This window comes from Lutra lutra, chromosome 17 (assembly GCF_902655055.1).
Source record: "Lutra lutra chromosome 17, mLutLut1.2, whole genome shotgun sequence".
In the NCBI taxonomy this organism is placed as follows: domain Eukaryota; kingdom Metazoa; phylum Chordata; class Mammalia; order Carnivora; family Mustelidae; genus Lutra; species Lutra lutra.
In genome coordinates, this window is record NC_062294.1 from 46,924,728 (window position 1) to 47,048,285 (window position 123,558).

Here is a 123,558-nt window from a genome sequence, read left to right on the forward strand (position 1 = left end):
TCATTCCCATGGCTTCTCGGCCATTGCCAAGGATGGGGTAAGACCGGCTGATCTCTTACCACTGGGCCTCCAGACACCTCGAGAGCTCCCGGTCTGTCTACTCAGCCCCAGCCCCAGGCTGGGGGGGAAAAGGAATAGGGAGGGGAGAAGTGGGGGGAGACCCCCAGCCATTGGCTGCTGAGGCATGACATCACCAGGGAGTGGGTGGTGGGTAAACAAACATCCCCCCTCTCCCAGCTACATGCACGGGGGAAGGGGGTGGGGAGCCTAGGCTGGCGTAGGACAGAGACAGCTGCTGCCCTGGCCTGGGCTGAAGACCTCTGCTGGAGCCTCTGTTCCAGAGACCTGCAGTCATTGCCGGCACTTGGAGGCTGACCACCCGACTAGCATTATGTCCTGGTTCCAGACCCAGGCACGGTCCTGCTGGTTCCTGGGGCCCCTAAAATAAAGTCCTACCGCTCCCTCTTTCTGTCCATTTGGATTCAAATCCTAGCCTAGTCACTTGCCGGCTGCCTGACAGCATCTTCCTGGGCCTCTTCTTCTTCATCTCTAAAATAGGGATAATAAAAATGCCCACCTCATGGGGTTGCTGCAAAGATGACAGGAGTTAAAAGAGGCTAAGAGCCTGGCATCAAGTGAGGCCACTTCTAAGAATTTTGCATTATTATTCACACAAATTAGGGGTCTGGCTAGACTTGTCGCTGTGTGGGGGGATCTTTAGGCCTGAGTGAGACTGGGCACAGAGGAGCCCCACTTCTCTGTTTCATGGAGTTTCCATGTTGAGGGTACATCTGTCGTGGGCTAAGTACTATACTGGGCACCCTGAGCTCTGCTCCCAGGATCCAGGGTTCAAGGTGAGCACATTACACCCAGTATTTAGCTACCCAGCCAGGAAGTGGTAGAGCTGGGGTTCAACCCCACTTCTGCGGGGCCCCAGAGACCCTGCAACTCTCTTCTGTCCTCTTCATATAACAGACAAGGAGGCTCAGAGACAGTGACACCCAAGGTCGCCTGCAGCAAGTCACTGGTAACAACAGGCTTTGAACCCAGACCTGCTCAAGTCCCGAACCAAGGCCACCAGGCCTCACCCTGATCCCCTGACCCCCAACCCCAGCCTGCCCTGACTCACCAGACCCCGGGGGGCGGCAAAAGGAGCACAAGTACCCCCACATGCCCTTCGCGCCCACCGGCCGCTGGCTCCGATGCTCCCAGCTCTCTGAGCCCCGGCCTGGGGCCAGAGCTGGGATGAAACCGGGGATTACCCCCAAAGCACGCGTCAGCAGCTTCTGTCCCATTGTCCAGCCAGACACGGCCACCAGGCCTTCACCTCAGTTGTCAACCTTGCTCCTCGCACCAGCCCCCCAGCCCCTCTGGGGACCTGTACCCCACCCCGCACCGAGAGTTTGGGGCCTACTCCCGAGGGCACAGGGATCAAGCACAGGCTGGCAGGATCCCAGAATGCTAGGGTCCTCCCCCCTTCTCTCCAAAATGCCCCCGGCCCACTCTCAGCCGCCAGGGAAGGCAGGAATGTGCTGAGCTTTGGGAAATGCCTTCCAGGCCTGGCAGCCACCAAGGGTTGGGGTGTGGCCAGGTCCCTGCCAGAACCCTTCTCCTGGGAAGAGTGCAAGGAACAGTGTGATCAGGGCGGCTGACGGGCCTGAGGAGACCCTCACCCTGGCGAACTCTCTCTGTCTCTCTCATTGATCCATTCAACCATTCATGTGTTCGTTTATTCACTCAACAAACACAAGCCCTTAGCGGCAGCCTCTTTGCCGGGCACTGGGGACACCGACAGACCTAAATTTACCCTGGGGGGCAGGCTCAGGGAAGGATTTCTGGAAGACATGACATGTGAAGTCAAACTGATTGGTTGAGAAGGAGGGAGCCAGGTTAAAAAAAAAAATGTGTAGGAAGGGGCTACCAGGGAGAGGGGCAAATGCAGGCAAAGTACCAGAAGGGAGAAAGGCAACGGTCTTTATCCAAGGTCAGCAGTCCGTGAGCACCTGGTCTGGTGTCCAACCCTATGCTGGATGGTGCCGAGGACACAGTGTGACTTGGACAGCCGGGGCCTGTTTTTGCGGAGTTCATAGTCTAACAGGGAGACAGACCCAGAATGGTGACGATTGTGATGAGAGAGTCATGGGCAGAAATGTCAGGGCCTTGATGGGGGAGCCCAGGAAAGGTGCCTGCTCCAGCCTTGCAAGGGAGGTCAGGGAAGGCTTCCTGGAGGAGGAGACATGTGAACTGAGATTTGGATGACCCACAGGAACCAGGCAAGAGAATGTGGAGAACAGTTTTACGGGCAGAGGGAATAGCCTGTGCACAGGACCTGAATCCAGAGAGAGCTCAGCACATGTGAAATTTCTAGAAGTTGAGAGCTGAGTCCTCGTTAATGACTGCGTCCCCAGGGCCAAATATGCGCCTTGCTTATATCTCCTCCTATTTTATACATTTATTCAGCAGCTATTTGCAGACACCTCTTCTGTATCCATCCCTGGGCTATATCACAGAAGTGACCATGACTGCGGCTTCACAAGGCTCACAGCTTGGGGGGGGGGTGGTATGGGAGCAGGCATTCAAGAAGTGCTCAGTGAAATGAGTACACTGACTTAAGGAGTATGAGGGACATATCTAGGTCTGCAAGAGGAGCCTTGCACTCTGGGACTATCAGAAAGGGCAGGGAGGGCTTTCTGGAGGAAGTGGCATTTAAGCCAGCACCTAAAAGATACATAGGCGTTCATGCAAGGCTGCTGGGCAGGTGGTGGATCAATGACTGGGTTTCAGGGAGAGGGAACAGCCTGTGACAGGGGCCCCTTTGAGAAATCGGTGAATGGGAAGGAGTGAGGGGAAGCTGAGGGGAGGCCCATGTTGGGCAGCGCTTGTGAGGAGGGGCTGACACTTCATCCTAAGGTCCTTGCTTGCCTTGTGCCTTCAGGAAGGGCAGAGTCTGTGGAGTTTTAAGTAGTCGAGGTGGGAAAATCTGACTACAGGCCAGGCTAGAGTTGGGAAGAAAATCCACCTCTCTGCTCGGGGTCAGCCGGACAAGGGAGGCTGGTACAGCGCTCTTCTGTCTCTCTCTGTGTCTCAGAGCACAGGAACCCTTGAACGTGGGCCCTGAGACTGGGAACAAGCATTCAGCCTTTTGCCCTGTTGGCTGTGTTTTGTGGTCACCCTACAGCGGGTAAAGGAAGCTTCTTTGTCATGAAGGGTGTGTCTGTCTGTGTGTCTCTCTACCACTCTGTTCCTCTCTCTGTCCTCATTCCTTGTCTCTGTCTCTCTCTTTCTCGGTCGCTCTGCGTTCTCTCCCTTTCCCTCCCCCAGGGGGGTGTGGCCATGGGAAGTAGAGTTTAGGGGGTGGCACCAGTATCCCGGTTCCGGCCAAGGTCACCTCAGTAAACACAGGACATCCTGTGGGACGAGGTGGGGAGGGGGAAGAGGTCGAAGCTTATCTTCAGGGACAACCCTCTCCCACCCACTAGGAGCCAAGTGGCGGCTGGGTCCCCAACAGAGCAGCTGATTTCTCCATTCCTCCCTCCCATCCTCTCTACCTGCTCCAGCCTCCTACCCTCCCTTCCAAGCTCCAATCCCACTGGCCCAGCAATCCGGATGCTTTCTCCTGGTTCCCCCTCCCCCAGCCTTTCGCATCCCCTGTGTCCCTCTCTGGCTTTAGCATCAACCCTAGACCTGCTTGTCCCCCCAGTCACCATCCCAGTGCAGCCCCACAGTCTCCCCCCACCCCAGTTCCCTGGTTAGAACCCTGGGCCTCATCCTAGGCCCCTGCCCCATTGAGTCTCATCAATTCCAGAACCTGTCCTCCTGGCTTGCTAAACACCTCTCCCCGTCCTCCCAACCACCCTGCCAGGGGTGTGATGTCCCTTCCCAGCCTCCCCTCAAGGCTACCAGCCTTCAGTCTCATCTCTGAGCCACCACATCCACGTGGCAGCCAGAGGGATCCCTGCACTTCCTGACTCCCTCATGCCTTAGCAGTAAAGCCCCTCACCCAGGGCCCCTTGTGCACTGGCCCCCTGCAGACTCCTCCAGCCCCATGATTTGCCTCACTGCTCCTCCCTCTTTCCAGCCAAACCCAGAGCTTCCAGATCCCTGAAAATGTTGTAGGGTGCCTCTCATCCTAGCCCTTGCTTGTGCTCTTCCCTCTGCCTGGGACAGCCCCCTCCCCGGAACCACAGCCCTTGGAGGTGGGCACTGTTGCTGTTCCACTTTACAGATGAGCTCCCGAGGCCCAGAGAGGTGAAGTGCCTCTCCTGGGGTCACACAGCCGCAGAACGGCCAAGCAAAGTTTCTTTTTTTTTTTTTTCTTTTTTTTTTTTTTTCAAGGAGAAAACTCCCTTCTTATTTATTTGACAGAGATTACAAGTCAGTAGAGAGGCAGGCAGAGAGAGAGGAGGAAGCTGAGCAGAGAGCCCGATGTGGGGCTCGATCCCAGGACCCTGGGATCATGACCTGAGCCGAAGGCAGAGGCTTTAACCCATTGAGCCACCCAGGCGCCCCCAAAGCAAAGTTCAAAGGCAGATGGTCTGGCTTTCAAACATCATGTCTGCTCAAGGTCTCATTGGGTCAATAATCATTGACTAAGCATCATTGGATTTCCGCAGCCGGCATTGTAGGTGTTCCATAAGGGTTCACTCAGTGTGTGAATGGGACAGGGGTGGAAGGTGAGGCTTGGAAGGGGCAGAGTTCGGATCTCAGAGGATTGAGATAAATTCGGAGGGTCCGGAGCAGAGGACAGACATGGTTTGCCTTTTACTTCGGGCCAGGCACACAGTTGTTACTCATAAATCTTTGCTGAATGAGAGAAGGAATGAAGGGAAGGAGGGAAGGAGGAGGACAGATCTCAGGTGTCCAAGGGGAGAGGATGTGTGTGTCATGGGAGGGGGTCCCCGTGAATGTCCCTGGAGGGGAGCCAGCCTGGGGAGTGTCCTGGTGGGAGCACACAGAGGCTCTGTGAAAAACCAGTGCCAGGGCTGGTGGCTCAGCTAGGAATGGTGTGGGCCCTGGAATCTGCTGGCTGAGGACCTGTGGCCTCTTGGGGTTGAGCCTGAGGGCGGAGGGGCACACTTGAGCCAGGGAGCCTGCACAATCATCTGGGATCAGACAAGGGGAGAGTGGCGTAGGCCCTCAGGCTTGAGCTGCTCATAAACCTGAGGGTACCAGAGGGAAGGGACTAGTACTGATCTAGCCCATATGGTGCTTTTATGCAAAAGGCCTGCCCCTTCCCCAAGGCACTTGACCTCCATCTGCTAGGAAACTGTTGTAGTAAATATGTAAATGAATGGTGCCTGAAACATGCATGGTAGCCCCTTAAATATGGTGTTTATGTTTAGTGCACAACCTGTGCAACTGTCTGCAGAGGCTCTGGGGAGAAGGGGGCATCGCTGGCCAAGCGGCACCAGGGCAGATGGGAGCATCATTGACAGATGGGTGGCTGTCTGCACCAGCATGTATCACAGATTATCCCCCAATTTGGCACACAGAGACATCAGAAACAGGCTCCCAGAGTGTCCTAAACATAGCGCACTGCTGACCCCACACTGGGGGACTCCTTGACCACTGGACAGACCTCAAGGGAACCTAAGGCAGTGGCATCTCAGACCCTCAGACTGAGCACCAGAGGGCATTGCTGAGCCCAACACCCGAACTCCCAAGGTCTGGGTCCGGATCAAAACTGAGTCTGAGTCCCACTGAGTCCCACTGAGTCTCCAGGTGTTGGAGTCAGGCACCCGGAAGACCCTCAGCCACCGCCCCAGCTCGCTTCGGGCCATTTCCACTCCGCCTCCGTGGGCCGCCTCAGCCACTTCCAGAAATGGGCACGACTTCCTCTCCTCCTCCAGGAAGCTCCGCTCTGCCCGCCCCTTCCCGGCCCAAGGGGCCGCCGAAGCTGCCCGCCTTCCCCTGTTCCACCCCAGCTTCAGCCTCCCTGGAGCTTCCGGCCGGAGGGTAGGCCCTGGGGCCCAACGATTTTGATGTCCCCTCACCGGCGTCTTCCCCACTCGAGGCCCAGTGGGCCTGGAGGTCACCGTCCGGCCCTCTGCTCCTCCCGGCCCCCACCCCCACCCGCCTGCTTCCGCCCCCCGCAGCTTTCACTGTGCTCCTCCCCCCGCCGCACCCCGGGCGCTGCCCTGCCCCCACGGCCGCCAGGAAGGACGCCGCCTGGGTCCCGTGCCAGGCCTCTGAGTGTGCGGCCCCTCCCAGCCCGGCCAGGAATGCGGCTGGACCGCGGGGGCGGCGCAGACACCCGGCGTTCAGGCCAGCCCGATCACCTAAGCAGTCGGGCAGGTGGCCCCGGCTCGCGGGGACCTGGGTTTCTTCTAGGAGGAAAGCAGGACCGCCTGCCTTGCGGTCACGCCACTAAACCGGGTGGCTTTATTTCGCAGCCCCCCTCCAAGTTGCCCTATCCTCTGCCCAAATGCAGATTTGAGTTCCCGAGGGAATTTTTTTTTTTTTTTTTTTTTTTTTTAACTTGCTGGAGTCTCCTTGTCTTTCCCCCTGTTTCTGGAGAGCTGGCTCTCCATGCTCTTTCCGGAGGCTCTGTCCAGCCTCCAGCTTTGGGCTTTTCTTTCTGGCTCATTCTGAAAGCTCCCTTTTGCCCCCAGCCCCAAGACACAGAGGTAGATTCAAGTGGCCTGGCTCCCGCCCCCCTCATTATGTACCCACTGGGCACACCAGAGAAACCTGGCCGAGTACTTCTGGGGAGTTTTCTCCAGTTACCAGAGCTAATCCATCTGCTTCTCAGACGGATATAAAGCAGTGAAGTTCATGGTCTGAAACCCACGTCCTCAAGGGATGACCTCTTGGAGCTTCAGGTTTCTGGGCTGTCAAGTGGGGATAGTAATCATGCCCATCTTGTTCGGGGGATGGCAAGGGTTAGCACTGTGCCAGGTGCCCAGTTCCCTGCTCACTAAATGCTGGAAGTTACTATGTCGCCCTTAGCCCAGATACAAAGCACACAGACTTGAAATTTCCCAGGACTGGTTTTAATTTCCACAGAATGGTGTGGTCTCTTCCCACATCAGGGAAAAGACTCCCAGGCTCCAGCCCCTGGGGTTTCAGTCCAGCACAGGGCCTGGTCCAAATCATCTTCCAGCCACCAGGCCCTGTCCTCCCACCCCCACGGCCAATCCCAGCCTCCCCCAGCCTCCCCTCATGAGTCCTAGACAAGAGGATAGAGGTGGAGTTGCTCAGGACTGGATTCTTCTCTCCAAAGCCTCTCTCTCTCTGTTCTAGGGAAGCCAGCTATGTCTTTCAGAGGAGAGCTGGTCTGGCCACCAGGCTCAGTTGGGACACCAGACTACCATCCCTGCTGTGGGCATCAGCGCCCCGGACCCGGTGGCCGCTCCAGGGCCTGCGTGCCCACCAACACGTCCAGGAGGTAGTCCAACTCGGCCTCATCCAGTTCCAGAGCCTCCTCCTTGCCAGGTCCATCCTCAGGGCCAGGTTTGAGGGCCTCGGAGGCTGGTGCCCAAAGTTCACTGTCATACATAGAGGTGTCAATGTCCTCAAACAGGCCCTCGAGCTCATCGTCCAGCAGACAGCCAGTGGCCGGGCCCAGCAGGTCCAAGGCACCCAGGCTGGGTGGGGAACCCCCGGCGGGGCGGCCTGGGGGCCCCTCGTCCACCAAGGGCTGGGGGGCCTGGCTCAGGCCCTCGATATGGCTGAGGTCCTCCAGCAGGCTGGCCATGGAGGCTGAGAGGGCGGCATCGGAGCTGGCCAGCAGGCTGTCAGCCACACAAGGGGCCGCAGAGGGGCTGGGCACAGGTGGCAGGGTCGCCTCGGGGGCCATGGATGCCTGGACGCGCCTCAGCGTGTTCACTACCAGAACCAGGTGCCGCAGGTCCGGCTCGCTCTGCCGTAGGCTGTGGTGGAGCTTGAGCACCGAAAGGTCAAAGAGGGAACTGGAGGTGGCGGGTGGGGGGGCCTGGGCCGCAGCAGGGAGGCTGGGATCCAGCCACCAGGTGTCCACTGCCAGGGTTTCCTTCTCCTGCTCCTCCTCCCGCTTGCGCTTCAGACCTTTGCTCAGCATCATCTGCAGGGAGGGAGGAGTCAGTCATTCGTTATAGAAAGTCAACGTGAAGTTCAAACCCAGGCTCTGATAACTGATGTGCAGGTGTGATCTTGGGCAGGCCATTTAATTTCCTGAGCCTCTGCTTTCTTAGGGAAACTTTAAGATACGAATGATAATAGTTATCTACTTCAAAGAGTTGTTTTATGGAATCAATGTGGTAATATACAAAAATAACTTACAACAGTGCCTAATACATTGTAACTCTTCTGATTAACAAGTACCCTGAATAGCTAGTATATTTCTTTAGCGAACCAGGTGAAGCACCCAATATTCAGGAAATTTTTTTTAACCCCGGGAAAGCAGCTGTTTCACATAGTTTGACATTTATTGAGTGTCTACCACCCATCAGACAAATAAAGACAGGAAATGTACAGATGGTGCTAGGAAGATACTAACAGGTTCTCTAGAGAGTGGTCTGGGAAGGCTCCTGGGAGGAGGTGATATTTGAGCTGAGCCCTCAAGCAGGAGTCAGCCAAGGAAGAACCAAGGGGAAAGCATTCAGGTAAGAAAGAACAACAACAAAGGCAAAGAAAGACTTGGAGGCTGGATGAATTTGAACTTAAAATAAAAATAAAATAAAATAAAATAAAAAGCTCCAGTGTTGTCAGCGCACAGAGTGACGCAGGATGGGACGGGGTTTGGAGAACAAGCAGAGGCAGAGTTTGGACTGCACTGGGTCATTGAAGGATTTTGATCAGGGAATACGGTGGCGTTGTGAACTGGTAAGGTTTCCAGAAGATCCCCCTAAGCTGCTTTGAGGAAGATGATGCAGGAAGGAAGGGAAACCGGAGAAGAACGTGGTCCCGAGCTCCATTCAGAGGCTACTGCACCCTGGGGCGGGTGATGATGGTGGCTTGAAGAAGGTGGTTGGCAGTGGACTTGGAAGAAAGTTGGTTGATTCAGGATTTATTTGGGAGGCAGAGTAGACAGAGCTTGCTGGGAAATCCTGACGGGCACCGAGGGTCACTGAGAGAACTTTTAAAAACCCACACCCCGGGGTAGGGGCCCCTGGGGTTCCGGACCCCGGGCCCAACTTGCTAAAAAGCAAGTTTGGTAGCTTGCAGGGTCCAGTCCCCGAGCCCTTGGCCAACAGGACATTAAGACTGACCCCCTCACACTACTCAAAAGGGTTCTTGCCTCCTTCCCCGAAGACCCGGGAGTCCAGGACCGCAGGAATTCAGCCCCCACCCGGACTCCTCCCCCTGGTCCCGGCGCCCCCTAGCGGCGCCAGGACGGCTTTCCCCGGGGATTCCGGCCCCTCCGACCCCGGGAACATCGACACTGCCCCCACGTCCTGCCTGTCATTCCTGCCTGCCTCCCAGGGTCGTGCGGGCCGGGATCCCCGGAGGGCTCTTCTGCCCTCTCGGCCCGTGCTCGCTTCCGGCAGGCAGTGGAGGCGGCTCCTCCCGAAGCGGCGGGGGCGGGTGAGTCACGCAGCCGGAGCCAGAGAGCCGGCGCCTCCGCCCCCTTCCCGGGCTGCGGCGTGATTCACCCAGCCCGGCCGGGCGGCACTTAGGAGCCCGCGCATCTTGATGCCAGGCAGCCCCGGTGCTCACCGGCGGACCCGGGGATCGAACCTCCCAAACGACCCCGCCGCGGGTCTCCCTTCTCTCCTCAGGCCCCTTTACTTCATTTACATACCTAGCTGACCCGCTGCCAATCAGAACGAAGAGGGATCCACGCGCAACCAATCAGGAAGCGGCGACGGCAGCATCGCTCGCTCGCTCTCCTTCAGCAACCGACGCCTGGGTCGGGAGACGCAGTTCTGACTCCGGCGCACGACTCGGGGCTCCTGACTCCCCTTAACTACCGCCCACTCCTGTAGTGGCCCCGCCTTCCACCCGGGGATTGGCCTGGGACGGTGATGGGCGGAGCCTGTAAAAGGAAGGCTCGAAGGGAGAGGAGGTTTCAGGGCGCATGCCCAGCGACTGCGTGAGGGTACCCGGCCAGGTGGGTTGGCTTTTTTTTTTTTGCCGCGGGACAGTTGGGCGGCGGGCAAGGGGCCCGGTGTTTCTTGCTTCTCGAGGTGCGGGTCCGCACACCTGCCCACACACTTGGCAAAACCCAGCAACTGAGCTCCTTGCAGACCTAACCCTAACAGGGGTCTGCACTCTAAGCCGGGTAGGCATGGGTTCACATTCTGACCGCTCACTGGGTGTGCTATCTTGGAAAAATGCTTGGACCCCTCTGAGCCATACAGACTCTGTTAAATGGGCATCTTCTTGCCTATGTTTTGAGAGTTAGAAAATTTAAAAGAAGGTTGTGTCTATAAGAGCCCTGTAGCACACTGAGCAAATAGAGGCCGGGCAGCTGGACTCAATGGCGGTTACAGGAGGGGGAGGAGGAGCGGGCGGAGTTAGGAGTGGAGCCACGGGAGTCACATCCCGGGCTCCATTCCCTAAGTAGCTCTGCGACTTTGGACAAGTGTTTTAATCCCCTAGAGTCTCCGGTTCCTCATCTTTTTAAAATGAGATTATTTTGAGGATTAAAAAGAATAATCGCACAGGGGCGCCAGACTGGCCCAGTCGGAGGAGCATGGGACCCTTGATCTCCGAGTTCTGAGTTCAAGCCTGCGTTTGGTGTAGAGATTACTTAAAAATAAGATCTAAAAGAAAAAAGAAAAAATAATAATTGGGGGCGCCTGGGTGGCTTAGTCGGTTCAGCGTCTGCCTTCGGCTCAGGTCATGATCCCAGGGTTCTGGGATGGAGCCCTCCATTGGGCTCCCTGCTCAGCTGGAAGCCTGCTTGTCTCTCCCTCTGCCGGCCGCTCCCCCTGCTTGTGCGCAGGCGCTCTCTCTCTCTCAGATAAATAAAATCTTAAAAACAAGAATAATTGCACAAAATGCTCAGAATGGTGCACAACATGTTCTTTTGTTGGTAGTAATAGCTGTTGTGGTTATGGCACAGGCAATTAGGTGGGGGGGACGCACAGAGTGGGATATAGGTAGACAGGAATTTATCACTTGTCTGATAAACTGACAATGGGACTTAGCTTCTCCAAGTAGCTCATTTGCTAACTTCTGGAGTTGTGGGAAGAACTGTCGGGAGTAAAGCTCCTGGCCAAAGTAAGCTCCAGAAAATTCTAACTATATTAGTTGATTCAGGCAGCAGTTATCAATGGATGTTCATTCAAACCTTAGGGTAAAAGGTTAACAGGATCTCGGCAGGCTCCAAGGCATTCCCCCACAGGTTGCTTGCTAACTGCCAAGAGACAAGTAGCCTTTTATGATGGGGAGATGTGCTGCTCACCATCTTAACCATGTAAGGAAACCCTGCACCCACAATCATGGGACACCCCGACACTGGGTACCACCCCATGTGATGCGTTAGGAAGTATACAACATTCCCTTTGGGGTCTCCCTGTTAAATTTCATAGGCTGAATCTCGTGAAGCCTCCAGACCTGAGCTTCAGTTTCCAGAAAACAGAGAGGAACAAATTAAACGTGAACACAGACAAATACAGAATGTGGGACATCTACAAGTACAACTGGGCTGTTCCACCAAAAATTCATTTTGAGAAAACAGAAAAAGGGATTGGTGGGTTTAGTAATGGGGAAATTTCTGGAATGAAAGTTACTATATAATTTCTTTATTACGACTAAATAAGCACATGAACTCTCAATGAATCCTGATTTGGGGAAGAGGAGACAGCTACAAAAGATATTTGTGGCACGGGGCGGGAGGAGGGGGTGAGGCCTGGGTGACTCAGTGAAGAGGGAGCTCCATCCCAGGACCCCAGGATCATGACCTGAGCAGAAGGCAGACACTCAACTGACTGAGCCACCCAGGCACCCCTGCCCCTATCTTTTCTATATGCTTAATTAAAAAAAATTTTTTAATTAATAAAAAGAGGGTAAAATGCTAATTAAAACCAAGCCCCTCCCAGGCAAATTCACATAATTTCCCCCATAACCTATCCTTATGGCCTAGGAAAAAAAGTGGCTTGCTCCAGATCACATGCTGGAGATTCATAGGAACCTCAAGAATTTGATCAAAATGTGTTTATTGAGCACCTACTATATCATGGACGACGTTGTAGACACTAGGGGTACAGCGCTGGATAAGTCTCACACAGTGGTCTCTCTTTTCATGGATCAGGGGAGGGGGTAAACAGAGAAAAGAAGTATGACAACAAAAACATTCATGGATCGAACACCTCTGCGCCAGATAGGGCAGTAATTATATAAAAATCCCTGATGGGGGGGTGGACAATACACTTTATATAATAAATAATTTCGTATTTTAGAAGGTGACAAGTGAAAAGTAAAAGAATAAAGCAGAGCGAAAGGAGAGAAATGAAAGGGCGTGCGGTAGACTGGGCGGGTGCTGATACTGGTAGAAAGTTCCCAGAGTAGACCTGATGAAATGAGAGAAGTAGTAAAGCTCTGGTAGAAGAATGCTCCAGCCACAGGGAAGGGCCAATGCAAAGGCCTCCAGGACGGAGTCTGCGGGGCAGCGAGGCCAGTGTAGCTGGACTGTATGTTGCGGAGGGGGCGGTCGGAGAAGCTTTCGGGCCGTTTAGAGAACGTTATGTTTTATTCCGAGTGGTTTGAGACCCTGGAAAATGAATAAACGAAGAAGATAATGTCGACCTCTCTTCGGTGCCTTGAAGAAAACAAAATAGGACGGGATAATACGGAGGCCTGTGCCAGGGTGGTCCAGGAGAGCGTCCCTGAGGAGGTGACCCTGGAGCTGAGACCAGAAAGTGCAGAAGGAGCCAGGAATTCAAAGGGCTGGGGGGGAAGGGAGAGGGAGAGAGGTCAAGCTTTGGGAAATGAAACCAGAAGCAAGCCTTTGGGGCCAGCAGGCCTGGGGAGGAGCCTCCGCCCGCAGGGGATTGGGGTGGGGGAGGGAAGCGCCCCGCCCCCAGCAGGCCGCCCCAGCCTGCCGCCCCACCCGGCCTCTGGGGAGGGAGCAGGCGCCGGGCAGGCTCCCGCCACCGCCGTCGCCTCCGGCGTATTCCACCGCCCGGCTAGCTCCGGGTGGGGGTGCAGTCGGGCAGGTGGGAGGGGCCTGCCTCGCCGGCCACGCCCCACGACGGCCGCGCCCCATCCACACCACCACCTCCCAGCACCCCCACCCCTGCAGGCCCGAAGAGAGCAGTTTGGGGAAGGTGGACTCTGTCCTCAGGCCCGGTTCGTCTGCGGGCCAGCCTTTTTACACTTCTCTCATCAGTTCTTTAACCGGGCAGGATCTGGGCCTCTGTTAGCCTGTTTATCTGGAAAGTGGGGGTATTCCTTATACTGTCCTCATTGTGGTACTAGCAAGCTACAGGATTCCTTTTCACTCGGATTTCTGTAAGGCAAAGAGGGCCTAGTAAAAGGTGAGTCAGGGCTCATCTCTCCTCTGCTCAGCAGCCTTCCATGGCTTCCATCAAATTCGGTAAAGCTCACTCATTCCCGTGGGACACCCATCTTGTTCACCTCATCTCGTAAGATGCTCTCTGTTCTTGTACACTCTGCTCCAGGTACACTGACCTCTTCAGGGTTCTGCAAACATTCCACTCATGTTCTGACCTCAGGGCCTTTGCACTAGCTGTTACCTCTACCAGGATGGATCCCCCTCCTCAGCCCCCCCCCCAACTGATAATGACTCACTTCTCACCTCCTTCAGGTCTTAACTCAAATGTCACCTTGTCAGTGAGGCCTTCTCTGGCCATCCCATTGAAGTAACAATGCCCCACCACTTAACTGCTTTCTTTTTCTCTACAGCATTTATCACCTCCTGATGGACAGCACATTTTACTTATTTTTGTGTATATTTCAGCCTTCCCCAAATGCATTGCTGTGTGACAGCAGGAGCTATTTTATTCCCATGACTGGAGGAGCACCAGGCCCACAATAGGCAGCCAATAAATGTAAGCAATTATTGGAATCCTTAGGGTACATTGGGTCCTCCTTTTCACGGGTTACACAATCGCTGGGTGAGGTGGGTACTCCTGGAGGCCTGAGGTTGGGACATGCTGGTGTGTTCAAAGAACTGGAGAGTGGTAGTGTGAGGAAGATGAATTCAGAGAGGTAAGAGGGAGGGTGGGAGTTCATTTTTTCAATAGGAAAACAAAAAGTTTGTTTTTGAGTGCACACCTGCACTGAGCATAGTTCTGTGTACTGGGACATACAGCTGGGGTAAGACCAACAAAACCCCTCCCTCTCCCAGTGCTAATAGACCTGAAGCCTAACCATAAATAGGTAATAAATAACTTGAGATAGAATAGGTGCTACTAAGAAAATCAAATAGAGGGTGGTGGGGGGATGGTGCACCTGGAGATCTGAGAAGGGGACATTTGGATCAGTGAAGCTGTAGGAGAAATGTCCTCTGGGCCATTGACAAGAGCAAAGGCCCTGGGGTATATGAGCTTGAGGTCAAATGAGACCTGTGTGACTTGAGGTGAGGAATAGTGGAAGATTAAACTGCAAAGTTAGGAGCAAGATTGCCGGGTCTTACAGAAGTTTGGGTTTTATTCTGGGTGTGAGGTCACTGAGAGTTTTAAGTAGGGGTAAGACCTGATCCAGTGGGCATCCATATTGAGATGTGAAACATGTGCCTTGAGGTTCTCATGACCATCTCCTCTCTCTTGATTGGCACCCATTGGTCAGCTACCTCACTTTCACGTGTGTGTGTGTGTGTGTGTGTGTGTGTGTATTTTATTTTTTGCTTTTAGATGCAAAGCCCCTCTTAGGGAGAGAATCTTGGCTTTAGGTCAGAAAGCACAGGCAAAATTCCCCTCCTTTCCTGGCCTGTGGACTCCACCCTGATGTGGTTCCTCTTTGCAAACCTTCCAGAAAAGTCCCTAATGCTGTGTAAACTCACCTGGTGAGCTTTCAAATGTCTTTGCAGGCCTAGCCAGGGCAGCAGTACTTCACATTCCATCTTCCTGGACCTCCCCTCTTCTCTCTACTCACCAGCCTGGGCTTGTACCTCCCAAATAAATCCTTAGTACTTTAACTTCAGCCTGGTCAACAGTTTTCTAGATCTTTTTTTAAAATGTTTTTTCAGGGGCACCCGGGTGGCTCAGTGGGTTAAGGCCTCTGCTTTTGGCTTGGGTCGTGGTCCCAGGGTCCTGGGATCGAGCCCCACATCGGGCTCTCTGCTCAGCAGGGAGCCTGCTTCCTCCTCCTCTCTCTCTGCCTGCCTCGCTGCCTACTTGTGATCTCCATCTGTCAAATAAATAAATAAAATCTTTAAAAAAAAAAAGTGTTTTCAAAAAGATTTTTTTTTTTTTTTTTTTGAGAGAAGAGTGAGAGCACACAGCAGAAGGAAGGGTAGGAGGGGGAAGTAGGCTCCCTGCTGAGCAGGGAGCACCTCAGCTTGGTCCCAGGACCCCAAGATCATGAACTGAGCTGCAGGCAGACACCTAACCAGTTGAGCCACCCAGGCGCCCCTAGAAAGATCTACACTTAATGCTATTTTGGGGCATCTTCCTTACCCTTTGGGCCTCAGCAATACATTGCATACAATGAAAGGGGTGACTTTTTAAGCGCTAAGAGTGACCTATCCTTTTGGTAATTCATGGTACTGTTTCTCCTCCTGTATGCATCCATGTGGCTGGCAATCTAAGTTTACCAAGTAGCAAAGACACAAATAGTTAAGAACCAGTGGCTGGGGCGCCTGGGTGGCTCAGTGGGTTGAACCTCTGCCTTTGGCTCAGGTCATGATCTCAGGGTCCTGGGATCGAGTCCCACATCAGGCTCTCTGCTCAGTGGGGAGCCTGCTTCCCTCTCTCTCTCTGCCTGCCTCTCTGCCTACTTGTGATGTGTGTGTCAAATAAATAAAATCTTAAAAAAAAAAAAAAAAAGAACCAGTGGCTGGAGGCCAAACTTAGTTTTGGGTCCTTGCTCCCTGGTTCTTGCTTTTTTAAAAAAATATTATATTTGTTTATGTATCTGAGAGAGATTGAGAAACAGCATGAGAGGGGAGAGGGTCAGAGGGAGAAGCAGGCTCCCAGCTGAGTAGAACTCGATCCTAGGACCCCAGGTTCATGACCTGAAGACAGTTGCTTAACCAACTGAGGTACTCAGGTGCCCCATGGTCGTTGCTTTTCTTGCAGTGTGACCGGGAGCAAGTGATTCATCCCCTCTGAACTTGAGGTTCCTCCTATGTAAAGCCTGTTAACAAAATTCTATATAACCATTAAGATTAAATGACTTAATTCAAACAAAGTAGATAGAATAGTACTCTTAAGTACTCAGTAGTTATTACATTTAATAATATGCCACCCCCGCTTTGGCAGGTAAGGGGTGCAGGTGCCTGGGGTCCCTCCCACTGACCCGCTGAGGTTTAGAAACTTCAGGCAACACCAGCCCTTCCAAAATACTTTTATTAAAAAAACAACAACAACAAAAAAGTCATTACAAACAAGCAAAAAACAAACAAAACCCACCACAAAACCCGCCTTTCTTTTAAATAACGGGGCATGGAGCGGTTTGGTTTCCACCCTATTGCACGTGGTCCGGCCTGGTTATGAATCAGGAGACTGCTGGGATGGGGTCTTGCCAAAGAGGTGGGGTTCAACCTTGGAGGAGGAGGCCGGCCCTTCCTGCTCCCTTGAGGTGCAAGAAGCAAAGTCTGAGTTCCCATAGTAACCAGGCAGCACATCCCTGTCATCCTCTGACAGGCCCAGATTTATCTTCCCTGAGGCCCCAGTGGTCACAAGGGGAGTAGGAACTGGAGGGAAAGGCAGAAGCAATGTGGGAAGCGGGAAATCAGACTCCCAGAAACAGAGTCATGTTAAGGCATTTGGAACAGATAAATTAATTCAGGAAGACCCACCTTCACAGAAGGCTGCGATAACCAGACCCACACACACATGCAAGATGGTTTGTGGAACCCTGAAATGGGAGGAGAGGAGGCCACAGTCACGGCTTAGAGACCCCACCAAAACACACATACACACACACAGTGGCATCCAGGGATCCAGCCCACCGAGGCTGAGATGAGGAAAGAGCCCCCAAAGTTTTAGGATCCCAGAATGATTTCCATAATGTGATCTAGTTCATTCCACTCCCAGGACCCTGGGGCACAGAAGAGGTTGTGAGGAGGCTCTGGGGGGGCCAGGGCAGGCTCCTTCTCCACAGCTGATGTGTCAATGTCCAGAAAGAAGTCATCCAGACCAGAGTCCCCCAGGTACCGGGAGCTCAGAGCTTCTAAGAAGACTGGATCGGGCTGGGGCAGCACTTCATTCTGGGGACCTGGGGGAGCCACTGGATTCTGAGGGGGCTCCGTCTCGTCCATGGACGTCTCCAGTTCCCTGAGAATAGAACCGATGGTGGCTGACAGGGAGAAGTCCTCCTCGCCCAGGAATAGGGGCTCAGGGGGCAGGGTGGGTGCTGGAGCCAGGCAAAGGGCAGCCTGGAGCTGCTGGAGGGTATTGTGTATGAGGACATGCCTGCGTAGGCTCGGGGCTCGGGGGCCCAGGCTTCGCTGGACTTTGTCTAAGGAGATTCGAAGCAGGGCTTGCTGGTAGCTCCGCAGGCCTGCTGAACTCCAGTCCCACTTCTCAACCTCCTCTTCCTCCTCCAAATCCGAGTGTTTCCTCTTCAAACCTCCTACCATGGTGCCCTGAAGAGAGAAGAGGAACAAGTCAGACATAGCAGGGCTAGTCCAAATCCCAAATCTATAAAATGGACATAGGAGGAATCCCACAGGGCTGCGGAGGAGAAAACTAGATCTGGACAGACACATAGCTGGGTTTGCATTCCACTTACTTGCCTGTGTGGCCTGGAATAGTCAATTTGTCTCCTTGAGACACAATACTAATTTCTTCAAAAGTGTTACATATAACAGGTGTGGAGTATGGGGACCTGGCCTTGAGGCAGGAAACTTGGTTTAAATTCTACCTTTGGGGGCGCCTGGGTGGCTCAGTGGGTTAAGCCGCTGCCTTCGGCTCAGGTCATGATCCCAGGTCCTGGGTTCGAGCCCCACATCGGGCTTTCTGCTCGGCAGGGAGCCTGCTTCCTCCTCTCTCTCTGCCTGCCTCTCTGCCTACTTGTGATTTCTCTCTGTCAAATAAATAAATAAAATCTTTAAAAAAAAAAATAAATTCTACCTTTGACACTGCTCAGCTGTTTGATCCTTGTAAGTTATGTGATACCGCCTCTCGTTTTTTTTTTTTTTAATAATTTTTTTATTTTTTCAGCATAACAATATTATTTTTGCACCACACCCAGTGCTCCATGCAATCCGTGCCCTCTACAATACCCACCACCTGGTGCCCCCAACCTCCCACCCCCCACCCCTTCAAAATTCTCAGATCGTTTTTCAGAGTCCATAGTCTCTCATGGTTCACCTCTCCTTCCAATTTCCCTCAACTCCCTTCTCCTCTCCATCTCCCCTTGTCCTCCATGCTATTTGTTATGCTCCACAAATAAGTGAAACCATATGATAATTGACTCTCTCTGCTTGACTTATTTCACTCAGCATAATCTCTTCCAGTCCCGTCCATGTTGCTACAAAACTTGGGTATTCATCCTTTCTTTTTTCTTTTCTTTTTTTTTTTTTTTACAGCTTTATAAACATATATTTTTATCCCCAGGGGTACAGGTCTGCGAATCGCCAGGTTTACACACTTCACAACACTCACCATAGCACATACCCTCCCCAATATCCATAACCCCACCCGCCTCTCGGTTTTTTTTATCAGGTCTCAGTTTCCCCATCTGTAAAATGAGGACTGTAAAATTTCTCACCATATGCTCAAGGAGATCCCACCTGTAAAATATGCATGGGGCCCACCTACAGTTAACCTTAACAAACAAGAATTTAATTGCCATTTATTCATTCAATTTTTTTTTTAAAGATTTTATTTATTTATTTGACAGACAGAGATCACAAGTAGGCAGAGAGGCAGGCAGAGAGAGAGAGAGGAGGAAGCAGGCTCCCTGCAGAGCAGAGAGCCCGATATGGGGCTCGATCCCAGGACCCCGGGATCATGACCTGAGCCGAAGGCAGAGGCTTTAACCCACTGAGCCACCCAGGCGCACCAATTCATTCAATATTTTTATCTATTGACGGCCTATTATATTCAAGCCACTTGGAGCCCCGTTAAGACACCTATTTGTTGAGACTCTTCTTTCACAGGAAGTGTATCTTCTTTTTAAAGATTGTATTTATTTATTTTCGAGAGAGAGCGCGCAAGTGGAAGGGAAGGGCAAAGGGAGTGGGAGAAGCAGACCCCCCCACCGAGTGCGGAGCTGTAAGCGAGGTCCATCCCAGGACCCCGGGATCGTGACCCTAGCAGAAGGTAACCGCTTAAGCGACTAAGCCTCCCAGGCATCCCGGGGAGTATATTTCTTTCCATGTCCTCTTCCTAACCCACTGGAAGCACACCCAAAAGCTGGGAAGGAGCCTCCCTCCTTCCCTCTTCTACTCCTTCGGCCTCCCCCAAAGCGCACCCCACAAGAAAATTTGCTAAAACTCAACTCCTGCCAGGCTCCGCCCCCTCCATGGAACTCCAGTCAGAATCCAGCCAGGCAACAATTTAGCCCAGAGGCTTCTGGGAAATGTGGGCCAAGAGCTGCCTGGCACGCTCGCTAACGTTGAGCGTGCACTACAATCCCCAGAGGGCTCTGCACGCCGGAGGGAGCACCCTCCCCCGCCCTCCCCTAGGGCATGCGCACAGGACCCGGGGCAGGTGGGGGAAGGGAACCCGGACGTCCAGCTGCCGGGCGCCTGCCGAGCCCCGCCCTCTGCTGCCTCTAGGGCGGCGGGTCTGAGCTCCACGCCTGGAACTCCCCTCCCCCACCCCAGACTCCGGCCCTACAACTGCTTTCTCCTGGTCCTTCGGACCCCAAGAAGGCCCCAGATTCTTCCCTCAAACTGCTCTCGGGTCCACAGACCCAGGCCCCAACACATCGCTCAAAAACTACAAATGCGCTCCGATCTACTCCATTCGGGAGCCTAATTTTGATACCCTCAGCCGTCAACTTTCTCCTATTCTCCCATCTTTCAAACGCCTTTCGACTTCACCCCCCAACTCTCCCTCTGACTCCAAGACCTGAACATGGGATTCTCCCCAGCACCTCCTCTCCTCCACTGCGTTTCTCTCACCAATATTCCTTGCACGTAGTTCTCTCGCTTTTCCAAATGCCCAGAATCCCAGCCCCAACCCCTCACACCTTTTCCAGAACACTGGAGCCCCGAATTCAACCCGCACGGGAGACGCGAATTGTCCCAATCTTCAGATTTCCTGCCCCAAAAGTTCCTTCCTTGGTTCTCTCGCTTCTCCAAACACCCCATGTCCCAGCTTCAAACTCCGTCCACTTGAAGATCCTGCCCTACCAACTTCGTCTTCAGTCCGGGATCTCGAATTCAGCCTCCAGTCCCCAAACCCCACCAACCCCATCAGTCACCCTTATCTGCACCCCCTACCCACGCCCAGACCCCGCCTCCACAACTCTCGGGGGGCGCGCCTCCACTTCCCCTAACCCAGGGCAAATCTCAAGCCGGGTGGCTTCACTCTCTCTCTCACCTTAGCTGCCAGGTTCGCAGTGACCAAGTCCTGGAACGTCCGCAGCTTTACGACCCACCAGCGCCGAGTAGGAGACTCACTCACCTCCCCAGGGCCTCTCGGTTTGGCCTCCGGCCCACCCAGCTCCGCCCCGGGGCCGAATCGCGAGCCGCGATTGGCTGGAGTCCTGCCCGCCGCGGGGCAAGGATTGGCTGGGTGGAGCCACCGGCTTGTAGCCAGGAGACGCCCGACCCGCCCTCCCTTTCCTTACTCCCCGGACCTTTTAAAGGATTCCGACTCGCCCGGGGGCGGGGCCACGTCTCGAGGGTGGAGCGTGGCGAGGACGTCAGAACCGTTTCCTTCAACTCAGCCACTGTCCTCGCTCCAAAATCGTCAGCATTGCTCTCTGCGATACTTTTATACCAGGTGAGGACGCCCGTCGGCCCAGGGGTAGCGGGGGCGGGGCGAGGCTGCTTGGCACGCCCCTCCCCACCCCGCTTTCCGGGCCGGTGGGGCTGAGCCCCGGCGGAGGCCGCGCCCCCGGCGTTCCGAGGGCGGACGCTGCGGGGCGAAGGATGACGCCGCTGAAGACCAGCCAATGGTTCGGCGCGGCCTACGTTGCCTGGGCGATCGCAGCCGGCTTCCTGTCTTCCTGCCCGGCCCCCCAGCTCCGGCCCGCTCTGTACCCCGCGGCCCCTTTCTTAATCCTCAGGATTTCTCTGCAAGTCCTGGGTGGTCTCTCCAGCACCCCTCCTCCCGGAGCCCCGTCCTTCCTCTCAGGCAGGATGCCACCTCCACTGCTGGGAACTCATTCCTTGCTCGCTACTGCCCCGGGGACAAAGTCCCAGCTCCTCCCCTTTTGCCACAAAGCCCTTTACCGTCTGGCCTGATGCACACTCCTCCTGGCTCCCCAGGATCCGGCCACAGTGATTGAATTTCAGTTTTCACAAAATGACTTTACGTGCCTGCCGCCGCCATAAACGCTGAGATTTTTGTTTTCTTCCTGCCTAATCCCCAGTCTTTTATGTACCATAGCAATACTCAAAAATGACGGTAGACGGCCTCTGGATCTTTAAACTTGTTTCCCCATCCTGAAAATGCACCCTCCGTTCTTCCTTGACGCTCCAGAATGGGTGAAGTACCACTATGGGCTGCCTTAGTGTCCTGGGCTTCCCCTGTCCTGGCCCTGACCCCTCTGCCCATGCCTCCCATTCCTGGCCCTGTGTGCACTCGCGGTTGGGACTGCGGGCCCCCCCCCGGAGGGCAGGTACCAACCGGGACTTGGTCCATAGCGTTACCTAGCACATGGCTGGACACAAGGAAGGCACTGAGTGAAGTTTTGTAAATGCCCAATATGACAGAAAGAGCAAGAGGGCATAAAACAAAACAAAACAAAAAACAGCAAAACAGGGCTACTGCCCCAAAGCCTGAACCAGTCGTACCCCACCCCCACAAGTTTCACCAAGAGGACGGGGGAGCTTTAAGTCTCTGAAGAGAGTCCAGTTCTCATCGGTTGGAATTCGGTTGGAATTTGTCGATCATTTCTTCAGACCAGTTCTCATTGGTTGGAATTTGTCAACCAGTCATCCTGCTGCTTGCAGAAACAATATAGGAATGGAATTGATTTTTTTTTTTTTTTTTTTTTTTTTTGGAGGGGAAAGGAAAAGGTGTTGGGTGGGTAGGTAGGGTTGGGGGAGGCTGGAGATAGGGAGGGAGGAGTGGCTCACTCAGAGGTGGGAAAGGTGCCTCTGGGGAACAAGGGCAGGGGACAGTAGATATCAAAGAGGGACATGATTAGGAAGGGGTCATTCTTCCCCCTCCCAAACCTGCCCCTTTTCCAGCCCCCCCTGCACTCCCCTTCATGTTAGAGTGGCCCCACTGTAACCCTGTCTCCAGGTTCTAGCTCTTTGCTTCTTCCTCCATCTCTACCCCCCCACCCCCGTCATGGACTGTCCACTCCGCTCACGCCCACTCTCTTGTCTGGCTCAAGGCCTCTGTCTTGGTATCCCTTGACCTAGCAGCCAAGGGCAGCTTTATAAAACACAAATCTGACTGTGCCCACTCCCCACCTCTCTCCTGCTCCACTCCTTACACAGAACCTCAGAATAAAGCTCAACCTTTTTATAATGATTCTGCCTGGTTTAGCTTCCATGTAACAGCCTCTTGGGGCCGACCACTTCTCCCCTCTGAGCGGAGGAGTATTATTAACTTCTTTGCTCCCCAAGCTTGGTCAGATAGTTCTCTCAGCCATCTGGGCTTCCTTCTTCAGAGCTGTGGCCTCTCTGGGTTGTCATTCACAGGCCAGGGTGTCTTCCTCCCTGGACTGTGAGATCTGTGAAGCTCAGGTCACCCCTGGGTCTTCACACTCCTCACCTGGTCTCTAGCACGGAGCCAGACAAATACATGAATGAAAACCTTCCCCGAGGCAGATAGAGACCCCGAATCACCCACACAAAGCCAGACAGAGGAAGAGTCACAAGAGTTGGTTCTTGTAGAATAATTTGAAGCTCTTGGCTCAAGGTTTATTTACTCCTTTCCTCTGTTCTCCATTTCCCAGAATGCTGTCCTCCCAGACAGGGTCACAGCCCTAGTCATACTGGTGGGAGGGGTAGGTGTTGTGCCCGTCGTACTTATCGGTGGTGAGGCAGCTCAGCATGAAGTGGCCCAAGTCGTGTTTGGAGATGACCCTGGAGGGCCCTCGTCCGTCCAGGGTCACCGTGTAGGCCCCTGTCAGCGGCTGGTCTCCTGCAAGGTAAGGACACGGGATGGGTGAAGCCCATGTCTTTTCCCCTCTCCACAGCACATGATCACTCCTGAGTGCTTACAGCATCCCCAGCCCAGAAGGTGTAAAAGTCAATGATGTATGAAACCCTTACAAACATGGAGGACGCCAGTCTATACCCCTTACTTCATTCATTAGACAAATCCTTATTGATGGCCTATTAGGAATCAGGTGCTGAGCAACCAGCAAGGGAAGAAACATACAAGAACCCCTGCCCTTTGCATGCAGAGGTTCCCTGGGAAAAGGCAACAAATAAGAGAGTAAAATAGACAATATGTTACAAGGAGAGAAAAAAAGCAGGGACTAGGCTAGGAACGGTTAATAACTCAATGCTACCCATGAGCAAACTGAATCCGCAGGAGAGAAAGTCAACCCCAGGCTTGCAAAGGGTAACTTCCCAGTGGCAAAGGCTAGATTTGCTCTGGGTCCTTACATCTGGAGGCATAACCTGGCCTTTAGGGGGCATCTGTTGGCTCCACTATGATAGTTAAAAAACTCTGACAGTGACCAACTTAACTGAGGAACTGAACTCAGCCTACCGGTGCAGGGGCAACCTGGAACCATGTGCACGAAAAAACATACACCCTCTCTCAAGCGGCATTCCTGCCAACAGTGTTTAATCTGAGCCTGAGAGAAAACAAGCAGAGAAATCCAGAACATGGGATATTTAGAAAGATACCCGGCTTGGTTAATTTTATGAGACATATTTCAAAAAAGAGATGGAGGATTGTTCCAGATTCAAGGTGACATAGCACACAACCCATGATCCTTGGTTGGATCCTGATTTTGTAGGGACGGAACACTGAAGTATATATATATTTTACATTTTTTAAGGATTTTACTTTTAAGTAATCTCTGCACCCAAATAAGTAATCTCTGCCCCAATGTGGGGCTTGAACCCACAACCCCAAGATCAAGAATTGCAGCTCTTCCAACTGAGCCATCAGGCATTCCAATAATTCTTGACGGTTGGAGAAATCTGAACACTTTTTTTAAAAGATTTTATTTATTTATCTGACACAGAGAGAGAGAGAGATCACCAGTAGGCAGAGAGGCAGGCAGAGAGAGGGGGAAGCAGGCTCCCTGATGAGCAGAGAACCCGATGTGGGGCTCGATCCCAGGACCCTGAGGTCATGACCTGAGCTGAAGGCGAGGCTTAACCCACTGAGCCAGCTAGGCGCCCGCAAAAATCTGATTATCGACTATGGCATGGACACTAAATGACGTGGTAAGAGTTAAGATCCATTCCCTTGGTGCACTATAGGTACAGAGGGTCATTCCCGAAGACTTTTCTTCTTGGGAGATGCCTACTGATGTCCTAGGAGTGGAGTGTGACAAGGTCTGGACCGTACTCTCAAATGGTTCAGCCAGAAAAAAAATTTTTTTTTAATTTTTAAAAATTTCTTTAAAAAAAAAAATTTTTTTTTAAAGATTTTATTTATTTGACAGAGAGAGATCACAAGTAGACGGAGAGGCAGGCAGAGAGAGAGAGAGAGGGAAGCAGGTTTCCTGCCGAGCAAAGAGCCCGATGTGGGACTTGATCCCAGGACCCTGAGATCATGACCTGAGCTGAAGGCAGAGGCTTAACCCACTAAGCCACCCAGGTGCCCCTAATTTTTAAAAATTTCTTAAAAAAAAAAAATTCTTGGGTTTTTTTTTTTCAGAAAAAAAGTTTAAAATATGTATAATTTATACATATATACCCCCATTTTTAACATACATATATTTAAATAGATATATTTACCCCCCCTCCCTTTTTTTAGAATGGTACTATGTGTTCAATACTTTTGAGGCATGATATCTTTGGGTTTCACTTCAAACCCGGGAGATCAAGATATGCACAGACACTCTGTAATACGTACTCTGTAATACAGAGACGACAAAACCAAGGCCAGAGGCCATGGGCCCGAGGTCCACCTGGTGCCAGGACTGGGATTTTGACCCAGCTTCACCCTGCAGCCTCACCACTGCCACTGAGTCAAAGCTTAGGATTCTGGTCCCAGGAGGGCCCTGAACTGAACCTAAACACTGAACTTTATTTGACCCTCTAGAATGTGTGCAGGCCTCCTCCTGTCAGGGGTCCCAGGAGGCAGAGGGCAAAGTAGAACTGCTCAAAGCAGGGGCGCCTGGGTGGCTAAGCAGGTTAAGTACCTGCCTTCAGCTCAGGTCATGATCTAGAGGTCCTGGGATCGAGCCCTGTGTCAGGTGCCCTGCTCAGCAGGGAGTCTGCTTCTCCCTCTCTCTGTTGCCCCCTGCTCATGTTGTGACTGTGTCACAAGGGCACACACTCTGTATTCAAGAGACATTTGTGAAATGAATGAGTAATTGAATGAATGTCTCCCCGAGTCTGACTCTGTGTGTGTCTCAAGGAGGATTCCAGACCTGGGAGAGGAAAAGAGGATGTAGGTAGGTATAGTAGGTATAGTTTTTGATCCTCTCCACAATGCCACTGGGAAGTATGGTTCCTCTGGATTAATTCATCAGACAAATATTTACTGAGTGTCTACTATATGCTGAGCCCTGTTCTGGGCAGTGGGAATACAGCTGTGATTGAAATTAGACAAAATCCCTGCCTTCAAAGAGTTAACATCCTAGTGATAGAGGCACACACTAAATAAGGTAAGTAAAGGAATGATATGGGGCGCCTGGGTGGCTCAGTAGGTTAAGTGTCTGCCTTCAGCTCAGGTCATGATCCCAGGGTCCTGGGATGGAGCCCCGCATCCCTGCTCAGCGGGGAGTCTGCTCCTCTCTCTCTGCCTGCCGCTCTGCCTACTTGTGTGTGAGCTCTCTCTGTCAAATAAATAAATAAATAAAATCTTAAAAAAAAAAAAAGAAAGGAATGATATGCTCTGTGTGGTGAAAGGGAAGTCCCCTTCCCTTGAAGATGGGTTAACCCCAGTAACTCACTTCAAATAATAATAATAATAATAAATAAGCGTTGTTTTACATTTCTGAACTTGGGGTGGTTGGTTCAACAGAGCGAGGCAAAAAGGTGTCAGAAAGGAGACAAAAGCAAGCAAGACAGAGAAGAGAAAGTGAAAGGGGAAGGCCTGCAATTTTAGACCGGCTGGGGAAGCCCTGGCGGACCTCCCCTGCAGAAAGGAGGGGGCGAGCTGGTGGTGACCCTGCCACCAGGTCCCAGACCCACTCACCTATGTGTGGTGGCATCACGGCCACGTACTTCAGGCCCGATTCCTGCAGCACCTTGTGCATCCGGATATGGTCATCAGTCACGTCCTGCAGTCGTGGGGGCACCTTGGTTGGGTCCCACAGAAGGAAGGCTGGGGTGGAGGGAACACAGGGCATGGTGAGCCAAAGCTTGAACACAGACTGCCCAGGCCACACAGCCTGCCAGCCTTAGGCCAGAACAAAACCCTACAGGGGCTCTCCACGGCCTTGCATTTGGCCCAGCCTCCTGGCTTCCTGACGGCCACCCAAGGGCTGATCACATCTCTCCCCACCTGCTCCTGTCCAGTTACCTATCTGCTTCCTCCCTGGTCTGCCCACCCGACACTCCCTTTCACATACTCTGCCCCCGCCATGCTCCCACCTCAGAGCCTTTGCACCTACTGATCCCTCTGCCCCCCACCCCAGGTCGCTTCCCTTCCTGGGGAGGATGAAACACAGGGGCAAGGCATGGAGACCGTGGAGACACAGCCAGCCATGATCTGTATGAACGCAGCACAGCTGGTGGGCCTCCCTGGGCTTCCTCCGCCTTCCATGCAACAGGGCATAAGAACTGCTTCTGTTAACTGAGCACCTAGCATGTGCCTCTGTGAGTGTAGATACTCAGAATTTGGTGAGGATTAAGTGGCATTCGTCCCTAAGGCCTCAGATGGTGCCTAGCACATGGTCAGTGCTCAGTAAATGCTGTTCGCTTTAGCTGTCCCTGTTACACCCTGTCCTTTGGACGATTTGAGGCAAGCATTTGTTTAATGTCCCTCTCCTCATAAATGGGGGAACTCTGTGAGAGGACAGACCTGGTCCGCGTAAGCCAGGCTCTGTCCTTTCCTGCAGGAGGCTCTCCCTGCCCTCCTCCCGGGCTGGGTCAGGGGCCACCTCAGGGTTTCTCCTGTTCTGGCCCTTTTCCCTCTGCCTGTGTTGCTCCACCTTGGCCCCAACTTCTGGGGCCTACCACTGTGCGGCAATGGGGCTGTTCACCACTTCCTTTCCACCTACGAGACCCAGGAGTACAGAGCCCAGGGATGTATTGGTCACCACTGTGTCCCTAGCATCACCCAGCAAGGTTCATGCACACAGTTAGTGCTCAACAAATGCAGAGTAACTTGGGATGGCTCCAATGCCACCTTGCAGAAGCCCCTTGGCTGCCTGTCCAGGACCTACCCCCACCCAACCCTTCAGTCCCATCCCTATGACCCCACCACCCACCCGAGGTGCACGCCACGACCTTGTCCACGCCATGGGCCTTCATGGCCGCCACAATGTTCCGGGCGCCCTCGGACATAACTGTGGTAGGACCTTAGAGGGGACAGAGAGTGGCTGTCACTAGCAGGCGGCGGTGGTGGCAGGGGTGGCAGGGGTGGGGCCGGGGGCGGGGGTGGTGCTGGGGGCCGAGGCCCAGGGGTGGGCCGTGGGCAGAGGGGGGGCCCAGTACTGAGGTCATTGCGGGTGCCCAGCAGCACGATGACGGCATCCTGCCCAGCAACAGTCTTGTCTACATCGGCCGCATGGAGAACATCACCCACTACCACGTGAGCCGGCTGGGGCCCCTCTGGGGGCAGCCTGGAGGCGTCCCGCACCAGCACTGTCACCTCATAACCTGTGGGCAAAGAAGGACAGAAAGGCACGTCAGTAGGCTTGTGGACTGGCACCCCCAGGCTCTAGGAGCTGGGTCCTAGAGGGTGCCACAAACCCCCAAATCACCCCCCAGGCCCCCTGTGAGGTGGCAATACCTTCATGCCAGTTTGTAAACAACCTGCCTCCAAGGGCCTCCCGCAGCACTCCCAGACTGCTCCACTCTCCAGCAACTACAGGGTTAAAGCCTAGCATCCCAGTGGTCTATGCCACCTATCCTTGGTCCTGGAGGAAACTGAGGTATAGAGGAAAACATGAGTTGCCCAAAGGTTGCCCAGTGATGCGATTAGTCCTCCAGGCTTACTTCTGAAGGTCTGGGCTCAGTCTAAGTGGTCATTAAAATGGACATACCATCTTGGTTGAGTAACTCTATGTCCCCACACATATACATCCATTTTATATATATTTTAAAGATTTTATTTATTTGACAAGAGTCAGAGAGTGCACAAGCAGGAGGAACAGCAGGCAGAGGGAGAAGCAGGCTCCCCACTGAGCAAGGAGCCCCATGTGGGACTCGATCCCAGGACCTGATATCATGACCTGAGCTGAAGGCAGACGCTTAGCCGAGTGAGCCACCCAGGTGCCCCAAAATAAAATCTTAAAGAAAAAAAAAAAAAAGAAAGAAAGAAAAATAAGGAAAGAAATAAATAAAAAGAAAGTGGAAGAGAGACCAGCACTCTCTGTTCACCAGGTGAGGCACAGCAAGAAGTCAGCTGTCTGGAATCCTGGAAGAGGGTCCTCACCAGAAGCCAGATCTATTGATACCTTATCTTGGACTTCTCAGTCGCCAGAACTATGAGAAATAAATGTTTATCATTGAAGTCACCAGTCAATGGTATTTTGTTACAGGCGCCTGAGCTGACTGAGACAGCTCACAGGAAAAATCAGGGATAATATGATTTATCCAAACCAATATGGACCACAAAGAACTGAAACACGTGAAGTACTTAATTATTTGGAAAACGAGAAAGGGAAAAACAACATTGTTCCACTTCTGTCCTCATGTATTTCTCAAAAACAATGACGGGAAAGGATCACATGTGGGATAGCAGAGCCCCCCCCCCACGCTGCTGCCACCATGCCGGACAGCTGGGACAAGGACAGGGACCCCAAGCCCCAGTGCCGATGCTCACACCTCACAGCAGACCTCGCTGCCCAACCCTGTAACCTATTTGACAAAGGCCTTTGACCTCCTCGCAGACCTGCCTGTAACCCTAGTGAGAGTTTATAGAGAAGTGGCATGCAAGAAAACAGGTATTACTACTATGACTGAGAGGTCCACCATGTGCTAAACATTACTGGACACTGGGAAGAGGATGTCTTGTGCATGTTTGAAACAGAAATGCAACAAAGGGATCCCTGGGTGGCTCAGTTGGTTAAGCATCTGCCTTCAGCTCTGGTCATGATCCCAAAGTCCTGGGATCGAGCCCTCCATGGGGCTCTCTGCTCAGTGAGGAGCCTGCTTCTCCCTCACCCTCTACTGCCGCTCTGCCTACTTGTGCTTTCTCTCTCTCTGTCAAATAAATAAATAAAGTCTTAAAAAATAATAAAAAAAGGAAAAAACCCAACATGTTTAAAATAAATAAATAAATAAATAAATAAATAAATAAATAAAATGATGGGAGATTTGAACACTCTGGGGCAAAGATGTTGATAATAAGGATAATATTTATACAACTTTTCACATACATTAATTCATTTAACGCTCAAAGTAACACTGGGTTTGAACTGCGGCCCCACCACTAGCTAGCTGTATGACAAGGGGCAAGTCACTTAGCCTCTCTTGGCCTTAGGGCCTTCATTTATAAAGGCACACTAATAATAGTCTCTACCTTACCGGGTTAATGTAGATTTCAATAATGTATCGAAAGGCTTAACGTGGTCAGGTGATTTTTGGCAAGTGTGCTGGGACAATTCAACGGGGGAAAGAATAGTCTTGTCTTTTCTTTTCTTTTTTTAAATATTTTATTTATTTACTTGACACAGAGAGAGAAAGGTCACAAGTAGGCAGAGAGGCAGGGAGAGAGAGAGGGGGAAGCAGGCTCCCTGCTGAGCAGAGAGCCTGATGCAGGGCTTGATCCCAGGACCCTGGGATCATGACCTGAGCCGCAGAGGCTTTAACCCATTGAACCACCCAGGCGCCCCAATCTTTTCAACAAATGATGCTGGGGCAACTGGATATCCATCTATAAAAAGAATGAAGTCAGATCCCTACCTCACACCATATATGAAAATTAACTCAAAATGACCACAGACCTAAATGTAAGAGCTAAAACCATAAAAAAAAATCTTAGGAAAAAAAAAAAAAAAAAAAAAACAGCTGTAAATCTTTGTGACTTTGGATCAGGCAATAGTTTCCTAGCTATGACATGAAAAACACAAGCCACAGAAGAAAACACAGACACACTGACATCATCAAAATTAAAAACTTGTGTGCTTCAAGGACACCGTCAAGAAAATGAAAAGATAATCCATAGAATGGGAGGAAACTTTTGCAAGTCATACATCTGATAAGGAACTTGTATTTAAGATATATAAAGAACTTCTACACCTCAGAAATAAAAAGATAAACAACCCAATTAAAAATTGGGCAAAATATCCAAATAGAGACTTCTCCAAGGAAGATACACAAATGGCCAATAAATATGTGGAAAGACACTCAACATCATGCAATGCAAATGCAAATCAAAACCACTGAGATACAACTCCACACCCACTAGAATGGGTAATAAAAAAAGACAGACATTAAAATTGGTGCACACATGAGAAATTGAAACCCTCATACACTACTTTTGGGTGTGCTGATGATGCAGCTGCTTTGGAAAAGTCTGGTAGTTCCTCTAAAGAATAAAAATGGAGTTATCTGGGGTGACTGGGTGGCTCAGTGGGTTAAAGCCTCTGCCTTCTGCTCAGGTCATGATCTCAGGGTCCTGGGATGGAGCCCCGCATTGGGCTCTCTGCTCAGCAGGGAGCCTGCTTCCTGCCGCCCTCCTCCCCCCCTTCCCGCCACCTGCCTTTCTGCTTACTTGTGATATCTCTCTCTCTGTGTCAAATACATAAATAAAATCTTCAAAAACAAAAACAACAACAACAAAAATACATGAAGTTACCAGATGACTCACCCTTTCCACTCCAAGTATATGCACAAGGGAACTGAAGACATACGTTCACATAAAAATTAGTAGGTCAGGGGCGCCTGGGTGGCTCAGTGGGTTAACCCTCTGCCTTGGGCTCGGGTCATGATCTCAGGGTCCTGGGATCGAGCCCCGCGTTGGGTTCTCTGCTCGGCAGGGAGCCTGCTTCTCCCTCTCTCTCTGCCTGCCTCTCTGCCTATTTGTGATCTCTCTATCTGTCAAATAAATAAATAAAATCTTTAAAAAAATATGTACATATATATTTAAAAAAAAAATTAGTAGGTCAAAGTCCACAGAGGCATTATTCACAATAGCCCGAAGTGGAAATGTCCCTCAACCACATGGATAAATAAAATGTGGTCTATCCATACAATGTACATAACAGTATCCAATGATGGAAAGAAAGGACATACTGACACATGCTACAACATAGATACACCTTGAAAAAATGTTTTTTGCTAAGTGAAAAAAGCCAGGCACAAAGAACCAGATAGTGTAGGATTCCATTTAAAGATTTTATTTTTATTTATTTGTCAGAGAGAGAGAGAGCACAGGCAGGGAGAGCGGCAGGCAGAGGGAGAAGCAAGCTCCCTGCTGAGCAAGGAGCCTGATGTGGGACTCGATCCCAGGATGCTGGGATCATGACCCAAGCCGAAGGCAGCCGCTTAACCAGCTGAGCCACCCAGGCATCCCTGTGTAGGATTCCATTTATTCAGAATGTCCAGAACAGGCAAATCCATACAAACAGAAAGTAGATGAGTAGTTGCCCACAGCTGGGGGAGAGGTTGAGAAGAAAAATGGGGGGTGGTGGTGACTCCTAGGTATTTCTTTTGGGGGTGATGAAAATGTTCTAAATTAATTGGGATGATGTCTGCACAACTCTGTGATTAGGCCAGAAAGCACTAAGTTGTATACTTCAAGTGGGTGAATTATATGGGATGTGAAGGAAATCTGAACAAACAAAGCTGTTATAAAAGTATGAAACTTGGGCACCTGGGGTGGCTCAGTTGGTAAGCAGCTGCCGTCTTCAGCTCAGGTCATGGTCCTAGGAGTCCAGGGATCGAGTCCCGCACTGGGCTCCCTGCTGGGTAGGGAGTCTGCTTCTCCCTCTGACCCTCCCCCGTCTCATGCTCTCTCTCTCTCTTTCCCTCTCTCTCTCATTCTCTTTCTCTCTCAAATAAATAAAGTCTTTTTTAAAAAATATTTTATTTATTTATTTGACAGACAGAGATCACAAGTAGGCAGAGAGGCAGGCAGAGGGCGGGGGAAGCAGGCTCCCCGCTGAGCAGGAGAGCCCTATGCGGGGCACGATCCCAGGACCCTGGGATCATGACCTGAGCTGAAGGCAGAGGCTTAACCCAATGAGCCATCTAGGCGCCCCTCAAATAAATAAAATGTTCAAAAAAAAAAAAAGTATGAAGCTAAGACAAATGAAAAGTTTAGGGGAGTGCCTGGCACAGGAATGAGTGATCTGCTAGCTGTTCCCGCAATTTTTAATCATCTCAGAATGTTATTTCCTGGGGGCCTGGGTGGCTCAGTCAGTTAAGAGTCCGCCTTCAGCTCGGGTCATGATCTCAGTGTCCTGGGATCTAGTCCTGTGTCAGAGTTCCTGATCAGCAGGGAGCCTGATTCTCTCTCTCTCTCTGCTGCTTGCCCTGCTTGTGCGCTCTTTCTCTCTGTCAAAAAAATAAATAAACCCTTAAAAAAAAAAAAAGAATGTTATTTCCTGTCCTGGTCTAGGCCTCCCTGGGTTCCTGGCCCCTGTCTCACCCCCTCCCATCCGTATTCCACATGGCAGCCAGGCAGAGCTTTCCACAGTTACACTGAAGTCCCCTCCTGCTCGTATCCCTCCCATGATGCCCTTCCCCACAGTGCCCTGAGATAAAGTCTATGCTCCTCATGACAGCCTTCCAGTCCCTCGGGGTCTGGCCTCTCCTCTCCAGCCTGTGCTGGACCCACTGCCCTCTTCACCCACTGCACCTCTTTCAGTTCCCCAAATCCATCATGTTGTTTCCTGCCTCCTGGCCTTTGCACGTGCTGCCCCCTCTGCCTTGAGCACCCTTCTTCTTTCCCCGGGGCCACCGGCTACTTGGGTGTCCTCTGCCATGGTCCTCTGTCACTTACACTGCCCTGGAGTAAATCAATGGCCCTGCAGTTCTGGGGACATCGTCATATTTGCCACCATCTCCCTGGGGTTTGGTAAACACAAAAGTGCAGGCTTTACTGCTCCTATGGACCTAGGTTCCAACTCTGCCACTTACTAGCTGAGGAATCACAGGAAACACCTTCCCTGATTGGACCCCAGTCTCCCCCAGTCTCCCCTCTAGCGTGAAAACGATAAATCCCAGTATCCCCATCCCGTGTGACCACCTTTCTTAAGGGAATGACACAAAACCTGTGCTGTACTCATACACATGGGGGAGCCAATGTAGGCATTGGTTAACTACCAATGGTTAAAACGGACCCTAGTAAATTCCGGGTATTCTGGGGGAGAAAAATGTCCTCCTGGAGAGTGAGAACTTGGACACAGGCTCAGTACAAGGGTGCCCATTAGTGTTCTATTTTTGCTGATTAGTGACATTTATGGAGAACCTCTTACCGGCCAAGTGCTGTGCTAAGCTCTTTCTATGGACGAATGGTATTTTTTTTTCCAAAAAATTTTTTTAAAACAACCCACATTTAAATGAAAATTTCAATAGCCTCATGTGATCAGTGGCCACTATACCAAACAGCAGTGTTTTAGAATTTACAGATTTTTACCCTTTAGAAAACAGAGCATTTGGATGGTACTTCCAAACTTCTTCCTTCTTCTTCTTCTTTTTTTTTTTTTTTTTACAAATCCCTTACTTGATATTTTTCTCTTAATTTTTTATTTTGAAATAAATTTAGACACCTCGGAAAGTTGCAAGACCTCAATTCTCATGCTTGCTTTTGCTTTATCTTTCTGTGTGTGTGTGTATAATACATAACATATATAATTGTATACATATATATATAAATACATTTATACATAAACACACATTTTTTTTCCTAACAATCTGAGAGTACGTTACAGAGATCATGCCCCTTTTAGGCTTCTTTGATCTCAATCCTCAGTACAAAATGAATATCAAAGCCTAACCCAGTATATACAAATCCATGCATAGGTAACTGAAAGAAGGTTCATAACACCAATATTCAACATGCGATACACTCTGACACCTTTGTGACCAACTAAGTATATTTCAGAACTCGCGGTCACCCACAGTTTGAAAAGCACCAGATTGCAACAACCCTAAAAGGTATTATCTGCCCATTTTGAAGATGGAGAAATTGAGGCAATTTTAGGCAACTAAGCCAGGTTCACATGACTATGAGTTCACTTAGCCTACAGAAGGCTTACTGAGCACCAACTATATACTGAACATGGTTCTGCACATTTTGCATATATTATCTCATTTAATCATTGCAAGCGCCCAGGAGCAAGCACTACTAGTTTTATTCCCACTTTCCAGCTATCCAGGCACCCAGATGATAAGGCATTTGACTATGTAGACGGTAAGTGTTAGAGCTGGGATTGGTATGCCGGCAGGCTAGAATGAGCCTCATAGAATCACTGAGGTAAATAAAGTCCCAATCCAGTCAAGCTCTTCTGATGGGGACAGTGAGGCTCAGGGGTTCACTGTGGCTCTGAAGAGACTTGTCAGAGCCACAGTGAGAAGGCAGGCCTCAGCTCTCAATTACCTGGGGGTGCAGTCCCAATGGTGCCCAGCAGGGCGGACAAACGCAGTTCATGGGATTCAGGATTAAGGGTAAGGGAGTCACATGGGAATCCAGATCCTCCTGGTGACTCAGCACCTCTAAACTTCTCCCTCTTACTTCCTCCCCCAGAAATGCTTATCCACAAATTTCTTTCCACCCTCCCCACAAATCAAGATCCTCACTAGGTCTTTTTGGAGAAGGGGTGAGCAGTGGGCCTGACAAGGAACTCTCAGGCAGAGTGTGCAGAGGGTGGGCTGGGCTATGAGACATCAGAGTGGGATCCTAGCAGCCTCCACCCCTTTGGGGGCACCCAGATAGCTAATATCTTCAGAGTCACTGAGACCAGCAAGGGTGGGGCCCTATATCTGGAAGTCCCAGGCCCCACTGGGGGTTGGTGAAGTCTGGATGGTGGAGGCAGGGAGGCTGCCGGGTGCTTATCCCCTTCCTTGAGACAACTGTGAATTTCTAGCTCTCACCCACTTTTCCACGACCAGAGCCCAAGTCTTCACCTATGTCTCTGCTATGCTCTTTTCATTAGGTGCTCCCAGCAACCGGCCCCCCCACTTCCAGCCTTGGTGCCCCGGCCAGGAGCCCGTGGACTTTTGTTGGCAGTTAAGAGGACAGGCTGGGTTCAAATCCCAGCACCACCACTTTCCAGCGGTCTGATATTGGGCAAGCCACTCTCTGCGCCTCAGTTTTCTCCTCTGTCAAGTGAAGTGATACTGGTTCTGAGGGCGGTGAGGATTTAACACTGGGGAAGATCGGTAGGCGCTGAGAGGCAACCCGCTGCTGGCTGAGGAAGCCTTCGCTGGGTGTGCTAACAACCACCAAAACTACAATAACAACGTTTCCTAAGAGCATTGTATTTAAACCTGTCACTGGAGTCCCCCCTTGCCTCCCAGGGCCAATTCCTAGTCCTTGGACTCACATAAAATTGGATCTCACAGCATCCCCCACTTCTGTCCCCGTCGCCACCTGCTTTGCCCCTAGGTCACAAACCAAAGCACTGATGGCCCAACCAGCCTCAGGAGGCCCCTTCCTAATGCGCTGCACGTGCACCCCGTTGACATCCCCCGCCCACCCCAGCTCATGCCTGCTTGCACCGCCTGCGCCAGCGTGGTGAGCCCGGTCCTGCCCGTGGCGCCGAAGATGGCAATCTTCTTGACGGCCATTCTGCGGAGTCGTGGGGGTGCGAGGCCACGGAGTTGCACGACGCGCGGGAACCGGGAATCTACTGGCTGCCTGGCCGCCCTCTCAGTCCTTCTCAGGCGGGAGAGAGGGGGCGGGGCAGGGACAGAAGGCCACGCCTCAGCTTCCTCTGGGCCAAACAGGCCACGCCTCTAGCCAGGAAGAACGCGGCGGGCGGGACGTAGTAGGCTGCACGCCTCTGCCTGCCGCCCGGCACCGTTCTCTCCGCCTGTCACTTAGGCTGGGAGGCGTGGCTGTATCTGGCCAACTGGGAGGAGCGTGGGTGGGCCTGGTGCCCTGCCTCTGCGCTCCAGCCGGAGGCGGGGCGAAACTCGGGCTCCGCCCACCTGCCTCGCCTAGCTCACTCCCCCTCTCCTAGGGCCTGACGCTGACCTGGGGTTCGCACTGTGCCCAAAGGCTTTCTGGAAGCTGCAGGGAAGAAAGTGAGGGAGGGAGGGTGTGACCCTGTAACTGTGTGTATATGTGCCCGTGTGTGACTCTGGGACTGTGAGTAACCCCAAGGGAGAGCAAGTTCGTGGGTGACACCATGTGCTAACCTCTGTGTGTAGCACTATGTTACATTATGAGACCGCATGTGACACCACGTGTGGCAAGCCTTCATGATGTTCTTTTGTGACCTTGTGGTGCCACTACGGATGACACTGTGTCTGTCTGTGATGCTGTATGCATCCATGAAGCTGGGGGATTTGGTGTGGAACATGTGTGAGATGTGTTTTATGGGAGTGTGTGACTGTTAGACAGTGACAGTGTATGACACCCCACGTATCATGTTGGGATGTATGACCGTGACGCTATTTGAGTGTGTGACTGTGGGTATTAACCGTTCTTGTGATGCTATTTGTGACTTCTTGTGACTGCATGACGTATGAGTGTGTGACAGTTACAGGATGTGTGACACGTGTGTGACTGATGTGACAAGTTTGAGTGTGTAAAAATGTGTGTGACACTGTGTGATTGCGAAGCTGTGTGTGGCCTGCTTGTGACTGCTTGTGACCCCATGGCAGTGTGCGACAGTGTATGACATTTGCATGCTTGTGTGTGACACAGCGTGGGTGGTGGCGGCACTATTCGAGTGTGTCACTATGTGTGAGGCTGTCGGGCACTGTGCCAGTGTGGGACCCCATGTGAGCGTGTGACTGCGTCTGAGTTTGAATGTTTGACTCTGTGTGACACCGTAGGGGGTGATACTGTGTGAGTGTGTGGCTGTGGGTCATGTTTGCGACGCTGTATGTGACCCTGTGTGTGTGTGTGTGCCAGTGTGGGAGTGTGTGACCCCGTGAGGGTGCGTGGCTGTGGGTGACGCTACCTCTGGCCCCGCGAGTGCTGTGACTCGGTGTGTGACCGCGCGTGGGCCAGCGCTGCAGGCGGCCGAGGCGGCGGGGGACCGCGGGCGGGAGGGGGTCCCGGGGGCGCGCCGAGCGCTGCGGCCGCGCGAGCGGGGGAGGCGCGGCAGCGGCGGCGGCGGCGCATGCGGATCTGGTCGAGCGGCGGGGCCGGCGGGGCCGAGCGGAGCCGGGCCGGGCCGGGCCACGGACGCCGACAGGGAGGGTGGTCGGGCTCTGCGAGCAGCGGAGACAGCGGCACCGGCGGCTGCGGGCCCAGGTGAGCGGCGTGGGGTGATAGCCCCTCCCTGCAGCATCTCCCCACCTGCCCAGCATCCCTCCCCCGCGCGCTGTGGGCATGGCCTGAGCCCCTAGGGTCCCCCCGGCTGGAGGAGGGGACGGGTCCAGGGCAGAATGCACCCCCACCCCTCAGCCCATCCAGTCTCCGCGCCATGCGTGGGTCTTCCACCTGGGCCTTGTCCTTCCCAGGCCCCCTCCTTGCGAGCAGTGACTAGACTGCAGGGAGAGAGAGACACGGCCTTGGAATGGTTAAAGCATCGATTTTTTTCCCACCCCCAGCCTCGAGCCTTTGCTGGGGCCGCAGGACACCTCTCTCCACCTCCCCCATCTCCCTTTTCTCCCTTCCTTCTCCATTCAATTGGGTAATGGCTAGGGCTCTTCCTGGAGCTGACAGCTCACCAAGTGTTAAGTACCTCCCCATCCCCAAGTATCCTCCACCGAGGAAACAGCTGTTTTAACAGGGAGAGAAACTGAGGCAGAGAGACCAAGTTAAAGCGGAAATAAAGCAGGGCTTGAACTCATGTCTGTCTGACTCCAACACAGGTACTTTGGTTTGCCAAGATATGTGACCAGAGGAATAATAATAGCAAGGACCATGTATCAAGGGCTTGCATGAACCAGATACCATGTTCCCTGCATTATTAACTCATTTCATCTACAAACATCCCTAGGAAATGGGCACTGTTACCATTACCGTTTTACAGATGAACAAACTGAGGCCTAGAGAGAGGAAGTGACTGGCCAAGGTCGCACAGGTGGTAAGTAGCAGCCATGCGCCGACTTACAGCTTTCCACGGAAGGAGAGAAGAATAACAGGGAATTTTGCAGTGTCCACCAAAAGGGACAACCTCCACTACTCTGACCAAGACCTGGGCCCTGCTTTCCTACAATCTGAGTTGTCAAATGTCTGAGTTTTTGAGAAGGACAGTGATCTCCCCACCATTCCCTCCTTTCTTAGTCTTGGAATCAGGGAGCCTGGAGGGAGGAGGAGATGTATCTGATGTCTCCCACCCCCTTAAATTTCATATTTGCAATCTGGCAGTGTTCTAGAGCCTAGCTCTGGATCCGACAATATGTCAGCTTGCTGTTGCCACAATAATGCTGCCTAAGGAACCACCCCCAAACTCAGTGTCTTAAAACACTGAGCATTTATTTAACCATCAAGTCTGAGGTCAGTGACTTAGGCTGGCTCAGCTGGCCTTATGCTTATGTGTGGGATGTGGTGTTGGGAGCGGTGTTGGTGGCTATAGCTGGCCTTGGCTTTAGTGACTGGGCCCTTAGACCAGGACTATGCCAACAACGTTTTCCTCACCCTCACAATCAAGCACAAGCAAAAACATGTGGTCTCCTGAGTTTTAGGCTCAGAATTCGCTGGCATTTCCCCCTAATCCTGTTGATCAAAGCTAGTCATGGGGCCAAACCCAGAGTCAAGGTTGTCAGGGGACACTCCTCTGATTTCCCCATCCCTACCGTAGAAGAACGGTCAGGAATTATATGGCAAAGGACAAGGTTATAAGGATGAAAAATTAGGGCTGTTTAATGCAATCATTTGATCACAGTACCTGCATTTGAACTCTGGCCCCCCACTAGCTTTGCGACCTCCTCTCTAAAATAGGCCAAAGACTAGCCTATCTTTAGGGAATTAAACTTGTGGGAATTAAATAAGATAATGCATATAAAGTCCTGGGGACAGCACAAATGCTCGATAAATGTTAATTCTTGTTCTTACTGCATTGGAGAGTTCTACTGATAACAGTGTCATCGTTTTAACAATAATACAGGGACAGTTTGGTGAGCCCCTACCCTGCGCCGAGTGCTAAGCTGGGTGCTTTGCCACCGCCCTGAGAAGTGGCCTGGGTGAAAGTGACTGTCAGTAGTAGTCTGTCTACTTGAAAGACAGGGAAACTATTAGAAGCAGGACCTCTGAGCTCAGGCTCTGTTTCTAGCCTAATGAGCCTCTGCTCCTCCCCAGGCGTCACCTTCCCCGATGGCGCAGGTTCCAGGGGAAGTGGACAACATGGAGGGCCTCCCGGCCCCCAACAACAATAACCCTGCAGCCCGCTGGGAGAGTCCTGATCGCGGCTGGGAGCGGGAGCAACCAGCAGCCTCCACAGCGGCCGCATCGCTCTTTGAGTGCTCCCGGATCAAGGCCTTGGCAGGTACCTGGAGGAGGGCTGGGTGAGAGGGAGAAGGGAGGGGAGGGGAAGAGGCTGTTGGGCTGGTGTCTGGGTACCTCCTCAGTCACCTTGGTGGCCTGGAGGATGGGAAAGAGTCACAGACCCTTTGCATGTGAATCTCTAGACCAGCAGCATCCAATGAATGGAACGTTTCTCGGTGACAGGAAAACGTTCTCTATCTGTGATGTCCAATATATGAACCACTAACCACTAGTACTTGTGGCTGTAAGCACTTGAAGTGTGGCCAGTGCTTCTTGAGGGACCGAATTTTTAACTGTATTTCGTTTTAATTAATTTAAATTTAAATAGCCACATGTGGCTGGTGGATACTGGCTAGGGCAGGGCTGCCTTAGAAAAGTAGAGTTCAGAAATGTGGGATTTTATAAGCATACTTCCTTAGAATCTCAAGATGTTGAAATACTAGATTTTTGGACCTTGGAATGTCATGCTCAGGGATTCTTCCAACTTGAGGCCTTTAGAAATGAGGTTAAGCATCTGCCTTCGGCTCAGGTCATGATCCCAGGGAACTGGGATGGAGCCCTGTGGTGTTGGGCTCCTTGCTCAGCGAGGAGTCTGTTTCTCTCTGCCTGCCACTACCCCAACCTGTGTGCTCTCTCTCTGACAAATAAATAAATAAAATCTTTAAAATAAATAAATATGAAAAGCAAATCAAAACTATGAGCAAAGACCCCAAGAACCCTCAGGGCCATGTAACTCCATAATCATTAGCCTTAAGCCTTTAAAATATTAGACCCTTGGGACCTTTGTTATCTTGGGAATGCAGAATGTTAGAAACAGAAACTATAGATTGTAGTAATCATGAAATCTTAAAACCCTAAGGTTGGAATCAGTTCCCTGAGAATCTCAAGAATTTTAGTAACTCAACATTTGACAATCATGGGATCTTTGCTACTAAGATTCTTGGAACTTCATAATTTTAAGATTTTGAACAGTGATGTCCAACTCGAGGGCATCTGGGCAACAGGTGACAGGAATGAAAGAGTAGACTGGGGATCACGGTCAGCTGGAAAGCAGTGCCCTGAACACCAGCACCAGCCATGGGGAAACGTGGGCCCCAGATTGCTAGCTGTGATGTTTATCCAGAATTTCCCAATTGAAAAAAAAAATCTGTATGTGCCACAAAGTCTGAACTAATATTAATTAACAGATTGCCAGCTTCCTGTGATTGAGAAACTAGAATGGTATAAAATGTATTTTCAGAAACTTAAAATCATAGTATCAGACAGGGCATCTGCGTGGCTCAGTGGGTTAATGCCTCTGCCTTTGGCTCAGGTCATGATCCCGGGGTCCTGGGATCAAGCCCCCTATCGCATCGGGCTTTCTGCTCAGCAGGGAGCCTGCTTCCCTTCCTCCCTCTCTGCCTGCCTCTGCCTACTTGTGATCTCTGTCTGTCAAATAAAATAAATAAAAATCTAAAAAAAAACACATAGTATCAGACTCTTTGAGCCTTAAAAACTATGATCTCATCCACAAAATATTTATTCAGTGCCTGCTCTGTGCCTGACCTGTGTTGGACAATATGAGGGACATGATGGTGACTGAGCCAGCCCCTAGGGCTCCCAGGCCACTGAGAGAGTTAGATCCAGCCAGAGAGTGATGACCCTGAGTGGTCAGGGCCTGGATGGTCTGGGAAGGGAAAGCACAGATGACGCCCCTGCTTCAGTCCAGGGGACTGCCCTGGAGGAAGCCAGAGGGCTTCCTGGAGGAGGAGGTACCGAAGATGAGCCCCAAAAGGATGAATAATAGTGAACTCTGGGGTGGAGAGTAGAAGAGTATTCCAGGCAGAGGGAACAGCATATGTAAGACCTTCAAAACTTGGGAGTGGCTAGATCGAAGTAATGAGGAAATGACAGTGAGAAAGGAGGCAGTGGGAGTCAGAGCCTGAGGACCCTATAAGCCACCATGCAGGGTGTGAGGGGACTGGAGAGCTATGGTAAGAGTTTAAGCAGAGGTGGAATGTGGTAATGTGGGGATCAAGGACTCTTCGCATCTGAGAAGAACATCAGTGCCAAATACTACAGACAGATAAACATCCAGTCCAGGGAAATAATTGGTTCCCTGTAAGAAAAAAAAAAATTCTCATACACTCCCTGTGTCTACTTAAATTATTATATCTATAATTTTCCTAAATGCAACAAACCCACAACTCTGTTTCTGTCTCTCATGCCTACAGTTCTCTAAAACTAAAACACGTTATACTGGACTCCAGAACCAAAGTGCAAAATCAGTTAACAGTCAGCTTGGGGCGCCTGGGTGGCTCAGTTGTTAAGCGTCTGCCTTCAGCTCAGTTCATGATCCCAGGGTCCTGGGATTGAGCCCTTTGTCGGACTCCCTGCTCGACAGGGAGTCTGCTTTTCTCTCTCCCTCTGTCTCTTCACCCAGCCCATGCTCACTCTTTCTCAAATAAATCAATAAAATCTTTTTTTTAAAAAGATTTTATTGATTTATTTGACAGACAGAGATCACATAGGCAGAGAGGCAGGTGGGGGTGTGGGGAGCAGGCTCCCTGCTGAGCAGAGAGCCTGATGCAGGGCTTGATCCCAGGACCCTGAGATCATGACCTGAGCCAAAGGCAGAGGCTTTAACCCACTGAGCCACCCAGGTGCCCCAATCAATAAAATCTTTTAAAAAAAGATTCAGCTTAAAGTAACTTCAGGATGCTGTTTATGCTGTTTAAATGATGTTGCTGCTCAAAATCCTTACATTGTGACATAGATCGTTAGGGTGCATTTTCTTTTGCATCCGTTTCCTTATAGTTTTTCTCTCATGCTTTTTCTTTATTCAAACTATAAGTCCAAACCTTTGAGCAGAGTCCTGAGTAACATGCTTTTGTAGGAACACGTTTGAGAAAATTGTCTGGACCCCATGCTCAAGAGAGTTCCCTTAATGATGTTCCCCAGTTTGTGGCTTGTTGTCCTTATCAGTCTATGGGAGGATCCTCTCCTCCTCTTCATCTGTTCATTTACTCTCTTTGCTTTTTAACATTTTTAAAAAAGGAACCTCTATGCCCAACGTGGGGCTTGAACTCAAAATCCCAAGATGAAAACTCTTGTGTTCTACCAACTGAGCCATCCAGGTGCCCCTATTCCCACATCTCACACCAATGCCTTCTCCCCTATGGGCAACCATTCTAATCATTTGTTTGTTTGTTTGAAGAACAGTCTATCTGCTTATTTTTATTTTTTTTTTTAGAGAGAGAACATGCATGCATGTGATCTAGCGGGGTTGGAGGAGGGGCAGAGAGAGAGGGAGAAAGAACCCCAGGCCGGCTCCACACTCAACACAGAGACCACTGTGGGGTTCGATCCCACCACCCTGAGATGAAGACCTGAGCTGAAATTAAGAGTCAGTCACTTAATCGACTGAAACATCCAGGCCCCCCCCCATTCTGATAGCTTTTTTTTTTTAAGATTTTATTTATTTATTTGACAGAAAGAGATCACAAGTAGGCAGAGAGGCAGGCAGAGAGAGAGAGAGGAGGAAGCGGGCTCCCCGCTGAGCAGAGAGCCTGATGCGAGACTCGATCCCAGGACCCTGAGATCATGACCTGAGCTGAAGGCAGAGACTTAACCCACTGAGCCACCCAGGCGCCCCCATTCTGATAGTTTTAATGCAAATGATTATCTTTGCATGCCGATGATTTTGCAAAATGTGCATTGCTAATTAGTGTGCATGTATACGTATATTTTAACTGTTCATTGAAGTATGACATGCACACAAAAAGGCAGATAAATCGTGAGTGTCCAGCATTTACACAGGTGAGCACCCTCTGGTAACCAATCCCCAGATAAGGAAACAGAATATGACTGCCCCAGGGAAGCCCTCCTTGGGCTGCCTCTCTCACTACATCATAAGAGTAAACACTATGCTAACTTCTAAGAGCACACCCTGGTTAGGCTGGTGTTTGAACTTCATATGAATAGAATCCTAAAGCATGTACCCCTTTGTGTCTGGCTTCATTCACTCACCACTGCGCTGATAAGATTCAACCGTGTCTCTCTGTCCTTGTTGGGTCTCCCTTTTCATTGCTGTATAGTATTCTACAGTGTGACTGTGCCATAGTTTATCCATTTACAGGTTGATGAGGATTGGGGTTACTCCTCTTTTAGGGTTATCCCAAGCTAAACTATTGCAAACCCGTAATTCCCGGTATTTCAAACTATTACAAACTGTTGCTTCTTTAAATGTTCTACTACAGTAGCTTTTTGGTGGGCGTAAGCCTTCATTTCCACCCAGGAGGGAAAGTGTTGGGTCATAGGGTAGGTGTATATCAAACTTGAGTGGAAACTGCCAGTTTGTGTCATTTTGTATTCCCACCAGCTGTGTATGAGGGATTCACTTACTGTACCTCCAAGCCTTGGGATGGTCAGTCTTTTTTATTTTAGCCATTCTGATGGGTGTGCATTCCATCGTGGTTTTAATTTACATTTTCCTGGTCACTAATAACAACTAGTGAAGTTGACTGGCTTTTCATATGTTTTGTTTTGTTTTTAAAGATTTTATATATTTATTTGACAGACAGAGATCACAAGTAGACAGAGAGGCAGGCAGAGAGAGAGGAGGAAGCAGGCTCCTTGCTGAGCAGAGAGCCTGATACAGGGCTAGATCCCAGGACCCTGGCAGAGGCTTAACCCACTGAGCCACCCAGGCACCCCGCTCTTCATACATTTACTGACTATTTGGATAGCTTCCTGTGAAGTGCCTGGTCAAGTCGTTTGCCTATTTGTATTTTAATTTTCCTACCTTTTTCTCATTGTTTTATGGGAATTCTTTTATATCCTGGGTACAAGTCCTTTGTCAGATAGATGTGTTGTGAATATTTTCTCCCACTGTGTGGCTTGTCTTTTTATTCTTTTAAGGTTGCCTCTTGATGACCAGTGTTTCTTTTTTTTTTTTTTTAAGATTTTATTTATTTATTTGAGAGAGGGAGAGCACGAGAAGGGGGAGGGGCAGGAGAGGAGGAACCAGATTCCCTGCTGAGCAGGGAGCCCGATAATGTGGGCTTTGATCCTAGGACTCCGAGATCATGACCTAACACGGAAGGCAGAGGCTTAACTGACTGAGCCACCCAGGCTCCCCAATGTACAGTATTTCTTAATTTAAATATAGTCTAATCAAATCATTAATAATTATTTCCTGTGTGGCTAACACTTAGTGTTTGAAGAAATCTTTGCTTACTTCAAGGTCATAGAGATTTTTTTTTTAAGGAAACCTTTTTTTTTCTTTTAAGATTTTATTTATTTATTTGACAGAGATCACAAGTAGGCAGAGAAGCAGGCAGACAGGGGGCAGGAAGCAGGCTCCCCGCTGAGCAGAGAGCCCGATGTGGGGCTCGATCCCAGGACCCTGAGACCATGACCTGAGCTGAAGACAGAGGCTAAACCCACTGAGCCACCCAGGCACCCCTGGTGATATTTTTTGATGTTTTCTTCTAAAGGTCTTATTTGATCCTTTCACATTTAGACTTATAAACCAGCTGATATTTACTGTATTTATTACTGTGTACAGTGTGGAGTATCAGTCAAGGTTCTTATTTTTGCCACATGCAAATCCAGTCAACTCCATTTCATTTATTGAAAAGACTTTCTTTTCCCTAACTGAACTGCAATTTCAAGGTTAAAAATCCGAGAGTTCTATGTACATGAATTTGTGCATGCAAACATTGCTAACTGGTGAAGGTTTTAGCATATTCTAGATCGCAGGTTTTTGTTTTTAAGTAAGCTCTATGCCCAGCATGGGGCTTGAACTCCCAACGCTGAGATCAAGAGTCCCATGCTCTACCCACTGAGCCAGCCAGATGCCCTAAGATTGCAGTTTTTGCATTGTTTCCCCATTCAGCACTATGCCTTAAGACTCAGCCATGTGGGGGCACCTGGGGGGCTCAGTTGGTTAAGAGTCTGACTCTTGATTTCAGTTTGGGTCATGATCTCAGGGTCCTGGGATCAAACCCTGGGACAGGCTCCCCATTGAGCATGGAGTATGCTTGGGATTCTCTCTTCCTTCTCCCTCTGCCACTCCCCACTTGTGCCCTCTCTCTCTCTCAAGTAAAATAAAATAAAAATCTCAAAAAAAGGAAAGGCTCAGCCATGTGTGCGGTGTGTGCATCAACTTTACTGCTTGTAACTGCTACATGGAGGCTATAGTATGAACTCACCGTATCCAATTTTCCCAGTGATAGACAACAAGGATTTCTCGAACCCCCAACCTGCCCCTACCCCCTACCCCCCAAATAACATTGCATTGGACATCCTCCTCCATCCTCCCTATAAACCAGCATGGAAAAGTTTATAGGACTTAAGCACAGGGAAATAACTGCTCTGTCATGAGGGTTTGCCCTAATTTCATTTGACTCTGATGGCTTCCAAGATGGCTGCCCCAGTGTGTAACTCCCACCAGCAGGCACATTTCCACCACTACTCATGGCTTCCTAACTTTTCTCAGACCAGTAGCCAAACATCATTGACATGCTAAGTGTCGCTATAGCCTTTCCCCTTAACCCACAATGGATAAAAGCATAGTTAGTTATTCCTCAGCTCTGTTAAAGTCTCAGTGTATGAAAGAGAAGAATATGTTGAAACCTTATTCTAAGGAAATGTGTTTTGCCTCTGACTAGTGACTACCACAGCAGAGAAGACATATAAATGACAACTCACGGGACGCCTGGGTGGTGCGGTTGGTTAAGCGTCTACCTTGGGCTCAGGGCATGATCTCAGGGTCCTAAGATTGAGTTCCGTGTCAGGCTTCCTGCTCAGCAAAAACACTTCTCCTTCCTCTGCCAAATAAATAAATGCAATCTTAAAAAATAGTTATATAAAAAAATGACAACTTATTATGAACACAATGGCAGGGGTAGGACGGTTGTCATTTGGTTTGGACAGCTAGAGTCGCGGCAGAAAGCAGATGGCTCCCCTCAAGGGGGTAAAATTGAGGAGAACTTAATGAAGGGACTAATTACAGAGGTGTGGCCAAGGCTATGGGAACCTACAAGGCCAGTGGACACCCCAGGGACTGGGGCAGGGCAGGGAGTGGTGAGGGCTCCCAACTTGGGGGTTTAGAGAGAGGAACCAGGTGCTGATGTAAGCAGGGAGGGAATAAATCTCTCAGCCCTTCCTTTCTCCTCTTTTTTTTTTAAATTTAATTTATTTACTTGTGTGATCGAGAGAGACCATGCAGAGAGAGAGGGAGAATCTCAAGGAGACTCTCAGCTGAGCGCAGACCCCAACTCGCGGCTCAGGGCTCGATCTCAGGACCCTGAGATCATGACCTGACCTGAGCCCAACTCAAGAGTCAGACACTCAACCGGCTGAGCCACCCAGGTGTGCTACCCCCTTCTCCTCTAATCTCCTGCTAGCCAAACCCAACACAGGGTCTGAGGCCTTTGAGCGCTGCAGAGCTCATTAGTAACAACCCCACAGGCAGTCTCCCCGGGCCCAGAGCACGTGCAGAACAGTAGAGGCAGGCACCCGAGGGGCATGGTAGACAAACACACTCACCAGCACGGTAAACATTCAGTGTCATCTGAGGTTAGAAGGGGCACTTGGGGACATACCTGGTTTCACCTCCACTGTGGTTTTTCTTTTTTCTTTTTCTTCCTTAATTTAAGGTTTCTTTATTTAGGGGCACCTGGGTGGTTCAGTAGGTTAAGCATCTGCCTTCGGCTCAGGTCATGACCCCAGGGTCCTGGGATTGAGTCCCGTATCTGGCTCCCTGCTTCTCCCTCTCCCTCTGTTGCTCCCCCTGCTTGTGCTTTCTCTGTCAAATAAATAAATAAGTAAACAAAGAAAGAAATAAAATCTTAAAAAAAGAAAAATATTTATTTGAGAGAAAGTGAGCACGCATGCGAGTGGGGGGAGGGGCAGAGGGATTGAATCTTCAAGCTGACTCCCCGCTGAGCGTGCAGCCTACTGTAGGGCTGATCTCACAGCTGGTGAGATCCAGGATCTGAGCTGAAACCAAGAGTCCAAAGCTTAATTGACTGAGCCACCCAGGTGCCCCACCCACACTGTTTTGTTTCTTTTTTTTTATAGAGTTTATTTATTTATTTGACAGAGAGAGAGAACACAAGCAGGGGGAGTAGCAGAGGGAGAGGGAGAAGCACGATCTCTGCTGAGCAGGGAGCCTGATGCGGGGTTCCATCCCAGGACCCTGGGATCATGATCTGAGCCGAAGGCAGATACTTAACTGAATGAGCCACCCAGGTGCCCCCCAATAATTAATTAAAATAAACAAGATAAACAAGTAATTTAAAATAAACAAGTAATTTAAATAAACACGATATTTCTTATGGATTTACTATTAATTTCTGCATACTCACTTTCTTTTATTTTTTTTAAAGGTTTCATTTATTTATTTGACAGAGAGAGAGAGATCACAAGTAGGCAGAGAGGCAGGCAGAGAGAGAGGGAGAAGCAGGCTCCCCACAGAGCAGAGGGCCCGATGCAGGACCCTGAGATCATGACCTGAGCTGAAGGCAGAGGCCCAACCCACTGAGCCACCCAGGCACCCCTGCGTATTTACTTTCAAATGAGAAGTAAACATTCAAGATCTTGTTTAAAGTTAAAAAACAAAACAAAACAAAACAAAAAACAGGACAGTCAGTGGATATTTTCTAGCAATGTACGTATGTTTTCACTGCCAGAATCACATGCAGTATTTAATATTACAAAAAGGGCGTTTGCCTGGCTCAGTTAGTGCAGCATGAGACTCTTGATCTCCGGGTCACGAGTTCGAGCCCCATGTTGGGGGTAGAGTTTACTTAATAACAAAAATAATATCATGGGGCACCTGGGTGGCTCAGTTGTTAAGCATCTGACTCTTGATTTCAATTCAGGTCATGATTTCTGGGTGGTGGGATCGAGCCGCGTGTCTGGTTCCGAGCTCAGTAGGGAGTCTGCTTGGCCCTCTCCCTCTGCTCCTCCCCTCTACTTGCTTGTTCGTGCTCTATCTCTCATAAATGAATAAATAAATAAAATCTTTATAAAAAATATTACAGGGGCACCTGGGTGGCTCAGTGGGTTAAGCCGCTGCCTTCGGCTCAGGTCATGATCCCAGGTCCTGGGTTCGAGCCCCGCATCGGGCTTTCTGCTCAGCGGGGAGCCTGCTTCCTCCTCTCTCTCTGCCTGCCTCTCTGCCTACTTGTGATTTCTCTCTGTCAAATAAATAAATAAAATCTTTAAAAAAAATATTACAAAAGGTAAATTTTTTTAAAAGATTTTATTTATTTATTTGACAGAGAGAGAGATCACAAGTAGGCAGAGAGGCAGGCAGAGAGAGAGGAGGAAGCAGGCTCCCTGCAGAGCAGAGCTCCCAATGTGGGACTCGATCCCAGGACCCTAAGATCATGACCTGAGCCGAAGGCAGAGGCTTAACCCACTGAGCTATCCAGGCGCCCCACAAAAGGTAAATTTTTTGAAAAAATAAATTATTGAGAGATTTCAAACAGTTAAAAAGGGAAACAGACTGGCTATTCAAATCTTGCTTCCTGCACTAATAGGAAACTTAGAAGTATAATAATTAAGTTATTTAGTAATGAAATGCATACCGTGCCCCTGAGCCATTGCAACAGACCCAGCAATGCAACGCCTAAAAGGAGATAGAGGTTTATGTCTCCCTCCTGGATAATTCTGACACGAGCAGCCTCATGGGCAGGGGAGGCTCTGGTCCAAGCAGTCAACCTTCTTCTGTGCCCTGTGGACCTTGTTTTCAAGCCTGTGGGAGTCGGGGGAAGAGAAAGGAAGGCCAGGTAGTAGCTTCCTGATCTGGTAACACTTTAAATTGGGAAATAATCATAGATCCACACAAAGTTGCAGAGAAAGTACAGATGATAAAAAGACTCACTGAGGGGCGCCTGGGTGGCTCAGTTGTTAAGTGTCCAGCTTTTGGTTTCATTCAGCTCAGGTCATGATCGCATGGGTGATGGGGTCAAGCCCCACGTCAGGCTCCGTACTCAGCATAGAGTCTGCTTGTCCCTCTCTCTCTGCCCCTCCTTGGCTTGTTCTCTCTCTCTCTCTCAAGGAAATAAATAAAATCCTTTTTAAAAAATAAAAAATAGGGGCACCTGTGTGGCTCAGTCGGTTAAGCATCTGCCTTTGGCTCAGGTCATGATTCCAGGGTCCTGGGATCGAGTCCTGCATTAGGCTCCCTGCTCAACGGAGAACCTGCTTTTCCTTCTCCCCCTGCCTGCTGCTCCCCCTGCTTGTGTGTGCTCTCTCTGTCAAATAAATAAATAAAAATTAAAAATTAAAAATAAATAAAAAGATTCACCCAATTTAAAAATGGGCAAAGGATTTGCATAGACGACTCTCCAAGGAAGATACACAAATGGCCAATAAACACATGAGAAGAGGTTCACCATCATTAGTCACCAGGGAAATGCAAATCAGAACCACATTAAGAGACCGGTTCATACCACTCTAATGGCCATGATCAGATAGGAAATAGCAAGGAGCGGTGAGGATGTGGGGACACTGGGACCCTCGTCCATTGCTGGTGGGAATGTAAAATGGTGCTGCCACTTTGGAAAACAGTCTGGCAGTTCTTCAAAAGGTTAATCCTAGAGGCGCCTGGGTGGCTTGGTCAGTTGAGCATCTGACTCTCGATTTCAGCTTATGGCATGATCTCAGGGTCCTAAGATTGAGCCCCACCTCCCCTCATTGGGCTCTGGGTTGAGCAGGGAGCCTACTTGGTATTCTGTCTCTCTCTCTCCCTCTGTCTTCCCGCTGTCTGTGTGTGCTCTCTCTCATAAGTAAATAATAATTTTTTTTTAAAGGTTAACCATAGAGTTAACATAGAGCCCAAGTATTTCACTCCCAGGTATATACTCAAGATAACTGAAAACATGTGTCCACACAAAGACGTAGGTACCCAAATGTTCATAGCCGCATTATCCATAATTGCCACAAAGTGGAAACAACCCCAATGTCCATCCGCAGGAGAATAGATGAGTAAAATGCAGGCTGTCCATGGAATGGCTATTATTTAGCCGTCAAAAAGAAATAAAGTACTGACACACGCCACAACACGGACGAACCTTGAGAACATGACACTAAGCGAAAGAAGCCAGACACCGAAAAGGTCATATATTGTATGATTCCATTGATATGAAATGCCCAGAATAGGTAAATCCATAGAGACAGAAAATAGAATAATAGTTTCCTAGGGCTGGGAGAAGGGGGAATGGGGAGCGACTGCTCCTGGGCACAGGGTTTTTTTCTTGGAGGGATGAAAATGTTCTGATATTAGATGATGATGCAGGTTGCACAATCCTGTGAAAATACTAAAACTCACTGAATTTACGCTTTGAAAGGGTGAATTTTATAGTATGGGAATTATAGTTCACAATAAAGCTGTTGTTAAAAAAAAAAAGGATGGGCACTTGGGTGGCTCAGTTGACTGTCTCACACTTGATCTCAGCTCAGGTTTTGACCTGAGGGTAGTGAGTTCGAGTCCCGTGTTGGGCTTGGTCGAGGAGGCTACCTAACCAGCTGAGCCATCCAGGTGCCCCTTGGTGGAGCCTACTTAAAAAAGAAAAGGTAGTAGGAGAGGTTCCCAAGCAATGTCTTTGTCAGTGAGTCAGCAGTTGAGCAGCTGCACAGATTCCTCCACCCCCTCCTGTTGGCAGTGGCTTTCCTACTCTGTGCCCTAGGGATGTGGGAAACTCAGGGTCCAGCTGGCAGTCCAACTACCACAGGGTGGGGGTTCGGGTGTGTGTGTGACATGGTTCCTGTCCTCAGGGTGAATTCTTACTAGCATATTCCTTCCTCTTCATCCCTCACACCTGGCCAGTGCCAAGTCTTATTTTTTTCATCTGTGACTAACTCTTCAGTATGTCCCCTTCTCCCATTCCCAGCTTCTGCCCTCTCCACTTGTCCTCTCTCTCCAGAATGGCTTCCCCAGTCTCCCCCCCTGAGCTGCCATTCTTGCGATCTCTGACCTACCCTCCCCACTCTCCACGGCACAACACAACTCGCATTCTGCCCCACCCCCTCCTTAACTTTCCAGAGCTCCCTAGTGTAGTATCTGTGCCCCCAGCAAACTGAGCTCTGGGAGGGAAGGCCTGTTTGTATTCAGAGCCTAGAACATAGTAGGTGCTCAATTATTGATTGACAAAATGAACAGGGCCAACTGGATGAGAGTCCAGGAAGACTTCTTGCGGGAAGTGGTATCTCAGGAAAGCTTTAAAGGACCTGTCTCCAGATGGGCAGCGAAGGGTTTGTGCAAAGCTTTAAAGGACCTGTCTCCAGGTGGGCAGAAGGGTTTGTGCAAAGCCCTGATTGTTGCAAACTGGGCCGAAACAGCGTTTGGGCCCGAGTGGAGGGCTGGGGAGAAGCTGCAAGGGGGAGGTACTGGGGATTCGGGAGCTCCTCAGAGCCCGTCTTTCAGATGAGCGCGAGGCGGTGCAGAAGAAGACCTTCACCAAGTGGGTGAACTCGCACCTCGCCCGAGTCGGCTGCCACATCGTGGACCTCTACGCCGACCTCCGCGACGGCTTTGTGCTCACGCGGCTCTTGGAAGTGCTGTCCGGAGAGCAGCTGGTGAGGGGACCTGAGGGCCTGGGGGAAGGCCGCGACCCTGGGAGAGGGGCTGGGTTATCACAGGGTCTGGCTAACGAATACCTGGAACATCCAAGAAGGCCCCGCGGGTTTGCGGCCTCCGTACTCAGGTGGGTGGGGCTATGGCCCAGAGGTGGGCTTGAGTGAGCCTGGGGGCGTGGCTGGGAACGGAAGTGGGGATTCGGTGGAAGGTGAAGGCGGTGGTTCCTGTCGCCCCTGGGCATGGGGTGCGGAGGAGCTCTGTTGGAAGGGGTGGGGCTATCGGAGAAGGGAGGGGCTTTATTAGAGGGGGCTGGCCTGCATAGCGCCGCAGCAAGACCGAGGGTTATAAAATAGGGGCAGGACCCTGTTGCAGTGTGTCGATGGGTGAGGGTGCGGTTGTCATCGGAAGGGGAGGCCTAGGTCATGGAAATCTGGGGCACCAGACAGAACTCTGGTGTGAGTTTGGCTTGTGGTATCGGTTGCTGTTGTATTTCTGGGCGTGGATGAGGCTTCATCGCAAAGGGTGGGATTCTGACGGAACTAGAGATTTAGTAAAGGAGCTCAGAAATCCTAAATGGCCTGGCTAGAGAATAGAAACAAAGGCCACTGGAAATGCTAGCGCTGTAAACGAGGAGAGACCTGGGGGAAATGGGCGAGGCTCTTGGCAAGGACCTGAGAGAGGGAGGCGCGGGGAGGTGGGGTGGGGTTGGGGGTGGGTGTGTGACCAAGGATCCAGTGGCCAAACCAAGGTGGCCTGGGGCAGACCTCCATGGGGAGGGGCGGGAGTAGGGTTACTGGCTTGATAAGAGGTGTGTATCAGGTCGGAGGAGGAGCTTCGGTTAAATGGGTGGAAACAGGAATTAGAATGAGCCTAGAAGGGAACGGGCTCTTAAGAAAGGGTCTGGCCAAAAAAAAAAAAAGAAAAGAAAAGAAAAGAAAGCGTCTGGCTTCAGGAAGGGGCAGGGCTTCTTTTAAAAGGATGGGGTCCCTGGTCCTCAAAAAGACTGCGGGGGCGTGGCCTGAGCTTGGGCACCCAGGGGGCGTGGCTATGGGGCCTGCCTCTTTGGAAGGGGTGAGGCCGAGGGCCCAGTGTTCTTGGCCAGGCCGCCCCCCAACGCCCCTGCCACCCTAGCCAAGACCCACGCGCGGTCGCATGAGGATCCACTCGCTGGAAAACGTGGACAAGGCGCTGCAGTTTCTGAAGGAGCAGCGCGTGCACCTGGAAAACGTGGGGTCGCATGACATTGTGGATGGGAACCACCGGCTGACCTTGGGGCTAGTCTGGACCATCATCCTGCGCTTCCAGGTGATCCCCAAGTGACCCCGGCCCGGTCTGCTCCCCATCGTGTGGCCTTAGGAGGGCGTCCCCCATTCACTCCCCCCACTTATTCATTCCAAAAATTTTTCCAATACGATCCAGGAACCCCAATCCCCATGGTGGGGAGGGGGTGAACATGATGATAAAAATAATATCATTATCTGGGACGCCTGGGTGGCTCAGTTGGTTAAGCAGCTGCCTTCAGCTCAGGTCATGATCCCAGCGTCCTGGGATCAAGTCCCGAATCGGGCTCCTTGCTCCGCAGGGAGTCTGCTTCTTCCTCTGCCACTCTGTCTGCCTGTGCTCACTCTCTCTCTCTCTGACAAATAAATAAATAAAATCTTTAAAATAAAAATAATATCATTATCATCACCATCACTATGATCATTTACATATTTTTTACTCTGTTCTAGGCACTGTTCTAAGCATTTAAAAGCCCAACAACCCCATAAATTAGGTACTATTTATTATGTTTTACCATAAGGAAAGTGAAGCCCAGAGAGGTGAAGTAATATGTCCAAGGTCACACATCTAGGGAGTGGAGCTGGAATTCAAATCCAGGCAGTTTTGCTTTAGTTCAGAAACAAAACCAACAAATTTTCTTTTCTTCTCCTTTTTTTTAACCAAAAAATTTTCTGCCTCTATGGAGCTTACATTGTGGTGGGGGAGACAGACAGTAAAGAAACCCTTAAATACATAGAACAAGAGATGGATGAGAAAAGGATCAGCTCTAGGTAAGAGTTATGCAGAAAAGATTATGATAAAGCAGTAAAAGAAATACAAAACATCAGGTTGATGATGCTGAGAGTTTAGACTCAATGGTCAGAGAAGGGCTCTCTGGGAAGCTGATGGCTACATGACATGAAGATGAAGGAAGAAAGCATTCCAGGCCAGAGGCACAGCATGTGCAAAGGCCCTGACTAAGTTGGGAAGGAGCTGGAATGCCAGAGGTATAGGAGGGCCACTGTGGCTAGAGAATGGGAGGCAAGGGGGAGCCAGGAAGGAGATGAGGTCAGAAGGGTTGACAGGGCCTAGGTGATCTGAGATTAGCAGTTTTGATTTTATTCTGTTTGAGATGGGGAGAAATTAGAGAGTTTTATCAAGAAGATAGACATAAGGATGCCTGGGTGGCTCAGTCACTTAAGAATCTGCCTTCAGCTCTGGTCATGATTCCAGGGTCCTGGGATCAAGTCCCATATAGGGCTCCTTCCTAAGTGGGGAGCCTGCTTCTTTCTTTGCCTGCTTCTCCTCCTGCTTGTGCTCTCTCTCTGACAAATAAATAAGATCTTTAAAAAAAAAAAATCAAGTGGTTTGTGAAGACCTCACTGAGAGGTGACCAATGAATCAAGACCTCAAGTTGGGGTGGAGCCATGTGGGCCCCTGAGGGAAGGAACAGGCAGTGCAAAGGCCCTGAGACGGAAGGACACTGGTGATTTAATAAAGAGGACAGCAGGTCTCTAAGACAGAGCAGAGTAGGCTGTTGAAGATGAGGTCAGAGACATAACAAGGGGAAGTTTACTTTTGCCGTGAGTGAGACCCACTGAGGGTCTCGAGGATGGGAGGGAGGCATGTGATCGGATCTGGGGGCTCAAGGGTCCCTCTCTGCCGTGAGAACAGATTGTGGGGGAGGAGCAGAGACACCAGCATGGAGGTGACTGCACTAGCCCAGGCCCAGAAATGATGGTGCCTTGGATCAGGAAGTGAGCCAGATGCCAAAGTTTGGAGACATCCCTGAAACTGACACCGTAATCCACAACTGCCTCTCCCATCTGTAGATGTCCCAGCCCACCCCAGGTCCCACTCTCACACTCCTGAACCCCCAGCCCCAGCCCGAAGCTCCCTCTCCCATCTCTTCTGTCACCTGCCACCCCCCAAACCCCCCAAAAGGGGTCTGCCGGTGTCTCCCAGGCTCATGCCCTCCTGGTCCCAGCAGCCGTTTTGTATCCTCACAGATTCAGGTAATCAAAATCGAGACTGAGGACAACAGAGAGACCCGCTCAGCCAAGGACGCCTTGCTCCTGTGGTGTCAGATGAAGACAGCTGGGTAAGCACACTCCCCACGTGATGCCCCCACCAGGCAGACAGGGCCCTAACCTAATCTGGAGGGTTCCTTCTGGGACAGGAATGCAAGGGGGCAGCCCAAGTCCTTAGTGTCAAAAGTTGCGTCTGAAGTTAATGAACTGCTGGATAAAATACATCCACTCTTCTGACCTTGACAATAAACCCATGTAACAATCTGGAAGGCCTGGTTCAAATTTAGAACTCGGGCTCCCCAGAAAGCAATGTTGGAGACTGCCAACATTGATGTTGACTGCCCCCAGCTTGCTCCCCTCCGTCCCCCCCACCTCCAGAGGCCTCATGTGCAGCTGTTTGGATACCCCAGCCCTGTTCCTGAGCTGTGGCCACCCCCCTGACCCTGAAAGCAACCACCCTTCAGCTTAAGAGGGTCCACCCTGGGGCTTAGGCAGATCCAGAAAGAAGTTCCAGCTTCTGGGGACCTTTGCTGGGGCTGAGAAGGGAACTGTGCAGGCTCTGTTGGGAGGTCCCCAGGACGCCCAGTGCTCTGTCCTGTGGGAGGGGTGTGGCCTGGAACTTGGGCGCCCTCTGGAGAGCTGCCCCGGGGAGGAAGGGGAGGCAGGTATGGACGGAGACTGGGCTTTCTCTGATGTTCAGCCTTCTGGGGCTGGTGGGCTCTCTTGTAGTGCTGTCTTTCCTGGTGTCTTGTGTTTACCTCTTTGTCCGCTTTTCCTTGTTCTTATCTCTCCCTCCCGCTTCTCTCACTCCTCCTGGCTCCTCCCCTCCCTCCTTTCTTTCCCCGTCTCTGTCTATATCTTGTTTTCTCTCCCTCTCTCTCTCTGTCTTTCCATCTCCCTGCCTCAATGGATCAATTGATCAATTGATCGATCTATCTATTGTCTATCCACCCACCCATCCATCCATCTCTGTCTCTGTCTCTTTCTCCCTCCCATTTTTTCCTCCTGACTGTCTCCTTCTCTGCCTCTGTCTCTCCCTTCCATGCTGCCAGTTACCCTGAGGTTAACATCCAGAATTTCACCACCAGCTGGCGGGATGGCTTGGCCTTCAATGCTCTCATTCACCGGCACAGGTACTGCCCAGCCCCACCCTGCCCTGCCCTCTACCCTGAGTCCTATGGGTATAAGCCCGCATACATGTGCATGTAGACGACCCATGTAGACTTGAGGACCCATCCCTTCACACACATGCCCTTCACACTTGCACAAGGCACACACCCCCTATCTTCCCAACTTAGTTCAGGCCATGTACTCTGTGTACACGTGGAAACACACGTGCCCTCACACGGATGTGTATACACACACTCGTGCGCATACACGGCTTGCGCCTGCTGCTTCGATGCCCCCAGGGTGGAGAGCTCACTTCCCCAGGGGCTGTCCTCTCTGGTGTGTGCGTGGGGGCCCCCCTCTCAGCAAGTCCTTCCTCTAGATGAGCCCCAGAGCCACCCTAATGCCTTTCACCCATTTTCACACCCCTACGCCTGGTGCTGAATTGGCTGAGGGGTTGGCATCCAGACAAACTGCACCCACATCGTGATCATACACATGGCAGATTAGGGAAACTGAGGGCCAGAGCCCGGGAAGGACTTGCTCTGGTGTGGTGGGAGTGGAACCCCAGCTTTTTCTGCTATAGACACGTGTTCACTCTCAAGCCTTGCCTGTCACACATACACACTCATATACATGGGGACACCCAGCCCCACCTCCACAGCCAGAAACCCACCAGCTCTACCCGATGGCAACATTTACTGAGCGCTTCCTTTGTACCCACCATGGTTCTCAGTGCTTTCCAATAAGTCACTTAATATTCAGTGAGCCCATGAAGCAGATACTAGTATTATCCCCATTTTATAGAGAAGAGAACTGAGGCACAGAGAGACAAAATAACTTACCCAGCATGACAGCCAGGAAGTGGCTGAGATGGGGTTTGGGCCCAGTAGACCGACTGTAGACCTCACACTTCGAACTGCTGTGTGCTACTGTTTAGAAACACACCCAAGTAGACATGTAAGTCTTGTGAATGCAGTCATGCACATGCTCTCATGCTGTTCTCACAGCCTCAGATAAATGCACAGACATGCACCAGCACACACAGGTTTCTCTGGGCCCAGGGGGCGCCCCTCCTGCCCCTCGCTGTGTGTGGGGCTCAGATGAGGACGTCTTTCTGCCCCCTTGCCCACTGGCCCTGGAGCCTGCCTGCTGCCTGCCCGCTCTGTGCCCCTGCCCAGGCCCGATCTCGTGGACTTCAGCAAACTCATCAAGTCCAACGCCAACTACAACCTGCAGAGAGCCTTCCGCACGGCTGAGCAGCACCTGGGGCTGACACGTCTGCTGGACCCTGAGGGTAAGCCCTGCACGGCCCCAGCTAGACTTCCTCTTGGGGGGACTCCCGACCCCAGTGCCATCTCAAACTCCACTCCATCCTGCTGCAACACCGTAGGAACCCAAGTCTTCCAAGTCCCAGCTCCCTCCCACCCTCTCCCCTTCCTCATCTCCAATCCCTCCATCTCCCCATCTTCCTGTCCCTTCCTTTGGCATCTCCATCTCCAACTTCAGCCTCATCCCCCTTCCTGTCTCCAGCTGAACCCCCTCCCCTTCCCAACCCCCTCCTGAGTTAGCTCCCCTCAAGCCCAACCCCCTCTCCCTCCCTGACTCCAGTCCCAGCCCCAAAGCAAAGCCTGCCCCCAACATGATCCCCATCCCCTGACTTTGGCCTTGCTCCTCATCCATGATCATGCCAACACCAGTCCCCCAATCTCTGGAGTAACAGCTGTTCCCCTTCTCTGAGCATCTACTCTGTGCCAAGCCCAGGGCCGGGAATTTAATGGAAATTTCTCCCCTCATCCTCACACTGACCTGGTTGGATAGAACTTATCCATCCTGTTTTTAAAGGGATAGAAATGAAGGCTCAGAGAGGTGGAGTCCCTTGCCCAGGGTCACACAGCAAACCGGCAAATGGGACTTGTGATAGCTGGATTCTGTGCTCAGGGCCTGGCATATAGAAGGTGTTTGGTGGCTCTTGGTTTCAGGAGTTGGTGAAGAGTAAAGGCCAAGTGTAATATTGTGCATTCAGTGGGCAAATCGAAATGACAATCGGAATTCGTGAAGTTTCTCCTCTGTGCCAGGCTAGTCTTTCTAATACTTATGGTGCTCCCAGGTGGCAGGCGCTGTGATTATCCTTCCTGTTACACTGGGGAAACTGAGACTCAGAGAAGTGAGCTCTGTTTCCTAATGACACACATGAAGAAGTGGTTGAATAGGGATTTAAGCACATGCTGCCTACAAAGCCCATGTCCTTGACCTCTGATCTCCTACATCACTTATATACTTCATAAATATTTATGGAGTTCCTACTCTGTGCTGGGCATGACTGAGACAATGGTGAAAAAAGACAGCCATAGGGCCACCTGGGTGGCTCAGTCAGTTGAGTGTGCAACTCTTGATTTCAGCTCAGGTCATGATCTCAGGGTCACGGGATCAGGGCCCACCTAGGGCTCTGCGATCAGTGGGGAGTTTGCTTGAGGATTCTCTCTCCCTCTGCCCCTCCCCTCGCTCACATTCACTTGCACATGTGCTCTCCCTCTCACTCTCAGAAAAATAAACACATCTTAAAAAAAAAAAAAAAAGGCATAGCCTTTGTCCTCCTGGTGCTTAAAGTCAAGCTAAGGACATGATCACATGAATATTTAAGTGCAAATTATAACATCCAGGAGGCAGTGATAAGATGCCATGAGGAAGACTAACAGGGATAACCAACTCTACACATGCTGAACAGGGAGGCTTATCTGAAGAAATGTAAGTTGAGTTGAGACCTGGAGGATGAAAGGGAGCTAGGCACACAAAGAGGGGACATTGTTCTACCTAGTGAAAACAGCATGTGCAAAAGCCCTGAGGCAGATGGCAGAATGGTGTGAAATAATTATGGGTCGTTTCTCTGTGGTGGCTTGCATGTGTCAGATACTGTTTAATCCCATGAGGCAGATCCCCATTTGGCAGATACAAAAATTAAGAAAATTAAAATTAAGAAACAGAGAGGTTAGTTATCTTGGTCACACAGCTAGTAAGAGTGGGTTCCCCCTCCCTCTGCCCGATCCATGTCAGAATGCTCACCATCACGCTCCCCCACTCTCTTTTAACCCCTAGATGTGAACATGGAGGCTCCCGATGAGAAGTCCATCATCACCTATGTGGTCTCTTTCTACCACTATTTCTCCAAGATGAAGGCCCTGGCTGTGGAGGGGAAGAGGATCGGGAAGGTTTGGGAGCCTAGGGATGGGGTGGGTGGGAGCTTGGGAACCACCTGGAGGCGTATCTGGGATGAGGCTGACCCCAGCTTCCTTTGCCGGGTCAGGTCCTGGACCAGGTGTTGGAGGTGGGGAAGATCATTGAGCGCTATGAGGAGCTGGCGGCTGAGCTGCTGGCCTGGATCCACCGCACAGTCGGCCTCATCAGCAACCAGAAGTTTGCCAACTCACTGAGTGGAGTGCAGCAGCAGCTTCAGGCTTTCACAGCCTACTGCACCCTGGAGAAGCCAGTCAAGTGAGGCCCAACTCAGGAGAGAGGGTGGCAAGTGGTGGTGTGGGGGCGGGGTTCCTGAGCTCCAGCCCCTTCAGGTTTCAGGAGAAGGGGAACCTGGAGGTGCTGCTCTTCAGCATCCAGAGCAAACTGCGTGCCTGTAATCGTCGCCTCTTTGTGCCTCGGGAGGGCTGTGGCATCTGGGATATTGACAAGGTGAGGCTGAGAATGTCGGGGAGAGGCAGGGTTGCTCTGTGCGGGTGTGTAGGCTGTGCACTGTTCAAGGCAGCCATCTACATTGTAGATACCACGGACTGGATATTCATCCTGACAATTTTCCAGCAGGGAAGTGTCATGAAGGAGCAATTTTTTTCCCCAGTTTACACAAAGGTGCTGCTTTGAGTCACTTCAGACAGAGAAGCCAGGGCCATTAAAATGTGGGGTGGTGTTGGGGTCTGACTGCTTCCTCCTGTCTCCCTAGGCATGGGGCCAGCTGGAGAAGGCAGAGCACGAACGGGAGGCTGCTCTGCGGGCTGAGCTGATCAGGCAGGAGAAGCTGGAACTACTGGCCCAGAGGTTTGACCACAAGGTTGCTATGAGGGAGAGCTGGCTGAATGAGAACCAGCGCCTGGTCTCCCAGGTACTGCATGCAGGGCTTTGTTCGGGGGGAGAAGGAGGGAGGGCAGGGCTGGTGACCCTGGGACCAGAGAGGGAGATTCGATCTCCAAAGCAACAGAGAAGTGTTGGATTAGTCTCCTAGGTGGCAAATGAGGGTGGGAAGGGAGAACTGGTCTCCTAAGTGAGCAGTGGGGGAGGGGAGTGGGCCTAATCTCCAAGGTAACAGGAGAGTTAGGTTGGTCTCCAGGGTAACTAAAGAGGACAGAATTAGTCTCTTCAGAAATAGGGAGAGTATTTAATTAGACTCTTAGTGACAGAAGAGGTTGTGTCTGGTGTCCAGGGTAACTCGGGAGGATAGACTCAGTCTCCTGTAACAGGATACAGTAGGCCTGGTCCCTAGTCTCTAGGGCAATGGTAGGATGGGGACTGTTTCCTGGGTGACGAGTTTCAGGCTAGAAATGTGATGGAGACGTGGGGCTGGTCTCCAGGGTAACTGGGGATGCTGGGGGCAGGGGCAGGGTAACAGGTGGATGGCTGGGGCAACATGGGTAAGTGTCTGCCCTGCCCCGCCCCAGGACAACTTCGGGTATGAGCTGCCGGCGGTGGAGGCCGCCATGAAGAAGCACGAGGCCATCGAGGCCGACATTGCGGCCTATGAGGAACGGGTGCAGGGCGTGGCCGAGCTGGCCCACGCCCTGGCGGCGGAAGGCTACCACGACGCCCGGCGCGTGGAGGCCCAGCGTGATAGCGTCCTGCGTCAGTGGGCCCTGTTGACCGGGCTGGTGGGGGCCCGGCGGACGCGGCTCGAGCAGAACCTAGCCCTGCAGAAGGTCTTCCAGGAGATGGTGTATATGGTGGACTGGATGGAGGAGATGCAGGTAGGCGGGCCCAGGGGCCGAGGGTGGGCGTGGAGGGCCGGGAGGGAGAAGGAGGGCCATAGTCACTGCAAGGGTTGTCAGGGAGCTGGAGAGAGTCGGAGAGAGAGAGAGAGATGCTGACAGGGACAAGGAGACTGAGACGGAGATCAGAGTTCAAGAGATGGGCTGGAGGAGTAGAAGAGTGACGGGACAGTGCAGGGGTGGGACCGGCCTGTCGCGGATGCCAAGCATGTGCTCAGTGCTGCCCCCTCTGGTAGGCTCAGCTGCTGTCCCGCGAATGCGGGCAGCACCTGGTGGAGGCCGAGGACCTATTGCAGAAGCATGGACTGCTAGAGGGGGACATCGCGGCCCAGAGCGAGCGGGTAGAGGCGCTCAACGCTGCTGCCCTGCGCTTCTCTCAGCTGCAGGGTGAGTTTGGGCCCTGGGGGTGGGGGTGGAGACTGTCAGGGCTGGTGCCTGTAGAAACAGAATGACTCCTAAGAGACAGTAGGAAGGAGTGAGCTCCCTGTCTTTGAAGGCAACCAAGCACAAAATAGGATCACACTCCATTGGGGATATCATGGGGGAAACTATTACATGGAGTGGAGGTTAGACCACATGACTTTTTCCTGCTTTGAGATTCTGCAGTAATAGGTACATTCTTATCGAGCACTTATTTTGTGCTAAGCCCTTCACAGCTATAGGTCAGTGAATACCATAAAAAGACTGTGTAAGGTAATATATAGTCAGGACCTGTTTGGCAGGAACTGACAGAAATATCAGTTCTCTTTTTCTTTCTTTCTTTCTTTTTTTTTAAGATTTTATTTATTTAGGGACGCCTGGGTGGCTCAATTGGTTAAGCAGCTGCCTTCGGCTCAGGTCATGATCCCAGCATCCTGGGATCGAGTCCCACATCGGGCTCCTTGCTTGGCAGGGAGCCTGCTTCTCCCTCTGCCTCTGCCTGCCATTCTGTCTGCCTGTGCTCGCTCTCTCTCCCTCTCTCTCTCTGATAAATAAATAAAATCTAAAAAAAAAAAAAAAAAGATTTTATTTATTTATTTGACAGACAGATCACAAGTAGCCAGAGAGGCAGGCAGAGAGAGAGGAGGGGAAGCAGGCTCCCCGCCGAGCAGAGAGCCTGATGCGGGGCTCGATCCCAGGACCCTGAGATCATGAGCTGAGCTGAAGGCAGATGCTTTAACCCACTGAGCCACCCAGGCACCCCAGAAATATCAGTTCTCTTAAGGAGAAAAGGAGAGTCATGGAAATGTCCAGAGAGGGGCAAGTTTGGCTTCAGGCATGGCTGGATCCAGGTACTGTCCAATGATGCTTCTAAGACTCCATCTCTCTCACTGTAGTGTCTATGTTTGTGTCACTGTTGGGCCATCTCTCCCCTTGTGGTATAAATCTGGGATCATTCAGCCCTGTGTTTACATCCTAGCAAGTGAGGAGACCCAGCAGGAGACACTCCTCCTTATGGATGTTTACCCCAGGAAGCTCCCTCTGTCTTCTCCTTATGAGATATTGGTGCCTGGTAGCAGCCAGTGGCCACACAAACAGCAAAGAGGCCTATGTGTGTGTGTTTGTGGGGGGGTGTTGTCATGGTGATGGGAGGCTGCACTGCCTGATATGTGGTCCAGAGATTTGGCCTCCTGATCTGCTACTTCTTAGCTGATCCTGGGCAAGTAGCTTCCCTCTCCAAAGCTCAGTTTCTTCATCTATAAGATGGGGCTAATAAAGATACTGCCCCAGAGGATGGCTGTGAGGTTGAAGCGACACTGGGCCAGGGCCAGAGTCAGGTCTGGATACACAGATGCCTGTTGCTGTTGATTACTCAGTTGGATGCCTTGGTATTCAGGTCAATTTCAGTGAATGTCCAGAATTCCAGAAATGGCGCGGTCCATCTAGGGCAGTGTCTCTTACAGTGTTTTGACCCAGTAAGAAATACGTTTACCTCCTGACCCAGAGTTCACACACACACGCATGCACACACAGGCAAAAAGGTTTTGTGAAACAATGCTTCACCTTGTCCTGTGTGTGACATCCTGATATTTTCTATCCGTTCTATTCTATTCCATTAAAGGAATGCTGCCTATGAGCCATTAAGTTAATTTCACAATTCTCTCATCACAAACCAGAGGTGTGGGAGGAAGGCAAACTATTTGGAGAAAAAAGGGAGTTCAGGTCATCCTTGGAGTTAAGAGATAAGGCAACAGAGGATGAGAGGGGGAACCCAGAAGGTGGTTTAAGAACAGAGACGTTTCCAATTGCCTGGTTGGCTCAGAGGGTCAAGCATGCAACTCTTGATCTCCAGGTTGTAAGTTCAAGCCCCATGTTGGGTGTAGAGATTACTTAAAATAAAAATAAAAAGAATAGAGATGTCTCATTTGGTCCAGTCCTGAAGGAAACATAATTTACCCTAAAACATACAGATTCTAGGATTCTCTGAATCTCAGTTTCCACCCATCATTCAATCAATAATAAGTCACCATTTTAATTAGGTACTGCTCTGGGCTCCACCCAGTGCTGGGCAATGGTGGGGACACAGTGTGACGGAGACAGCCTCGGGCCCTGCCCTCATGGGGCTCCCAGTCCTGTGAGGGTAACATACAGGCAATGATAGACCACAGGGGTCAGTGCCAGGATGCACGTGGGGGGTAGGCACAGGCAGAGGGGTCAGGTCTGGGATAGGGGAAGCAGAAAAGCCTCGGGGAATCGGAGAAGGCGCCTGCTCCAGAGAGCGTGTCCCGAAAGGCTGCTTGGGGGAGGGGACGCGCACCCTGGCACCTGATGAACCCTGTCTGGACAAGGACAGGGCAGGTGGCTCTCGGGCGCCCCCTGGCCCGTGCGTAACCGGTGATCCTCACCTTCTCCCGGCCCAGGCTACCAGCCCTGCGACCCGCAGGTCATCTGCAACCGCGTGAACCACGTACATGGCTGTCTGGCGGAGCTTCGGGACCAGGCGGCGCGACGGCGCGCGGAGCTGGAGGCCTCGCGGAGCCTGTGGGCGCTGCTGCAGGAGCTGGAGGAGGCGGAGAGCTGGGCCCGCGACAAGGAGCGCCTCCTCGAGGCAGCGGGTGGCGGTGGCGGCGGCGGGGTAGCGGGCGCGGGGGGCACGGCGGGCGGCGCGCACGACCTGTCCAGCACCGCGCGCCTCCTAGCACAGCACAAGATTCTGCAGGGCGAGCTAGGCGGGCGGCGGGCGCTGCTGCAGCAGGCCCTGCGGCGCGGCGAGGAGCTGGCTGCTGCTGGCGGCGCCGTGGGCCCGGGCGCCGAGACGGTGCATCTGGCGGGCCTGGCGGAGCGCGCGGCGAGCGCCCGGCGGCGCTGGCAGCGGCTGGAAGAGGCGGCGGCCCGGCGCGAGCGGCGGCTGCAGGAGGCGCGTGCACTGCACCAGTTCGGCGCTGACCTTGACGGGCTCCTGGACTGGCTTCGCGACGCCTACCGCCTCGCTGCCGCGGGCGACTTCGGCCACGACGAGGCGTCCAGCCGCCGCCTGGCCCGTCAGCACCGCGCGCTCACTGGGGAGGTGGAGGCGCATCGCGGGCCCGTAGGTGGCCTGCGGCGTCAGTTGGCGACCCTGGGGGGAGCCAGCGGCGCCGGGCCGCTGGTGGTGGCACTGCAGGTGCGCGTGGTGGAGGCGGAGCAGTTGTTCGCCGAGGTGACCGAGGTGGCCGCGCTGCGGCGCCAGTGGCTGCGGGACGCCCTGGCCGTCTACCGTATGTTTGGCGAAGTGCACGCGTGCGAGCTGTGGATCGGTGAGAAGGAGCAATGGCTGCTGGCCATGCGCGTGCCCGATTCGCTCGACGACGTCGAGGTGGTGCAGCACCGGTGAGCACGCCCTCGTGGGACTTTGCGAGAGGGGGCCCCTTCCTCGGTTCACGCAGTCTTGCCTTCCTTGGTTCAGCAGTTCTCACTTCCGCTCAGCTGGGGGTTCCAGGGGAAGGATGGTAGTCCCCACCTCGCGGGTGACATGTAATGAGTACTTGTAGGACACTTCGCAAATGTTAGGGTGCAGGGAGCATTTCCCGGGCGTTTGCTATTATTATGAGGCTTATATTCACCTGACGGTAAGTTAACTGAAGCTTCTCTGGAGACACCCCAGCCTGGCCCCTCCCCTGGGACTGCCACAGTTCCTGCATAGTTGTCACCTCCCTAGCTCATGAAGTAGCTCAACCCTGTCACCTTCTCTTCCATCATTACCCTGCTTAATGTTTCTTCATAGCACTTAGCCACCCCTTGATACTTGATATGTGAGTTACTGACTTCTCTGTGGCTGACTTAGTAAATGAGAAATTAGTGGTAGATCCCTTTTATTCATCCATTCATTCGTTCACTTGATACTTACTGAGCTGTCGCTGTGTTCTAGGTCTTTTGCTGGCCATCACTGACACAGAGGCCTGGTCCCTATCCTTATTGTGCCCGCAATTACCCAAGCCACAGTTTTGGGCACTGTTTTAAAAGGGGGAGGGCTATGCTCAGCTTTAAAAAGATCTCCCTGGGTGCCACGTAGAGGGTGTGTTGGAGCAGTTGAGAATGGTGGCTGGGAGCCCAAAAAGGGGCCTCAGGTGGGGCCCCGGGTGGGAGGGGACAGGACTGGACCAGGCTAGGAGGCCAAGTGGAGAGGCCATGGGGGTGAAGAGTCTGGGGAGGGCCATTGTCCAAAACAGGACCCAGAGCTGTGGCCTAGGGGATGGTGGGGCTGCCCCTGAGATGGGGACCCAGGGGAAAACCAAATTTGGGGGAAGGTACTGATGCTGGTTTGAGTCACAGTGGCTGGGAGGAGCCCCGTGGAGGAGTCCAGCAGCTTTGAGGTTGCAGACATGTTCCAAAGGAACGTAGTTGAGGCTGCACAGAGAGATGTGGGGGTCATGAGACCAGGGTCATGAGAACTGAGACTGTGCGGATGGATGGGATGGCCCAGGCAAGGTGGGAAGGAAAGCTAAGGGAGTTAGCTAAGAGTTAGAAGGAAATGCAGAAGAAGGCCAAGAGGTGGGCAGGTCCCCGGGGTCCAGGCCTACCTGAGCAGGACCATCTTCCTCCTACAGATTTGAGAGTCTGGACCAGGAGATGAACAGTCTGATGGGCCGTGTCCTGGATGTGAACCACACAGTCCAGGAGCTGGTGGAAGGAGGCCACCCCAGTTCAGATGAGGTGCGCTCCTGCCAGGACCACCTTAACAGCAGGTAGGCGGGGCCTGGGGTCTCACACCAGTCCCTACCTGTTCTTTCCATCATTCTTTTCCTCATTTACTCAACTGTCAGAAATCAAGAATGTGCAATTTCGACTCCCTGAGGTGGTAATGACTACCTAGGAAATCAGCAAAATCTTGGGGGAACATGGTAATACCCGGTGTTAGTGATGATGTGATAAAATGAGGATATAATATATTTTAGTGGGTTATTAGTTTACTTGTATAGAAACGACTCATTGAGGATCTACTCTCTGCCAGGAATTTTTCTAAGCACTTCATGTGCCTGGTTTTATCTTCCAATATCCCAATTTCCATAGTAAAGTTTCCAGCATTCAGAACTCTTTAAAAATGGTAACAAAGTAGTATCTTTCTCTTTAGAATACTACCAGCTTCCAACGTGGGTAGGGTTCTTAGATGAAGACACCGATCCAGGGAGGTGAAATCCATAACATGATTACTCAATCCGATAAGTAGGAGTCAAACCTGCGATGCATTTTGAGAACTGCTGCTTAACAACCTATGATGACAGTTCTGTCTGAATCCGGAGCCGGGGTCTTGAGCACTTAGACTGAGTCTTCTCAGCAACCCTATGGGGCACAAATTGCCCCATGTTAGAGAGGGGGAAGCAGGGGCTCAGAGATGTGAAGACACTGGCCTGAGGTCACACAGCAAATTACAGGCTCAAGCCGGGATGTGAAGTTGAATTTGTCTGACTCCAAAGACTATTTTTAACTACTGTGCTGTAACATTCCAGTAACCAGGGATTTTAAAACCTCTCTACTCTTGGCAATCTCAAAGCATCAGGGCCTTAAATGATAATAACAATAACGATTTGCTGATTAGTAAAGGTATAGGCCAAGTGCTTTAGCCACATATCATTAAACACTCACTGAAATGGACATTATCCCCATTTTCCAGATGAGGAAAGTGTGGATCAGAAGGAAATAATTTGCCCAAGGTCACATGGTGAATCTGGCCAAAGCAGAGCTTGAACTTGGGTCCTTTTTTTTTCTTTTTTTAAGATTTTATTTATTTATTTATTTGTCAGACAGAGAGAGAGAGAGTGCGCGCGCATGAGTGCGCGCGCGCACGCACACACACAAGCAGGCAGAGTGGCAGGCAGAGGCAGAGAAGCAGGCTCCCTGCTGAGCAAGGAGCCCGATGCAGGACTTGATCTCAGGACGCTGGGATCATGACCTGAGCTGAAGGCAGTGGCTCAACTGACTGAGCCATCTAAGTGCCCCTCTTTTCTTTTTTTTTTTTTAAAGAGAGAGAGAGCATGAGACAGGGTGGAGGGAGAGAGAATCGTAAGCAGGCTCCGTCCCCAGCACAGAGCCCAATGCGGGGCTCAATCCATCACCCTGAGACCATGACCTGAGCCAAAATCAAGAGTCAGACACTTAACCATCTGAACCACCCAGGCGCCCCTGAACTTGGGTTCTTCTGATTTCAGAGTCCTAATCTCTGCCCTGTGGCATGTCCATTCTGGAGGGGACAGAGAGACAGTGAACAAATAAACTAATAAATGAACAAGATCCTTAGAGAATTCTTGTGACCTGATAGAACATAACCAGGGGCCTGGAGGTGATTTTAGATCTTGTGGTCAGCCATGACATTTTGAGCAGGGCCCTCAAAGGGGATGAGAAGGAGCCAGCCACACACAGGAAGGGACTGGAGGGTACAGAGCATTTCAGGCAGGGAGCACAGCTGAGGCAGAAAAGAGTTTGATATGCTCCCCCAAATTGTGGTTGCACAAGTAGAGCACAAGTCCTGTTTGACCCACTTCATAAATCATAATTCATTGGACTCTCACAACACCCATGAGGTAGGTGCTGTGCTATGATTGCGTCCATTTTACTGATAGGGAAACTGAGGAACAGGGAGGATTACTTACCAAAGGGCAGACAGGTCAGCTTTGACTCCAGGCAGTCCAGCTTGGACCACACACAGCCTATGAAGGGGAACTGAGAACCAGAGAAGTATCATCACTTGACCAAGGGCACAGAGCAATACATAATTTTTCCCCCATTAACTTATTTTGGTATAGAATACATTTGCCCTTCCACGGTTTGATCCTCAGCCCCTGGCTCATGGGACATGCTCAGTTTCTATTTGCTGGACCCAGTATCGTATCTGACGTTGTAAGCCAGCACGTCTTACACTCTGGGCTCAACATCCCTCTTAAAAACTGTTAGGAACCCCAAAGAGCTTGTTTTTGTGGGTTGTATCTATCAATATTTACTATGTTGTAAACTGATACTGAGAAATGTAAAACTATTAAGTCATTTTAAAATCACAATCATGGGGCGCCTGGGTGGCTCAGTGGTTAAGCATCTGCCTTCAGCTCAGGTCATGATCCCAGGAGCCTGGGATCAAGTCTGGCATTGGGCTCCCTGATCAGCGGGGAGCCTGCTTCTTCCTTTCCCATTTCCCCTGCTTGTGTTTCCTCTCTCGCTGTCGCTCTCTGTCAAATAAATAAAATCTTTTTAAAAAATCACAATCATATGCCTGGCTAGATAAGATTTAATAAACATATGCCTTCCTGAAAAAAAAATAGAAATAAAAAAATAAAATCACAATCATAAACCCAAGATGTTAATGTCACTAATGTTTTTGGTGTGTTTTTTTTTTAATGAAAAATAACTACTTTTCAACACAAAAAATATAGTGAGAAGAGTGGCTTTGTGTTGCATTTTTGCAGATCTCTTTGCTCTCTGGTTGAGAAGGCAGCTGAGCTCTGGGGTGTGCTCCTGCGTTCATTCTTGGCCATGCTACCTCTGAGAATTACACTGGACTCTGGGGACAGAATAGGAGAGAAAAGGCAAATAGCATCTTAGCACTATTATAAAGATGGTTTTGACCTCGCTCAGATTACATTTTGAGAACTGCTGCTCTAAGCAAGTGTGCCTTGTAGGGTTTTATTTTACACAGGCAGAAGTCGGGGCTCTGCGAGATAAAGTGACTTTCCAAAGTCACACAGTGGCCCGGTTCTATCCCAGGTCCGTGGGTCCCCCAGGCCCGGGAGGAGTCCCTGTCCTCCTCAAGCCGCCCTTCTTACCCTCCTCCCCGCCCCGGGCAGGTGGAACCGCATCGTGGAGCTGGTGGAACAGCGCAAAGAGGAAATGAGCGCCGTACTGCTGGTGGAGAACCACGTGTTGGAGGTGGCCGAAGTGCGCGCCCAGGTGCGCGAGAAGCGGAGGGCGGTGGAGAGCGCGCCCAGAGCGGGCGGCGCCCTGCAGTGGCGCCTGAGCGGCCTGGAGGCGGCCCTACAAGCGCTGGAGCCCCGCCAGGCGGCCCTCCAGGAGGAGGCCGCCCTGCTGGCCGTGCGCTTCCCGGCCCAGGCGGCGCGGCTGCACCAGGGTGCGGAAGAACTGGGCGCTGAGTGGGGCGCGCTGGCCAGCGCGGCTCAGGCGTGCGGCCAGGCGGTGGCCGCGGCTGGGCGCCTGCAGCGCTTCCTGCACGACCTGGACGCTTTCTTGGACTGGCTGGTGCGCGCCCAGGAGGCGGCGGGCGGCGTCGAGGGGCCCCTGCCGGGCAGCCTGGAAGAGGCGGATGCGCTGCTGGCTCGCCACGCTGCACTCAAGGAGGAAGTGGACCAGCGCGAGGAGGACTACGCGCGCATCGTGGCAGCCAGCGAGGCGCTGCTGGCGGCGGATGGCGCCGAGCTGGGCCCGGGCCTGGCGCTCGACGAGTGGCTCCCACACCTGGAACTTGGCTGGCACAAGCTGCTCGGCTTGTGGGAGGCACGCAGGGAGGCCCTGGTGCAGGCACACGTCTACCAGCTCTTTCTGCGCGACCTGCGCCAGGCTTGCGCGGTGCTCCACAACCAGGTGGCCGCCTCGGGGTTCGCGCGGTGGGGGCTTGAGGCCGCGGGGGCTCGCAGCGACAGGGAGATGTACGGAGCGGTGTTTGCAGTGGTCATCGGGTTCGTGGCTCCGAGGTCCGCGGGCATGGGGAGGGTATCTGGGACGGATGGCTGGTTTGTGGATCAGCCGGTGTGAACACGTGCGGGCGTGTGCGTAACAGGATTTGAGGATTATGATGGGCAGACTGGTGTGTTATCCCAGGCGGCTGGCTGACAGTTTGTGGACTATCCCAAGTGAGTAAAGCACTTGGATACACATTGCAGTGACTTCCCTGGGTTTGTGAATTGTCTGGAAGGAAACAAGATCGCCAGGTTGATTGGTGATGGTTAAAGGACTTCAAAGATCTTGGGGTGGATGATGGAGAATCAAGATTATGGAAATAGGTAATTCAGGCTCAGAGGTTATCCGTATTAGCAGTTGATTGTGGATTATGTGGTTGTGGGTGCCCAAATGAGCAGATAATCTTACCTTTGGGGAAAGCAATTTGCATGCTTTCTGCAGAGGGGAACCAACTGTGTATGGTTTAAGAAATCAAGCAAAGTGCTGTGGGTATCTGGGAACAGCTGATCCGGCTGGAGGTCATTCTGGGATGGGAAGCAAGTTTGAGGATTTGGACAAGGTAGAACATCCTGTTCTCAGATTGTCCAAGAGTACCCACAAGCTTTAGACATCATTTTAGAAAGGGTGACCACCTATGCTGGTTATCTCAGAGAAAGCTCACCCAGTTTGAGGATTATCTGGGGGGGGGGACAGACAGGGAGCCCCTGGAATTCTGAGGCTACTGAATATGGGAGTGGAGGGGGCCTTAAGAGAACCTCTCTGAACCCCCTGTTTTACCAGTTAGAAAACTAACCTCTGAGAGGGAAAGAACTTCTTGAGGTTACCCAGCACCCAGTTCAGACTTCATGGATTAACTAAATCTTTACCGAATGCGTCCTCTGTGCCAGGTACTAGTTTTAGGAAACAAAACACAAAATCCCACCTTCATGCAGCTGGCCTTCTAGTGTGTGTGTGTGTGTGTGTGTAGCGGGGAGAAGAGGATGAACAAGTAAATGCATACAAACATAATATCATGTTGGGTGTACGCTATGAAAAATAATAAAGCAGGATGAGGGGATCTGGCTGGGGTGGAGGGTGGTATTTTGGGGAAGATGGTCAGAGACCTGAAGAAAGTGAAGGAGCCAAGCTGGGGGGATATCTGGAGGGAGGGACTGCCAGGCAGAGGGCCTGGCATGGGCAAAGGCCTGGAGGTGGGCTCCTGTCTGGCAGGTTTGATGCTAGAGCACGGTGAGCAAGGTGGGGAAGACAGAGGGAGGTGGCATGCCAGGCTGGCAGCATCTCCCAAGTCCTGGAACTGAGCAGGGCTGACCTGAGCACCACCCCTCCCTCTCCACCCTCCCCTCTCCCCAGGAGATGGCACTGTCGGGTCCAGAGCTCCCGGGCACCGTGGAGACAGTGGAGGAGGCGCTCAAGAGACACCGGGATTTTCTCACCACGATGGAGCTGAACCAGCAAAAGATGCAGGTGGCCGTGCAGGCGGCCGAGGGCCTCCTGAGACAGGGCAACGTCTACGGGGAGCAGGCCCAGGAGGCTGTGACCCGGCTGCTGGAGAAGTAGGTCCCTGGTTGGGGGCACAGGGGAGGGAGGGAGCAGTCAGGGCTCCTCACCTTTCCATCTGCATTTCCGCTTCTCTGCCCTCTCTCCAGTGTCCCTTTAATTCCATGCTGGCTTAGATTTGATGTAACTTGATGTTTTGTGAAAAGGTGACTAACTGGTGGTGGGAAACCCTTTTTGGGATACACAGGGAAGTTTTTCTGCCAAGCCGGCCCTCAGCCCCACGTAGCTGGACAGGTGGTGAAAATGTGACCTTCTTTTCTTAGATGCCCACCCCCTGCTGTGCTGGTCCCCAGATCCAGCAGCTAAAGGCTAGACACAGGTTCTGTTCTAGCTTTCCAGATGGGATGCTGCGCCCTGGTGTGCTGGGTTTTCCGAAACGGTGACTGAGCTCCTCGGGCAGGCCCCAGAGGCCCTGTTCCCTTGGAAGCACACAGAGCGCGTGTGTTTCTGTGTCCCTTTCATGCCTCCTTCACATGATACAGCCACCATCTGTCTCACCACTGCCCTGTCTCTTGTCTGTCCTTGCACTAATTAGGCAAAGACATTTACTGAATAGCCACTGTGTGCCAGGCACTCTTCTAAGCTCCGAGCAAAACACTACTCCCTACTGGCCTCCCTGCCCAAATCCCAGCCCTCAAGTAGAGCCTCTCATAGGGCCTCTTTCAGGCTGATTTCTATCATCATCGCTGTTTCTGACTCTTGGGGTGAATCAACGATGGCCCAGTGCCCCTCTTTCTGTCCTTCCATCCTGATGGAAAACATGCCTGGACTTTCCACCACCATCCACAGCCCAGAGACCCCAGCCCTTCCTCTGTCTGGGGCTCAGGGGTCCTTTTCCCCTAAATTCATCAAGGCTGGAATTTTCTAAGGGGAACTTTCATGGGGAGTCTGGTCCTGAGGGTGTAAACTTGTGAGCTGGGGCTCCCAGTGCCAGGCCTAGACCTGTCCTTCCTTTACCCCCCCTTTTTTTTTTAAATTAAGATTTCATTTATTTATTTGAGAGAGAGTGAGAAGGAAAAAGAGCATGAGCAGAGGGGAGGGACAGAGGGAGAAGCTGACTCCCTGCTGAGCAGGGAACCCTGATGTGGGGCTCCATCCCAGGATCCCAGGATCATGACCTGAGCCTAAAGCAGATGCTTTACCCACTGAGCCCCCCAGGCGCCCTGCCCCACATTTCTTGAGTACCTGCTGTATGCCAGGCTCTGCAGAATGAAGAGGTGAAGCCTGGAGGACTGCTCATTCTGTGATTCCTCTTCCTTCCTTCCTTTCCTGTCATTAATTGCTCCTTTCATTCTATTATTTATTCAGCTAATTAAACAGGTACTGAGTCCATACCCTGTTCCAGGCCCTGTGGGGGCCAATTCTGGGCATGCAGCAGTGACCAGGACAGCACACGATTCCTGCCCTCACAGAGCTCACATGCTGTCTGACAAGGACGGCCTGGAATGGTCAGGACCGGGATGGAAGAAATACAGAGGGTTGTGGGAGCCCCGAGGGGGGCATTTGCCCTAAGCTTGTGCTGGGTGAGGCTGGGAACATAGCAGGAACAGAGACAGTCCCAGTCCCTGCCCCCTTCACTCCCAGGCCGCCGTTTGTCTGTCTAGAGACAGGTTTCCTACCCTCTGGAAGTCAAAAAACATCCATTCGCTGGAGGCTGTGGCTCAGATGCTAGTCCCAGCTCTACCCCTCAACCTTGGAATTGAGGGCCAGTCACTTAGTCCCTCCACATGTCTCCCCGACCTGGAACCTGGCCCCTTCCTGTATGTGCCCTACTCTCTTCCCTTTCTCCAGCAGTCTAGGGGCTCAGTTAGGGGAACTGACTTACCCAGGGTCACAGCCAGGAAGTGACCCAGCCTGGATATGAAGGATGTGACCACTGTTGTTTTCTTGTCCTCCGTCCTCCCGGAAAAGAGGGATTTTCCTCAATCCTAGGACTGATGCTTGCAAGAAGGCTGGTAAAGACCTGGAGGGAATTATGTCAGTTCAATTTCAGAGGCATTTCCTATTTCCTGGCTCCTGAGCTGAGTCTGGGCAGAAGGGAATTACTATTTTGCTTGTTTGTCTCTGGTTTGTCCTGTTCCTCCTTCCAGCTGTGCCCCTGGTGTTTGGTGACCTCTCTCCCTCTTTGACTCCATTTATCTGTATATCTCTGTGTCTCCATTTCCTTCTGTGCCTCTCCCTGTTTTTCTCTCCCTCCATCTGCCTCTTTCGGACTCTGTGCTCTCTTCTGCTCTCTTCTCTGTCTTCCCAAACACTTTACCTTAGCTTCTGTCATCTCTCTTTCCCTCTGCCTTATGTCTCATTCATTCATTCGTTTGTTCATTCAAGAAATGTAAACTGAGCACCTGATGTGTGCAAGGCTCTTTATCTAGGCATTGAGGATACATCTGTGACCAAAACAGACAGAGATTCCTGCCCTGGTGGAATGGCATCCTAGTGGGGAAGACAGACAAGACAAATAAGTAATATATAGCACTGCTAAGTGTGAGAGAGAAAATTAAAGAATAAAAGAAAGCCATAAGTGTTGGAGAGCAATCAGGAGGGGCCTCACTAAGAAGGTGGTATTTAAGTAGATGATGGGAGGCGGGAAGAGCTTTCCCAGCTGTGGGAGCAGCCAGGGCCAAGGGCCTGAGGTGGGAATGGCTTGTTCAAGGCAAAGGAAAATGGGATGTCCCCAGCTCCCTCCACCAGGACTCTTGGGCACTTTGTACTGTGGGCAGGAGGCCAGGCTGCCTGGGGCTGCGGTCCTTGCTGGCTCCGGGGTGGCGGGGCTTGGGTCCAGCCGGGCCAGTTCACTCAGGCCAAAGGTCTGACCCTGCTTGCCAGTGCACCTGCCCACCCTCTTTGCCTGTGCCCTACTCTTTTCCCTTTCTCCAGCTCTGCTGTACCCTCCCATCTGGCTAGCTGTGTTTTACCGGTATCATCTTGCCACCTCTCTGCCTTTTCCTCTCCCTGTTGTCCCTGCCCCGACTCTGTCACTTTCCCTCCATCTGCCTTCTTCTCTCTCTCTCTCCTTGTTTACTGCTCTTGGTCTCTCTGTCTGTCTGGCACTACCCTGATGCATTTCTTTCTTATTTTTTTCTCTCCCTGGGTTTCCTTCTCTTTGTCTGTCTGGAGGTCTCTATCAATCACTTCCTCTTGAGGTCTGTTTCTCCCTGTCTCTGGTCTTGTGTCTGTGTGTTTATCTGTCTTTCTGCAGGCCTCTGCACCCCTCTCTCTCTCTCTCTCTCTCTCTCTGAGTCTGTCTCCCCCTCCTGTTCTCTTTTTCTCTCTAGATGTCTCTTGATTTCTAAGTTACTGTCTCTTGGTATCGCTACTCTGCAAATCTCTTATCTCTCTGGGCTTGTGTCTCTGTCACTCTTTCTCAGTGTCTGTATTTTTTTCCAGGTCTCTGTCTGTCTCTCCCATTCTCTCTCTCCCTCTCTCTTGCTCTCTCTGTCTCCCTCTGCCCCTCTCTGGCTCATCCCTGGCTCTGCCCTCACCAATGTGTCCTTCCCTATCCCCCCATCCCCACCTTACTTTTTCCTCTTCCTCACAGTTACATATGCCCCCGGTTCCTAGCCCTGACAAGCCCAATGCCCGCACAGTCCTCCACCAGTGTCCCCCCACCCCCACCCCCAGGCTTGCCCCAGCCCCTCTCTCCCCATCCCCAGGAGCCAAGAAAACCAACTACGGGCCCAGCAATGGATGCAGAAGCTACACGACCAACTTGGGCTGCAGCATTTCCTCCGAGACTGCCACGAGGTAGGACCTCCAGCTGTGCGGGGCCAATGACTTCTTTCCTAGGGAGGGAAGTGCTCCAGGACTGAGGCTCCTGGGGCGGGGACGCCCCGTCTAAGTGGGTCGTGAAGTGATGTTCACTCGGAGCCGCCAGGAGGCGCACGGGTTCCAGCCTCAGTGCGCAAACTCCGCAACCCCCGCCTCCTGTCTCGCCAGGGGAAGAGGGAGGGGCCCTGGGCGCCCCTGGCAACGGCGCACGTTCACGCCTACGGGTCCGCAGGAAGGTGCGGTGATCTCACCTTTCTCTCAGGAGATTTGTGAGAACCGCCTTGCTGGGGAGAGTATTGAGAGACGGGCAGGGTCGGCGTGGGTAGACCAGCTGCCCAGAGCGCAACTTCGATTAGAGACGGTCCAGAAACAAGCCTTCACCCCTTTAAAAGTGTCTAGGAATCAAGTTTTACCCCTTTAGAGATGACCTACACATCTGGAAGGATCTCCCCAAATCCTGAGATGGCTCAGGATTTCTTCCCCATTAGAGACGGTTCAGGAGGCATGCTACCCCCCCCCCCCCCCCACACACACACACCTTTCCCCTGCATTCCATAGAAACTGTTCTGGACCACATAAAAGAACGTCCCATTAGAGATGGCCCAGGGAACATTTTTGTAACCCCCAGAGATGATCCCGGCCTCATCCGTCTGCCCAGGATCATCACCACCCCCCTTCATAACGATCCAGTGCCCAAGTTTCCCCCAAAGATGGCTCAGAAACAGGCTCCAATTCTTCCTATTAAAGATAGTTTGACACCCTCCACGTGACCCGCCACGGGAAATGGTTCTCTCCACATATGAAATGGACAAGGGCCTCCATACCGCCCACCTCCACATAACTCAAGCCCATTAGGTCTGGGACTCAAGCCCACTAGAGATAGGCCTAGGAACACCCTGTCTCCCTCCTTCCCAAGGAGATTATTCTGGCAGTCCCATTTTATAAGTCCATCTGGCAGAACATCTTATGAGATGTTCTAGGACCCCTCCCATATCCGGTATCTATATTCCTGAGATAGCCAGGAATCTGAGTCCCTTCTCATTAGAGATGGTTTAGGAGTCCACCCCATTCCGTACTTCACAAAGCTGAGGTAGCCCAGGTCCCAGGGTCCCCCTCCCTCCTGCCCTTCCATTAGGTCCAGGAGCTCCTTCTCCCTCCTATGAGATTTTTCTGGACCAAGTAGCAATAATCTGAGATGGCGCAGAACCACCCCCCACCCCCTATGCTTTAGGGAGGTGCTGAATCCTCCTTCACTACCCGCGCCACCCCCCCCCCGCCCCGCCCCGCCAGCAGAGACCGGGCAAGGAGGCGGGCACGGAGGCAGGCAGGGGGCGCGCGCGGGCGGGCGCGCTGCCGCGGCGCGGGGGCGGGGGCGGGGGCGCGCGTCCGCGAGAGTCTCAGCGGTCGCCACCGCTGCTGCCACGGCCGTCGCAGTGGAGGGGCGAGAGCCCGCCCGCCGCAGGGACGCTCCGCCAACGCCGCCGCCACTTCAGGTCCCCCGGGCGCCCAGAGGAGGGGGCTGACGCGCGTCCCCGCCGAGGCATGCGGGGGAGGGGGCTCGAGCGCGTGCTCGCCCGCTGAGGCCGCGGAAAGGAGGGGCGCGGACGGCGCAGGGGTGGGCCGGACCTGCGCAGGGACCCCAGCCCTGGGAAGGGGCAGCGAAGCTGGGAGCTGTCCGCGGTGCTGGTGCGGGCGGGACTGAGGGGACGGGTCCCAGGGAAGGGAAGCGGAAAAGGGGGACTTCTGAAGCTACTCCGGAGGTAGTCTGGATTTGCCAGGGGGTTGAGGGAGGTCTCATCCTCTCTAGGGCGCTCTCCTCTGGGTAACTGGGGATATGATTTTTTGCCCCGGGGCTGGGGGCTCTCAACCTTTTGAAGGGTATCTTCCTTGGTTCTTGCGCGATCTGTATTAGCTTTAAATGATGGGAGCGAATCACTTTTGCGGGGGTCGGCTTTGGGCGATGAGGGACTTGGATATGTTCTGGGTTTGGAGGCTCTGATTTTGAGGGCTGTTTCCTTGGTTGTTCAGGACTCTAGCTTTGCCTTCGGTGATGGGGGTCAGTCACTTTGGGGGTACTTTATCTTGATGACGAAGTACCGTCTCCTTTAGGGGCTTTGCCTTCACTGTACGCTGTGGCTGCCATTGGCGAGCTCTTCCCTGTATGTCAGAAACCTGTGAATTGAGTTGGAGGGTTCAGCATTTGACTTGGCTCATGTGTGTCTGTGTGTGTGTGCGCGCTTGTGTGTATGACGGAGTCTGAAGCTGACCTGGACCCCTAGGGAGCACATGCTCCAGAGACACAGGGTGGGGTTTGGCCCGCTCAGGATTTGTCCTTGGTTATGACTGCATTTGCCTCTCAGATGGAGCTAGAGTCTTTTTTTTTTTTTTTTTTTTTTTTTTTTGCAGGAGGGAAGAAGAGGATCTTGTGACTTGGGGGTGGGGGGGGAAGGGGGAGGAGCAAAATGTCCCAGGTGCCAGGTTTGGTCACGAGTGGGTAGGGAGATTCCGGCTTGGGGGACAAGTCTTGAGGGGGGCTCAGAAGGCAACCTTGTGATTGGTCCTGCTCAGGACAGTAAGCGGGGGGGGGGGGCTATTTTGTGCTTGCATTTTGGATGACTACTCTTGCTGGCCAGTGGGGGAAATAGAACTGGCTTTAGTTTGGGAAGGGGGCTGGCATAGGAAGGTTCTGTCTGATCCTGTTGAGGAGTCTGGGGCTAGATTTGGGGGTTGGCTCGTTTGAGGAGCCAGAAGGTGGCCCTGTTGCTTACATTTAGGAGGTTGGCTTTGTCTGGGGGCTAGAACTAGTCATGGTTTGGGGACTGCAGTCTTGGAGTCCCAGGGCTGAACATGGGAAGTCCTGTGGGCTCATTAGGGAAGCTGGATATGAGTTGTGGGGGATGGGTTTACCCCAGATTGGAGGGTTGGTTTGGAGGGAATTAGACTAGGCTCTAGTTGGGAAGTTGTTTAGGGGTTCAACTGGCCATATTGGGAGGTTAGCACTAGCTATGGGCTTCATTTGATACCTTTGGGAATGGTTTGAGAATCTTGAATTGGTCCTTATTGGAGGTGGCTAAGACTAGATGGAAGGGTCAAAGTGTTGCTGTTGGGAAAATGGCGTGGGAGGCAAGGGCTAAATTGGAAGTTAGCTAAATTAGCTGGAGGTCTAGTTTTGGAGGGTTGATTTGTCCCTGGGAGGGAGGAGGCTGACTGGCTCAGAAGCTGTGCCTTTGGGGGCTTATGAGGAGTTGAGAAGGGCAGCCCTGAGGATGGGGCAACTAAGAGATTGGGCATTCTGGGGGATGCCCATCCATCCTCCACCACCTAGAAGAAAGCCTGAATGCCTCCCCCCACCCCCCAACAAAGACAGTACTTGTAAAGCTTCTTCCATCCCTTCCTTCCAACCTCCCCCTAAATCTAGCAGCCTAAGCTTTGAATCTGGGATGTTCTGGAATGGATAGGGGTACTGTGCCAGGCTGGGGGAATCAGCTGTGCTCCTCTCCCTGTCCTGCACAGCTGGATGGCTGGATCCATGAGAAAATGCTAATGGCACGGGATGGCACGAGGGAAGACGGCCACAAGCTGCATAAGAGATGGCTCCGGCACCAGGCATTCATGGCCGAGCTGGCTCAGAATAAGGAGTGGCTGGAGAAGATCGAGAGGGTGAGGATGTAGAGCGTCCCTCTGCCTGTGTCAGGTGCTGGAGGCCTCCAGGGCACCCACATCTCAGTTCCAGAACCCACCACTGGTGTCCTGCCCTTCCTACCCCTCTGAACCCTTAACAGATCATTTCCACATCTGCTCCTCGCCATGGGGCCGTGAGCAATTCTTGTAACCTCTTTGAGCTTCAGTTTTGCCATCTGTAAAATGGCTCGCATCTCTTCTGCATGGTGCCCATACCCGTCTGGTTGTTAAATATTTTACCCTTCCTCTAAATTCCCCCACTCCACATGGCACACCTAGGCTGGAAGGTCAAGTAGACAGGCTGGAGCCATCCTGGGAGACCCAGGGTTAATGTGAACTTTGGATTCATGCAACCCTGGGTTTTAATTGTGTCTATGCCTATTACCAGCCTTGGCGAATTGTGCTAACCTCTTTGAGCCACAGTTTCCTCTGCTTTAAAAATAAGGAAATAGGGGTGCCTGGCTGGCTCAGTCAGAAGAGCATTTGACTCTTGATCTCGGGGTCGTGAGTTCAAGCCCTGTGTTGGGTGCAGAGATTACTTAAATAAATAAAACTTTAAAGAAAGAAAATTAGATAAGGAAACAATGAACATTGCTACTTCCGTGGGCTCTTAAGTCATACATATAAAGTCCTTAATACAAGGCCAGGCACCTAGGAACGTAATTGCTTTGGTATTGTTATTTTTAATGTGTACTGTACCATATGTAGCTCTAGACCACCAAGGAGCTTGACTTGAGTCTTGGAGGAACCCAGCCTCAACCCCCAAAACTGATCCCTACTCTTGTTAGAGCCCTAGACCTACAGCCTTCAGTACCTCCTCTCTCCTGACCCATTGATGCCCTATAAATGGTGGCAGGGGGCAAAGTCAATCTTTGAGTTTAACTGAAGTTCATTCTTTTTGCTTCTTTTGCTCTCCCCCCATTTCTTCTGTCTCCATCTCTCTCTCTCTCTGTCTCTCTCTCATCTGTCTTTCTTTGGGCCTCTTCCCATGTTTCTGACTTGATGGGCATGTCCCTGTGTCCCTCACTCTATGTCTGTCCATCTCTTGTCTCATCCTTCTTCCCATGTGTTGGTTCCTTCCATCTCTGGGCCTGTCTCTGTCTCCATGTCTCTCCCTGTGTCCCATTGCCCCCATACTTCTCTGTCCCTCCCCACCACCTGCCCCCCTCCCACTCCCTTCCTGTCTCCCACCTGTCTGGGGCAGGAGGGCCAGCAACTGATGCAAGAGAAGCCAGAGCTGGCGGCCTCGGTGCGGAAAAAGCTGGGGGAGATCCGGCAGTGCTGGGCTGAACTGGAGAGCACCACCCAGGCCAAGGCGAGGCAGCTCTTTGAGGCCAGCAAGGCCGACCAGCTGGTGCAGAGCTTCGCTGAGCTGGACAAGAAACTCCTTCACATGGAGAGCCAGCTGCAGGACGTGGATCCTGGCGGGGACCTGGCCACCGTCAACAGCCAGCTCAAGAAGCTACAGGTATGGCCTGGCTGACCCCGACAGGGCCTCTGTGTGCCCCCGGGGAGCCTGAGTCAAGGTATTGCACACAGAGGGGATTTCATAGAGGGATTTGTTTCAGATGTGTTAGAAGGGCTGGAAGAGCAGAAAGGGGGTTCCGAGGGAACCCATTTAATGGTAACTCTTCCTTCCAGCAACCCTGAGATTGGTCCAGTGACTATCCCCCATTTTACCAATGGGGAAAGTGAGGCACAGAAGGTAAAGCACCTGGCCCAAGGACATACAGCAAGCCGGCGGCTCCCTTAGGATGCGAGGAGGGCTTGGAGGATAGACGTAGGGTCTGCATGGTCTCGGCTCCTAGCTGGCCGCTGGTCAGTGCTCGGGATCTGATCGTTTGACACGACTGTCTGGAGGCTCGGAAGCAGATGTTGCTTATCCCCTCTCGAGGTGTAGCAGCTCCTGCCTCCGAGGCCAGGCACGCCGCCTGACCATGACGGGGAATGGAGCCTCCAGGAGGCGAACTTACTGGCCCAGGGGAGCAGGTGAAGAGCCTGGATTCAAATCCAGGACTCTTGACTTTTCACCGCTGCTTTGGACATGCCCCCTGCATAGTTACACTGCTAGAGGGTTTGGCATAGGGTCTGGGGGGGAAGAAGAAAAAAAGAAAAAAAAGTTAGCTAATAATCAAAGCCTAAAGACGTTGATTAGAATCCATACATTCACGCGGCGAGTGTTCACTGAGCATGGACTGTATGCCAGGCGCTTTTCTTGGTGCTGGAGAGCAGCAGTGGGCAAAAGTGACCCGAACCTACAGCCTTCACAGGGCTCACGTTCTGGTCGGGGGGACAGGCAAAGGAGCAAAGAGACACAGGGAGCTGAATCTGATGCCAGTGATGTCATTGCTTTATACACAGCAGCAGCCCCCATATGTGGTCTCCAGGACACCTTTCCACAATTAGAAATCATGGCAATCCCCAAAGAGCTTTGGTTCTGGTGCATTTTACCTATCAATATTTACTGCACTAAAACAAATAAATGACTCACATAAAAACAACGATAATAAATCCATTTTTTATATTAACCCCAGAGCATTCTTTTATGAAGAATAACTCTTTTCCAAGCCAAAAAAAAAAAAAAAAATTAGGAGATTGGCACTGTTTCCAGTACTGCAACTCTTTCATGTCTGGCTTACTAGAAGATTCTTTTTTTTTTTTTTTTTAAGATTTTATTTATTTATTTGACAGAGAGAGATGTCACAAGCAGGCAGACAGAGATAGAGAGGAGGAAGCAGGCTCCCTGCTGAGCAGAGACACCCCCCCCCCATTTGGGCCTCGATCCCAGGACCCTGAGATGATCCCAGGATCCTGAGATCATGATCTGAGCTGAAGGCAGAGGCTTAACCCACTGAGCCACCCAGGTGCCCCTACTAGAAGATTCTTACCTTTGCTTCTGCACATGTTCTGTTTTCTGTGGCAAAAGCATGAGTCATAGGGTCCCCACAAAACCACACTATACCCTTGGGAGAGAATGAGAATAAAGACAAATAGTGCCTTGGTATTTTTTTTTAAGATTTTTAATCTACTTATTTGACAGAGCGAGAGATCGCAAGTAGGCAGAAAGGCAGGCAGAGAGAGAGGGGGAAGCAGGCTCTCTGCCAAGCAGAGAGCCAGACTCGGGGCTTGATCCCAGGACCCTGAGACCATGACCAGAGCTTAACCCATTGAGCCACCCAGGCGCCCCAGCGCCTTGGTATTCTTATAAAATAGTTGGAACCTTGCAGACCCCTTGGAAAGATGTTGGGGATATGGTGAGCTCTCAAGAGATGAGGATCTGTGGGGCGCCTGGGAGGCTCCATTGGTTAAGTGTCTGCCTTTGGTTCCAGTCATGATCCCAGGAGCCCACATCGGGCTCCCTGCTCAGCGGGAAGCCTGCTTCTTCCTCTCCTGCTCCCCCTGCTTGTGTTCCCTCTCTCACTGTGTCTTTCTCTCTGTATCAAATAAATAAATAAAAATATTTAAAAAATTATTTCGGGGGGTGATATATGAAATGTTAATAGGGTGCCAAAAGTTAGAAGGGCCTTCAGTTCACATGATCTTGCCAAATAGCTTGCCCGAAGTCTTCTGCCAGTTAATGCTCTCTCCGCCTGTGAGAGTTCCTGTTTCTGCCCATACTCGCCAGCACCTGTATTGTCAGACATTTTAGATTTTTCTCAGTCTGATTTTTCTCATGCATGGGTTGTTTGCATTTGTATTTTTTCCGGTGACCAGTGAGCTTGAACATCCCTCTTTCCTCTGGGCGTTTAGGTTTTGGAGGGAGGACTGGGGGCCTCCTGTTCTTCCCTCCCCACAGAAGGAAGCCCTGTTGAAGCGTTGTTCTAGGGCGAGGCCGAGGCCCAGCGGAGACAAGGGTCTGGCTGGGGGTCACACAGAGATGGGAGGCAGGGGCAGGCCCCAGCACAGGACTTTCCCCAGCAGAGGGAGCCCGAGGGGGCAGGGAGTGTCTCCGTAGGCTCGGCCCCCAGATGGAGCCCAGCTGGGCCTCCCGAGCTGCCGTTGGGGAGGGGAGGGGCTGCCCAAGGCCCCTGCTGTCCCCCAGGGCCGCCTGAGAGCTCAGATGCTGGGCACAGGCAGGAGGGCGGGCGGCTGCCATCCAGCCAGCAAATTTCCTGGCTGCCGCACCCCTCCGGCCCTGGGGCCCTGCTGGGCTGAAGCAGGCTGGTTCAGGCAGAAGGGGTGTGGATCTGTGAGTGGTCTGCCCCCTTGGCCTCTCTCTGGGCCTGTCTCTCCGTCCTGGTCCCCGAGATCCTCTGTGTGGAAACTCTGCGAGTTGCCATCTCCTGTGTGTCTCTGCTTCTCTTACTTTCTCACTCTCTTTTTGTTTCCATTCTTCATCTCCGCCTCTGTCCCTTGATCCCTGTGCCCTCCTGGGTCCTCTCCTGTGTCCTCTGCCCCAACCACTGCAGCAGGCTTCCTAGGAGCCCACCTGAGATGGAGGCCATGTGACCCCGAGTCCGCTCTCAGAGCCTCCTAGCCAACTGGCCTTCCTGGCCCAGGGACCAGATGGTGGTGTTCCAGGCCCCCGCTTGCCAGTCCTCAGGGGCCTGACCAGCTGGTCTGGCTCAGCCACAGGCTCCTGCCTGGGGCGGGTGGGGGAAGCTGGTCTCCTGCCATCAGAGGGGGCCCAGCCAGGGGAAAATGCACTGGAGGCTTTGCAGCTGCTGGGCTGGGTCCCTGGGGACTCCTTACCACCTACTTCACCCCTGAAAGCTCCCCCTACCCCAAGCAAGGCACTTTCTCTGGCTAAGGAAACACCCCCCCCCCCATTCTTTGTGTCATATGTCTTCCTGAGCTCAGTGCAGCCTATGGGGAGAATCGGGGTACAGGAGCGGCAGAGCCAGGGTTTGAAGCCCTCCCATCCCACTGCTGCGCACCCAGGGCAAGTGACCCCTCCTTTCTGAGCCTCCATTCTAGAGAAGCAGAGTGACTGAGAGCCGCTAGGATTTTGTGATTCAAATTGTGGCTGTGGCAGTCTTTACTCTGGACCTGGGACTGCTCTTCTGAGTCTCAGTTTCCCCAACCGGAAAATGGGAAAGCAGCAAGTAGGGATGAGAATGATCTGGGGGTCAAAGCTTGTGTATTCCTACCTACCACGTGGCTAGTGACTGAGGCTTTTTCCCAAGTGGGCTCTTCTGCTTTTGCTTTTTTTTTTTCTTACATTTAATGTCTTTTCACAAAATTAAGATTTAATTCCATACCATAAAATATACTTTTAATGTGTAAAAGTCAGTGGTTTTCATGTATTTGCAAATCACCCCACCCCTCCAAATGCCATTCCCATTAGCCTCCCTCTACCAGTTAACTCCTTCTACGCATCTTCTCTTTGACTATAGATTTGCCCATTTCGGACATTTCATATAAATGGAATCATACAATATGTGGTCCTCGGTGTCTGGCTTCTTTTCCTGAGCAATGTTTTCAAGAGTTATCCTTGCGGTAGAATGTGTCAGTACTTCGTGGCTACTCTGGTTTTGATGTGTGTAAAGCTGGTTTAATTTTTGACAATTCTTAATTTCTTTTTTTTTTAAATATTTTATTTATTTATTTGACAGAGAACACGAGAGAGAGAGAGGAGGAAGCAGGCTCCCTGCTGAGCAGAGAGCCTGATGTGGGGCTCGATCCCAAGGCCCTGGGATCATGACCTGAGCTGAAGGCTGAGGCTTTAACCCACTGAGCCACCCAGGTGCCCCGACAATTCTTAATATCTAATACGGCCCAACACACCAGCCTGGGGATCAGTCCAACAAAGGCAGTAAGCGCACATTTACAGAGACCTACTCTGTGCCAGGCACAGGGCCAGGCGCTGGGATCCAACCATGAACGAAATAAACATCCCCATCTTCCCCCAGCCCCTTATGCTGTGAGGATTACGTAAATTATTCCTAGTCCAGTGCTCAGAGCACTGGCTGGCTTGGGGCAGGCACCAGGATGAGTTACCTAGTATTGTTGTTATGGTAAGAAATATCATGTGAAAAGTGAAAAGACTTTCTTTCCTCTCCACACACACATACATGGTCCCACTTCCCAGGGTGTTTTTCTTCCTTCCTTCCTTCCTTCCTTCCTTCCTTCCTTCCTTCCTTCCTTCCTTTCTTTTTTTTAAGATTTTTATTTATTGAGAGAGAGAGAGCACGAACTGGGGCAGAGGGAGAGGGGGAAGCAGGCTTCCTGCTGAGCAGGGAGCCCAATGCAGGGCTTGATCCCAGAACTCTGAGATCATGACCTGAGCCAAGGACAGGCGCTTAACTGAGTGAGCACCCCCCTCAGTCACCCCGTGGGGGTGTCATTCTTGTCACAGTTTCTTCTATGTCCTGGAAATCTTCCATGCATATGCACACATTCATGTGACATCGGGACAGACCATGCGGACGCTTGCCCTTTTCGCTGGACCAGGTATCCTTCCTTGTCCAAGAATGGATGGATCTCCTGGTTGCATGATATTCCATGGGGTGACTCAAGAGTCTCTCTTTAACCAGCCCTCTGTTGAGAGATGTCTGGGCTGTTTCTAATCTTCCACTAGTGTAAATAGCACCACAGTAGACATCCCCATCCATATGCATTTGAGCCTATGTGTAAATACTTCTGTTGAAAAGAGCCTTCCAGGGGCACCTGGGTGGATGCCTCCGTTAAGCATCTGCCTTCAGCTCTGGTCATGATCCCAGGGTCCTGGGATCGAGCCCTGCCTCAGGCTCCTTGTTCAGCAGGGGATCTGCTCCCTCTCCTTCTGCTCCCCTCCCTGCTTGTGTTCTCTCTCTCTCTCTCAAATAGATAAACAAAATCTAAAAAGAAAGGAAAGGAAAGAGTCCTCCAAATACAATTTGTGGGCCCAAAGGTGTGCACATTAAACTTTTTGAGAGATATTGCCGTAAAAAGGCTGTGGACACCCCTGCATGTTATAGGGATCCTCTCCCCAAGTGGCCCCCATCCTTAAGCATGGTCAAGCTTTCTCACTTCTGCTAATCTGAGAAGTGAAACATACTGTTTTGCAGTTATTTTATTTTTTTAAGATTTTATTTATTTGAGAGAGAAAGAGAGCACGAATAAGGGGCAGGGAGAGGGAGAGGGCGAGGGAGAAGCAGATTCCCTGCCGAACAGGGAGTCCGATGAGGGGCTCGATCCCAGGACCTTGGGATCATGATCCGAGCCAAAGGCAGACACTTAACCAACTGACCCACCCAGGCGCCCCTGTCTTAAAGTTATTTTAATTTGCATTTCCCTTAACATTGAATGAGGTGGAACATCTCTTTGTACATTTAATGACCACCGTCCTTCTGTTTCCTTTGCTCATGTTTGCAAGGAAGGATCCACATTAAGTGGGTGTTCAAAACATGGCATTCTTGCAGAAGTAGAAAAGTGTTAGTCCTGGAATTATTCCATCTCGGGTCACACGGCTCTTGTGGGCATGTTATGGAGAGGTTTTCATCTAGCAGAGAACTGGAACTTAGTAGCATTTCAGATTATGTTTAAGAGTTGCCAGGATTTGAATGCATTTTGATTTTCTACGCATTGGTGCACTGATTTGCCTAGTGAAAAAGGTTTTGGAGTGACTCTTTTATTTTTCTTTGATTTCTGCAGCTTGTAATTGTGCCTTTTGAAAATTCCTTTTATCTGCTTTTGGCTTGTTAAAACGTTTGTTTTTATCCATTTTCATGACTCCTACGGATTGTGAACTGTATCATCTGGAACTCTTTGGGGTGCAGTTCATAGGACTTCAAGCCACAATGACTTAGGGTAATGGGGAGGTTCTTGGCTCACTTTGCTGAAAAACCCACGCAGTAGGCGGCTTCAGGCATGGCTGGATCAGTTCCTCAAATTATGTCCTCCTCAGCAATCTGTCTTCGTTTCTGGGCATTGCTTTTCTCTCTGTTGGCCTCGTTGTCGGGAGCAAGTTGGCAAGTCGGCAACTCCACCCCACACCAGGCCTATGTTCTACCAACTGAGGAACCCCAATGGAAAGAGAGTACCCTCCTGAGTCACACACTTTTCCTGCAAAAGAGGGAAGCGTTTGGGGCGCCTGGGTGGCTCAGTGGGTTAAATGTACAACTCTTGATCTCAGCTCAGGTCTTAAATCTTTTTTTTTTAATATTTAATTAATTTATTTATTTGAGAGAGAGAGAGAGCATGAGCAAGGAGAATGTCAGAGGGAGAAGCAGACTCCCCATGGAGTTGGGAGCCTGATGTAGGACTCGATCCTGGGACTCCATCATCATGACCTGTCAGCTCAGCTCAGGTCTTGAGTTCAGGTGATGAGTTCAAACCCCAGACTGGGCTCCACGGTCAGTGTGGTGCCTACTTAAAAAAATAAATAAATAAATAAATAAGGTTTAGAAGGTGGGCTTTCATTGGCTGATCTTAGGTCACATGCTATCTCTTACCCACCCCACCCCCCAAGCCAGGGTGGTTTCAGTGTTTTGATTGGCTATCTTGGCTCATGTGGCCGCCCTTGGAGCTCTAGGGTTTTCTTAGTCGCTTCAGAGCTTAGGTGTGAGAGGGTCAATAGAGGTGCTGCGGAGAAGGGATGGACCGTAAGCTGGCAAAAACAACAGTTCTGGGCTGCAGAAACTTGGAAGAACGTCTTCACTCGGTTCTTGGATTTTGACTATTGAGTTGCAGTCATTTGCTCTGATCTGTTACCACTTAATTTCATTATTGTAATGTTGTTTTCTTTTATGGCTTTTACCCCCTCTGTTTCGAGTCACACAAGTAATACATAATTATATTCTTTTGGTTAAAGATCTTACTAATGTAGAAGTCTTCAGTGAAACGTAAAGTCTCCCTTAACTGCACCTCCAGTCCCCGCACCCCAAAAGGAACCTCAGTTAAGATTTAGTGTGCATCCTGCTAGCCCCTCTTTCTGTGCATTTCCTAACTACCTATGTGGTTTTTGAATAATTTTAATTTGTAATGTTTAATTTAAAATTTTTAATAATTACATTTTATGGCTCAGACATCAAACACTTTATTAAGAATCCTATGTGATAAGTCTCTCCTTCACCCCTGTCCCCATTCACTGAGTTCCCTCCCCTGCCCATAGGTACCATCTGTGACTAATTTCTTGTTTATTCCAGGGAATTTTTATGCATGCACAACCCATGACAAATATAATATATTCAGCTGTATGTTCTAAGTTGTTTTTTTCTCTTAACAGCAAGTCTTGGCCATTATTCCATACTGATGCGGATTTGTTTAACCATTTCACTCTTGGTGGGCATCATGTTTGTTTCCAGTTGCTTCCCATTATAAACTCTGCTTACAGTGTGATCCTTGGGCAAACATCTTTATGCACATGAGCCAGTATTTCTTTAGTTATATTCCTAGAAGTGGAAGTGCAAGTGCTGGGTCAAAGTATATGAACTTTTTTGCATTTTGATAGGATCTGCCAAATTGCCTTCCAAAAAGGCTCTGCTAATTCATACCACCACTGGCTGACAGCGGCTGAGTGTGCCTGCCCATCTCCCTGCATCTTTGCTAATAATAGATATTATCTGTCTTATACATGGTTGCCAATATGGTGAACAAGAAAGGGTACCTTGTTTTGATTTGTATTTTCCTGCTGATTAGTGAGACTAGGCATCTCTTCTTCATGCTTTTTTTTTTTAAGATTTTATTTACTTATTTGACAGAGAGAGAGATAGCAAGAGAGGGAGCACAAGCAAGGGGAGTGGGAGAGGGAGAAGCAGGCTCCCCGCTCAACGGGGAGCCTGATGTGGGCTTGATCCCAAGACCCCAGGATCACAACCTGAGCCGAAGGCAGACGCTTAATGACTGAGCCACCCAGGCACCCCTTGTGCTTATTTTTATTTCTGTGTGTTGCCTGTTCACTGGGAGAGGTGCATGTTCACACGGGGGCAGTCTTTTTCTTTGCCAGTGACATTCATCTGTGCGTTGATCGAGTCACAACCAAAGACCTATTACATGCCAGACACTGTTCTATGTGCTCAGGAATACTGAGGTCAACCGGCACAAACCCTGCCCTCAAAAAGCTCCCATTCTAAAAAAAAAAAAAGCTCCCATTCTAGAAGCAGGATACCAACAGAAAAGCCACAAGACAGAATTGACTGATGGTGGTAAGTGGAGACAGAGGAAGCAGAATAAAGGGAATTCCTTGATTGTCAAAGAAACTAACTCCTTGTTCTAATAATAGGAGTTATGTTAAATATTTTTTTCAGGTTGTCATTTGCCTTCTCATTACATCTAGGAGTTTTGGTTGATGCAAAAGTATTTCATGTGGCCAAATTTATAAATCTTTCCCTTTATGATTTTTTTTTTTTTTTGGCTGGAAAGATTTTCTCCATCCTAAGATTATAAAAGCATTTGCCCAGGTTTTCTTCTGTGCCTTATGGATTTACTTATTCCATTTAAGTCTTTAATCCATCTGGAATTGTTTTCAGCATAAAGAGGGAGGAAGGGATCCAGCTAAATTGGCCCGTGACCACTCATTGAATAATCCATCTTTTCCTTGGGGATTTGAAATGGCATCTATAAAATGCATGAATTCTCCAGGGTATTTGGGTCTGATTTTGCACTCTGTGTTTATCCCTATGGCATACGCACCACTTAAATCACTATAACTTCATATTTATGACATTTGGAAAGGTTGACTCTTTGGACAAATTACCTAACTTCTCTGGACCTCAGTTTCCACCCCTGTAAAACAGGGATATCACCAAATTTGAAAGGTCGTTCTGAGAATGAACGAATGAATGAATGAATGGGTCACTTTAGCCCAACGGGCCAGGTAAGCTGCTGTGAGAAGGTAATGTTTGAGCTGAAATCTAATTGACAAGGAAGAGCATGCCAGATAGAGGGAATAGAAAAGGCGAAGGCCCTGAGGCAGGAGTAGTTTAGCCTGTGGCGGTATCAGGGAGGAGCCTAGAGCTTCTGGAGGGGATTGGGTAGGGGCCTAGTTGGAAATGGTGCGCCCTGGCGAAGGGTTTGGCTCTCACCATAAAGGCACTGGGGAGCCAGAGCAGGACTGGGAGGGAGGATGGAGCCCTTTGACTGTGCCCCTGTCCCCACAGTCGATGGAGTCGCAGGTGGAGGAGTGGTACCGCGAGGTGGGAGAGTTGCAGGCGCAGACCGCCGCCCTGCCGCTGGAGCCGGCCAGCAAGGAGCTGGTGGGCGAGCGGCAGAACGCGGTGGGCGAGCGCCTGGTGCGCCTGCTCGAGCCCTTGCAGGAGCGCCGCCGCCTGCTGCTCGCCTCTAAGGAGCTGCACCAGGTGGCGCACGACCTTGACGATGAGCTGGTGAGGAGGGGTGCGGGGACTGGGGCGAGGCCGGGGTAAAGCGGAGGAGATGGTTGCAGCGGCTGGGATGGGATGGGAGGCGGCGGGAGAGCCCCGGGCCCGCGGGGCGTGGAGGTTGGGAGTGAGGGTGGGACCGTGGGACCTTGGCGAGTTCAAGGGCGGAGCTGGCTGGGAGACCTTCCCCCTGACCCACTGGGAGACCTTCCCCTTGACCCGAGGCTAGACTCAGTCATCCAGTCCTTCCCTCCCTTACTCATTTGCTCCTTCACTTATCCACTCATTCATTCGTTCATTCATTCATTCACTTTTTCCACATTTACTCACTTTCATTCATTCATTGGTTTATTCATTGACTCATCTTCATTCTTTCCTCCACTGACTTACTGCTGTTTGTTATTCACTCATCCCTCATTCATTCCTCATTTAGTCACTCGCTTCCTGATCTGCTCATTCATTCTTTCACTCACTAATTTGTTCATTCGCTTGATCCTTATGGGTCAAGCTCTGTACTTGGATGATGCTGGGGTCACAGGGGGACCAAGACAGATCCCATTCCTACCCATAGAAGGTTCAAGAATCCGAAGGGGAAAAGGCACTTACCTCCCGACAGTGACAACTCAGGGTGGGTTGGGCTGTTATGAGGAAGTTTAGGAGGCTGGGGGAGCCGAGAGGAGGCAATGGGCCAAAGTCAGGGAGGGTTTCCTAGAGGAGGGGATGTCTTGAGTTGAGACATGAAGGAAGAGTCCCCATTAGCCTGCTGAGGGAGAGGGAAGGGAGTTGCAGGACTCAAGACCTTCCCGTGCCAAAGACAGAGGTAAGCAAGCCTGTGTGGTGTGGCTTACAGTTTAATTGAGATGCAGTGGTCTTTGGGTGCATTCTCCCCTTGACTTGCTCCCTGCATCCTTTCCAGGCATGGGTCCAGGAGCGACTGCCACTGGCCATGCAGACGGAGCGAGGCAGTGGCTTACAGGCTGTCCAGCAGTACATCAAAAAGAACCAGGTGAGCAGAGCCAGAGGGAGGATGTGGGTTAGGGCACATTCGGAGACAAGTGAGGAAAAAACAGCTCAAAGTGGTTAAAACCAAAATTTGTTGGCTCTTGTGATTGAGAAGAGTGTGGACAGCAGGCATAGCTGCATCCAGGTCCTTCCATGATGTCATGAATCTTGCAACTCCATTTGTGTGTGTGTGTGTGTGTGTGTGTGTGTGTGTGTGTGTGTGTATTTCTGTGTTAGCTTTGGTCTCAGGTCAACTCTCTCCTCTCTTGATAGTGAAAGACCTCTAACAGATTCAAGTGTACATCCCACCAGCAGAACTGAAGGGGATTTCTCCCTCTCTCTCTTTCCCTTTCAATAATTTCAGCAGTAGTCCCAGGAATAACTCCTATGGGCTCAACTTGAGTCCTATGCCCATCCCTGAACTAATCATGGTGGCTCAGGGGCCACTCTTGGTGGTGTCAGCCTTCACTTAATTACCTGAGCTGAGATGGAGACGGGGTTCCCCGGAGGAAAGTCAGGGTCCTGTGAGAAACAGTAAGGAGAATAGCTTATTGGAAAAGGAAAAGCAACAACAAGTAAGAACTCAAACCACCCACAGAGAGAAAGGACAGAGATGATCAGCGAAAGAACCTTGACTCCTAATAGTGTCCGTTCCACTCATGGAAGGGGAGCTCTTGAGCCCCTAAGATCTCTGGATCTCTGTTCCCCTCCCTGGGCCTCAGTTCCACATCTAAAAAAGCAGAGAGTTGGTCTAGAGCAGTGGTTTTCAAATCCCTTAGCAGAGGAACTTTTTGGGTGAACCCGCTCATTCACCAAACCCAGTGTAAGATGCATGAGAGAGGAATGAATAATACTAATACTAATAATTACAGATTAATTAAAGACTTACTGTGTGCCAGGTACACAGGTAGGGGGTTATGTGTGGGTCTTTGAAAATTTAATCCCCACAATGACCTTATCAGGTAGGTCTTCTCATTACTCTCCTTTACCAAAAAATGTGAGCTGGGAGAACAGACACTGGAGGATGGTAAGGAGGTGGGCTTACAAATGATTCTCAAGGTTTGTGACCATGCTGCCCCAGATGGAGTTCTTTAAGAGGCAGGAGGATTTTGTGTTTTTTTTTTAACTTTCATTTTTCTATTTTGCTGAAAACACTCTTGGCTGTGGTTTTTTTTTTTTTTAAGATTTTATTAATTTATTTGCGAGAGGCGCACACATGTGCACGAGCAGGGCACGAGGCAGAGGGAGAGTGAGAAGCCAACTGCGCTCATCCTGGGCTCTATCCCAGGACCCTGAGGTTATGACTGAGCCAAAAGACAGATGCTTAACAGACTGAGCCACCCAGAGACCCCAGAAAACTCTCATGACTGTTGTCAGTGTTGAGGACTATTAGGACTGGCCCATCCTTTTCATTGTTGACAGAAGTGCTCAAGTGCACTTCACGCTTATCACTGCGGTGGGGGTGGGGGCCCTGTGTGTGCGCAGGAGTGCTGGATGCTTCTGAGCCCATGGAGGGCTAACAGCAGCTAGTACTGACTGAGCACCTACTGTATGCCTGCTCAGCTCTGAGTCCTCCAAGGCACAACAGCCCCATGAGGTGGACATTAAGCACCCCCTCCCACCAGCCACAGGGCAGTCTGGGAAGTTGGCAAGTTCCTTAAGCTCTCTGTACCTCAGTTTCCCCGTCTGTAAAGTGAGACAGAGTACTGGAGGGGCAGTGAGGACTGGAGGAGTGGCCACATCCTGCAAAGCCCTTGTTTAGCCAAGTGCCTGGCAGGTGGCAGGCACTCAGGGTCGCCCCTTAGCACCTCTGTTTGCAAGTTGAGGAAACTGAGGCACAGGAGAAGCTAAGTAAGGTGTGTGCCAAGTCCAGGGCTGGTAGAGGGAACCTTTTGGGCTGATGGAAATGTTTCATATCTCGACCTGGGCACGTTGTACCCGCGCATGAACGTGTTGAACTGTACCCCCAAAGACGTGCACACCTCACTGCACAGGAGATACATGCGCACTGCCCCCCAGCAGCCTGATTCTCAGTCCTTTCAGCCATTAGAGGGTATCTTACACCACCAGGCATCTTGGTTGAGAGCACAGTGTCTGGAGCCTGCTTGCTGTGTTCAAATCCTGTCCTCCCCTTACTAACTGCTTGTTCCCAGGCGATGAACTGCTGCTCTCCGTGTCCGTTTTGCCACCTGCAGCAGGGGTTTGTGAGTGAGCTAGGAACAGCGAACTGCCTTGGCGGTGCCTGCTGCATCGGGGCGATCAGTGGCGGGTTCCCTTGGTGGAATGTGCCAGTCTCCGAGGCGCACGCGGGCTACCCCGATCCCCGGGGCCTCGGAATGCTCCTCTCCACCACACTCCCACCTCCCATCCCCAGGGCCTGCGGCGAGAGATCCAGGCGCACGGGCCACGGCTGGAGGAGGTGCTGGAGCGCGCGGGCGCGCTGGCATCACTGCGCAGCCCTGAGGCGGAGGCCGTGCGTCGCGGCCAGGAGCAGCTGCAGGGCGCCTGGGCCGGACTGCGGGAGGCGGCCGAGCGGCGGCAGCAGGTGCTGGACGCCGCCTTCCAGGTGGAGCAGTACTACTTCGACGTGGCCGAGGTGGAGGCGTGGCTGGGCGAGCAGGAGCTGCTCATGATGAGTGAGGACAAGGGCAAGGTGCGCCCGGGCTGGGGGTGTGGGGGGCCTGGGGGCGCTGGAGCCGGGGGCCGGCCGCTGCCGCCTCATCGCGGGCGCCGTGTGCCCCCAGGACGAACAGAGCACCCTGCAGCTGCTCAAGAAGCACCTGCAGCTGGAGCAGGGCGTGGAGAACTACGAGGAAAGCATCGCGCAGCTGTCGCGCCAGTGCCGGGCGCTGTTGGAGATGGGGCACCCGGACAGGTGGGCGGGTGGGGAGGAGGGATTGGGGCCAGGCAGGGGCGGGGCCAGTTCTTAAGGAAGGGTCGGGAAGGATCTGAAGCTTCACTATTGGAAATTGGGACACGCCCCAATTGGACGTTGGAGTGGGAGGGGCGCTCACTGCCAGGAGCTGGAGCCCTGGGATTTCAGCATGTGGGTGGGGCTGCGAATGGAGGGGCGGTGCCCAGGGATGCTGAGAGGATGGGACCAAGGGTATGGGGAGATGATGTCTCAGACTGAGGAGAGAAGGAAGAGCTCAGGACAGGGAAGGGTCCTTTCCTATGCAGTGTCTGGGAGGACGGAATAGCTGGGAGTGCTGTGATTGGGCATAGCCGGATACCTTCTAGTATGGGGCCTCCCTGAGGCCAGGAGTAGGGGCCATATCTGGGAGTCCTGGGCTAGGGGTGAGACCTGAGAGGGGGCACAGGGCTAGACCTCTGTCCTCCAAAGCCAGGAGATGGCCTGGAGCTGAGATGGGCTGGCTGGGGACCCAAGTAGGGAGTCAGCAGCCCCACCCAGGCCACTGGAGGGGTAGGGAATGGGACACAGAGAGACTGGGGGAAGAGGGAGCCTTGAACTTGTCAAGCTTAGGGAAGCAAAGTTTTCCCAGAGTGCTCAGCTGCAAGTATTGGGTTCACTGAATCAAAGCCTTGCAGAAAACAGAGGCCCCCATGAAGGAGTCTGAACTGAAGGATGAGAGGACAGACACACAGCCTTACCCCAACAGGGGGTGTCCGGGGGGGGTGTCTCAGCTCTGTGCTGGAAGTCTCAGGGGGCTCCGTCCCTGCCCCTCCCTGTCCCCCATCAGCGAGCAGATCAGCCGCCGGCAGTCTCAAGTGGACCGTCTGTACGTGGCACTCAAGGAGCTGGGGGAGGAACGCAGGGTGGGCCTGGAACAGCAGTATTGGCTCTACCAGCTCAGCCGGCAGGTGGACGAGCTCGAGCACTGGATCGCGGAGAAGGAGGTGGTGGCCGGCTCGCCCGAGCTTGGCCAGGACTTTGAGCATGTCACGGTGAGCTTCGCCGGTAATAATATTAATACTACTGCATATGCAACGAAGCTTCTCTGGCCTCAGTTTCCCCAGCCATAATGTGAGGATAATAACAGCCCCCACCTCCTGGCTCTTCTGGGAGCCCCAAGATTCGCCATAGTTTGAAGTGCTTAGGAAGTGTTAGTTACTATCATGTGCTTATTTTTCTTGTTACTGTTATAGCTACAGCGGGAGCACTTCCCCTTTATATCATGACCGCCATGGTCAGCATGATTATTATTACTCTTACCTGCTACAAAATGGCAGGCTGGAGGGGGCTTGGGTGCACAGGACCTTTGCCCATGCCATGTACCCTGGCGGGGGCAGGTGCTGCAGGAGAAATTCTCAGAGTTCGCCAATGAGACGGGCACCGCAGGGCGGGAGCGGCTGGCGGCCGTGAACCAGATGGTGGATGAGCTGATCGAGTGCGGCCACACGGCGGCAGCCACCATGGCCGAGTGGAAGGATGGGCTGAATGAGGCCTGGGCTGAGCTGCTGGAGCTTATGGGCACTCGGGCCCAGCTGCTGGCCGCCTCTCGGGAGCTGCATAAGTTCTTCAGCGATGCCCGAGAGCTGCAGGGACAGATCGAGGAAAAGCGGAGGCGGCTGCCCCGTCTGACTGCCCCGCCTGAGCCGAGACCCAGTGCCAGCTCCATGCAGCGGACCCTGCGTGCTTTTGAGCATGATCTGCAGCTCCTTGTGTCCCAGGTGGGGTGCCGGCGGCCGAGGGGGGAGGTGGGAGGGCCTGGGTGGCATGGCCGAGGGGTGCTGGGCAACAGAGCAGATGGAAATTAGACAGTGGAGCAGGTGAAAACAGACCAGAGAACAGGCAGAAGCAAGATGATGGGGCAGGTAGAAAACCCACTGATTGCATGGTGCCCAGAAGTCAGACAGTGTCCGGAAAATGTGGCTGAGTATGTCTGATAGAAATGGGACACTGTTTCCAGTGGAGACTGGGCAGGGCTTCTCCCAGAAACTGTGAAGGGAATCTTATCCAAATCCAGATGGAGAGCCTAAAGGAAATTTCGGAGGCTTCAGAGACACGTGGCGTGGGGCAGATAGAGATTAGATAGCAGGCCTCTGATGGAAATGATATGATCTTCCTGCAAGAGATTCGATGGGGGTGGATTTTAATGGACATGGTAAGAGAGCCAAAAGAAATCGGGCTGTGAATCTGACAGGAGTTGGGAGGCGGATCTGAGAAATCAGATGGAAAGGAGGCTGTGGGCCGGAATAGAGCTCCCATGGCCCAACCAGGGAAATTGGGCTGCGGGTCCAGCAGAAAGCAGAAAACGGGACAATCATCTTTATGGGAACCATCCAGCTGACTGTTAGGAATCGGGCAGAGAGACTGACAGGGATTAGGTGGCGGGTCTCATAGAAAGAGGGCGGTCACTCCAAAAGAAATAAGGCAGTTGAACCAGTGAGCAATGGGTCTGCTAGAACGCACGTGGTACAACCAACAAATTGAGCCGGGGACCCAACAGGAACTGAGTAGCCATTTTGAAGGGAACTGGGCAGTAGATAGCGGTAAGAGAGAGACTCAGCTGTGGGATCACGAGGCTCCCCGCACCCAGCCAGCCAATGGGGGAAGGAGGGCGGAGCCCGGACCCTACGGAGGGGCTGGGGCTGGACCTGGCTTGCCCAGCAGGTGCGGCAGCTCCAAGAGGGGGCAGCCCAGCTGCGGACGGTGTACGCGGGGGAGCACGCGGAGGCCATAGCCAGCCGGGAACAGGAGGTGCTGCAGGGCTGGAAGGAGCTGCTGGCCGCCTGTGAGGACGCCCGCCTGCATGTCAGCTCCACGGCCGACGCCCTGCGATTCCACAGCCAGGCCCGTGACCTTCTTTCCTGGATGGACGGCATCGCCAGCCAGATCGGATCAGCCGACAAACCCAGGTGCCCCCCCCCCCCCGCGGGCTTCCTACCTGCCACCCCCCAGCCTGTCAACCGTCCCCTGCCCATAAGAAATCACAACAGCCAACACCTGGGGGGCCCCTGGAGGGCACCGGGGGGGGGGGCAGGCACTGTACTAAATGCTTCATGTGTATTAGGACCCCTTGTCATGCCTGGCCCCGGCAACTCACAGCATAGGGTATCCTCCTGCTTTCTGGCCTTCCCAGATGCCCTGCACTGCCCTCCCAGTGGGAGGGGGCTGAACTTGGGATAGGGACAGCGACGTGTGGGGCTGTTATTTGTGGGTTAACCTAGCCAGTAGTGGGCACGGACTTATTGCTGATGTGACAGTCTGATGTGAACTCTCCCACAGTGATGGGGACCAAGGGTCTTTCCATTACTTGGCCCTGGGAGTGACATTCAGCTACAGCGGAGGAAAAGATCATGTGGGAGCTTTCGGGGACTAAACCTACACCCACATTCTGTCAGCCCGGTAACCCTAACCTGTCTGCCTGCAGGGCTGGGGAACATAGGCCAGTGGTGTGTCTGGGAAGACAGGAAATTTCGAGAGTGGTGGACACAGAGCATTATTTCCATGACTGTGGGGACTTGCCTGAGTTCATTTACTCAGCAAATACTTACCAAATGCCCGCCCTGTGCTAGACGGGGAGCAAGGCCCAGCTGCTGTCCTGGTTCAGCTTACATTCTGCAGGGTGGGCACAAGTAACCCATAAATTAAAAAGCAACTAACATTATTTCAGACAGCAATAAGTGCTCTGAAGGCAAATAAAACAAAGGGGATGTGGGTCTCATGGGCAAGGCCTCTCCAAGGATGGGATGTGGGCATGGAAACCTTGATGAAGTGATGGTGAGTTGGGTAAAGTTTTGGGGGGAAGGGCTTTCCAGATGGAGGGACCAACAAGTGCAAAGACCCCGAGGTAGGTTGTGGTCATGCATGCTTGAGGAAGAGCCAGACCATCCTTTTGGTTGGATGGAGTGAGTGAGGTGGGGGGCTTAGCATAAGGTCACGCCAGATGCCTTGTGGGAAGAGTATGGTGAGAAAAGGGTAGAAACAGGTGGACCAGCCAGGAGGCCATTGCTATAATCCTGGTGAGAGGTGGGGTGGCTTGTGGCTTGGTGCAGTCTGATGGTTGTACAGAGAGGGAGAAGTGATTCATTTTAGGAATTAACATCTTTTCATTTTGAAAAACTTCAAATATACCCAGAAGTAGCAAGAACAGTAGAATGACAGCCCCTACCCCTACATGCAGAGTAAACATCCGTCAATATCTGGTCCTTCCTCTTTCATCCGTATCCTCCCCGACTCCCCGCCACCCCTCACTGAGTTCTTTTAAAACAAAACCTCAGGTTTCACATCATTTCACAGGGTCCTTTAATGTTATAAATATACAGTGTGACTGATGGATTAGCTTCAGGGGCTGAGAGAAAAAAGAAAAGACGAGTTATGGATGAATGACGGGTGAATTTACTGAGCTGGAGAATTTCAGGGGAGAGTACTTTGAGGAAATAGGAGAGAATCAAAGAGATCATTCTAGACATACCAAGTCTTAGGTAGGCATCTTATAATGTGGGACCTTCAGAAATAAGTTTGAATTTAAAAAAAAAGAAGTTTGGACATAGTAAGTCTTATAAAGCTATATTTGCTGACTGGTGGAACCTTCAGGAATTTTGGATTTGTTTCGGACACATGAGAGCTCAGAACAGTCCAGTGGTTATGTAACACAAGCCACAAATGTGAGCCACGTAGAGAATTTAAGATTTTCTTGTAACCACATCAAAAAAAGGGTACAAAGAAGCAAGCAAAAATTAATTTTAGCACTTCATTTTATTTAACCCTGTAAGCCCCAAGTATGATCACTTCAACATATAGTCAAAATTCAGATTATTGAGAGGTGCCTGCCTGGCTCAGTCAGTAGAGCATGTGACTCACCCTTGATCTTGGGGTCATGAGTTCAAGCCTCATGCTGCGGGTAGAGCTTACTTTATGAAAAATTAAAAATATTAAAAAAAACATAAAAGTATTGAGATATTTTACAGTCCTCAAAATTCGGTGTGTGCTCTACATTTCCACACATTTCAGTTCAGACCAGCCACACTTCCAGGGCTGGGTTTCTTACCCGTGTCTAGTGGCGACCTAGCGTTTGGTTAGCACAGACGTGGAATGCTCAGATCACTGACTGGTCTTCAGAGGCATAGCTTCAAAAAAATGAGAACAAAAATGGACTTTGAAGTCTGAGGTTAGAATCATCAAAGTGTGACATTCTAGCACCTCAGCAAAAGTTGGAATCCCTGAGAACCTGCTCCGAGAAGGTGGGTGTCCTGTCCTAAGATGCTCAGGGAATTGGGCTCCCCGGAAGTTGCATCTGTCATGGCGGCCGGGGGCGGCTACCTGAGACTCAGATTCCCCCCCCCCCCACCCCCGACCACCACCACCACCACCACCACAGGGATGTGTCTTCAGTGGAGGTGCTCATGAACTACCACCAGGGCCTGAAGACGGAGCTGGAGGCCCGGGTGCCCGAGCTGACGGCCTGCCAGGAGCTCGGGCGCTCTCTGCTGCTCAACAAGAGTGCCATGGCTGATGAGGTGGGCAGGGGCGCTGGGGGGTCCCCCTCTGCCCTCCGTGCCCATTGCTGTGGGAGCCCCCCCCTTGACACCTTTCCTACCCATGCGCCACTCGCAGATCCAGGCACAGCTGGACAAGCTGGGAACCAGAAAGGAAGAGGTGTCAGACAAGTGGGACCGCCATTGGGAATGGCTGCAGCAGAGTGAGTGGGGACCCGGACACACGGGGCTCAAGGGCACAGGGACACGCTCCATCCAGCATGTTTGGAAAGGCCTAGAGGGTGACACAGCCTGCTTTGCACACCACTCGTGGGTGCCCCACCGCAAACAGAAGGCCTGGGAGAGTGGACAGGAGGAACGCCTTGCCATTAAATACCTAGAGGCAGACACCCAGGGGAGAAGCCAATGACCTCAGAAATCCCCCCAGCCCGCCCTCAGTCCTGCAGAACCCAGAATGGCCAGGGCTGGGATACAGAAAGCCAGAGGGTGTGGAGGGCGAGAGAAGACAGCCAGCGCCCTGTGAAGGGCCCCCATCACTCTTACAACCCTGATGTCTCCCCTCAGTGCTGGAAGTGCACCAATTTGCCCAGGAGGCCGTGGTGGCCGATGCCTGGCTGACAGCCCAAGAGCCAATCCTGCAGAGCCGGGAGCTGGGCAGCAGCGTGGATGAGGTGGAACAGCTTATCCGGAGACATGAGGCCTTCCGCAAAGCAGCTGCCGCCTGGGAAGAAAGGTTCAGCTCCCTGCGGCGCCTGACCACGGTCAGCACCCCAGATCCTGCCCCAGCCACCCCCATACCCATCCCTCTATGTGTGACTCGGCACTGGTCTGAGGCTGAGACAGATTCTTACTGGGCTCCCAGTCCAGTGGGGGAAGGGGGAACACCCTTGTCACCAGACAGTGACAGACAGTGACAGGGCTGGGATGGGGGAAACACAGGGGGCTGTGGGAGCCCAGAAGCATTTGTCTTGGTTTGGGGAGCTCTGATCTGAGACTTGAAGAATGAGAGGAGGTCCTGGGTTGGGGGGACATTCAGGAAGGAGGTGATGGAGTCAGAAAGGCACCTAGAGAAAGTGATGATTTAGGCTTAGGCGATTTTTTTTTTTTTAAGATTTTATTTATTTGACACAGACACAGCAAAAGAGGGAACACAAGCAGGGGGAGGGGAGTGGGAGAGGGAGAAGCAGGCTTCCTGTATTTGACAGATCACAAGTAGGCAGAGAGAGAGAGAGAGCGAGAGAGGAGGAAGCAGGCTCTCCGATGAGGAAAGAACCCAATGAGGGTTTGATTGCAGGACCCTGAGATCATGATCTGAGAAGAAGGCAGAGGCCTTAACCCACTGAGCCACCCAGGCACCGCGGATTTAGGCAATTCTTAACACTATATGCCAAGGAAAATAGGAATTAAGTTCCCAGCAGGGAAAAAGCATGGGTTCAGGCCCGCACAACCTTACTTTTTCAGTAATAGAAACTACTAAACTGTGCAGGAAGGCAGACAACCCACAGGGGTCTTCCCAGACCACCCCCCCCAAAACACACACACGCCCCTCTACCTGACCCTGGCCCTCCGTTCCCAGATAGAGAAACTCAAGGCGGAGCAGAGCAAGCAGCCCCCCACCCCTCTGCTGGGGCGCAAGTTCTTTGGAGACCCCACGGAACTGGCGGCCAAAGCAGCGCCCCTCCTGCGGCCAGGGGGCTACGAGAGGGGCCTGGAGCCCCTGGCTCGCCGGGCCTCGGACACACTGTCGGCGGAGGTGCGGACCCGCGTGGGGTACGTGCGCCAGGAGCTCAAGCCTGAGCGCCTCCAGCCGCGCATCGACCGGCTGCCGGAGATCCCGGGGAGGGTGGAGCCCCTGGCCCCGCCTTCGGTACCAGAGGATGTGGCAGAGACCCCGGGGACCCTCCCGGTGGCGGAGCAGGTCCGGCCGCGGCCAGAGCGCCAGGAGTCAGCTGATCGCGCTGAGGAGCTGCCCAGGAGGCGGCGACCGGAGCGACAGGACACCGCCGATCAATCCGAGGAGGCTTCGCGGAGGCGTCGGCCAGAGCGGCAGGAGTCTGCGGAGCACGAGGCGGCACACAGCCTCACTCTGGGCCGCTACGAGCAGATGGAGCGGCGGCGCGAGCGGCGAGAGAGGCGGTTGGAGAGGCAGGAGTCCAGCGAGCAGGAGATGCCAACCAGAGGAGAGCTGGCCAAGGGGTGAGGCCCCCGTGTGCCCCGGGGAGTGAGGGAAAGGGGATGCAGAGTACCTGGAGCCACGCAGACCCGACCCAATGGACAGGGCTTACAAGGTTCAGAACTGCTTCAGATACTGTCATGGTACGCGTTTTGCAGAGGGGTAAGCTGGGGCTGAAAGGGATTAGGAGGGTTGCCCCTTGTCTCACAGCTAGGTGGCCTGGGCAGGAATTTTGTCCTCTCTGCACCTCAGTTTCTCTACTGGGCTAGTGGTGGGACCATCTTCTCCCTGAGCAGAGATAAGACTTTTCATCGTAGTCTTTCTCAACAGGGAGCTGCTGTCATCTCCATTTTGTGGAGGCTCAGAAAGGCCAAATCACTCAGTTTGGGTGAAGCAGGACTGGAACCCAGGCCTTTCAGACCTCAGTGTTAACCAGTGTGAGGAGCGGATTGAGCCAACCGGCTGTGTCCCCAGAAAGAGGCATTTGGTCAGATATGTTTGGAGACAATGACTTCTTGACTCCTTTTTAATTTTGTATATCATGAGCAGTTGCCAGACATGGCCCAATTATCTATGGTGTACATCTCAGAAAGGCAGCTTGCCCAAGCGACCAGGGGCCTTGCATCTCAGGCGCCTCCAGCCAACCAGGCTGGTCCCTGGGAGAGGGCATCCCAGTTCCATTGGGTCTTTTGGCCTCCCCCTCCCAGGAAGGCCACCCTAGCTGACATTGTGGAGCAGCTGCAGGAGAAAGAAGCAGGCCCAGGGCTCCCTGTTGGGGTAAGTTGAGCCTCAGGATGGGGGGCAGGGGTATGGGGAACCCTCTCCAACCACCAGCAGGTGTCAGGACCCAGAAGCACCAATGCCTAGACCTGCTTTCCCCAAATCTGAGCCCTGCAGAGATTCTCAGGGGATGATGGGGAGATCCCCCAGATGCCTCCCACAATCTGAAAATTTCTCCTTTAGAAAGAGAAGGCCAGCAGCCTAAGGAGACTCCTACCCCCCTCTACACACAGACTGCACACTCTTCCCACATCTCTTCTGGGGTCTCAGATATCGTCACAGACACACACACACACACAAAGTCCCAGATTCCTCCTACAGACAACTGGGACATCAACCTCCCCGCATCCCCACTTCTGTAGATCTAGTGCTTTCCTCCCCAACCTTGAGAGCGATTCCAAATCTAGGAGTCCTGACAGTCTCACTCCCAACACCGGTGGGGCCCCTAAAAGTTAAGCCTCCAGCCCTGAGGTCCTCCCATACTCGCCTCCAAGACAGATGGGACCCCTAGACCCATGAATCCCCCTGAGAGATGGCCCCAACAGCCCCCTATGGACAGCACCCCTCTTCCCCCTCCCTTCACACAGCCGTCGCTGCCTCAGCCTCGCGAGCTTCCCCCAGGCCGCCTGCCCAACGGGCTTGAGCCGCCCGAGCGGACACCTCGGCCGGACCGGCCGCGGGCGCGTGACCGGCCCAAGCCGCGACGGCGGCCGCGGCCCAGAGAGGGTGGTGAGGGCGGGGGAAGCCGGCGCTCGCGCTCCGCCCCGGCCCAGGGCGGCTCCGCCCCCGTGCCTCCGCCACCGCCCACTCACACAGTACAGCACGAGGGCTTCCTGCTGCGCAAGCGCGAGCTCGACGCTAACCGCAAGTCGTCCAACCGGTGAGCGTGTGGGCGGGGTTTTGGAAGGCGGGTCCCAAGCTCAGAGTATCCAATAAGTGACTAGATGGGGCCTTGAGGAGGGGGGGTGGTACTAAACTTCAGGGAATCTAACGGGTGGTGGGAGTAGGAGGGGCCTCGAGGGGGCGGGGTTAACATCAAGCGCTCAAATCTATGAACTGGAGGCGCGGGACCTAAACTTAGAGTGTCCAGTGGGCGAGGGGGTGGAGCTTAGGTGGGAGCTGGATCGGAAGGAAACGTTCCGAGTGCAAATAAGCTGCAATCCAAACTCATAGCAATAAATTCAGGAGTTAACTAGAAATTAGAGAAAGTTGGATTATGGGGTCCAGTCTACATAGTTCCAATGGCTTGTGAGGTGGAGCCTGGAGAGGTCATCCAACCAATGAATGGGGTGGGGCCACCCTCGAAATTTCAAATTGTTGGAGTGGGCGGAAAAGGTCTGAAAAGGGGCAGAGCCCGAGGTCTGAGGTCTGGGGCACATGTAGATATCCAAAGAGAGCCCAGCTCATGTTTGTCCAAGACTTTTAATTGGGAGGTAGAATCTGGGGAGAGGTGCAGCCAAAATGGGAAGCGCTGACCAACGAGCAGATGGAGGCCTAGATATATGTGAAATGGAAGGAACAGGTTGAAATTTTGCCATGAGGCAGACTTTCTTCCTTGCGGCAAGGCCAAGGTGGTAATAGAGGCACCTTCGGTGTATTTCACTCTCAAGAGACTCGCTCCTCCGCTTAGGTCTTGGCTCAACAGGGAGACAGGAATTCCTCATTCCATACACTGGACCAATAGATCTCCTTTCAGGGGGTTCCATGGTGGCAGGGAGGAGTGGCAAGGAACATGCCCAAGCAAAGGCTTATGGAGAAGATAGCTAAAGTCTTGTCTTTGGGAAATTTCAGCATGGGGTGGGGGGGCGGATATGGAAGGGCTACCCCAGCAGGCTTGGAACCGGGAGTCTTAGATTCTCCCCTCAGCTCAGGAACAGACATAGGAATAGATCCCAGACATAGGGCCCGACTAAGACAAAGGCCCAGAGCAAGGAAGGGTCAGGCCTTTTCAGCCATGAAGTGTGTTAATGAAGAGTTCCCAGGCAGAGTGCTGTGACTCTGCCTTGAGCCCCATATCGTCGCCCCAGGTCGTGGGTGAGCCTGTACTGCGTGCTCAGCAAGGGGGAGCTGGGCTTCTACAAGGACGCCAAGGGCCCGGCGTCTGGGGGCACACACGGCGGGGAGCCACTGCTCAGCCTGCACAAGGCCACCAGTGAGGTGGCTAGTGACTACAAGAAAAAGAAGCACGTCTTCAAGCTCCAGTGAGCCCCCCAATGGGCAGGAGGGAGGGATCCGAGGCCCAACTTCCCCCTCCCAGCAATACCCTGCTCCCCTGGAGGCTAGCTGGTGGACGGGTGGGCTGGGCCCTTGCCCCAGATTCTCCAAGTCCTGTTGTCCCCTCCTACAGGACCCAGGATGGCAGTGAGTTTTTGCTCCAGGCTAAAGATGAGGTGAGATCTGGTCCTTTCTCTTCCCTATCCGGACCTCAAGAACTACCTGGTTAACTGGTTCCTGGCCCAGAGCAATGCAGCTGTGAGCCAGAAACACAAACCAGAGTCACCAGGCTGTGACGGGAAAGCCCACTGGGAGTGAGAACCCAGAGGAAGTTCCTAACCTATATAGGGAGAGGGAACAAGGAATGGGAAGGCTGCCTGGAGACCCCAGAACAAAGTCCAACCTCCTTGCCTCAGCCTCTGAGAGGACACCAGACAGATAAGAGGTGGGAGTTAGCTAAAAAGGGATGGTATAAGCAGAGAGAACTGCCAAGGGCAGAGAACCAGAGGTGCAGAAATGCAAAGCATTAACTGTGCTGGTGAAGGGTTCAAAGAAGAAGGATCCCAGGAAGGTTCCCAGGGGCTGGATCTCACAGAGCATTGTGGGCCATTTGGAGGAGGTTGGAGTTTGTCCTAAGGGCACTGGGGAGCCATGGCAGAATTTTGAGCAAGATTGGGGAGGGGGTGGTGGAGTTTACAGTGATGTATAAGATCTCCCTGGTAATATGCAGGGTAGACTAGGGGAAGGGAGCCAGGACAGGGACCCACGTGGGGACGGCACAAGGCTGGACCCCAGCTGGCCTGTGGGAGGGGAGGAGTTGGCTGAGGATGAACCTTGGGACTGGGGCTAAGGAGTGAGGTCAGGGGAGGAGGAGCAGGCATGGTGGTGGTTTAAAGAGACGTTGAAAATCATAATGCTTGTTATTCATCCTTACAAGAAGCTCTGGGATAGGCCTATATTCTCTCCATCCATGCCTTCTTATTTTTAAAATGGGAATAAAAATAGTTTTCCATTCTAGGGTTCTTGTGAGAAGTAAGATGATACATACAGAGCCACTTCTGTGGCCTGGTGAATGTCAGTGCTCTGGAAATGTCTGCTGATGTTACTGTTTTTTTGTTGTTTATCTCTATAGTGGGAATATAATTCTATTGCCTAAGATTAAGTGACTCAATCCACAGGAGCACTTAGAATAGAGCCTGGCACCTATTAAGGGCTATCGTAACTGTTTGCATTATTATGATTAACCGACATAAGATTGGAAAACTGATGTTCAGAGGGCGGTCCCATTCCAGGCCCATCTATTACTCAGTCTCCCTTCTGCCAAGTCCGGACTCTGTGCCCTATTTCTCTCTCCAGGAGGAGATGAACGGCTGGCTGGAGGCTGTGGCCGCTTCCGTGGGAGAACACGCTGAGATCGCCCGCTGGGGACAGACACTACCCACCACGTCCTCCACAGACGAGGGCAACCCTAAGCGAGAGGCAGGGGAGCGCAGGGCCAGCGGACGCCGGAAGTGACTTCCCAGCCCCTGGGCCTGACACAATCCCCGCCCCTTCTCTCTGCACTGTGGGCACAAAGACACTTTCTCTTCCGCAGGGGCGGGAGCCCCTAGTTCCACCGACACTGCGGACGGACGCGCCAAGATGGCCACTGGAAAGGAGGGGACTTCTGCACTCCAGGAAGTGGTGGGGGGATTGCTGCCCCTATAGCCATATCTCGGCCCCTTCCTGCTCGCCACCCCACCCCAGGTGCTGGGGCTCCATTATTTTTATGCAATAACTGAGTTGGGGGGGGCGGGGTAAAGGGGCCAGTTGAGCCAAGCCCCCTGCCCGGATCTCCGGATCTTGCCCCAAGAAGCTGGGGTGGTAGGGGCGATAATTCCTGCCCCCACCCTCCGCCCTAGGGATGGGCACGGGGCCGCTGGTGAGGTCCCCTGGACCATCCAGGGTGCTAGGGGGTGGGGAGGGGACGCCTCCTCCCCGCCTTTACCTCACTTCCAATGCTGCCTTGATCTCGGTCTGGGTAGGGGGAGTGCAGGGGCTTGGCCCCTGCACTCCGCCGTCTCAGAGCCATGCGGTTAATTCCTGACTTAGTTTATTTTTGCAAAACGTCAACCTTCTCCTCCCCCGCCCCGCATCCGCGAAGGCTTTTAATGGGAGGGGCGTCAAAGCTCAAAACCGTCTTCCTCTCGCCTCCCCCCTCCAGCTGTAAAGGCCACTTTGTGAGGGGAGGGGCGAGGGGAAGCCCTCCCCCCCCCCCCCCCCCGCATGCTTCTGGCAGGAGCACCTCCCTAGGGAGTGGGGGAACCAGGTTGTAGGCAGCCCCCATGGCCTCCTGGAGGAGCCGCTGGGGCCCGGGGGTGTGGGGCGGTGTGGCAGGCGCACACTGTATGTACCTATAATAAATCCTTTGGCTTTGACGGTCTATGCGGGTTTGTTCGCGTTTCATGGGCGGTGCCTGGGAGGTTGTGTGGGGTGGAGTGGAGGGGGCGGCGCAGGGAAAGGCTGACTGCAGAGAACATTTAGATATCCTCTCCGTGTGTACTTATTTAGGGATCTAAACACAAGTCCCCGACGAAACACCTAGATTCGATTCTTAAAATGGGAACCAGAAGGATAGCGGAATGTAGCTAAACTTCCCCAAAGGGGCCTTGCGGTACGCCCCGTCCAGCACAGGAAAGGAGAGTCCCTTTAAGGAGGCGGAGAATTTAACAGCGACGGGTGAGCTCTTTGTCCAATCGCCGGCGGCTCCGGAGTTTCCAGGCCAATGAGCAGGCGATGGGGGCGGGGCCCGAGTACAGACCCGGAAGCGGGTGCTGGCCGGCTGGCTCGCCCGGGGGCCATGGCAGCCACGGCTCCTGCAGCCGAGGGGGTCCCAGGTCGGGGGACTCCCGGGGAGGTGATTCATCTGAACGTGGGAGGCAAGAGGTGAGTGTAGGAGATTCCTGAGACCCCTCAACCCGGGGGCGGAGAGCGGAATGGGAGTACCCACCTCTCCTGAGGGGAATACTTGTCCATCAGGGATTGCTCCGCCTCTTTCTGAAGGCGCGAGTGCCTGGACTGACGCCTTGGGGTAAGGAGCCGCATTCCTTACCCTTCCTCCAACCCCTCGCGTCTGCTTACTTTCCCTCGCTTAGATTCAGTACCTCTCGTCAGACTCTCACCTGGATCCCAGACTCCTTCTTCTCCAGGTGATCGGGAGAGTGAGTTTGGGGCGGGCTGTGGGTGGTCGGGAAGAAACAGTATGGGGAACCCTAATTCCCCCACTCACCCTCCCCACCGCCCCCCACACACCCACACCGTGGCCTGTGACACCTGCTCTGTGTCCCCTCCCTGCAGTCTTCTGAGCGGACGCATCTCAACACTGAAAGATGAGACCGGAGCCGTGAGTAGGGCACAGACCTGAAACGGGGCAGCGTGGGTAGGAGGAGGGACAGGACACCCGCTCAAGTCGCGCTCTTTGCCCCATCCATTCTCTGCCTCCCTTCCCGCAGATCTTCATCGACAGGGACCCCACCGTCTTCGCCCCCATCCTCAACTTCCTGCGCACCAAAGAGTTGGACCCCAGGTTTGCATGGGGGCAAAGGGACCCCACCGTCTTCACCTTCTTCCCCTCAGAATGTTCACTTAAGCGCTTCCATCCTATTTAAATCGCGTCCTTAGAATTTACTCCAAACACACACACACACACACACACACACACACACACACGGACACACACACCCATTTTCATTGCCCATGTATATCATCACGGCTTAGAATCTTGATCCAGTCAAAATTTACCACCTCTTGGGATTCTCTGGGCAGTTTTGAAAACTTCCCGCTCAGAATTCACTACCCATTCCCACTCCCCAGACTCTGACTCTTAGTCAATTCTGCTACCCAGGGGTGTCCACGGTTCCAGCCTCCTCCACGAAGCCCAGTTCTATGGGCTCACTCCTCTGGGTAAGTGGGGACCCCATTAGATCCTCATTGCACAGAAAACGACCCCCAGCTCTCCTGATGCTCCCTCTCCCCACTCTCCTGAAGGAAGGTTGGGTTAGAGCTGAGAGCACTGGAATTGGTCCTGGGTCTCAGGGGGAGTGGTGGAGAATGAGCTAGGGAAGAAGGATAGGATCTGCTTTAGTACTCTCCAAGTCCCAGCTTTTGAGTTATTCCGCCTCAGTTCGCCGCCTGCAACTGCGGGAGGAGTTGGACCGGTCTTCTTGTGGAAACGTACTCTTCAACGGTTACCTGCCTCCACCAGGTGGGCACAACTAAAGGATGGAGGGAAGGGAGGGTGGACTAAAGACTACATTTCCCATAAGGTCACAGCCCTTGGGAGCCTGTGCTGGGAGCCCTGACACACTATGGGAATTGTAGTCCTATATCACAGGCCAGACTGATGGAAAGGAAGTAGGAAACAGCCTTTCCAGTGAGGCAGTGGAGTCCAGCTAGCCCCACGGAGACTCAGAAATATGCCTTAAATCTGAAGGGGGTTTTAGTCCAGGTTTGATTTCCCTGTGGGGAAGCTTAGGAAGGACTGGGGTCCTTTGCATGGAAGGGAGAAAAGGGGAGTTATTGGCTATAATCACCATGGGACCTTGGATTGGTTGCCCCACTGGCATAGAAAATATGCCCCAGTGGTTATCAGGAACTGCAGTCCACTAGGCTTTGCTGATGAGTAGAAGGAACAAAATGGGGAAATTTGATTTATGACTATTTCCCTAACCTCAGTTAATACCGACCTTCATGAAATTTGCCAAATGCGAAGATCTCTTGTTTTTTTTTTTTTTTTTTAAAGATTTTATTTATTTGTTTGTCACAGAGAGAGAAGCGAGAGTGAGCACAGGCAGACAGAGTGGCAGGCAGAGGCAGAGGGAGAAGCAGGCTCGCTGCCAAGCAAGGAGCCCGATGTGGGACTCGATCCCAGGACGCTGGGATCGTGACCTGAGCCGAAGGCAGCTGCTTAACCAACTGAGCCACCCAGGCGTCCCAGATCTCTTGTTTTTTTAACTTAGTTTTACTGTGTTGTTTTTAAAAAGTCAATGTTTAAAGTTTATTTATTGATTTAAGTAATCTTTACGCCCCACATGGGGCTCAGACTCACAAACCTGAGATCAAGAGTCCCGCGCCCTCCCAGCTGAGCCAACCACAGTGCCTGGCACAAGAGTCATCTTACATAGGAGTTTTATATCATTGCCTTTATGCCATGAATAAGTAAACGTGAAAATGAAACCCCCCCAAATACCAGTGTTGTGATGCTGTTGCCTGCCAAGAAGATAGGCTTCCATTTCTTTTTTTTTTTTTTTAAGATTTTATTTATTTGACAGAAGGAGCAAATGAGAGAGACAGAGAGCAAGCACAAGCAGGGGGAGGGGCAGACTGCTTAACTGGTGGAGCCACCCAGGCGCCCTATGCTTCCATTTGTTAAAACAGATCAGCAATGGGACGCCTGGGTGGCTCAGTGGGTTAAAGCCTCTGCCTTCGGCTCAGGTCATGATCCCAGGGTCCTGGGATCGAGCCCACATCAGGCTCTCTGCTCAGCAGGGAGCTTGCTTCCCTCTCTCTCTCTCTCTCTCTGCCTGCCTCTCTGCCTACTTGTGATCTCTGTCAAATACATAAATAAAATATTAAAAAAAAAAAAAAAAAAACCAGATCAGCAAACACTGAAAAGGCAGCCTGTGAGGGCAGGAACCCAAAAGGGAGTAACTTGCTGTGTGATTCAGTGTCATTGAATGCAGTGTCCCCACACCACCTAAAATCTTTTCCCCGGGAGACTCTGCCCTACCTGGGGGGAAGTGAGTATCTGGCATACTTTAAGTGCTCACGATGTGGCCATTAGTACAATTGTTACCATTATTGTCACTCTGCTCTTGTCCCTGCCATAGTGTTCCCAGTGAAGCGGCGTAACCGGCACAGCCTAGTGGGGCCCCAGCAGTCAGGGGGACGCCCAGCCCCCGTTCGACGCAGCAACACCATGCCCCCCAACCTGGGCAATGCGGGGCTGCTGGGCCGCATGCTGGATGAGAGAGCCCCGCCCTCCCCTTCGGGTACGTTGCTGTCCGATGGGAGACTGAGGCAGCTAGTGGGACCCCTGCGACCCTGACCCTGTCCTGATCCCCGTTCTTCCCACCCCCTCAAGGGCTTCCGGAGGAGCCGGGGATGGTGCGCCTGGTGTGTGGGCATCACAACTGGATCGCTGTGGCTTATACCCAGTTTCTTGTCTGCTACAGGTGCTCAGGGAGGGTGGTGGCCCGAGGCTCCAGCCCTGTGGATTGTGGGGGAGGGGTCACGGTGACCGTTGATGATATCCCCCCATCCCCCAGGCTCAAGGAAGCCTCTGGCTGGCAGCTGGTGTTTTCCAGTCCACGTCTGGACTGGCCCATTGAGCGACTGGCGCTCACGGCCCGGGTGCTTGGTGGGGCTTTGGGTGAGCATGACAAGATGGTGGCAGCGGCCACAGGCAGTGAGATCCTGCTGTGGGCTCTCCAGGCTGAAGGCGGTGGCTCTGAGATAGGTAGGATACCAGGACTTTTCCAGAACCTCCTGCCCTTTAGAATTATACTTCAACCTCTGGTCCCTTAGAATTCTCTACCCCACTGGAACCCTGTGGCCCGTTCAAACAACCCACCACATACAGTTTGCACACCCATAAAGATTATTTGCATTATTAAGATGTTCCTACCCTTTAGAATTCCGTATCCTGTTAGAATGCCTCGGCTTGTAGAAAAATCCACTCACATACGATCCTCCCCTCTGTCAGAATTCCCTGCCTTGTTAGATCTCCATGCCTTTAGAATCCCAGGGCCTGTTAGAATCGGTATTCCCATTAGAAATCTCTATTTGGAAAAAAAAAAATCTCTATTTGCCTTGTTGAAAATCTCCACCGTGTTAGAATTCCACGCCCCATCAAGAATCTGGCTTGTATAATCCTCTGTAATTCCTGCTGGAATCCTCTATCCTGTAAAGATTCCACCGCCCAGCTGAAGCCTCCCGGCCTTGGAATTCTTCCTGACCCCTCCCTTCTCCCTCATGAAGCGGGGTCCGGCTAAGTGCTCCTTGCCCTCTGCAGGCGTCTTCCATCTGGGGGTGCCCGTGGAGGCCTTATTCTTCGTTGGGAACCAGCTCATTGCCACAAGCCACACGGGGCGCATCGGGGTGTGGAATGCCGTCACCAAGCACTGGCAGGTCAGGGTGCTGGCTGGACTGGCTGCCTCTTTCCCAGGTGTCCAGACCATACAGACCCAGGGAGGGGTGCCTTTCTGCTCTGCCCCTCCTGGAGAGAGCCAGAGAACCCAGTGTTGGGCCAGATCCTGGTGGGAGTGCTGGCAGGAGAAAGGCCTAAGGGATGTCAGATCAGGGAGGCCTTCTGAAGAGGGGCTGCCAAGCTGACAGGAAAGATGATGGATTTGCGAAGGAGGAGAGTGGATTCTCCAGGCACTGAACAGGGGAGCGGGTGAGTGCAGACGCTGTAGGAGGCAGAAACCCAGAGGGAGATGTGCAAATGTCTGTCATTCCCTCTTCACCCTTCCAAACCCTGTCTAAATGGAAAGAAAAATACATCTCCAGTGTGGCTTTCTCCTGTCCAATGTGTTTGGGAGGGACAGACAGAGATAGAGGGAAACAGACAAATAGAAGAGGAAGTAGAGGAAGTCAGAAAGAGGGGACAGAGAGCGGGAAGGGTAGACAGAGGCAGGCGAGAATTCTACCACTGAACCACCAATGCGGGAAGGGTAGACAGAGGGAAGGGTGGTGTGGTACGTGAAGGGATACAGAGAGATAGACAGAGGGGACTAGAAAAAGCCAGAAAGGCAGAGTCAAAGAGAGGCCAAGAGAGAGGCGCTGACTCAGAGATTTCTAGAGATGGAGAGACACAGATGGAGATAGGCCTGGAGCAGGTAAGGCTGGAGAGAAGCAGGCCTAGAAACCCTGGGAGGGTTCTGGAGTTGGGGGGGCGGATGCCCTGAGGGTTGCTGTGCCCGGCCCCCAACCACAGCCAGTCCTGCCTGTGCTCAGGTCCAGGAGGTACAACCCATCACCAGCTACGACGCGGCGGGTTCCTTCCTTCTCCTGGGCTGCGACAACGGCTCCATCTACTACGTGGGTAAGCAGCAGCCAGCCCCCCTTCATGCCCCAGAACCTTCCTGGGGAAGCAGAAAAGGAGGGGAAAGCCTGGGTGGCTTGAACAACCCCACCCAACCCTCCCCACCCACCCCAGATGTGCAGAAGTTTCCCCTGCGCATGAAGGACAACGATCTCCTTGTCAGTGAGCTCTACCGGGACCCAGCAGAGGATGGAGTCACAGCCCTCAGTGTCTACCTCACCCCCAAAACCAGTAAGCTCTGATGGGCTCCCCGCTCTGCCATCAACCCCTGCCCCCCGCTGGCTCCCCACCACTTACGTAGCTTGACCCAGTGAGATTTGCCTGGGGGCAGGGGTGGGTGGGGGCGGGGAGGGAGATTCAACTCTCGTTTAGTCATTCATCAAACACTCACTGGGCACCACTTGTATGAAAACACTCTTTCAGGGGCTGCACCATGGCAGACTCCTCCAACTGGGGGGCAGAACTGGCCACTAGTAGTTCACGTTTGGGTATTTTTTTCACCTCTGCATTTAGGGCATGACGCCTATGCGCTCATAAAGAAGGTGCACGTTTTCTAGTTCTTGTACTCGGGCAGTTTTCTGTTGTGGTTTCTTGACTTCAAATCCAGAGCAATAGGTTCCTTTTTGTTTGTTTGTTTGTTTGTTTTGAGCTGTGATTCACCTAGCGGAGCATTCCCCATTGTAAAGTGTGCACTTCAGTGATTTTTAGGAAATTCACACTGTTGTGCGCACATCACTACCGTGTCATTCCTGAACAGGATTTTTATCACTTGAAAAATGAACCCTGAACTCGTTAGCCGTCATACCCTGTTCTCCCTCTTGACAGCCCCTGGAGACCTAATTTACTTTCTGCTTCTGTGGATTGGCTGATTCTGGACATTTCATGTACACGGGACACGGGACCATAACAATCTGGCTTTTTTCACCTAGTATAATGGATAAATTTATTTATTTATTTATTTATTTATTTATTTATTTATTTCCATGGGGAGTGCTTTCTGGATCTTGAGTCCTGGCCTGTTCCCAGATTGTGAAGGTTTCCCCTCTACTTTCTCCTAGAGGCTTTGCAGTTTTAGCTTTTTTTTTTTTTTTTTTTTAAGGTTTTATTTATTTATTCGACAGACAGAGATCACAAGTAGGGGGAGAGGTAGGCAGAGAGAGAGGGGGAAGCAGGCTCCCTGCTGAGCAGAGAGCCCAATGCGGGGCTCAATCCCAGGACCCTGAGATCATGACCTGAGCTGAGGGCAGAGGCTTAACGCACTGAGCCACCCAGGCGTCCCCAGTTTTAACTTTTTATACACAGGTTTCTGCTGCCTTTCCCATTACCTTTTATGTATGGTGTGAGGTAAGGCTCACAGTTCATTTTTTTTCCCCAGCAGCAGTAAATGAGTAACACACATAACTTCCCACCTGGCATCACTTTTCCTCCACAGAGGGCCCCTTGCTGATTTCATGTATTTATTCCTTTCTTCCCCAGCCCCCACTGCACCGCGTGCCACCATACTGTCATTTCTCTCTCTATTTGTTTGTGTCCTTACAAGATGGGTGTTGTCAGCAGGCTTTGAAATCGCAGAAATGGGCCTGGGTGTATATGTCACTTGTCCCCTTCCTTTTGCCCACCCTGCCTTAGGCTTAATGTCCATCTGGGTGACTGTGCACAATCCTAATCCAAGGTTTTGAGCCACTGCACAAAATACAGAAACCACGTTTTACCTACCCACATTCCTTAAGATGGTCCATTAAGTCTCCAACCATTGCAAAATAATCATTCCCCTCTGGAAGGTGGTGACGGTGGGCAGTCCCTCAGACACCTGGTTGCATTTTCTTGTCTTGCTGTCCGTCTGCTTATATGTCTCTGTTTTTCAGTCTTTTGCTCTGTAACCCCATCTCCCTCTGTGTCTGTCGGTCATTATAGCCCTCTCCGAGATCTAGTTTCTTGGTTCCCTTTGCCTCCCTGTTACTCTATTTTCTTATATGAGCTCTGTCTCTGTCTCTCTCTTGTTTTCTGTCTCTGCTTCTCTCTCTCTCTCTGATTGGTCCCTCTCTTCGTCCTTGGCCCCTCCCCAGGTGACAGTGGGAACTGGATTGAGATCGCCTATGGCACCAGCTCTGGGGGCGTGCGGGTCATCGTCCAGCACCCTGAAACCGTGGGCTCAGGGCCCCAGCTTTTCCAGACCTTCACTGTGCACCGCAGCCCTGTCACCAAGATCATGCTCTCGGAGAAGCACCTCATCTCAGGTGGGCCTCGCTGGGCTGCCCCCACCGCCCGTCTCCCTGCAGGATGGTGGCCCAGAAGGGAGTGTGAAACCCGGGAGTGGCAGAGAGAATTTTAACCTGGAACAGTAATTGCAGAAGTGGGAGAATCCTATAAAGGGACCCATCCAGGCAAGAGCGAGTAATTCACCCAGTCCGCAAACATTGCTGGAGCACCTGTCGTGGGCCAGGCACCGGGCATACAGTGATGGACGAGACAGGCCAAATCCCTACCCCTGGGGAGCATATATTCTGCTGGGGATGGCAAATGATAAATACATCAGAATAGAAACCACCAACAAGCAGTGATGAAGACCAAGAATAAAAAAGCAGAGCCGTGTGCATGGCCAGAGCACAGTGGGGTTACTGGGGAAGGAGTCTGGAGCTGAAATGAAGGAGTGGGCAGGGCAGCTTGATGGGGACAGCCGTTCCAGCAGAGGGAACAGGCATTGCAAAGACTCTTGAGCTGGGAGGGTGATGGATGGATCTGAGGGGGGAGCAGGGAGCCCCTGTGCCTGGAGTGGTGAGGGCGACAGAGCCATGCAGGACTTTGTACTTGACCCTGACTGGGAAGGAGTCTCTGGAAGGAATGCTGTGAGCAAAGGAGGACCATGTGTTCACAGGGTCCCTCTGGCTACATGTGGGGACAGACCCTGGGGGCAGGACAGGAGCAGGGAGCCAGGGAGGAGGAAGTGACGATGGACAGGACCAGGGTGGGGACAGTGACGGGGTTAGGTGAGATCAAGCTCTGGAATGATTCTGGAGGCAGAGCCAAGAGGATTTTTAACCCTTTGGTGTTCTGGGGCATTCTCTAAAGGGGAGGAATTCGTAGCGGCCCGCATCGGGACACCTTCGTGGGGTTCCTCCTGGGGCTCGGGAGTATGGGGTGGTGGGGATGCCATAGCTGACCTGACCTGCTGCCCACCCCCTTGCTCCTCAGTCTGTGCCGACAACAACCATGTGCGCACGTGGTCCGTGACTCGCTTCCGGGGCATGATTTCCACCCAGCCCGGCTCCACCCCGCTCGCTTCCTTCAAGATCCTGGCACTGGAGTCGGCCGACGGGCATGGCGGCTGCAGCGCCGGCAATGACATTGGTGCCTACCAGCCCCTGGCCCCTGGCCCCATGCGCCCTGCCTGACCCCCACTGGCCGCCATTGGCCCCTTCCCCAGCCTGGTAGACCTCCATTCTCTTCCCGCCACCCCCCACCCCGTTGAATTCTGTTATCCCCTTGTGTCCTCTGACTGCCCCCTGACGTGGGCCCCCCCACCCCGCATCCCTGAACTCCACTAACTGTTGCTAACCCCCGGCCCTTTCTGAGCTCACCCAATTCCAGAAACCTGGGAATGGGGACCTAGGGTCCTGGGAGGGTCTCATCCCCAGGGAAGGAGGCAGAGCCTGGCAGTCTGGAGTCCCAGGGACCCCTGCTCGCCCTGACTCCCCCACCCCATCCTGGCACAGGCCCCTATGGCGAGCGGGATGACCAGCAAGTGTTCATCCAGAAGGTGGTGCCAAGTGCCAGCCAGCTCTTTGTGCGTCTTTCATCCACTGGTCAGAGGTGAGGACCATCCCATCAAAAAGGGTGTGGGGAGTGGTCAGAGGAGAAGGCAAGATAACAGCTGGGGCATGGAGGCCAAAAGTGGGGTCATAGCTGAGGGACCCTTGAAGGAGCAAGGGCTAGGAGGGAGCCCGAGGCCTGGCCTGGGTTCGGGGGCTGGAGGAAGCAAAGGGGTGACACGTATGGGTGGCGGTGACGCAGGAGAAACCCCAGGTGCCTGTGCTGGACGTCAGGCAGGTGGCCCAGGGTGATCAGGGCCTGGTGCGGGGGCAGGGGGCACAGGCACGGGTGTCTGGGCCAGGGGGTGGGGTGCGGGCTGCGGGCCACTGTAGGAGCCCCAAGGGGGTGCTCGCCCTAACCTGGGAAGGGGGTTTGTGAGGCTTTTCTTGAGGAGGAAGCCCTGAGGTTCTCAAGGCTAGAAGTGACCAAATAGGACATCCAGTGGGGTGCAGCATGGTCTGGGGGCTAGAGCAGTAGCCAGGTTGCGGGGGTCGGTGCAGGGAAGTCCGGTGGAAGAGTGGAGAGAGATTGCCTGGAACGCATGCTGGGGAGCCGTGGCCACTGCGGGGGCTGAACTGGAGGTTGGCGCTGGGGAGCCATGGTCACTGCGGGGGGTGCTGAACTGGAGGTTGGCTAGGAGCCACAAAGCCCAGGGAGGAGGCAGGGACAGGTGCCTGGCCTGAGCAGGCAGCGCTCAACTGGGTCAGACAGGAGGGGAGGAGGGGGCCCTGGGAGAGATGCTGGAGGCGGAGGGGACTGGTTGGGGGGAACAATAGGAGATGAGGGAGGTGCCCAGGATGACTCAGGCCTTCCCTGCAGTGGGACCAGGGGAGAGCAGCCGATGTGGGGGAGAATCCCACCTGAGGCAGCAGCACCCCGAGAGAGAGCACGGGGTGGGGGTTGGGGGGGTTGGATAAGGAGCCTTGGGATGGTGGTTGCAAAGGCAGGAACTGAGGCCATAACGGTGGGGTCTGAGGCCCTGGAAGGGTGTAAGGACAAGACGACTAGCCACGGCCAGGGTGACCCCCTCCCCTCTGTCTCAGGGTGTGCTCCGTGCGCTCCGTGGACGGCTCCCCCACCACCGCCTTTACGGTGCTCGAGTGTGAGGGCTCCCGGCGGCTTGGCTCTCGGCCCCGGCGCTACTTGCTCACCGGCCAGGCCAACGGCAGCCTGGCCATGTGGGACCTCACCACCGCCATGGACGGCCTCGGCCAGGCCCCTGGTACTCCCTGCCCCACCTCAGTGCTGGCCCAGAACCCCCCAGTCCCCACTCCAGCCCCTCTCCTCAACCCCCTTCATCAGTCTCCCTCCCCAAGCCCTTGGCCTCTGACCCCTTTCCTCTGCCTTTGAACCCTACCTTGCCTCAGGGTGTCCACCCTGCTGCCCTCTTAGCTTCTGACCCCCTGTTCCTGGACCTCTGCCTTTTTTCTCCCATCCTGAACTCAGCCCTTGCACATGACCCTCGTCCCTTGCCCAGTGATCCTTGTCTTGCCCCCCGACCCACTTCTGTGCCCTCCAGCCGGTGGCCTGACCGAGGAAGAGCTGATGCAGCAGCTGGAGCAGTGTGAGCTGGCGCCCGTGTCTGCCTCCAGGAGCTCCCTCCGCAGCCCCTCCCCCCGCACCTCTGTCACCAGGTAGGCCAGACTCCACTTCCCCTTTGTGCAGTGGGGGAGGGGGCCCAATAGGGCCGTGGGGTGGGGGGAAGGGGGTTGCTGGTGAGCAGCAACCCCTCACCAGCCCAGGATGACCCACCCTGACCCTCATCACCGCCCCCCGCCCACCCAGTCTTCACTTGGCCTCCAGCAACACCTCCTTGTCTGGCCGTCGCGGGAGCCCGAGCCCCCCACAGGCTGAGGCCCGGCGTCGTGGGGCAGGTAACTTCGTGGAACGCTGCCAAGAACTGGTGCGGGCTGGGCCAGAGCCCCGCCGGCCACCAACACCAGCCCCTCGACCCGCCACGGGTCTGGGAGCCCCCCTTGCACCCCCCAAGGTGAAGCTCAATGAAACTTCCTTCTGAGCACAGCTACCATGGTGCCTTTGGATACCCAGATCCTGGGGGTGGGGGGTTGGGGGGTCTCTGGTGCCTCCCTGCTTCCTGTCAGAGCCCTGGGTTCAGGGCCAGGGCCTCCTTGGAATGGTCACTGTTACTAAGCCCCCACTGCCCCCCCCCTTTTCTGGAGCCAAAGCCACCCTCCCCTGATAAAGTTCTCACTGCCAACACCTTGCCCATTCTTTTTTTTTTTTTTTTTTTTTGACACAGAGAGTTCACAAGTAGGCAGAGCAGCAGGCAGAGAGAGAGGGGAAAGCAGGCTCCCTGCTGATTGGGGCTCCATCCCAGGACCCTGAGATCATGACCCCAGCCAAAGGCAGAGGCTTAACTCACTGAGCCACCCAGGCACCCCAACCTTGCTGACATTCTTAGAAGGTTTGGGGACCCCCAGGGAAAGGGTGGGAGAGATATGGGGACCAACCAGATGTCTGGCTATAGATTCAAGAACTTCTGGCTGTCTTTCGGTTTAAGCGAAGAAGGGGAACATAGTCGTTTACCCCTGGCTTCAGGCATAGTTGGATCCAGGGATTCAAAAACAGAATGTCTTTCCATCTTTTGGCTTTGCTTGCCTCTGGATGCATCATTCTCAGTCAGGTTTTCCCCTCTGGGTGCCAAGATGACTCCAGGTACCTCCTTAGCAACTTTTTTCCTCTCCAGCATCAGCAAAAAAAATCACATGCCTATTCTTACTGGCTCGAATATAGTCAGATGACTACCCCTGAACCAATCACTATGCCCCATGTGATGGAGGCCTTCCACTGTTCCAAGGGTCCGGTGCCCTCACAAGCCAGGAGGTGAGATCATTCCTCCCCTCCAACGGGAGGAGGAGTTCCTGAAAGGTGAATCAGGGTACTGTTCCAACAAGCGGGGATGCATGGCTGCAGGTCAACAGAAACACAGATGTTGGCTAGACAATTGCCACATCCTTAACATTTGTACCCTAAACCTAGCCATGGCCAACACCTTGCCCACATCCCTGGCTGCCCAGTCTCATCCCTTTCCTGCCCCAACCAGAGAAGTTATGTGGGACCCATTCCACTCACTCCAGCTTAATATCCTTGAGGTTTTCCCCCAAATAATACTTATTCCTATGGCAACTTCTCAGGAAAGTTTTCTGCCTCTTTTCCTTGGACCAATGAAGAGGAGAGGGGCCAGACTCGGGACAAGGGGTTTTAGAATATTGCTAATTTGAGAATCCCAGAGTTTCTGGAATGCCAGAGTTTCTGTAACAGTGGAGAGGGGTCCAGAATGTAAGGGAATCTTCTAGAATGCTAGTGGATGAACAGCATTAGGGTTCTCCCCCTCATTTCAGAGAATGCAGTCTGTAGAGGTTTCTTGGCAAAAGGACCTGGAAGTCAATGATTCTAGAATAGGGGAGTGTTCTAGAATACATATGAATCTACACTTGTAGGACTATTTTGTATGCCAGAGTTTCTGGAATGCTGACAATTCTAGGACAGAAAGCAATCTGGAGTACTAGAAAATCTAGAGCCTAGGGGCATTCTGGAATGTCAGCTTTTCTAGACCACTAAAGGATTTGTTGGCATTCCGAGAAATCCATAATGGCAGGAGGATCTGGACTAGCAGAGAATCTAAAATATGATTGGGAGACGAGTGATTCTAAAATGTGAGTGTTCTGGAATACCTGCAAATCTCAGACTCTGGAAATGTTTTTACATGTCGGGACATTCAGAATCCTGGGGGTGTTTGCATGTTAGGAAGTCAAGAATGTTAGGATGTGCAAGCATCTAGAAGGTGGGATGTTTTATAATGCTCCCAGATCTAGAATATTGAGATAGTTTTTCCTTGCCAGGGAATCCAGAACACTTGTGTTTCTGGAATGCTGGTGATTCTAGAACTGAGAGAGAGAGAATCAAAAAATCTGGAACGCTAAGGAGATTTTTGTCTGTTTGTTAATACTAGGGATAAAACCCTGGGTGTGAGCACATGATGCAAGGAAGCTTCCAGAATACCGTGGCTCTAGAACTCTGAGGGATTCTGAAGGGTTGAAAGCAGATCAGGATCCAAGAGATGACATAGAAACGACCCTGGGAGATACTGGCACTGTCAGGGAGGGATTGGAAGCCTGGGGGAATCCAGAGGCAGGGGGATGGGAAGCCAACACCATCCCGGAAGTTGTAGTGGTGAGCCAGAGGCTGTTGCCTAGCAACAAGCATTGAAGATGCCCCGGCTCCCAGGCAGAAGGGAGAAATTTCGGCAGCGCCCCCAGCAAATGCTCCAGCCACTGGGTAGGAGGTGAGGAGGAGGGCAAGGGGTGGGGGGGGCTTTTGTCAGGACACTTTGTCCTGCCGGGCCATGTTAACCAGATTTCGGGGGCTTCACAAAAACAGGGACACAGCACAAATTCAGTGGGCCGTCAGGCACTCCATCATCATGCTAGGACTGCCCATGGATGCCCGCGAGTGGGGCCCGAGTGTCGCTGTTACTGCTCTAAAGAGCTGCGTGTCCCTGAATGGCGGGTGGGCCCAGATTCTGGCTGTCAGTGTGGGATGGAGGCATGGATTGCTGTAGGTGGCAGTAACAGTGTGCGTGTGGCTGTGTGAGTTACCGGGGTGCCTCGCTGTAATGGGGGGCGGGTGAGGGGTGCCCACCCATCCTGCACACCCTCCACTGGAAGAAGGAGCTGGATTGGGGGGGTGGTGAGGATGAAGCTGGATCGGTTGATATTCTTAGTCTAGGATGGGCCCTATATGGTCAGGGCCCGTGGCCTCCTATCCTGTGGGAGTGGAGCCAGTGACCCACTGGGGGCGGAGCTAAGTTTCCAGAACTGGAAATCTTAAGACTCAAACTGCCTCCAGGGTTGGGGCCTGGGACCCCCCACCCCCACCCCGAGGCGGGGCAGACATGAAAGGGGTGGCGCTTGGGATGCTAAGTATAGGGCTGCGCGTGAATTTGCTGTGGGAAGGACAGTGACCTGAAACTCAGAGGAGAAGGGGGCAAGTGGGGAGCCAGATCTGAAGGTGGTGGGGGTGGGGGGCGGTGACTTTAGGACAAGAAAGGTGGGATGTGTAATTGCGAAGACAAAGAGTGGGGCCTTGAATTTATAATGAAGGGAAGGGGCTGGGCTTGAGACCTACCACGTGTGGGGGGGCGCTGTAAGCAAGGCTTGGAGCCTGGAACTCCCTAAAGAGAGTGCAGGTGGGGCCTAAGGCCCCCTGTGGCTTGGGGCTCCAGAAGGACGGTAGAGGACCCTAGGAGGGGAGAGGACTGGAATTTTCCAAAGGGAGTGTCAGTTGGGAGGTACACTCTTGGGAATCTTTATAAAGGCTCAAGTTAGAGAAAGAGAGTCTAATAACCTCTCGGGGCAGCGGTGGAGAAGAGGTGTATGAAGAAAAGCTCTCTGGGAGCCAAGTCTGGGGGTCAGCGGTGGAGCCTGGGTCCTATGAGGGACAGAAGCTACAGCCTTCTGAGGAACAAGCTTTTGCTTGTTGGACCTGGAACCCTTGAACCACAGGACTTTGAGAAAAGGAAATCCTTTGGGAAGGTACAGAGTGGGCCTGGGGCCTCAGAGGGTCCAGACTTGGGGCCTACTGTAGGATTAGCACTCCCCGCCCCGCCCCCCCCCCCCCCCCCCCCCGCATGAGAAGTGGACACTTCTGGGGGCTTCCGGCGTTTATCCCAGTCAGGGAGCAAATTCAGATTAAATTCTCCCACAACTGAACGAGGAATGAGGCCTGTGCACGAGAGTCTAGTTTAGGGGACCCTACCCACTGCCTACGCATCCCTCCCAGCCGTGGGGGCGGGGTGTCCCAGCAT

General features: G+C 52.4%; 6 protein-coding genes and 1 long non-coding RNA gene across 18 annotated transcripts in view; 3 read left to right on the forward strand and 4 right to left on the reverse strand.

Moving 5' to 3' along the window:
• The window catches only part of PRX (periaxin), a 14,517-nt gene extending 14,431 nt beyond the window's left edge, over positions 1 to 86 (reverse strand). For all 5 annotated transcript variants that reach the window (XM_047712077.1, XM_047712078.1, XM_047712075.1 and 2 more), the window contains exon 1: positions 60 to 86. The gene's annotated coding sequence lies outside the window, so the exon portion shown is untranslated. The remainder of the gene's footprint in view (positions 1 to 59) is intronic.
• A 6,890-nt stretch (positions 87 to 6,976) lies between these two features.
• Positions 6,977 to 9,872, reverse strand: SERTAD1 (SERTA domain containing 1). Its single transcript, XM_047712343.1, has 2 exons — positions 9,722 to 9,872; positions 6,977 to 8,041 (listed from the first exon to the last, which is right to left on the reverse strand). The coding sequence occupies exon 2, from the start codon at positions 8,039 to 8,041 to the stop codon at positions 7,328 to 7,330; it is 714 nt and encodes a 237-aa protein (XP_047568299.1). The 5' UTR covers positions 9,722 to 9,872; the 3' UTR covers positions 6,977 to 7,327.
• Positions 9,873 to 16,379: 6,507 nt separating this feature from the next.
• On the reverse strand, positions 16,380 to 20,780 carry SERTAD3 (SERTA domain containing 3). Its single transcript, XM_047710560.1, has 2 exons — positions 20,547 to 20,780; positions 16,380 to 17,638 (listed from the first exon to the last, which is right to left on the reverse strand). The coding sequence occupies exon 2, from the start codon at positions 17,630 to 17,632 to the stop codon at positions 17,036 to 17,038; it is 597 nt and encodes a 198-aa protein (XP_047566516.1). The 5' UTR covers positions 17,633 to 17,638; positions 20,547 to 20,780; the 3' UTR covers positions 16,380 to 17,035.
• A 2,231-nt stretch (positions 20,781 to 23,011) lies between these two features.
• Positions 23,012 to 36,285, reverse strand: BLVRB (biliverdin reductase B). Of its 2 annotated transcripts, none has more exons than XM_047710557.1 (5): positions 36,070 to 36,285; positions 27,923 to 28,087; positions 27,697 to 27,786; positions 26,460 to 26,588; positions 23,012 to 23,270 (listed from the first exon to the last, which is right to left on the reverse strand). In XM_047710557.1, exons 1-5 carry the CDS (start codon positions 36,167 to 36,169, stop codon positions 23,113 to 23,115), a joined length of 642 nt encoding a protein of 213 aa, XP_047566513.1. In that variant the 5' UTR covers positions 36,170 to 36,285; the 3' UTR covers positions 23,012 to 23,112. The 2 variants fall into 2 exon arrangements, with proteins under 2 accessions (XP_047566513.1, XP_047566514.1); XM_047710558.1 differs by having other exon boundaries at positions 36,091 to 36,278.
• Positions 36,286 to 37,684: 1,399 nt separating this feature from the next.
• On the forward strand, positions 37,685 to 108,251 carry SPTBN4 (spectrin beta, non-erythrocytic 4). 7 transcript variants are annotated; one of them, XM_047710550.1, is made up of 37 exons: positions 37,685 to 37,808; positions 38,500 to 38,586; positions 39,801 to 39,987; positions 52,408 to 52,559; positions 53,692 to 53,865; positions 55,830 to 55,921; positions 56,903 to 56,983; positions 58,139 to 58,254; positions 60,054 to 60,166; positions 60,262 to 60,449; positions 60,524 to 60,641; positions 60,907 to 61,065; positions 61,619 to 61,921; positions 62,179 to 62,329; positions 64,783 to 65,731; positions 66,949 to 67,086; positions 70,174 to 70,924; positions 72,371 to 72,573; positions 76,231 to 76,321; positions 79,859 to 80,005; positions 81,231 to 81,494; positions 91,048 to 91,272; positions 92,183 to 92,272; positions 94,643 to 94,921; positions 95,013 to 95,143; positions 95,970 to 96,174; positions 96,520 to 96,900; positions 97,844 to 98,088; positions 100,554 to 100,692; positions 100,790 to 100,874; positions 101,236 to 101,432; positions 102,248 to 102,867; positions 103,552 to 103,621; positions 104,212 to 104,504; positions 105,652 to 105,825; positions 105,972 to 106,014; positions 107,195 to 108,251. In XM_047710550.1, exons 3-37 carry the CDS (start codon positions 39,816 to 39,818, stop codon positions 107,351 to 107,353), a joined length of 7,698 nt encoding a protein of 2,565 aa, XP_047566506.1. In that variant the 5' UTR covers positions 37,685 to 37,808; positions 38,500 to 38,586; positions 39,801 to 39,815; the 3' UTR covers positions 107,354 to 108,251. The 7 variants fall into 7 exon arrangements, with proteins under 7 accessions (XP_047566506.1, XP_047566507.1, XP_047566508.1 ...); XM_047710551.1 differs by having other exon boundaries at positions 37,691 to 37,808; positions 38,533 to 38,586; XM_047710552.1 differs by lacking the exon at positions 38,500 to 38,586 and having other exon boundaries at positions 37,691 to 37,808.
• On the forward strand, positions 86,171 to 89,561 carry LOC125088936 (uncharacterized). The gene is made up of 3 exons (XR_007123817.1): positions 86,171 to 86,300; positions 87,855 to 87,860; positions 89,551 to 89,561. It is a non-coding gene; the product is annotated as an uncharacterized LOC125088936 (long non-coding RNA).
• Positions 108,252 to 108,620: 369 nt separating the features above from the next.
• SHKBP1 (SH3KBP1 binding protein 1) lies at positions 108,621 to 119,949 on the forward strand. Its single transcript, XM_047712104.1, has 18 exons — positions 108,621 to 108,763; positions 108,973 to 109,026; positions 109,175 to 109,220; positions 109,330 to 109,403; positions 109,722 to 109,780; positions 110,001 to 110,081; positions 111,706 to 111,867; positions 111,960 to 112,050; positions 112,144 to 112,334; positions 112,890 to 113,005; positions 113,834 to 113,921; positions 114,036 to 114,152; positions 115,988 to 116,158; positions 117,114 to 117,269; positions 117,635 to 117,731; positions 118,775 to 118,953; positions 119,251 to 119,365; positions 119,517 to 119,949. The coding sequence occupies exons 1-18, from the start codon at positions 108,678 to 108,680 to the stop codon at positions 119,746 to 119,748; spliced, it is 2,115 nt and encodes a 704-aa protein (XP_047568060.1). The 5' UTR covers positions 108,621 to 108,677; the 3' UTR covers positions 119,749 to 119,949.
• Positions 119,950 to 123,558: the final 3,609 nt, after the last annotated feature.

Excerpts from the sequence above, each read along its gene's own strand:
- SERTAD1 (XM_047712343.1), bottom strand. The coding sequence starts at position 8,041 with ATGATGCTGAGCAAAGGTCTGAAGCGCAAGCGGGAGGAGGAGCAGGAG.
- SERTAD3 (XM_047710560.1), bottom strand. The coding sequence starts at position 17,632 with ATGGTAGGAGGTTTGAAGAGGAAACACTCGGATTTGGAGGAGGAAGAG.
- BLVRB (XM_047710557.1), bottom strand. The coding sequence starts at position 36,169 with ATGGCCGTCAAGAAGATTGCCATCTTCGGCGCCACGGGCAGGACCGGG. Across the intron at positions 28,088-36,069 it reads CATGAGCTGGGGTGGGCGGG|GTTATGAGGTGACAGTGCTG; the intron begins GGATGTCAACGG and ends CTTTGCCCACAG. Across the intron at positions 27,787-27,922 it reads GGGCACCCGCAATGACCTCA|GTCCTACCACAGTTATGTCC; the intron begins GTACTGGGCCCC and ends GTCCCCTCTAAG.
- SPTBN4 (XM_047710550.1), top strand. The coding sequence starts at position 39,816 with ATGGCGCAGGTTCCAGGGGAAGTGGACAACATGGAGGGCCTCCCGGCC. Across the intron at positions 60,450-60,523 it reads ACCCTGGAGAAGCCAGTCAA|GTTTCAGGAGAAGGGGAACC; the intron begins GTGAGGCCCAAC and ends CAGCCCCTTCAG. Across the intron at positions 95,144-95,969 it reads GAGATGGGGCACCCGGACAG|CGAGCAGATCAGCCGCCGGC; the intron begins GTGGGCGGGTGG and ends GTCCCCCATCAG.
- SHKBP1 (XM_047712104.1), top strand. The coding sequence starts at position 108,678 with ATGGCAGCCACGGCTCCTGCAGCCGAGGGGGTCCCAGGTCGGGGGACT. Across the intron at positions 109,781-110,000 it reads CTATGGGCTCACTCCTCTGG|TTCGCCGCCTGCAACTGCGG; the intron begins GTAAGTGGGGAC and ends ATTCCGCCTCAG. Across the intron at positions 111,868-111,959 it reads AGCCCCGCCCTCCCCTTCGG|GGCTTCCGGAGGAGCCGGGG; the intron begins GTACGTTGCTGT and ends CACCCCCTCAAG.